The sequence below is a fragment of the Artemia sp. Qi Xiang Cuo genome, unplaced genomic scaffold (genome assembly GCF_049724085.1).
Source record: "Artemia sp. Qi Xiang Cuo unplaced genomic scaffold, ASM4972408v1 HiC_scaffold_3419, whole genome shotgun sequence".
Classification (NCBI taxonomy): domain Eukaryota; kingdom Metazoa; phylum Arthropoda; class Branchiopoda; order Anostraca; family Artemiidae; genus Artemia; species Artemia sp. Qi Xiang Cuo.
In genome coordinates, this window is record NW_028300806.1 from 10,015 (window position 1) to 154,193 (window position 144,179).

General features: G+C 34.6%; 2 protein-coding genes across 2 annotated transcripts; one reads left to right on the forward strand and one right to left on the reverse strand.

Moving 5' to 3' along the window:
• Positions 1-24,948: 24,948 nt before the first annotated feature.
• On the forward strand, positions 24,949-64,583 carry LOC148938385 (aurora kinase C-like). Its single transcript, XM_089107834.1, is given in 7 exon segments — positions 24,949-25,063; positions 45,779-45,973; positions 47,179-47,313; positions 50,786-50,944; positions 53,568-53,799; positions 64,399-64,471; positions 64,474-64,583. Coding segments are annotated over 7 exon segments (990 nt in total). The 5' UTR covers positions 24,949-24,977.
• A 3,139-nt stretch (positions 64,584-67,722) lies between these two features.
• LOC148938386 (uncharacterized) lies at positions 67,723-83,370 on the reverse strand. Its single transcript, XM_089107835.1, is given in 5 exon segments — positions 67,723-67,912; positions 77,420-77,718; positions 77,720-79,701; positions 82,344-82,395; positions 83,323-83,370. Coding segments are annotated over 5 exon segments (2,571 nt in total).
• Positions 83,371-144,179: the final 60,809 nt, after the last annotated feature.

Consider the following 144,179-nt stretch of genomic DNA (forward strand, 5'->3'; position numbering starts at 1 on the left):
GACAGATCTTCCCCTGTACACCACTCCCATAGCCCCCCCCCCCTACAAGAAAAAATCCCCCCGGAAACTGTCTGTATACTTTGCAATAACCTATGCTATATGTAAACAATGGGCAAAGTTCGAAACTTGCAGCCCTTCCACTTGGGACTGTGGGGGGTTCAAGTCATCTTTAGAGACATAGTTTTTACATTTTTCGAGTATGCTGAACCAAATGGCTATCTCAAAATTTCAATCAAGTGAAATTGGGAAAAAATGAGCGTGGGAGGGGGTTTAACTGCCCTCCAGTTTTTTGGTCACTTAAAAAAAGCACTAGAACTTTTAATTTCCGTTTGAATGAGCCCTCTTACAATATTCTATGACCACTGGGTCGAAACCATCACTCCTAAAAAAAACACGCATCGTGATCTTTCTTCGTGCAAAAAATGGAAATTTCCACATTTTTGCCGATAGGAACGTGTAACTTCTTTAATAGGGTTCTCTGATAAGCTGAATGTGATGGCGTAATTTTCGTTAACGTTAAATAAAAATGAAAAATTCCACATTTTTGCAGATAGGAGTTTGAAACTTCTTTAATAGTGCTCTTTGATAAGCTGAATCTGATGGTATGATTTTCGTTAAAGTTAACCTTTCGTATAGGGAATAATTTCTATTCGTTTTAAGTTTTAACGTCGTTCCTGTGGATAAGATGCTGAAAGTCCAAGCCAAACTCCGCTTTTACGGCAAAACTATTTTTACAAAATATTGTTAATATTTGAAATACTAAATTTTAATTGATTTAAATTAAATTGGTTTAAAATTAAATTAAACTTTAATTAAATATGAGATTTTAAATTAAGTTAAAAATATTAGATGGTTTAAATCTTCAAGCATATTTTTTTGGAATGCGATCGTTTGCCCTAAAAAGCTATACATAAATAGAATTTTTCATCCATTAAAAGGCTTGATGTATAAGTTTAGCCAGAGATGTACATGTGGATATAGGGAAGGACCAACTTCAAACGGAAAAAATCCTTTGATTGATTTTTTTTTGCAGAAGTCCCTTAGCCCCAGGCCTTACGATTGTAAGTTTCAAACTAATTAAGGAAAATAAGCCTTTGGGCCAAATCAGCCTCTCCCCCTTCCCATGGAAAAGGGGTTTTGAGTCTTTTTGACCCAGAAAATAATGCATTAAAGTTTTACATAATTGGACTCCCAAGATTGTGCCTCCTTTTTTCGACTATAATAAATACCTGCAAATAATCATTATCAATGATTATCTTAACGCAAAGCTTAAGATCATCTTAACTAACTAGTAGACGGCTTTAAAAAGTATCTTCCGACTATTCTTTCCCACAATATGTGGATTAAAGCCGTGCTGGCTAAGTAGACATGCGCTGAGAATTCTTTTTCCAAGGGGCACGGGTTCGATCCCTGCCGTGGCCAGTCATTTGGTTTGGGACGCCGGGCAGCGTTGTGACTCTGTAAGGTAAGCCAGAGTCGACCCGGCTCTAAATGGGTACCTGGAGAAATGTGGGTAATTTTATCAGGAAGGGTGTGCTAAAGCACAGGATTGCTGCTCCCCCCTAGTGCACTTACTAGCTGAAGGAACACGAACTGTATATCAGCACCCCCGGTTTGAAACTTAAGTGTCTAGTGCTTTCATACTTACTACTTACTGACTTCATATGGTGATAAAATAATTTTATTGAAAAATGGAAAAGGAAGAATTGTTTAGATTTAGTGAAAAAGTAACAGAACAGAAGGTGAACTTTGGGTTAAAAAAACATTTTAGGACTCACTCTAGGGTCTTAAAAGACACAACTAATAGACGATGACTCTCAAGATCCAACTCGTGCCACCTCTTTTTTCTGGTATAATAAATATCTGTAAAAAATCAAATTTCACATAATTTACGGCCCTTGGTGCCAACGGGGGGTTGTGATATCCTTGGAAGCATATTTATTCATATTTTCTACTACAGATGCGGATGTAAAAAAAGGTTCAAGGACTGTGACTGGTTAATCTCCAACCAATTTTGAATTTTAAAAAAGACACTAAAACTGTCAATTTCCGATTATATTAACCTCCTTCGACTTTTATACACCCACGAGTGGGAGGGATTGAGGAGGGGACAGCCTCTTCCTATACGAGACAAATTCTGTTCGTTTCAGGGTTCAAAGTTGTTCTCTACTTTCGCATGACAATACTTCTAACTGTTCTTAAATAGCTGAAAAGGCAGTCATGTTTTGTTTTGGTTGTCTATGAGCCCTGAACTCTTAAGTATCGTTCACTAGGCAAAGAAATCAAATATTTTTTAAAGATATTTTCTGGAAACGACGCGCGTAGCTAAGTAAATCAAAAGAGGCTATGCACGTCAGCCATTTCTTTTTTTTATGCACTTCTCATTAATTTTTTTTTCATTTTAGGCAAATATGCAACACCAGACATCATAGTGAAGAACGCTATGGCAATTGTTTGGCTTGTCTAATCCATTATCTTGTGACAGTAAAAACAGGGATTACAATTTTAAAAGTTTTTTCTGCATAAGCTCTCTTGATTGGCTAGAAATTACAACTGTAATCTATTTGAAACTAAATTTGTAGTTTTAACTAAGCACTGAATTCTTCTTGTGGACGGTAATTTCCTAGACATTGAGTTCTGGCCAGACACGTATCTAGACATGAGATTCTAGCTAGACACGCATGTGAACGCCACTTAAGCTTTTATGTATCAAGTGTCACCTGACAACGCTGTTACGAACGCGTTACTGGTATCTTAGTTGGCAGCGTGACAGAAGCTTTTTCTAGGATTTAAAGCTCGATTTTAATTAAGCAAGAACCCTATATTCCCAGTATTTCAACTGCGGGCCTTCTTTAGAATGCTGTACCTTCATTGCAGCTTTAATATGAAATTAACTACCAAAATCTACTGAAATATAGCTTAAGGAGTTTGTAGTCAATGCCTCGTTTCCTTCGTGAAGAATTTAAATAATTGGGAGCATAATACTCAGCCAAAGGTGGTTGGAAAAAGTTATTTCAAATCTATGGATCACTTAGTATGATTGTTAGATTGTTAGATATGATTCTATGTATGACTTTTGCTTAAAATTTCACAGATTTAACTTGTCCTATTTTCAATTGGTCGGGCTATCAGAGTGGGCGGAGTTTAGAAATATTATTTGCATGTAAAATGCTGGCGATGATGTGAACAGTGTGAGTCTTCTAGAATTGCAGAAGAGAGAACAAGGCCTCTCTCTTTGAAAAGGGCTTGTGCCCTTTTTAATAGTCGAAAGTGATTGGACGAAAACTAACCCCCCTCTCACGCTCACCATTTCCCCAAACACATCCAATCAAAATTTTCAGATATCCATTTTGTTCGACGTCGTTGAAAGGTCTGGAAATTATGTCTGCGGATGACAACCCTCCCCCTATAGCCATCAGGACAAAGGTCGTAAGTTATGCCTTTGGAGCATTTAACCTTTTTATAGACAATTTTGTCGTAAAAGCTTCAAAAAGGGCTCATTTGATTGGAAGTTGAGAGGAATAGTTGAGAGGGCCTTACTTATTAGTCGAAAGTGATCAGAGGGCAAATGTCTCCCTCCAAGCCTATCATTTCCTTAAACAATCCCAATCAAAATTTCGATATAGCCATTTTGTTAAGGCTATCAGAAAGGTCTTGAAATTCTGTCTGAGGATAACAAATCCCCCAGCCCTCAGGGCAAGGGTTGTAAGTTTTGCCCTGGGGACATATAGGGTTTTTATAGAATGTGTGGTCATATAAACTTCAAAGGGAGCTCATTGGATGGGTAATCAGACGCTCTAGTGTTCTTTTTAAGAGTCAAAGTGATGAGAGGGTGGCTACCCTCTTTCCCCTGCACACAGGTCGTTTTGTACCAAAGTGTATCTTCTAGAAATTTTGACACAGCCATTCTATTCGAAATAGTTTATATATTATGTAACAAGGCTTTCAAGATTGAAACAACTTCCAGGTATTAGGGCCATCTGTTGCAAGTAACTTTCATTGGGCATTTAATGTGTTTATGGAAGCTAGGGATGGCTGTTTAACTTCAGAAGAGACTCACTCTTTCTCCCTGAAAAAGACTATGTAAATATAAAACGAACAGAAATTAATCAAAAAAATTTTTGCACAAAATAAGTTTTTCAAAAAAAAGTAAAGAACTCCATTAAACCAAAAATGAACAAAAATAGAATAAAATAATCTACCAAGCATACAACTACCACAAATCAGTATTAATAAATAGATGAAACCCAAAACAAACAGAAATTAAAATAAGTCAAACTCAAAATGAGCAGAAATTAATATGAGTAGGGTTCTAAACCCTATGATTTCTAAGAGCCAGAATATAATTTGTGCTTTACTGAAAAAAAATTCTTTTAAATGTTTTCACTTTTATAACTTGAGTGAGGCGTTGAGAAGGGGACAGCCTCTTTCATATACGGACTAAAGGCCATAAATGTTTTATCATGTAAATAAGGATTTTTCTGTTTTTTTTTAATATTATTTATTCTCTTAATACTATTTAAGACGCTTAAAAAAAGCTAAGTTTTTTCTCGTTTGAACTTACTTAGCATAAGGAATACAGACAAAAGAAGATCACCGGTCTAGTGAAGAGGACAACCTGGCTTGGAAATAAGATACAATTCAGTCATCTGTCCCATTATTGCGCGGATAGGTTAATTCAAATAATATTTGCTTTTTATTTTTAAAATTTAATATTTAATGAAATAATATTAACATTTTGATAACTAAATATCAGTAGAAGTATATTAAACTGACAATGCACGTTCATTTGTATTTTTTTCAGTAAAGTGCAAATTATGTTCTGGCCTTGGGAAGGCATAGGGGTTTTGAGCCCTACTCATGTTAACTGTCCTTAAATACTCATAAATGGCTTTTTTTCAAATTTTTTTTATTGTTTTAAAAAACAAAGTTGTGACACAGTCAAACTTTAGCATAAAGAGCGAGGGGTTCAAGAGGGGGCAACCCCTTTCACATACGGAATAATTTCTGTTTAATTCCTACTATTTTATTCCTATATCTTTTAATAGAAATTCAAAGAGAGAATCCTTGTTCTCTCTCCTGCAATTCTAGAAGACTCGCAACTGTTTAGTGTTGGGCGATATTCAATATCGGTATTGATATATCGATATATCAGAGCAAATATCGATATCGAATATCGAAACGAAAATATCGATATCGAAAACGATATTTGAACATATTTGACTATTTTCGGCCTTTTCTGCTACTAGTAAACGTCCTGCAGAAAAGATCCAACATAGAAAATTGTTTGGAAAATGGGCGAGAAGAAGAACAATGATGTATTTAATCCATTGACTCATACATGTTGATACACAGCATACTTACCTGTATCCATAAGTTGGTATAGCCTGTTCTCAAACTCAAAATACGTTTAGTCAGGAGGACTTCCAAATGTTGCTGAGAACCTCCAAAAGGCCTTGGCTGTATTAATGCCTTCTAAGCTCATAGGCCTTGCTCATATAAAAGAGAATTGGCTTTCAATGCTGAATCCAAATATAAAGGATTCATTCAGTTTAGTGTTCCCATCAAAAGATACGAGCCTGAGAAAATTTTCGTGATTTTTGGGAAAGGGGAGAAACCCCAAAAAGTCAAAGAATCTTAAAGAAAATCGTACCATCAGATTCAGCATATCATGGAACCCTACTTGTAAAGATTTTAACCTCTCGTCAGCGTAAATGTAGAATTTTTTATTATTTGTCAGAATAAAAATCACGGATGCATGTTTATTTATTCCTCTTTCTTTCGCCAGGGTGATCGCATCAATTCAAAGGCCCAAGAATGCTGGGAAAGTGCTCGTTCGAAAGAAAATAACAGTTCTAGTTCCCTTTTAAAGTGACCCGAGATATTGGAGAGCCAATAGCCCCCCTCCCACGCCCTTTTTCCCTGAAAACACCCGATCCCAATTTTGAGATATTTATTTTGTTCACCATAGTTGAAAGATTGAAAAAATGGTCCTCCGGAGATAACCTGACCCCCCGCAACCTGAGGAAAGGGCTTTAAGTTGTGAATTTGCCTATTGTTTACATATAGTATTTTTTATTTGTAAGTAAACAGGCCTTTTTATGGGAGGGGGAATTTTCTGTGGGGGGATTTTCCACAGGTAGAATTTCCCATGGACAGGGAAGTGTCCGGGGCTGAACTAACAAGGGGGAATTTTACACCGGAGAACTTGTCATAACTCCTATACGAAATTCGTCATAATGTTTCTCTGCCGATTCAATTTTTTATGTAGAGGTGTTCCAAGGAAATTATCATGATTCCCCCATGGTACCCGGGGGAAGGGCTATAAGTTATTAATTTTGTCTGTTGTTTGCATACAGTTTCTGTTATTTGGAAGTATACACACGTTTTTAGGGAGGGAAATTTTGCGCAAGGGGATTTTCCACGGGGAGAATTTTCCATGGGCAGGGAAGTTTCTGAAGATGAACTTATAAGGAGAAATATTACACGGGAGAATTTGCCAGAACTATTATATCAAATTTATTTTACTTTCTCTTTGCCGATTCAATTGAACATGTAGAGATGTTCCGGGGATATTATTCGGGGTAAATTTTCAGAGAGGTTAAAATTGCCTGGGAGATTTTTTGTGAAGGAAGGGAGTTCCCACGGGGGAAATTTTCCATGGGAAAGTTTTCAGTGGGAGCAATTCTTCGTGGCGGATTTTTCGCAGGAGATATTCTCCATGTGGAAATTTTTCGCGGGAGAAATTCTTCATCAGAGGATTTTCCGTGGAAGAAACTTTCCATTCAGAGGATGGGATTTCAATGAAAAATTTCCTGTTGAAGGAGTTTTCCGGCATGATTTGAAAAAGATCAAAAATTAAATGAAAGACAAGTCTTTTTTTTCAAATGAAAATAGGCGTAAGAGAAATTTCTAGGCGAAATTGTCCACAAGAAAATATCTGGGTGGAATTTTCAGCAGGGACGGATTTGTAGTGATGATTTCCTGGTATTAAATGAAAACAAACAAAAATTAAATAAAAAAATAAAAAAAAATTTAACGGAAACTAGGGAGACATATTGAAACTTGAAACAAAACGAAATCCTACCGTATGCGAGGGGAGTTACCCCCTCCTTTAAAGAGTTCCAATTATTTAAAAACAACTCCTGAAACACAAGGGCTATTTAATTAGAATAAGAAGCTTGTTTTTAAAAATACTAGAAAAAACGTATATGAAGGGCATCCCTCTCATATACGAAATAATTTCTGTTCGTTTTAAGTTTTACTGCTGAACCTTACTTTCATTTGAAAAAACCTGTTTTCTTCTTTTTTTTTTATTTAATAACTGAAAGGTAGAACAAATGCTCAGGAAAAAAACATTGACATGTTGCTGAGTTTGAATAGCCAGAAGTAGTCAGTAGGTCATCTTTCTTTACCCTGAGCCCGAGTAATTTAAAGTCTAGATTTCTATGATATTCACTCTTGTAATCAAAGTTTGTTTTTATTGCTTGATTTTCTATTATTCAAAGTTTAAAAAAATTGTGCAAAATACACTTTTATTATAATTGTTGGTATTTTTCTATCAGCCAGTACACATTCGAGAATTTGGATCTACAGGTACGGGGTAGAAACAACCGCTATGCTTGGGAAATAGATAGGATATAATAATAATAATAATAGAACAATAATATATATTGAATCTATAATATGCGTACCATTCAGAATCAGGGATAGCAGATGCGGATAAAGACTCATCGCTTTTAGAGGACAGAAAACGCCAAAGGAGAGAAGGATTAATTTTGGCCCGTGTAGATTCGATATCAATCATCTTTTTTCATATGTAAAGAAAATCATCATATAAAATCATCAATCATATATATATAATTTGGGCTGTATATTTGCACACTAGGGGATGGTGGGGCGGGGGTTAAGTATTGCGGGGCTGCGTGCAATAAGTAACCTAACCTAAATAAACCAAAATACCAACTAAATATTTATTAAAACATAGCTACAATGTAGTTTTTCACTGATTCGAAGCTAATTGTCTCCGTAGATTCTCGAGTGTGTAGAGGCTAACAGATAAGTACCCAATTATTTTTTAACTTTGCAAAGCCAAGAGTTAATCTGAATAAAAACTGATCAGAAATATCAAAATGGATATATCGATTATCGAATATCGAAAGTAAAAATATCGATATTTCGATATATCGTTTGATCAAATTATCGCCCAACACTACGACTGTTCACTTCATCGCCCGCATTTTACATGCAAATAATATTTCTAAACTCCGCCCACTCTGATAACCCGACCAATTGAAAATAGGACAAGAAACAAAGTTCTATAATTCTAGGCTTTAAAGTGCGCAAGATCACCTGTGACATATTTTCGTAAGCCAAAATGATTTTATGTCGATATAAAGAGTCTTAAATCTGTAAACTTTTGAATGTAAATCTTGGAACAGGAAACATGAAACCTATTTTTAATGCACTGTGAGTCAACTTTATCTTTGAAATTTATATTGGATTCTAGAAAACCTAAGTAGAACACGGGCTTATAGAATTTATGATACTTTGTCTTGTGGAAATGGTAATAAGAAAAACTAGATTTATAATACCAGAAAGTGGAACTTGTACAATTTTAATATAGTAGAACGTGCTTCTAAGAGCCCAGGAAATCATTTTATATACGGATTTCTGTTGTTCCTCTCGAGCAGTACCTCTATAAGGTTCTTCTCTTGTTTTTGTTTTCAAACCATGTATATAGACAATGTAGAATAAATGAATAGTTTATAGTCGGGACTCTTCTTCTATCTCCTCCCTCGTGAACCTTAGCTCTGAAAGATTCGGCTACACGGTTACCAGTACACGCATACCAATATAAGATGTTTATCAATGTCAACCCAGACATCACCAGAAAAGAGTGGTAAATGTTGATAGGCTAGTTGCCCTATGATCACTTTTGAATCTTTTGAGGACACTAGAACTTCCGATTTCCGATTGTTTTTCCAGTCTGAACTTACCATGAGTCGTATTTTTAGAAAAAAAACTGACCCATTGGCAAAGGGTAAAGCGGAGAACATACTAAAATTTCCACCGAAAAACTAGACGATGAAACTATTGTTCAAATACTCGGCTTGCGTTTGACCTCGAAAATCAAGTGAAATGTAACTCAGTACGCAGGGTATAAATTGACAACAGCATATTGAACCCATTTAAACCCTATGATCTTCTTCGTAGGAAACCAGATCCCACGCAGAGTCGCAGATTGTGATGTCTTAATGACCTTGGTTAAACTTTGTAACAAATACTCAATGTATTTCCAATTCCGTAATTCTTTTTACCAGCAAATTAAGGGCTTAGCGATGGGCGCTCCCCTCTCCGGGTTACTGGCGAATATTTATGTGGAACATATTGAAAATTGGGCTTAGATTCGTAGTTCTTGAAACATATCTTTTGGGGACGGTACATAGATGACGTAATTTCACTCTGGAACTATGGGGAAAATGAGCTTAAGGGTTTTTTAGATCACCTTAATACATACGATAGAAATTTACAGTTTACCTTAGAAATTGAAATCGCAAATAAAATCCATTCCTAGATGTGTTAGTTATTCGTAGTTTTGATAAACTCAATTTTACTATTTATAGAAAACCAACACAAAATAATAGGTATTTGCATTTTACATCAAACCACCCCCCCCCAAGTTAAAAGAGCAGTCGTAATATCCCTCGTTGATCGCGCCCTAAATATTTGTTCTGATTCAGCAGAATTAAACTTAATCAAGGATATACTTTTTGGAAATGGGTATCCTATGTTATTTATTAATAATGTAATTAACTGTAGACTGAAAAGACATTCCCGTAAAATTAATGATAGTTTACCAAGTGAGATGTCTGAAAAGCCCTTAAATATAATTTACCTCCCCTATATCCCAAAAATCACTACAAATCTTAAAAAAGTTTGCACAAAAAATAATCTGTATGTAGTATTCACAAATAATTTTAGAATCATAAATTTTCTAAATTCTGGTAAAGATAAAACCCCAGTTACTCGCCAAAGAGGGGTCTATCAAATGCCATGTGATTGTGGCAAATATTATATAGGTAGAACACACCAAAATTTAGAAAAGCGCATACAACAGCATAAAGATGATATTGGTAAAGCTCTAAATTCTAATTTTTCCACTGTTTCATCTGATTCTGCATTAGGCAGTCCTATTTTTGATAATCCTAACCACACTATAGCTTTTGATGAATCCATCCTTATTAGCAATGACCTGGGCATAAAGAAGGTGGTTCGAGACTCAAATGAAAATCAGACTTAAGATTAATAATAATATTTCCTTGAATAGAGACCTGGGGGAATATACACTAAACGCTCTATACACAAATTTAATTAAAAATGATCTTACAAGATATTTTAAAAAACCGATAGACATTAAAACAGAACCGGTCACAAAAAGACCTTTGAGGTTAGCTGCCAAAAGGGATGGACTAGCAATAAGAACGTGTTTTTAATTTATTTTTCTTTCATTTCATTGAATCGTCTTGTTTTACCTTACTTTTTATCAGTCCTGGTTGAACTTCGCTGAAGTAATGATGCTAGGACTGTTTTGAAAAAATTTCCACTTTTTTGGTTTTATTAAATAAAAAAACAAGTTTTTTAAACTGAAAGTAAGGAGCGACATTAAAACTTAAAACGAACAGTAATTATTCTGTATATGAAAGAGACTGTCCCCTCCTCAACGCCTCGCTCTTTACGCTAAATTTTTTTATTGTTTTAAAAAATAAAGTTGTGAGACAGAGTCAAACTTTAGCGTAAAGAGCGAGACGTTGCGGAGGGGACAGTCTCTTTCATATACAGAATAATTTCTGGTCGTTTTAAGTTTTAATGTCGCTCCTTACTTTCAGTTTAAAAAACTTGTTTTTTTTATTTAATTTTTGAACGTTTTTGAATAAATGCAGGTTTTGATCTTGGCTCACCGTACATGAATAATTAAAACAAAATTTTCATATTAATTTACTTTTATTTAGTTAAATGGCTTTCTCGAAACTTGTTTAATTTTATTTATGAACGTTTTTATTAGTAATAAATATTCGAAACTTACGAATTAACTTACGTAACGAACTTCTATATTCATATATTTTTAATACATTTATTAGGGGGTTCGCCCACTAGTCAATACCTTGCTATTTAAGCGAAACTTCAAATTTTGTTCCAATTCTTTAGAAATGACCGCTTAATCACGAAGGCCGTTAATTAGAATAAATAGCTCTTATGAAAGTACTAAAAAATCTTTGGCTTAAAGAGCGAGGCATTGACTACGGGGTGAACCCAATTATATATGTAATATTTTCTGTTCGTTTAAATTTTCTATGTTGCTGCTGTTGTAGTTGAAATACTTGTTTTTTTATATTAAATTTATGATCTTTTTTTAAATAATGCTGGGAAGTCCTGCGTCCCCTTCATAGCAATGTCCCTTCCCCCATGAAAACTTCCTTCATGAAAAGATCCTCCCACATAACCCCTGACTCACCCCCCCCCCCACTACCAGGAAAAATTTCCCCTGAAAACATCTGTATACTTCCAAATAACCAATACTATATGTTAACATTGGGTAAAGTTCATAACTTTCAGCCCTCCCCCGGGAAGTTCGGGGGATTAAGTCATCCTAAAAGAAATACTTATAATATTTTCGAACATGCTGAACAAAATGGCTATCTCAAAATTTTGATCAGGTGACTTTGGGAAAAAATGAGCGTGGGAGGGGGCCTAGTTGCCCTCCATTTTTTTTGGTCACTTAAAAAAGGCACTAGAACTTTCAATTTCCATTCCAATGAGCCCTTCCACTATATTCTAGGACAATTGGTTCGATACGATCACCCCTGGGAAAAAAAAACAAACAAACAAACAAACAAACACGCACCCGTGATCTTTCTTCTGGCAAAAAATGAAAAATTCAACATTTTTGTAGATGGGAGCTTGAAACCTCTACAGTAGGGTTCTCTGATACGCGGAATATGAGGATGTGATTTTCATTAAGATTATTTAATTTTTAGGGGGTCTTTCCCCCCTTTTTCAAAAATCAGCCAAATTTACTCAGGCGCCTAACGATTGATAGGTAAGATTAAACTTAATGAAACTTATATATTTGAAATCAGCATTAAAATGTGATTCTTTTGATGTATTTATTGGTATCAAAATACCGTTTTCTAGAGTTTCGGTTACCATTGAGCCAGGTCGCTCCTTGCTTACAGTTCGTTACCACGAACTGTTTGATTGGTCGCATGTTGTTGTCCTTTTGTTCTTCGTATTTTTGTTGTTTTGTTATGGAAAGGCAGTGTTGTCTTCGTCGCTATTTTAGTACCAAGTAAAATGTGTACAGAGATTGCGGTGTCTTTAACCGCTTGTTATCTTGTTTATTTTTTGATAAGGGAGGTTTAAACAGTAGAATGATTGAAGCGACTAGGGGAGTTTCTGTAAACAAGTTGATAAGATCAGATTTATTGCTGAAAAAGCTATCACAAGTTGCTTTGCAAAAGTCATTTTTCTGCGAAGCTGTCTGTTGCTAACAGTTGATAGCAGTTGTTATTTTTGTGGATTCACAAACAAACCTTATGTTGTATGTTCACAATGTTATATTAAACAAGTTTCGAGAAAGCCATTTAACTAAATAAAAGTAAATTAATATGAAAATTTTGTTTTAATTATTCATGTACGGTGAGCCAAGATAAAAACCTTCATTTATTAGAAAACGTTAAAAAATTAAATAAAACAAAAAAGTTTTTTAAACTGAAAGTAAGGAGCGACAATAAAACTTAAAACGAACAGAAATTATTCCGTATATGAAAGGGACTGTCCCCTCCTCAACGCCTCGCTGTTTACGCTAAAGTTTGACTCTGTCTCACAACTTTATTTTTTAAAACAATAAAAAACTTTAGCGTAAAGAACGAGGCGTTAAGGAGGGGACAGTCCCTTTCATATACAGAATAATTTCTGTTCGTTTTAAGTTTTATTGTCGCTCCTTACTTTCAGTTTAAAAAACTTGTTTTTTTTTTTATTTTATACATGATAATGGTAATAAGCTTACCTAAGCTATGGATGTCAGGTATTGTGTTATCTTGGAACGATAATTTCGACAGGACAACACAATACCTGACATCCATAGCTTAGGTAAGCTTATTACCATTATCATGTATAAATACATACCCTGAATTGGCCTATATAGGGGTGGGGGGGGGGGGGCTAAAATTAATTTCCGAGAGAGATGAGGTTAAAATTCGTAAGAAGCATGAAAAAAAGGCATCGAATTGTGTATTAACTTTATTTGAAACTCAATAATATGATTTGGTAAAGATTGACCCAATTTTTTACTTGAATAACAGAGTAAACAGAAAATATGAACAATACAAGAACAGTTCAGAAAATAATTTTATTTTAGATAACTATTTTCTGTATTTACTATAATTTCCTATTGACAACATAAAAATTTGGAATATTTGATTTTTTTTTTGGGGGGGGGAGGTGGAGGGGGGTTGGCCCGGTCAATATTTAAAACATTAAGATTATAAAAGAAAAGATAAAAAAAAAATTATGTTATAAAAAAATTAAAGCTAAATAGCCGGTATTTATGTATTAAACCATACACAGTCGAGAAGTTTACTTACTTGAATCTGCGAAAAACAGGTTAACCTTTCTGCATTCGGAGCAATTAACTTGGCTCAGTGACATGAAGTAGCCTACGATATAGGTATATTTTAATTAAATACTTAATATATAGAGTTAGTATTTTGGTTAGGTTTTTTTATTGTTGTTTCCATAATTTTGTTGCTAAAATATAATAATTTCATCATATTTTGGTATATTGCTTTACAATTAACCTAATTTAACTTCTCGAATGTGTTTGATATAATATGTATGAGCCACTCGATATATTGAAAATATATTACCATTGCATTTTCTCTAGCCATTTTTTTTTTAATTTTTCAATGAGTGCACTACCTTTAAATATGAATTTCTATTATTTAAATGATTAAATAAAAAAAACAAGTTTTTTAAACTTAAAGTATGCAGCGACATTAAAACTTAAAACGAACAGAAATTATTCTGTATATGAAAGGGGCTGTGCCCTCCTCAACGCCTCACTCTTCACGCTAAAGTTTGACTTTCTCACAACTTTTTTTTTTAAACAATAAAAACTTTAGCGAAAAGAGCGAGGCGTTGAGGTGGGCAGAGCCCATTTCATATACGGAATATTTTCTGTTCGTTTTAAGTTTTAATGTCGCTCCTTACTTTCAGTTTAAAAAACTTGTTTTTTTATTTAATTTCTGATCGTTTTTTAGTTAATGCAGCTTTTATTTTGGCTCGCCGGCATTGAATAAGTAAACAAAATTTGCATAAAAATTTTACTTTTCTTTTGCTAAATGGCTGTCTCTATATTTGGTTCTGAAATAATTTACAAATTAACTTACGTAACGAACTTTTATATTCGTATATTTTTCTTCTGGCAGAAAATACACAGCTGCGGATTTTTGCAGATATGAGCTTGAAACCTATGTTATAGGTTTTTTTGATACGCTGAATCTGACGGTGGAATTTTGATTAAAATTTTTTCACTTTTAGGAGATATTTCCCCCCTCTGAAAAAAATCAGGTAAATTTTCTCAGGCTCGTAGCCTTTGATGAGTAATACTAAACTTAATAAAATTCATATATTTCGAATCAGCATTATAAACCCGTTCTTTTGATACATTTATTGACATCAAAATTCTGTTTTTAAAAGTTTCGATTACTATTGAGCCGTATCGCTTGTTTTTTTTATTGTTTTTTTTTTTATTACGTATATGTTATTATATATATGATGGGGGTCTCCCCTTATTAAATACCACGCTCTTTGCTTTAAAATTAAAAAAATATAATTAATTAATAAAAACCTTAATCACACCGGCCTCTTTATTATAATAGATATCTAAATCTAAAGCACAAAAAAAACTTTTGCGTAAAGAGCGTGGTATTGAATTGGGGGAGACCCCCCTCATATACGTAAAAATTTCTGTTCGTTATAGGTTCTAATGTTGCTTCTTACTTTCAGTTGAAAAAACTGTTTTTTTTAATTTAATTTCTGATCGTTTTTTAAATAATGCTTGGAAATCCGGCACCCCCTTCATATAAATGTCCCTTGCCCCAAAGAAACATCCTCCACGGACAGCTTCTCCCGCGTCACGCCCTCCTCCCGCCCCCCCCCCACCACAAAAAAAATATTACAGAAAATGTATTTATAAGTACCAATAACCAAAACAAAATGTAAGCAAAGTGCAAAGTTCATAACTTGCAGCCCTTCCCCAGTGAACTGTGGGGGATTAAGTCATCGTAAAAGACATATTTATTAGATTTTCGACTATGCTGGACAAAATGGCTATCTCAAAATTTTAATTGGGTGATTTTGAGAAAAAAATGAGCGTGGGAGGGGGCCTAGTTGCCCTCCATTTTTTGGTCACTTAAAAAGGGCACTAAAACTTTCAATTTCCATTCCAATGAGCCCTCTTACGATATTCTAGGACCACTGGGTCAATACGATCATCCCTGGGGAAAAAAAATAAATAACCACGCACCTGTGATCTTTCTTTTGGCAAAAAATACGAATTCCATATTTTTATAGATAGGAGTTTAAAACCTCTGCAGTAGGATTCTCTGATACACTGAATATGATGGTGTGAATTTCATTAAGGTTAAATAACTTTTAGGGGGTCTTTCCCCCTTTTTTCTTTTTCAGGAGTCAAAAGTGATGCAATAGCAACCAGCCCCCCCCCCCCCTCCCTTTTTCCTCAAATAAATCCGGTCAAAACTTAGGGATAGTCATTTGGTTTAAAATAGTCCAAAAGCCAAAAACTATGCTTTCGGGGTTGAAATCCCCCAGCCCCCTATGGGATTTAAGTTAAGCAAGTTGCTTATTGTTACTTTGATACTTAGTTGCTTTGGTATTTTTACTTTGTACTAGTTTCGATATTTTGATGAAACTTTACTATTTAAGAAAAAAATGATTTTGAAATTGGGAATGCTGAAAAACTTAAAGCTTAGGCAATCAAAAATAAACGCAAAATGATTAAAAAAAACTACCGAAAAGAAGTTTTTCAAAGAATAGTAAAGGCCCTATTATACATAAGATCAGCAGAAAAACCAATAATAAACATAGGCAGCGCAGTAGTGCTGCCTAAGTAAAGAACGTTGTTGGCACAATATATTATTTTATTTTATTTTTTTTTTCCATACCAGGGCACTTCGTATCGAAGGAGTTGTCGTAGAAACTTCGAAAAGAGCTCATTCGATTGGAAATTGGAGTGGTTAGTGTCCATTTTAATAGTCGAAAGTGTTTGGTGGGCAAATGCCCCCCCACGCCCATCATTCCCCCAAACATAACCTCTCCCACAACCCTTCTCATGCCCACCTTATCCCCAAACACATCCAATCAAAATTTTTAGATAGCCATTTTATTCTACGTAGTTGAAAGTTTTAGAAATTAGGTCTTTAAGGGTGACAAACCCTCTCCCCACAGCCCTCAGGGCAAGGGTTGTAAGTTATGCCCTGGGGGCATATAAGGTTTTTATTTAAAGCGTTGTCTTATAAACTTTAAAAGGACTCATTCAATTGGAAATTGAAAGGGCTAGTGCCTTTTTTAATAGTTGAAAGGGATTGGATAACGACTAAAGCCCCTCTCATGCTCACTATTTTCCCAAACACATCCAATCAATATTTGAGTGCAAGGATTGTAAGTTATACCCTGGGGGCATATAAAGTTTGTATAGAAAGTTTTTGTAGAAATTTCAAAAAGGGCTCATTTGACTGGAAATTGAAATTGCCTTTTTTAATAGTCGAAAGTGAGCGGAGAGTAATTAACCCCCCTCTCACGCCCACCATTTCCCCAAAATCAGTCAATCAAAGTTTAGAGATAGCCATTTTGTTCCTCGTAGTTGAAAGTTCTAGAAATTATGTAGGGGAACACGGGGTGGAACGGGGTAAGGGGCGGAACGGGGTTAGATGACAAGAAAGGTGCTGCGCCAAGCGGCAATAGCTATAACTACTCCAGCTCGGTACAGCTGAACTGCGGAATCCATGTTTGTTTAGTTTCCTTTCGTTTAATGAGAGAACCAGTTGTCTTCTAGTTATTTGCTGTTGGATGGCAACTTTTATTGATTTTGTAATAAAGGTAAGGTTAACACGCTTCTTTGCATTACATCTGTAGCTAGTCATGCTTGTAATGCGTTCAATGGGCTTTGTTTTAGTGACCTTATTGTTTCTTTACTTAAAGTTTTTGCGTGGCCATAACCTCAAAATAATAAGGCGTGTTCGTGGGGTGGAACGGGTGGGGCGGATTGGGGGCGTCCCCCATTCCACCCCGCACTATTTTAGTCTGACCAGTCATTAAAACTGGGTCAGTACCTTTTCTTAATTTATTTTCAGATGGTCCGTGTGTATAAGAGAAAGACAAACAGACAATCATGGTCTACTGAGGCGATGAGCAATGCTGTTGTAGCGGTTATTTCTGGTCGATGTGGCTGCCTGAATGCTTCTAATGAGTTTGATGTTCCCCAAACTACTCTTGAAAGATACGTTAAGAAAAAAGGAAAATCCTGAGTATCCGATTGATAAAACTGCAGGGAAATTTCAAACCGTTTTTACCCAAGAACAGGAACTTGAGTTTGTGACGTACTTAAAAACTATGGAGTCGCGGTTATTGGGTCTGACGATGAAGGACTTGCGTACCTTAGTTTACCAATTAGCTCAAAGAAATGGCATAGCTCATAGATTTCAAAATGAAATAGCTGGTCAAGACTGGGTCAACGGATTTTTTAAGAGAAATCTAAGTCTGTCTATTCGTAAGCCAGAGTCAACATCTGGTGCAAGAGCTATGGGATTTAATAGAGTGGCTGTGGATAGTTTCTTTTCACTACTCACTCAATTGGTAGATAAGCACAAACTTACAGCGTCGTAGATATTTAATTGTGATGAAACTGGTGTTTCAGTGAACCCTAAGAACCATTCAAAAATCATTGCTTGTAAGGGTAAACGACAAGTTGGTGCAATAACTTCTGCGAAAAGGGGGGAGACCGTAACTTGACTTATTTGCATGTCTCCAAGTAGATCATATATGCCCCCGATGTTGGTTTTTCCGAGGGAGAAAATGCAGAAGGAGTTTGAGCTGGAACTACCTCCAAGGAGTTGGGCTGTGATTCACAGCACTGAATGGATGACCACTGAGGTGTTCTTAGTATGGTTTAAAAAATTTGTAGCATTTTCTAAGGCATCAAAGGACTTTCCGGTTCTCCTCATATTAGACGGACATTCCACCCACACCAAGAACCTAGAGGTCATAGATTACACAAGAGATAATGGCGTTTCGTTGCTTTGTTTACCCCCGCATTGTTCTCACAAGTTACAACCGCTTGATGTGTCTTTCATGAAGTCTCTGAGCCTTCACTACGCTGACGAGCTTCGAAAGTGGCTCCGTCGCAACCCAGGAGAATTTGTGACGCTGTTTCAAATTTCAATGCTCTTCGGATCAGCGTTTATCGAAAGCGCCTCTATGAATACTGCAATTAAGGGGTTTAAAGCAACAGGAATTTGGTCACCTAACCCAGCCATATCCTCTGATTCAGATTTCCTACCAGCTGACACTACTGACATCAAACAAGCTGAACCTTTAACCCAAAAAGTGATTGAGGAACCTCCAACAATAGAGAAAGAACAAGTGGGAAAATCTTCATTTGGCTCATCTGTTTATAAAGAAAATCACAACACTTGTAGTGGAAGTGGTGAAGATTTTACAGTTTCTAGCCCTACCGCTGACGTTAATGTCGCCCCTCCTAAGAATGTTCAATTTAATATGGATGACAAGGCTACTCCTGGATGCTTTTGGTTGACAACTGAAACGAATGACTTTCCAACTGTGTTTATTGTTTCACCTGAAGACTTAATTCTTATTCCAAAAGTCAGAGAAAGTGCAAAAAGGACGAATCAAAGGAGAGGGAAGACTGCAGTTATAACTGATTCACCATATAAAAATGAGTTAGAGTATGATATAAAATAAAAACAAGAAAATGAGATTACCAAGATTGAAAGATCACTGAAGATACTTTTTAAGAAAGAAAACAATACGGAAACAATAAAAACAAAACGAAATGGCCTGAATAAGAGTGAAAAAGTGCCAAGAAAAAAAACAAGAAGATAAAGAAACAGCCTGAAACTTACGGCAGTGATTCTGACGAGTTTTCCGACTGTGAATGTTTATATTGTTGTGAGTTTTACTCAAGGTCAACTGAGGGTTGGGTTGCCTGTTCCATATGTAGAAAATTGGCTCACAATTCCTGCGCAGGAATTGATAGCGAGGACGATGAAGCTATCCTTGTATGTGAATTTTGTAATTCAGAATGAGATTAAATTGATGAAAAAATATGTTTAAAGTAGTTTTGTTGGCTTAAGCAGAATGGGAAAAGTCAAATTATAGTTTTATTTTTATTAATCAGATTAATTAATTAATTTAATTAATCATAATCTGATTAATTCGATCAAAGAATATGTTTAAAATAGAGTTGTTACATTAATCAAAATAAATAAAAGGCCAAATAACAGTTTTACTTAGTTAGATATACTGTTTTTAACTACCACCCTGTTCTGCCCCGTATACGGGGCAGAACGGAGTATTTGACACCTTTTTATATTTTAATTAAATAAATAATAATTGTGTTCACTTCTTACAATATGAGTGTGAACCTTTGTTCACAACAATACAAGGTACTTTTATGAAATTTTGTAGCCTTTCATATTGACTCCTTCTAATTAATAAAAATCAGTTTAAAGATAGTACCCCGTTCCACCCCGTGTTTCCCTATTTAAGTATGTATTTAAGTTATGCCCTGGGGACATATATGGTTTATATAAAAAGCTGATGTAGAAATCATAGCACAACGTATTATTATTTTTTGTTTTCTTTTTCCATACAAGGGCACTTCCTATCGAATGAGTTGTCATAGAAACTTTGGAAAGGTCTCATTCGATTGAAAATTGGAATAGCTAGTGCCCTTTTTAATAGTTGAAAGTGATCATAATCGGACAACGTTAAAGGGGGGCTGTGGTGGGAGGGTCCAAACTTCCGGCCCAGTTTACCCCATGAAGATAAAGTCGGAGGAGGATGAAATTTTGCAAGTTTCTTAGTTTGAGCTTGGGCTACAAAATGCGATTGCCGCCGTCTCTCTGCGATCTCTAGGACCTGAAATCGCTTAACATTGTGGTGGGTCGCCTCTTTATAGAGGCACAAGTGTGCCTCCTTGATGTAATTAGTACAGCTATGGAAAGCACAGGACATGTTTCTTAAAGATGATTAAATAAAAAAAACAAGTTTTTTAAACTGAAAGTAAGGAGCGACATTAAAACGAACAGAAATTATACCGTATATGAAAGGGACTGTCCCCTCCTCAACGCCTCGCTCTTTACGCTAAAGTTAGCTAATAATTAAAAGCTTGGAATAAAAAATAAAAAAAGAGCTACAACTTGAAATCAATTTCGACTTCGTCACTTTTATACAAGCCCTACAAGAGTCTAAATTGTGAAAACCTAAAAACAATCGTGCAGGAATAAAATAAAAAAAAATAGAATTTTCAAATGGGCCAAATAATTTTAAAAGATTTTTTTTAATTTATGGTACTTTAAATTTTTTCAAATTTTCCTCTTTTTAAGCTCCAGATCTTTTTCAAAAAAAGCTACAAAGTTTCACTTTAGATTTTTTTTCTATTTCCTGGGAATTAAATCAGAAAAAACAAAACGGCCAAATTTTAGATCCTTCTTCAAAGATCCCTTGTGGAAAAATTTGTTTTGCTGACATGCCGGGTCAGAGAGCTAGATCTCTTTTCATAGCATAGGAAAATTAACATTACAATGGATTTAGGGAGTTTAACCTTAACACCATAAACTGTCATCAATGTCAAGTTACAACTGAAAAGCTTATAATCAACTCGTTATTTTAATTTTAAGTGCAAGCGCCTTGGCTAATTGGCTTAAAGTGTATAAACATGTGTCCACCTGTATATAAAAAAACACGAGTTTGTTTATTTTAGTTTTACTATCATTCAAGGATGTATCCAGGATTCTGTTGGGGGGAGGGGGATGCAATAAGAACACCATAAGAACATATCAAAAATTCAAAACAGAATTTAGGCATCTTTAATACGTCTTTCTGTGCCAGAGAAACATTTTTTTTGTTTTAATTTTTTTTTTTTGGGGGGGGGGGGAGAGGTTCAAACCTCTTATTCTGCGTCCTGGATATAGTCTTGCTATCATTAATATACTTTTTATTTTAACAATAAGATTACCAATTACTTTCAAGAAAAAATCGGAGATTCAAAATAACATTATATTTTTGACAAATGTGCACACTTTAGATATGGTCTATACAACCAGTCTTATCAAATAGTTTGTGGTGACAAACTGTAAGTAGGGAGCTAACCAGCTGAATACTAACCGAAACTTTAAAAATCGGAATTTTGATATAAAACAAAATTGGATTTTTATGTTGATTTCAAATATATAAGTAATTAAATTTAGTTTTACCCATCAAAGGTTAGGAGCCTGAGAAATTTCGCCTTGTTTAAAAAAAAAGGTGGAAGCCCCTTAAAAGTCATAGAATCATAATGAAAATTACACCATTAGATTCAGCATATCAAAGAACCCTACTATAGAGGTTTCAAGCTCCTCTATGCAAAAATGTAGAATTTGGTATTTTTTTCCAAAAGAACGATCACGAAGGCGTGTGTATTTGTTGTTTTTTCCAGGGGTTATCGTATCAACCAAGTGGTCCTAGACTATTGGGAGAGGGCTCATTCGAAATGAGATCACAAGTTATGGTGCCCTTTTCAAGGGACCAAGAAGACTGGAGAGCAACTGGACCCCCTCCCACGCTCATTTCCCCCCAAAGTTATCTGAAAGAAATTTTGAGATAGCCATTTTATTCAGTATAGATGAAAGATAAAGCAACTATGTCTTTAGCTGTAAAATGACCCCCCTCAGTCTGTTGGGGGAGGCCTATAAGTTATGAAATTCGTCTATTGTCTACATGTAGTATTTGTTACTGGGAAGAATGTACATTTTTTGGGGGGGGGGGGTTGGGGACACTGGGGGGAAGGCCGTACCCAGGATTTTTTTTCGGAGGGGTTTTTACTAAAAAAAAAATTTCGGGGTGAGTTTTACACAAAAAACCTCAAAAAACGCTTACAAAATTTGTTTATATGCATTTTGTTACGTTTTTGTGAGTCAGACAAACATTTCGGGGGGGGGGGGTCAATCCGGATGACCCCCCGCCCCCTCCAGATACGGCCCTGACTGGGGGATTTGAAAGAATTACTATACGAAATTCTTTTTAATTGTCTTACATTCTTTTTGCCAAATTTTTCATGTAGAGATTTTCCAGGGCAATTATCCAGAGGTTTTTTTTCCGCGTGTTTTGTTTTAGCCAAAAACAAAACAAACTATAGCCAATCATAACATATCATAGGCATGCTACATAATTGAAGTTTCAATTTTTTTTAAATAAGAGGTTTAATTACAACAAAATAGGAAAATTCAAAAAAGACCCATTCTTTTCAATTCAAACCACTTTTGTCTTAATTCTCTGGTTCTAATATGAATGCTTAGCTCATCAGATCACTATTTACGCCTTATTTACACAGAACCCTTTCCAGGTCCAATTTATGACTAAGGTGACCTTGTTTACTGACAACATGAATCAGAAATTAGAAATTAGTTCACAGCAAAACAAAAGATGAAAGCTACCCAAAAACGGAGTATTTTTACCCCACTTCAAAATGGTGGCTGGTGTTTGAATCATGGAGGCTTGTATATCTGCTCTTCTTTCCCATGAGTGATTGTATTGACCAAATGGACCTAGAAGGGCTCATTCAAATGGATATTAAAATTTCTTGTGCCCTTTTTAAGTGACCAAACAGACTAGAGAACGACAGGCCCCTCGCCCATGCTCATTTCCCCTCCCCATTATCTGATCAACATGTTGAGATAGTCTTTTTGTTCATTATAGTTGAAAGATCAATCATCTCTATCTCTAAAGGCCGTACCCAGAGGGGGTACGGGAGTTTGAACCCCTCTCCCCCGCAATGTTTGTTTGACTCGTAAAAACATAACAAAAATGGATAAAAACAAATTTTGTATGCATTTTGGAGGGTTTTTTGTGTAACCCCCCCCCCAAAAAAAAGGCCTTGATGTCTTTAGCTGTAAAATGACCCCCATTGTAAGTTATGTAAGTTATGAAGGGAGAGGCCTGTAAGTTATGAAATTCGTCCATTGTTTACAATTGAGTATTTGTTATGGGGAAGTATGCACATTTTTTTGGGGGGGGGGGGCTATTATTGGGATAATTTTCTATGAGTATAATGTTCCTTGGGGAGGGGAAATTATGGATTGTGAATATTCTAGGGGAAATGTTACACTGGTGACAAGGCCATACCCAGGATTTTTTTTCTTTGTTTTCTGGGAAATAATTTTCACGGAAGGGGCTTTTCTGGAGGGATCGAGAAACCGATTAGAGATTGAAGTCTTATTCAAATGAAAGGATACAAAGGAGAATATTTTAGGCTGAATCGTCTGCAAGCAATTTTACAGAGAGGGGGGGGGATTCACAGCGAAAATGAAACTGGCTGGAGGGAATTTGACAGGGAGAGGGTGTACATTGTATAAAATTTCCACAGATGATTTTTCCGTGAGGGGGAGGGGTCTATTTCATAGAGGGTCAACCAGATCCACCGGCATTAATTGAAAAACGAACAGAAATTATTCTATATATGAAGGATTGCCCCTCCTCAATACCTTGCCCTTTTTGCTAAAGTTCGACTGTTTACTAAATTGAAACACAGGGGCCATTTATTTACAATAGGAAGCTTATTTAAAAGTACTAACAGCTTTAGCGTAAAGAGCAGGGTATTAAGGAAGAGGCCTTCATATATGGAATAAATCTGTCAAAATTAATATGCAAATTTTGTTTTAATTTTTCATGTACGGTGAGCTAAATTCGACCCTTCCTTAGTTGAAAAACATTCAGAAATTCAATTTAAAAAGAACGATTTTTTCTACTGAAAGTAAGGAGCGACATTAGAATTTAAAACGAACAGAAATTATTTCAGATATGAAAGGGACTGTCCCCTCCTCAACGCCTTGCTCCTTACGCTTAAGTTTTTAATGTTTTAAAAAGTAGAGTTGCTAAACAGAGTTGAAATTTAGCGTAAAGAGAGAGGTGTTGAGGAGGGGACAGCCCCTTTCATATACAGAATAATTTCTGTTCGTTTTAAGTTATAATGACACTCCTTACTTTCAGTTAAAAAAAACTTAAAAAAAAATTAATTCTATAGATTAAAACTTAACTTAATCATTTGGGTTAGGAGGAAAGTAGTAAAATTTGTCTATGTTATTCTTGTGTGTGTTATTCCATGTTATTACACTGGCTTTTTGGCGCAAAAGTACCGTAATTCTGTATTTAGCTCATTAGAAGAAAATTCTTTTTTGGGTACAATTGTTTGAAACACTGTCGAATTTTATAAATCACAACAAAAACGGATAAACGCTTAACCTTGTTTCTGTAATGACAGGTTGTAACTTACCTTCAATATTTATTTACCTTCTTACTTTCTATTATTTACACAACTTTTATTTATTTACACAAACTTACCTTCAATATTTGCATTGCCACTAACAAATATTTTTGTTTTTATTTCCAATTAGCCTAGCTTTAAGTTATTTGTACAAATTTTCCTTCTGGACGTCTTTCACCAAGAAGGCAGTAAAAGGCGGGATGTTGTTACTATACTTGCATTGCGTCATGCAATAGTAAAATAGGGGCGGTCCGAAAACCCGTCTCTGTTTTCCTGGAAAGCTGAAGAAAAGGGATTCTTTCCTAAAAGAGGTCTTTTACTCCTAAATTCAAATCTCAACTAGTCAACAGTCAAAATGCTAAGCCCTAGTGGACAAATGTGTTCTGCAACCACTCCAGAAATGAGACAGGCTTTAAGAGAAACTACAAACAGTTCAGAAAGGTGATTTGAAAAATTTTATAGTCTAAGTTAAGGTTTTGACAATACAAAGCCTTCACTAGATCATTAAGCTTGCCTACATAGTGCTTAGACTTCTGTATCACTGTTTGGTCATACAACATCAAATTTGCTTATAAGAGGGGAAAATCTGGATTTAATTTTTGTGAATATGATATAGCCTAGCGAAAGCTTAGACTAGGCCTAACTGCAAGTATTTTAAATAATTTAGTGTGAAGATTCCCATTCTTAACTTTTCCAGCTAAAACATAGGTAAATTTCTAGGTGGCTCTATAATTTAGCTAGGATAAAAGTGAAAACATCATTGATGCCCTTTTTATACTCTTTCATAATAGGCTACATTAATTGCTTCTGGTGCAAATTGCATCTTGAGCCCTTCAAGGGGCCCCAAAGGTATTTCATTTTTGTAACCAGACTAATAAGTTATAACCTAACCTGAAAAATACTTGATTTTCATTTCAAACTGTTTTCCTACCATTTCAAGTTTTTCAAATGCTGTCAACAAAAATAGCACTGAATTTTGTCATTCAAAACTTAACTGTCAACAGTTCATAGTATATTCCAATTCAGGGTATATATTTGCACATTCGGGGGTGGGGGGGTTTAAGGTTCATGGTAAATTTGCAACAGCAACCATTTACAATTCAGGGTGTATAGCCTATTTGCACATTAGGGGGGTAGGGGGTGTAAAGTTCATTGTAAATTTGCAACAGGTCATATAATTTTGCTAGGATGAAAGTGAAAACATCATTTGATGCTTTTTTATGCTCTTTCATAATTCTAATAAAGTACCTTTGGGGCCCTTTGAAGGGCTCAAGATGCAATTTGCACTGGAAGCCATCATTGAATTATGAAAGAGCATAAAAAAAGGTATCAAATGATGTTAATAACCTCTATCCTAGCTAAATTAAAGGGCCACCTATAAATTTACCAAAACATGTGCCTATCCCTAGATGTGTATCTTTATGATAATTTCAATGTACTGGTCACTAAGCTTTTTTTTCAAATACATCTCAACCTTTGCTAATTGGGCCAGATATAGGCTAGGCTGTACACATAACTTTGCTGATTTTTGTGTTTTTTTTTTCAGATTGACTGTTTGGCTTTTTATATCAAGTGTTGATGAGACACAGGCCTAGAAAAAGACAGTATAGGGTAGATTAAGGGCATTTTTTACCTTACCTTAATCTATTTGGAGCTTTAGTCATCTGGACCTGCTGTGACTCAGTTGGAAAAATACTGCTTCTTGGGTATAACCACATAAAAGCAGGGTAAAATTCTACTATAGCTACTTTTGGCTATCTTGGAAAGGGGTTAGGTTAGGAAAATGAAAATTTCAGGGATAGGTCTACAGGCTAAAGTATGTAATTTTAATTTGTTCAATTTCTCCTAGATAGTCTCCGATTCCCCCAAGAAACTCCTATTTATTCTTGCTACTAGCCCTTTTTCTTATTTATGAAGTGTCTTTGCTTTCTTTTTATTGGATGTGAGCTTTGGCTTCTTCAAAATTTTCCTTTGATTTTGTGCTTCAAACTTCTTTTTTTTGAGTACCTGTAAAGAGTTTGGTCCTGCTGTGTTTCTAGACCCTCCCCTCCCAACTATTGGACAATAGTATATTTTGGGTATGGTCTCACCATTTCAGGTGACTGAATTGTAACCACTTACTTGTATGCTGGTCTTAGAGCTTCCAGTTCTTCTGAATGGTGCTTTTGAAAGTCATGCACAGATATTCTTTGGCCAGGATTTTGTTAACTTATAGGATCCTCAGTGGCTTTAGGGAAACATCCATGTTATGGCACTCTATAGATGATTGTCAGCTGGTTTGTTAAGTCTTGTTTCTCTGATACTTGGCTATTTGAAATTCTGCAATTTAAACCATTGGTAAGTGTCTCCCCAGAGTGTATTGCCAAGAACTATAAGACTCTTTGAGATCTTTTTTCAAAGGACTATAAATTGACATATCCAGTGGTTGGAGGCAATGTGAACAATGGGATTGGAATGTTAGAAGCTGGATCCCTTTTCCCTTTGAAAAATTAATAGTTTGAATTGAAACATGGCTTTCATGATTGCCAAGCAGTAAATAAGATAGGATTTTCTAAAGTTGCATTAACTTGCTTCTGAAAATGTTGAATAGACAAGAGCTGTCTGCTGCCATCCAACCACCTCAATGGGTAAAACCAACACATTCAAGGGGACCATCTTAAAACGTCCTTTCAGGAGCTTTAATACAAGGAGAGACAAACAATGGGAGAAATGTCTCTCCATTTGCGCTTACAAAACATAGTAAGGTGACATTCTTGCCTCTTTCAGTTGACATTTTGTTGAACCTGTTTTTTTCCTTTCTTGGCAACAACATGGGCTTTTACAACAGCTGAAAGTCCAATTTTTCACAATTACAAATTTTAGTGGGTCCAAATTGATGACAACATAAAGTGAATTCAAGTTCTCAAAAACAAACTGTTTGACAACTGAAACATTAAATCCAACCACTCTTGCTTGACTGGTGTTTTCTAGTGTCTGTGTTGACCACAAAGATTTTTTTTTCACACACTTTACAGCATCAAATAGTGCTGTCTTTCTTATGCCAAACTCTTTAGTAGCTTCGCAAAAGATAGGCTAAGTCATTTCACCAACACAGACTCCACTGGCATTTTAACCTTTTCTTAGTTAGGATGACCACAAACATTTATAAAATAAAATGGGACAACCTAAAAAATATGATCTTTTACCCATGGTAAAACACAAAAAAGTTTAGTTTTACCAAGAACATTAGATTTTTTTTTTTTTGCCTCCCCGACAGATCTGGGGGTCAAACATGAAAACTACAATTTTATGAACTTTTTATTTTGTTTGTTTTAAAATTACAAAACTTTTTTATTTGCACTAAATTTTGTCAGAGTTGCCTGAATCTAGAGGCATAGAAAGTGAAACTGGAAACCATAGGTGAAACTTTTTTTTTCAAAATTCAGATAGGTATAAAACTGTCTTCTGTGCAATCTTCTAAGCCCTAGAAATGTATTGTATTCCTGAAAGTTTCAATTAGCTAACTCAGCTACTTTCCGAGATAGAAAAAGCCCCTTACCTAGATATTTGCAACACTTTTCAAATATACTAATCTCTATGGTTGCAAAGTCCATTTTGAACCCTTAAAGCCTGTCAAAAAGTATGGAAATGAATAGTTGCTCATGTTTTTTGGTAGTAGATCTTGGAAAAAAAGAAATAGGGTATTAAATCCTCTATTCAAAGCTATGGGATAACATAATAATTACCGTCCCCCTCTCTCAATGGGTCTATATGTTGCCCTAGGCTTCTATTATTTTTTATACTCAATTTTTGTCAACAGTTGTTTCATAATACCAAATTCAATTCATTTATTTAATACTATAAAATTTAACTTTAATGCAACAAAATGACAGAGAAAACATATGTGATGGATATTGCAGCCTCAAAAGCTGATCATGTAGGGGGCTTGATCACTGCAACAACATTACAAATATGGGAAAAACAACACCTAAAACAGCAGAAAACTTTTATATATAGCCTAGGGTCATATAGTAATTAGTGTCCCTCCCTCATGCCTCAATGGGGTCAGAATTAGCCCCTTGGGTATAATACAAAACTTTGCTCTTTTGCCAAAATTGAGATTGTTTCAAACTAACTGTTGATTGGAAATATGTCTAAGCCCAAAGGATTATGCAAACCACCAAAACAGCAAAGTTTTATAAATAGCCCAGGGCTACACCTTATCCTGTTGGGGGGGTACGGAAGGATTATAGGGGTTTTTCCGCCGTCCAACAGAAAAATGTTAGCTAACATTTTATCCAACAATCGTTTTTCCGCCGTCCAACTAAAAATTGTTAGCTAACATTGTTAGAAGATTTCTCTAACAAATCGAATGCTTGTTGAAGGAAATTGTTGGGGAATTTAAAGCAAAATATTCAAAAATAAGCAAGATGGGTACTTTTATGCTCACAATATTGATAGAGAATCGAGGACTACTGCTATTTTTTTTCCTTTCCCCTTTTAGTTTATAAGAAATATATTTTCTTGTAATATCATTGAAAAAAAAAATAAATTATTATGTTGAAAAAATATGAAAACAACGAGATTGTAACGTAGTCATAGCAATTTGATATGATCAAAAATCTAACGATTTCACTTAAGCAATCAAATTATATTTTTTACTAGGTTGATCCACTTCCTCCATTCATGGGATAATTTATGTAAATGCACTAAACAGTAAATTTCGGAAAGCTTAAGCACTGGTATTTAAATTTTCGCCTAAATTCAATGTACTTTGCCAAATAATAAAATGTTTTGTGTCTGTTTCACTTGCTGGCATTAATAGTTATATTTTTTTTCTATAAGAAATGAATGCTTTGAAATATTATATTAATTGAATTTCAAAGCTTTGGTATCAGTTGGGTATTATCAAGCTCAGATAAACTCACAGCAACACTATCTTGGTCAGAATTTTTCTTTGAATTTCCTGCCCAATATCATGTTTCTGCGAATTGTTAGCTAACTATTTCTGTTAGCTAACAATTCTGTTTCCGCCGTCCAAACAAATTTTTGTTAGCTAACATTGTTAGCTAACAATTGGATTAGTTTCTGGACATTTATATACACTTTACAAAAATAGATTTGTGCTGATTTCAATTTTGCGTAACCATAATTGACAAGCAGAAGAGGGGCAGTAAACCCGTGGCAAGTGCCGTTGTACCTGCCGGGAGAGTCTCCCTTAAATTGCGGGGATAAGGTAACGGGGGCTGACGCTTCCCTTGTCTTTTGGGGTGATATTTTTTTTTCAAGACATTGATGTCTCCAAAAGTGTGCCCTAACTGTGAACGTTCTTTGGGGAAAGGCACGCTGTTGCAATGCACTAAGTGTTCCAATTTGTTTCATCCCTCTTGTTCAGGGATCACCGTTTCCGATAGAAAGAATCCTCCTAACTGGATCTGTTCTATTTGCAAAGCCGCTACCGAATTTTCTAGTGACCCAATAGAGAGTGAGCACCCAAATTCTTCAATAAATATGCTGACGCCACTGAATGCCGTAACCCCTGCGTCTCAAGACCCTCTCTTGGCTGTTAGCCAGGAAGCACCTGTGATTAACGATTCGACTGATAATCATTGCCCAAATGAACAGGTAAAGCGGAATAATTTTGCCTGCGATGATTCTTCTGATTCATTCTGTGATTTTTCAAAAACCTTCGTAATTGCAGATGGGATTTCTCATGTAATTGTGAACTCTGCCCTGTTTTTTATTTGCGATGCATTTGCGAATGGTATTCCAGAAACGGAGCTTATTGAAACTGTGGCGAACTTTTACAGCCTTGAGGCTTTGGTGAATGCGAAAAATCTGCTTTGGAAATTTTCTGGAATTCCTATAAAGAGAGTAATGAGACGTGGCAACGCTGCGGAACTTGCTACAGCAAAAGATATTATGAAGATGGTCACGGATCTGGACCAGAAAGGTTTCAAATGGCCTGTATTAGTGCCTCGCTCATTCAGAGACTGCCCTTTATTAAAATCTGATTCCAATGTACGTTTGGATCGACTTGTTAGTGATTATGGCAGAAAGCTGGAGAAATCCATTACTTCTCTTGAAAGAATTGAACAAGACTTACAGTCCTCGCTGTCGAAGTGTTCAGCCAACTTGGGCTCCCCCTCCCACTCCCCGTTAAAATCACCGGATTGGCCTCCTCTCCCCCTCAGCTCTGATTAAGTAGAGACGATTACTATAGCTAATCCGCCAGCCGCGTTACGTGACCCAGTTTCCAGGAAAAATGAATTGGACAAATTAGGCTCGGGCTGTATCAAGCAAATAAAAAAGACCAATGATTTGATTTTTATCACTGTGGCGGCTGAATCTGGGAAAAAGTTTTCTTGTGATCTAAAGGATTCCTTCCCTGATTGTCTTATCAATACTAGAAAGCCTAAGTTTTTCGGAATAATCCGTGGTGTGGATATCGAGTTCGACATTGAAGCTCTAGCAGCCACTTTGCCTGGGATTCTGGAGTTCAGGCGCCTTGGAATGTCGAGAACAGTAAAGGTGTCGTGTGAGTCCGAAGCATTTTTAAAATATTATAACGTCCATGGGATTAAGTTCGGTTACGAGCTCTACAGAGTTGAGAAAGACAAGGTGCTTCCAAAACGATGTTTCGCATGTCAAAGTCCCTCTCACACCGAAAAAAACTGTGATTCTTCTACTCTGAAGTGTGCTCGTTGCAGTGGAAATCATAGATCAACGAAGAATACTCCATGTACTAACCCCATTTGTTGTGCAAATTGCAACTCAACTAACCACCCGTCTTACAGTTTCAGTTGCCCTGCTATGAAAAAGCTTTTTAAATGAATATTGGTTCTACGATTACGTCCTTTAATTCGAATGGAGTCATTGGCAAATTTGTAGTGCTGAATGAATTTGTTTCTGAAAATAGTTCAATACTGTGTTTGCAAGAGCATCATTTGTTGGACCATTCTTTGAATATGTTAAGTTCCCTTTCAAGTCTACATGATATATTTACCGTTCCTGCGAGGCCTCCTGGAGGCCGCCCTGCGGGTGGCATTGCTACATTTGTTCCTAAAGAATTTAGTGCTATTTTATCTTGTGCTGATGAGTCTTTTCTTGCCTGCAAACTTTTTGATTGTGTTTTGGTCAATTGCTATTTGCCTACTGACTATCATGTTGATTCGTCTTTTGAAGCCTTTACGTCAGCTTGCCATAGACTTAGTAGCTTTATTGCCCTATTAGATTCGAGTTTACGTATTTTTATTTTTGGTGATTTTAACTGTGATCTTGATAGTGTAAATGAACGTAGCACAATTTTATTTTCGTCTTTACCAAATTTTAATATCTGCCGTAAGACACTTGATTTTACTTATTCTCATTGGAGTGGGAGTACGAGTAATATTGACCATGTACTTTTTAATTTTTCCCCATCTATTATTGTAAAAGTTATCCCAGATTTCCCGATAAGTGATCATTTACCTATTCAGTTTTTGACATCGTTTTCTGTAATTCATGATTCTGTTTCTGCTTCTAATTTTATTCCAATTCGCCCTAAATATTTTGAGAGAATTATCTGGGATGAAAAACTGATTCCGGCTTACCAAGATAAAGTTGATTCTTTAGCTCGAAAAGTAGTTGTACCTGATATTCTGAAGTGTCATAAAGATAACATAGAGCTTGAGCTTAATTGCATATATCTTCAGTTATTACATTGCTTAAATTATGGTGCTAAAGAAACTTTTGGAGTTAAAAAGTGTAAACCCAATGTTGAAAAACCTTTTTGGTCGTCAAATCCGTTTCTTGTACATGCTAATCATGAATCTAAATTAGCTTTTAGACATTGGAAAAATAGTGGAAAACCGCGTGATCTTCATCCGGCTTTTCTATGCATGAAAAAAAAGAAGGCAATTTTCCAGTCGGAGCTTCGTCGTCATAATAATATTTTTATTATGGATGCTTCGTCTGAAGTTGATATGAATAAAAAGAAACTTTGGAAAGCTCTACGTTCAACAAAGAGAGTTAATGAACCTTCTAAAAAGAATGGCCCTTCTCTTGTTGAGTGGGAAACGCATTTTGCAAACCTTTCGAAATCTGGTGATGATCCTGAACAACTTTCGCATTTTGATATAATTTTAAACAGTTCTTTTAATTCGCATGATTTTTCTATTTCGTTTGATTCTTTGTTGGGTGCATGCCGTAAATTAAAGCCACAATCCTCTAAAGACCATGATGGGATTTTTTCAAATCATGTGAAATTTGCTCCAACTTCTTTTCTTCTTCTTCTTTTGACTTTTTTTAATCTTATTCTCAAGTTTGGTAATGTTCCTCCGTCTTTTAGGATTGGGGTGGTAACTCCTATTCCAAAATCTGGTAAAAGAGATCTCCGTTCTTGTGATTCGTATAGGCCGATAACGAAGGGTTCTATGATTGGTAAACTTTTTGAATTATGTATAAAGGATCTTTTTGATTATTTGGATGTTGGTCTTAATCAAGTAGGGTTCAAAAAAGGAATGGGTTGCGACCATGCGCATGCAACGTTTGATACTATAATTAAGGAGTCAAGATCTACTGGCTCCCCACTTTATACACTTTTAATTGATATAAAAGGAGCTTTTGACAATATTTCGCATGCTTCCGCTCTTTCAGCTCTTATTTCTGGTGGGATTCCCTTTCTGTGGTTAGAGTTCTTAGATCTTGGTATTCGGGGCTTAGGATAAAAATTTTTGCACATACTTCTGATTCTCTTTCTAATCCAATTTCCGTGGGTCGGGGCGTGAGACAGGGTGGGGTTTTATCTCCTTATATATTTAACGCATGTCTGGCGGAGTGTCTTCGTTCTTTATCTACAACCCTTATTTCTTGGGGACGGGATGTGTCTTTTCTTGCATATGCTGATGATATTATCCTATTGAGCCGTTCTAAAGCTAGTCTAATTAAGAATTTTAATTCCCTTTCTAGTCTGCTTAATGTTCGTGGCCTTTCTATTAGTATTAAAAAATGTCAATATTTTCCCGTTAATGTTAATGACCGAGCTGAATTAATTTGAGATAGAAATATATCATTTCCGGTTTCTGATGCTGTTGTTTATCTTGGGTTACCTTATTCTGCTTCAGCTCGTGAATCTAAGTCGATGCTAATTTTACATATTCAAGAAAAAATTAGAAAGGCGTTTGGTTCCATAATACGGCTACGTGGTGTTTATCGTCGTGAAATTCTAGGTTCTCTTTTTAATGCAGTAGCCCTCCCGCATGTTCTTTATCCGTCCCTTCTTCTTCGAGATTTTAAAAGTTGTGATTTTTCAGCAATTCGCGTTTGTTATTTTAAATATTGTAAGTTTTTACTTGGTTTTCCAATTTCCTTTAGTAATACTGAATTAGTTTCAAAATTTAAAGTTAAAGAGCCGTTGGAAATAGCCAAGGTAAAAATAAATAATTTTTACCGTAAATCTGAAAATATACTTTATGTTCATAATCTTTTTCCTTTTTTTCTATAGTTTAAAAAGTGCATGATTTCATTATTACTATTTGTTGCATTTGATTAAGTTTTCTTTTGGGCAACTTGTAAATTGTTGCTATGTTTGATGGTGTGTTATTTGGATTTTTGAAGATTTTTTTAATTATCTTTTATACTCCTCGTTTTTGAGGGAAATAAATAAAATAATAATAATAATAATTATATTTGTAAACAATGTTGAATGGAAAATAAAATCAGACTAGTCTTTAGTTATTATGGTGCTTTGTAGTTTTTTTTTTTCTGTTACAATTCAGAATGGGAATCTTGGCACAAGACTACTGCTCTTTTTTTTCAAAATTTATAAATCAATATGCCCTTTCTTGGTTGGTTCTGATTTCACTGGCCATGTCTTATTGGGTAGAATTCCGGATGAGGAGCTTTTTTGCTCTCTTGGAAAGTAGGGTAAAATCACATTGTGAGACGGGAATCAGGTGGCAGCAAAAAAAATAATATTTAAATCCGACCTTATGCACTTTCAAAATATATTGCTGCTGTTGCAATTGTGTCTCAGCCCCTCTCCCCCCTCCCAACAGTACTGGACTTATCCATAGTCAAAGGCAGCACAATTGTGAAATATATGTTAAGAGCAATGTGGTCAAAATGCTTTTTTTTTTTTTTTTTTTTTTTGGTCTTATACCAGGGCACTTTTTATCAAAGGAATTGTAATAAAAAATTCAAAAATGGATAATTTAATTTGAAATTGAAATGAATAGTGTCCTTTTTACTACTTAAAAGTGATTGGAGGCAACTACCCCCCCCCCCTCCACCCCACAGCCCTCAGGGCAGCAGTTGTAAGTTATGCCCTAGGGGTATATAAGGTTTAAATAGAAAGGGTGATTGTATAAACTTCAGAGGGGGCTCATTGGATTGGTAATTAGAAGTTTTAGTGCCCTCTTTTAAGATTCAGAGTAGTTGGAGGATGGATACTCCCCCCCATCTCATATTTTCCTGAAATGTATCTGATAGAAATTTAGATATGGTCATTTGTTGTAGTAGAAATTTCGAAAAAGGCTTGTTGGATTGGAACTTGAAGGGGCTTGTGTCCCTTTTAATAGTTGAAAGTGAGTGGAGGGTGACTAAACACCCCCCTCACCCCCACGCCCACCATTTCCCCAAACACATTCAATCAAAATTTTGAGAATGCCATATTGTTCAGTGTAGTTAAAAGGTATGAAAATTGTGTCTTTGAGGATGACAACCCTCCTCCCCCACAGCCCTCAGGCCAAGGGTTTTAAGTTATGCCCTGGAGTTATGTAAGTTTTTTCTATAGAAAGGGGGGTCATATAAACTTTGGAGGGGGCTCATTGGATTGGTAATCAGATTTCTCTAATACCCTTTTAAGATTCAAAGTGATTGGAGGGCAGGTACACCCCCCCCCCCCACCCCCACATACACACCTTGTATTTCCCCAAAATGCGTCTAATAGAAATTTTGAAATGTCGATTTGTTGTTGTAGAAAATTAAAAAAATTTTCATTTGAAAATAAACTTAAAGGACCTTTTTTAATAGTCAATGTAATTGGAAGGCAACAAGCCCCCCCCCCCCGCGATCTCCCACACACCCATCAATTCCAAAAATACATCTAATCAAAATTTTGAGATAACCATTTTGTTCAGAGTAGTTGAAAGATCTGGAAATTACATCTTTGAAAATGACAACTCCCCCTCCCCCCACGCCCTCAGCCCAGGGGGGGTAATTTATGCCCTGAGAGCATATCAGGGGTTTATGGACGGGGTGGTTTTTTCAGCTCCAAAGCGGGCTCCGTTGTTTGGAAAGTATATTTTTTATTTACTTTTTATGACTAAAAGTGATTGGGTGCAGTTGCGCCCCCCCTCTCGGTCATTTTTCCATAAATGCATCAGAAAAAATTTTTGAGATAGCCATTTTTTTAAAAATCATCCAAAGATCATATAACAAGGCCTTTGGGGTTGACACAATACCCCCAAGTCTGGGGGTAAGGGTTGTAAGTTGTTCCCCAGGGGTATACCAGGTTTTTGTGTAAACTTTAGAAGAGGCTCATTTAATCTGAAATGTGTAGTTCTATTTCTCTTTTAAGAGTCAGACATGACTGAAAGCAACTAGCCCCCTCCCTGGCATCCTCTTTTCTCAAAAGACATTCAATTGAAATTGTGAGATAGCCATTTTGTTACCAATAGTCCAAAAATCATATAGCAATGTCTCTAGGGTGGACATAATCCCCTAGAGTCATGGGCAAGGGTTGTAAATTATGCCCCCCCCCCAGGGCCGCGCAGAGTGTTTGGGCCTGGGGTGGGAGCTAAGCTGTGGTTCTGATGGAGGTGCTTTGATTGGTCGTCCGAAGTGTCTGTGCCCTTTTTAAGACTAAAAAAATCAATGGTGGGCAATCATTTCCCCCCCCCCGAAGCCTATCATTCCCGTCATTGAAATTTTAAGAGCTCTATTTTGTTCAGCCTTTACAAAAGATCCAGTAATTATGTCTTTGGGGTGTCAACCTCCCCACAGTCATAAGGACAATGGCTGTAAGCTAGGCAATTTGTTCATTGTTTATACACAGTATATGTTATTGAGAAAGGTATGCGTGTTTGAAATTTACTTTCCAAGAAGACAAAGGGCATTCATTGAGCTTTTCAGAGAGTGTTTTGAACTAAATCAGAACACATTAAGTGTATAATGATTGTCAAAATGGTGTAACACTGGAATAACTGAGTATTAATTTGGAAAATTCAGGAAATGATAAGGGAGATGATCAAAAACGCTACATTTCCACGCTACCAATACTACTACAACCACCACCACTACTACTACCAGACTAATATATCTACAGTATTGGGGGAAATTCGAGCTAAATCAGAAGACGCCATGTGCATGTAATTTGTTAAAATAGTGTATCTCAAGAATTGATTTGGGTATTAAGTTGGAACTCTCAGAGAATGCTTAAAGGGGACGATCATCTCGCCCAAAGGCATTTTGTTCACACTACTACTTATGCTACTGGTTACTGCTGCATTTACTACTACTACTATTTCTATTGATACTACTTTTAAGGCTAAGATCACTGAGAGGAAAATATGATAACATACAGGTTATGAAAAGGACATATCAGCAATGTCATAGCAATGGCTAATTGTATTAAGTTGAAACCTCTAGGACTTGATGAGAGGAATGATCTAATGATCAAAAGGCAATATGTTAATACTATTACTAGAAATTTCAAGACTACTACTTTGAGTACTATTACAACCATGCCTAGTGGTCTGAAAGTGAAATTTTCAATCAATTTTGAGGGGGGGGGGGGTGAACCGAACAAAACTCGCCATCTGGATACAGGTTGTCAAAAAGTTATAATAGCAATACCTTAGGAACAGTTTGGTGTGTGAAGTTAAAATTAACAGGGCTTGTTTTGAGGGATGTTGAACTAACCAAAAGAAAATATTTTCATTCTAATACTACTGCTTCTAGTCATAATACTACTACTATTACTATTATTACTAATTCTATTACTACTAATGCTACTACAATTGATTCTACTGCTAATACTACTTATACTGCTATTAAAGCTAAGGATATTAATGTTAAAAATTGGGATGTATAGTAACTAAATGGAACTAAATAAAAACATACTATGTCCACACAAGTTGTCAAGCAGACACATCAGAAATGCTTCAAGAACAGTTGATGGTATTAAGCTGAAACTTTCAGTGTGTGTTGAAGGGGATGTTGAAGAAAATATGCTATGCACATAATGCTGCTACAATTGTTGCTACTGTGCAATCTAAGGGCATTAAGGTGAAGCTTTTAAGGAATATTTAGGTGGATGTTGAATTAAATCAAAACAAACATTCAGCATGTGGACTTTCAAAAGGTGACAGCAATATCTGGGGAACAAATTATATTATTTAGTTAGACCTTTAAGGGTAAGTTTTGGGAGGTTTTGAACTATCCTAAAGGCCCCATTTGTATACTTTTAATGCTATCACTACAGTTACTGTAACTAATGATACTAAGGGTATTAAGGTGAAACTCTTAGGGAAAGTTTAGGAGGAGTTTCAATTAGACAAAAAACTTTGCACATGCAGGTTTTCAAAAGGGCATATGTAATATCATAGGCTGCACCACTCTATAATAGCTAGAAATAGAAGATTTAAAGGAGCTAATTCGATTCAAAATTAAAAGTGCTGGTGCCCTTTTTAAGAGTAAAAAGAGATTGGAGGGCAAGCATTCCTTCTATCAAGCCCCTTCATTTTCCAAACACATCCAGTCAAAATTTTGAGATAGCCAGTTTGTTCAGCATAGTAGAACAGTCCAGCAACTATGTCTTTAGGGATATTGTGTATACCAATCCCCCACAACTGTGCAATTGGTCCATTATGCTTTAAGACTAAATGTTGCTTTAAACTAAATCAAAAGGCATTGTGCTTATGGTTGCCAAGAAGACATTTCAGCAATATATTGAGAACGGCTGGGAGTATTAAGTTAGAACTTTTGGGGCTAATGCTATTTCTATTTCTGCTCTTACAATCTAAATAAATAAAAAGAGTGTAAGTGTATCCAGGTTGTCAAAGTGCATAGATGGAATCTTTTCGGAATGATATTGTTTCATTTTTCAGGTCAACTTCAGGAGTTATAAAATTAAATTAAGATACCTTTTGTGTCAGGATTAAAAATTGTTGAAAAAGTTTCTCCAACATACAAGTAGCAACCCAAACTGTGGACTCTTATAGGAAAAAACTGAAAAGATATAAGATATTATCTTTTTTCCATGAAAAATACTATTTCAATAAAAAACGAACAGAAATTGATTTAAAAAACTTTTTACACAAAACAAATTTTTCACAGAAAAGTGAAGAGCCCCATTAAGCCAAAAATGAGACGCCAAAAAAGAACTATACCATTTGATTCCCTATTTAATGTTCTTTTAAAACTTAATGATCATTGTTATTGCCATGACATCCCAGCCCCCCCCCCGTCCCACCTCACCTGGTGGGCACATATTAGCCCTAAGCTATATACAAATATTTGCTGATTTTTGATTCTCAAATTGGCTTTATGAACCTTGACATTTATGAATATTTGGCACTATGAATCAATGGTTGACAGGAAGTCAGCACAAAAAATTATGGAAGACCCACAAAATCAGCAAAACTTTGTATTTAGCTCTAAGGTTTATATACAGTTATAGCTATATCAGGCCCCATTGGGAAGGGGGATTAATGTATAATCATAACTGTAGTGATTACTATATTTAAAAAGAGCAGATGGTATATTTATCTTTTTTTGTATCTTATTTATTTCTTACAACTTCAATTTACTTATAGCAGTTGAGTTAAGTGAATGAAGCTTTTTGGAATGTTTTCTGAGCTTGAACTGTGCCATGGGAAATTTGTTTCAATTTTCTATCTTTGCCCCTTTCTCTATTTTGATGAATTTTTTTATGCACTTTTCTAAGCTTTAGGAAAACACTTTCATCTTTGCAGTGTATCATGGTTTAGGCTCTGATTTTTTTCCTAAAATATCATTCTTGTAGCGTTAAAGTTTTCCAATATAGTAAGAATTCCCTCCCCTAGAATTTTATTCAACCCTTTGGTGGGGGTGGGAAGCTGATACTTCAAAAAGAAATTCCCAAGGCATAGTTTATGCTTCAGAAAGTGTCATTCCCCTAACTCATTTATGGTACTATCCAAGAAAGCAAAGTCTCATCCATTATTTTGCTGAACTATATCTGAAGAAGTTCTTATGGATAATTGATAAAATTCTAGATTGTGAAGTTTTTCTCAGCCAACCCAGGTCTGCTTACCAAGATAGTGGCAAGCAGACCTGAAGCTGTACAATGCAATTATAAGACTAGTTCTTGACTTCAGAACCTGCCTTGTGGGTCCTTCTTACAAAAGTGGTATACAGCTCATTGAAGATGTGTAAAGGAGGACCAACAAATGCATCTCTGAACTGGGCGAGAAACCGTATAGTGATAGGCAATCTACCTATCATCCTTGACCTTCCAACACAGGCGCAGTGACATGCTACCAAGACATAAATATGTTGACCAACCCCAAACAGGCTCTTTACTCAGTTAGCTAAAGAAAGACAAACACGCGATCTCTCTAAGAAGCTGCATAAGATTAGAGTTAACTAGAGAAAGACTAGATTTTTTTGCCAAAGATTCATTAACGGCTGGAACAGTTTAAGTGAGGAGAATGTGTCTTGCATCAGCCAAAGTTTTCAAAAGGAGACTTGACAAAGAATGGGAGACCAAACCTTCAAGATACAACTGGAGCGGCCCATCATTTGTTTCTCATATATATTTATTAATAGCTATGTTTATTTATAATGGTATCATCCATAAAGTAATGTTTGAAAATGGAAGTTGAAAAATTTCAAATCCCTTAATGTATTTGCTTTATAATGGTATACTGCAGGAGTGGCCAAACCTTGATGCATTTCGTGGTGATCATAAGCAGCACATGGGGTCCTTGCATCTCCATTTATCTCCTCTTAGTACATGGGTACATGAGAATTAAAGATCAACTCCATCAAATATATAATGCTAAATAAATACTACTTGGAAAGTAAGTCGTTAAAGATACAGTATTTACTCAACAAAGTGGGATTAATTATATTTCAGTTTTCTTAAAATACATTGTAGGTTTTGAGTGTAGCATAACAAATATATAAAAAAATATTTCTTCAGATGTTTGGATTTAATAATAGAATCAAACATTTTAGTTCAATGACAACGTAGAAGTAAAGATAATAGGTTGAATACCATCTTTCAAACAAGTTTTATGACTCATGGCATATTTATAAATTTGAGGCATATGACATGTGTCATTCTCTCAGTTGTAGATTATATTCAGTAGCACAAGTTTAGTGATGGAGTTCAAGAGCTAAATGATTATTATGCACTAAACTAAGTGAAATAATTATTGTAATTAAATAAAATATTATCATAGACAAAGAAAAGGCTAAAACAGTTTATTTCAATAGGTGTGGACTGATAAGTATGTACTTGTTGAAAGTGGTGACAGATTGAACTGTACTTAGAAGTATTTTGAAAAGAGAATCGTTGCATTATTCTAAATATAAGCCGGCAATAGAAAATCAGGCACTCTAAAATCCACTGTAGAACAGGCTAATTACTGCTGTTGTAACTCTAATTACTGTGATTATAAAGAAGAAGAACTGAACATATTTAGGACATTTACTCCATATGAAAGAAGGCTGCCTTCCTCAGTGTCTACAATTGGAAACTAGACAGCAGAAGAAAACAAGATCGTCCAAAGAACACCTTGCAGCGTACTTTTGATCGAGATTTGAGGATGGCTGAGACCTCATTAGCACCTAAACGGGGAGACATCATCGTTGCACCGCCGCTTCGGGGCGAGTTGATAGGCGTCGTTGAAGCCCTATGCGCAACTTCTGACTCCAGAGGAACTAAAGTCTAAGGTTGCCACCAGGACTTAATCCTGAGTAATACTTTTGCTCAAAAAGTAAAGACGTCAATGAAATGACAAATGAAGGTAAATTTAAGTAGATTGCTAAATGTGTATTTAATTTTGGAATGCAAAATTAATTCTTAAAGAATTGGTACCAGCAACAATCATGTCATATCTGCCAGCTTCATTACAGCTCTTAGCATTTGTACCCAAGGAAAGCCATTTACAGACAGCAAGTTTTTGAAAAAAAAAATCATAAATTGCTATAACATGTATTTAATGACTTTGAAAATGAAAAAGTAACCAATGAGAGAGTAAAAAAAATGTTCTTATCAGCTACAACATTTCATCATTGCATTGAAGGTATGGCCAAAAATATTGACAAGTAGCTTAAATATGTTTTGTCATCCGTTAATGCGATTGGTATTATAGTTGATGAATGTACATTCATTAAAAAATGTCCAAAATGGAAATATCACTGACCCATATATCTTTTTAATACTTGTATTTTGACTGATTTTCACTTATAGTCAAAGAAGGCTGCCAACTCCTGCTGTTGGACAGCCTGTGTTAAGTTAAAGTAAAACAATGTTTTGATGTGCCAGTAGTTAGTATATGGCCTCATAACACTCATGGACTGCCACAGCTCTGTGTTCATTATTCCATACTTCCTCTATCTTAGTGGCTGCTACAAGAACAGAAGGAGCTTAGCTACTTTCTCTTTTTTCTCTATGCACAAAATGAAGGCCACAATCTGTAGCCTTCAATAAATCTTGATGCTATCTGATATTTTTGCTTCGTCATACATCTCAGTTGATTTATAGTTAACAACTTATTTTTTACTTTTAGCTTTTTGTATGTATAATGTTTTTTATTCCTTATAATCTGATTTTGTTACTTCAGCAGGAGAGACGGGTGTCTAGGCTCATACTCTCCATACATGAAATTATGCTCTTTCTGGGCTCAGTTTAGACAATGAAATTTGATACTAATGTTGTAAAGTCTGACGCTATGAAATGAATCAGTTTTTTATAAATAGAAGAATTTAATTATTTTTGCTGTGTCTCTCTATTTCTCATCAGGAAACCCTAGCATATGTTAAAGCTTTTCGAAATTATCAACAAATAATGCGGTAATACCTTTGTCAATTTTTGGACCCAGTTTTGTTAATTTTTCCTCAAAAAATTTAGCGATGCAAGGACAATCGTTGCTTAAAAAGCGTCCGAAATTTTTTTTAAACCAAATAAATTACTTGTTGAAAAACTTATATCTTCAATAGAAACATCTTTGCTTGAAATTGCAAATTTAATAAAAAGATTTTAGCTTAGTAAGAGCTTCTACTGTAAAAACCCTGTCTAATTTTGTATTCAAACCGAATTTTCCTAGTACAACCATCAAAGACATAAGAATTCTTAAAAACTTGAAAAAGGATAGTTCAATTACCATTACAAAAGCAGATAAGAGTAACACTTTAGTTGTGATCAATACTGAGGACTACGAATCAAAATTAAGAAGTTTACTAGAGGATGAAAAAACATACAAGAAGCTATCGTATAATCCAACGGACTCTTTTACAAAAAAATTTAAGAAAGAATTGAAGTGCTTAAAGGATGAAGGAAAAATTACACCTCAACTCTATTACAAATGCCTGCTACGCAGTTCCTTGTGCCCTAAATTATATCGACTTCCCAAAATTCATAAGCCTAACCTACCATTACGACCAATTGTGTCAAGTACAAGGTCACCAACAAGTGTTTTGAGCAAATGGTTAGTGTCAATCTGTAAACCACTTTTGTCTACACAAATTTCGTTTATTAAGAATTCTTCGAATTTGGTTGAAAAACTGAAAAAAGTAGAAATTTCTTCGAATTCTTTGCTTTCAAGCTTCGACATTGTATCAATGTACACAAATATTGATGTAGAAGCAGCCGAAACTCTTTTAGAAGGAAAGCTCTTAAGAAATTTGGATTTGATTAGTGGCAAAACAGATTTGGAAGTTTCTGTAATTATGAATTTAGTAAGGTTGTGCAATAAGTTCTCTTATTTTTTTTCAATTTAGAGGGAATTATTTCGAACAAATAAATGATTTACCTATGGAGGCCTATTTATCCTCTTTATTATATAATATTTTTGCGGAGAATATTGAAACAATTGCGTTGGATTCATATTTTTTAAAACATATTTTCTGGGGCTGGTATATGGATATCATTATTTCAGTATGGGATTATGGGGAGGAGGAATTAAAAGGATTTTTCGAACATCTTAATTGTTTGGGAGGGGATTTAAAGTTTACCGTTGAATTGGAAGAGAATGGGAAACTTCCTTTCCTTGATGTTTTTCTTTTGAAAAATCAAAATAGTCTGGATTTTAAAATTTACAGAAAACCGACAAATAACAATAGATTTTTGTCTTACAGTTCCGGTCACGCTCGCCAAGTAAAAATTGGTTTGATCATTTCTTTAACTGATCGGATCTTTAATATTTGCTCTCCAAAATTTGTTGAGGAGGAGTTGTCTTTTCTAAGGAAAATACTAATAAGTAACATGTATCCAGAATGGTTAATTAACCAGACTTTTTCAAAAAGAAGAAAAAGGTATCTAGAGATTTTTAAGGAAGTCTTGGAGACAACTCTGGAGAAGGATGTTTTTGGTTCCTTTCCATATGTAACCGGGCGAAGTGAAAACTTAAGTGAATTTTACAAAGCAATGGTCTAAGGGTAGCTTTAAAGATTATTAATACTTTGGGTAGTTTTCTAAATTCTGGGAAGGAGCAAACTTCATTGAGGAAACAAAGTGGGGTTTATCAGATCCCATGTACTTGCGGAAGCTCATATGTGGGACGTACTAACCAGAGTTTGGAAATGAGATTATTACAACACAAAGATTCTTTTTCTTCGTCTTTAAAGCAAGTTTCTAAGTCTGAAGATTTCACTTCAGCCCTTTCAGAACATATTTTTAATTTTCCAGACCATTTTATTTTGTTCGAGAATGTCTCTTTGATTTCTAGGGATCGGTGTTTAAATCAAAATTTTCGTGAAATTATTGAAATAAAGAAAATCTTATTCAAGAATATTGCTTTGAATCGTGATACAGGTGAATATGGGCTGGACTCTATCTATGATAATTTATTAAAATCTGAGAGAGTAAAGTTCAATTCACCCAATGTAGTTGACCTTTGTCCAAATGTTGTATCATTGAACGCTAATGAACCGAATCCAAGAAGGTCAAAGAGAATAGCTTCCGCCTTTGCTTTGAAAAGAATTAGGGATTCAAACAATACGTAGTGTTATTTTATTTAGTATATAAACTTTTGATTTAAATTGTTTTATTTTAGTTTTACTACTGATGACGGTCACTGTATATGTGACCGAAATATCTGGTATTTTTGTGAATTTCTATCACTGTCTATTAAAAGGATTTTATCCCTATTTGAACTTTTATTTATCGTTAGAGCTCAAGATATAAGTTATAAGATATAAGTTCTTTGTAGTTTGATGAGCTAGGATCTAGAGCTGTTCAAAGGGGGGGGGGACGGGAAAGAGCTGCCCCAGGCACCGTGGCTGGGGGCTGCACTCTTTGATTCGGGTGTTTTGCTTATATTTGAATCAGGAGGGGGTGCTGTAATTCATTTTTCGCCAGGTGCCACCAACCCTAGGAATGGCTCTGCTAGGATCTGTCATATTACATCAAAGCTAAGATCATCAAATAAATGTTACATCAAAACAGCTCACTGGCCTTCAAGTTTATGTTGTGAGTAGATGTATGGTGTATGCACAGTTCTTGGTATGCACAGTATAATGAGTTATTACCATATCTTAGCACCTCTGAAAAGAGGTGCACTGCTCATGATTTTTAAGATTAAGGGAGAATGAGAGTGGTCCTCCCATAACTTCTATATATTTAGCGAATTTTATGATATGCAATACTATTGTTCTTGCCCTTGTATTAGCCAACATTGTCCAGAAATAACTATCCAATCTATTAAATAGATAATAAATTTCATAATTCCAGTCCTTCTATCCTAATAAGGGTAGGGTTGTGATCTGATTACTGTTGTACCCCTGGCTCCAAACAGTTTGACTGCTTAGCTGTGAACCGGATTCCTCATCCCTGAAAATAACTAACAAAATGAAAAATAATGGGGTGCAAAGGTTCAATGATTTAAAAACTGAATAAAAGTGAAATAGCTTCACATTGAAGAGTACACCCATTTCTCCTACAAGTACTATACTTTGATTGTTTTATTTTTATTATTTTTTTTTTAGGAAATGCAAATGGTCACTTGAAAATTTTGATATTGGAAAACCTCTTGGCAAAGGCAAGTTTGGGAATGTTTATCTTGCCCGGGAAAAGAAGTCCAAATTTATTGTAGCATTGAAAGTTTTGTTCAAATCCCAGTTGCAGAAAGCTAGCTGTGAACATCAACTGCGACGTGAAATTGAAATCCAAAGTCATCTCAGGTATTTTATCACTTGATAGTACTTATCCATTGGTGTATATAGAAAAGGTATTTCCCTAGATAAGGCAAGGAGGGTTGAAGTCCCAAAATAAGTAAGTCTGTAGGTCAAAGTCTTCTTTAGGGAATTGCAATTTGGCAGAAGATATCACCTCTCTTTAATAGATGATGTGTATTTGTAGATGATTAAGCATACTAGTATGATTGAAAGGAACATCCTGTGGATCTATAGGCCAATTGTCTAGACCGCTGGTGTCTGTAACTTCATTAGTGAGATAAAAAGGATCTTTGCCAGCTTATGGGGTAGTCAAATTGACCTTTTTTGGTCCTAATATGTTTTTAACTTTTGTAAAAAGTGTTGCTCACTGATCTTTTTTGTCAACCCATTGTGATTTTTACACTATTTTACATATTGAGCTGACCTCAACAGCTTGCAGGTTCAGAACTTGATCTTTAAGCTCCTATAGTTTTATGATTTTAAAAGTATATTACTTAGTCTGGTATGTATTTTTTAGGGCTCTCTGGTAAATACAATGTTTTAGTAAAAGGTGATAAGCCAAAAAATAGCTAGTTTTTCTTAAGCTAGTTTTTATTTGCTGTTTTTTTGTGACAAATTTTTGCATGGAGCAGATTGTTTGACCTTATTTGCGTGGATATTAGCAACAAGTTGTGTTTTAACAGCAAAAAGCACCAAATATAAATACCCAATGGAATATCTAGCTGGCCTATAAGCCCATTCAGTCAGAACTGTTGCAAGTCTCAAATGAAAAAGTAAATTGTTTGAAAACTCATCGAATTTATTTAAGTAATAGATTATTATTATTATTGCTTTGGGCAGTTTTGTATTGGAGTTTCAATCCTGGATTCAAGAATGTAACGTCTTTGTTATTATTTTGTTTTTTTGTCACCTATTGTTTTGCACAATAAGATTTTGAAGTTTTTTTTTTTTTTTTTTTTTAATTTAACAAGGAAAAAACACCCAAAGTCACTTTTTGCTCTCTGTGAGGGTCTTAAATTATCCACTTGAGGATTAGGTTTTCTGCTTGGGAAACCTATGATAGATTAATATAAGATTGCTATCATAGTTATTATTGATTGTTTGTTCGATTTTGTATCTCTCTTTTTTTTTTTTTTTTTTTTTTTTTTTTTTTTAATTCTTGTTCTCTTATGTCAAAATTTTTTTTTGTATTCATTCAAATACGTGTCTAGGCACCCCAATGTACTGCAGATGTATGGCTATTTTTACGACACAAAGAAGGTCTATTTAATCCTAGAATATGCTGCTAATGGAGAGATGTACAAAAGTCTGCAGAGTCAGCCTGACAAGCGCTTTGACGAAGCTACGTAAGTGAATTTTCTGACTGCCTTCATTTCTTGACATTGTCACTGTCAAATGGAGAACCTTTTGTCGTTTGTGTGTTCTGACAGCTTTAAGCTTTTTTTGTGCGAGAAGAAAGCATTCGATAGTTCAAAATAGCATCCTCCTGAAATGTACTTCAGCTCTTACTTATACAAGAGATGCTTCTTACTCGTATACTTTTAGACTACTTACTCATATATTATTTTGGTAAACAAAAAGAATACCAGCCAGATAAACAGTTTGATGAAGAAAAAAAAATAAGTGATGCACATTTTTTTTAGTGCGTACTATTCAAAATAGTAGTTGTAATATTGTTCACGCCTAATTTGTTGTTAGTTTTAAGGGATAATTTGAAGTAATATAAACATAACCATAATATTTTTAGGTATCGTATATCGTAAAATAATATACGAACACATTACTTGTACATTTTTGTTACTCAACCAAGGCAGCAGTTTATTGTTTTTTTTTTTTTAGATTTTCCTACTACTATAAAAACCGTCTTTACCTCTCATAATATATTTTTTTTTATTTCTATTTTGAAGTACCAAGGACACTAAAAATGGAATTTAATTCTTTTAATTGGTTAAGTTAAACTTACACAACCATATACGTCTTAAAAAATTAGGAAAAGCTGGAATTAAATTCTTAATAAAAAAAATCTTCGAATTTTAACTCAGGGCGGCAAGTTTAAAAACAAAGGACGTGCATGAAAAATCAGCAGAAAATAAGAAGAAAGAATATATAATGATGGAGCTTTAGAAGTATAACTTTCACGATTGTTTTAGCAAAAGAAAAACATTTCCATAAGTCTAAGCTATGCATAAATATAAATATTATTACCATTATCCAAGATAAAAAACTTCAAATTATTAGATAATTGACTTACTAAAAAAAACACCTTTTCAGAAAGATTCCTTTAGTTGACTATTGACATAAACAGAATCCTTGTTTTTCTCTGTTTTAAAAATGTCCTTTTATTGCTTAATTTTTACATGTTCCAACTAGCCTTTATTTGTTCAACAGCCCAACTAAACAGAATGTGTGTTTCATTCTATTGCTGTTGCATTACTCAACGATTAGCTGCAGATAAATCGGGAGTTACACACGTTGGTAGGGGTTGTTTAAACAAGAGAAGTCTCCACTTTCCTCTTTTCAAGATTCAGTTTTGGCAACAATGGAGAGGATTTACAAAGCAAAAATAATTTTAATAAGTTTATAACAACCAAAAGAAAAACCGTAGAAAATCCCGGTTTTCATGTATGAACAAACCGAAGATGGAGCCAGGGGACAATTAATGTTTTCATTTTGATGTCCTTTGTACATAAGGTGTTTTTCAAATTACGGAAATTACCTTCTGATAAATTATAATCATAGCAAAAACATAAACTGAGAGATTGGCATGTAGTTTTAACAGGATACATTAGGTATTAATATTCATATCATCCATTGGTAAAATTTTAACTTCTTTGCGGGGGATGGGGCTTATCCTTTGAATTTAGCAAATTTCGAATTGACTAAAAATAAAATTTATGATTTTATTCTTTATTCTACTGTATAATTATAATATATTTTTCGTTGGTGCCCAAATTAGATTGTGCCTAGTGCTGGGCACAACCTGGTAAGGTGAAATAAGATTTTTATTTCTAAGAAATGTCTATCAAAAATCCAAGTGGACCGAATTTGTTCTTTAGTGTCAAAAATAAAAAATAAACAAACAAATTTAAGTCTGGAAATTTGTTTTTTTTTTTTTTTTGGAAATTCAAAATGCTGTAAATAAAATAGTTGGCAAAACAGTAAAAAATGTCAAAATAGTAAAAAACATGCAGAATCAAAAAATAAATAAGTTAGATTTGAAAAAAAACATAAGGATAATTTAGTCTTACATAAAACCTACAGAACAGAATTTAATTGAGAAAATAACTAAATTTGTAAGTTAAACACTTGACAGTTGTAAGGTAAAAGAAAGAGGGCGGTGGATCTCATGTGTTTAACATGCTTACTTTGCAGGGGGACGAAAGTCCTTCTATATCTTTTGGTAGACAGTTTTATTGGGGTAAGAAGGGGAACTTATGCTGAAGCAGAACAGGGGGGGCGAGGTCGAAGGGGGAAATTGTCTAGGGAAAAGGCAATTTGCCCGGTGGTTATGAAGGATGTTGTCGGTGAAACGCAAGGAAAATTTGTGTCTCCTATCCTTGAGGGTGACTAGATTAGCTCTTCGAAAAAGGGGACTTTCCTCCCATTGAAAATAATTCTTAGGCACCTTTTTTGGACTGCCTCTATTCTTTCTGACAATTCATTGGAGATACCAGTATGCCAAACAAGACAGGCATAATCCAGGATTGGGCGTACAAACGAAAACTAAATGCTTTAACAATGCGATTTAGGACATTTAGATTTTGAAGCAGTTTAAAGTGGGAAAATTTGATATTTGCGCGGTTTAAAGCATCATTAACATGATTATCCCATTCGAAGTCGCTTGAGATAGTAACACCCAGTAATTTCATATTGCTAACTGAGATTTCTGGAGGGATTGGGCAGGTAAATGAAGGAGAAGTCTTAAGGAAACTAATCGTTAATATTGTTGATTTTAAAGGGTTGACCTGATGTGCCCAGTCTAGGTTGCGGTTGAAAATGTGCGCGAGAATTTAGTTTGAAGGGGAGTATGGCATTTATTTATGAATTCTCTGTAATTACAATTAAATATTTGTGGGAGCTCAGTTTTGAATTTTCCTAGTGATTGGCACAATCTGGCATGCATATTTTTGGCTGGGTTTAGGAATTTCTGCAAGAATTTCGTTTGACGGGAAGCATAACATTTATTTATGAATTCTGCATAATTGAAGTCTTTTATTCGTGGGAGTTTTTGATTCGTGGTATTTTATTTTTTTTATCCGTGGGGAAAAAGTTTTTTTTTAGTCGTGAATGTGCCTAGTGTTAGGAACAACCCGGTGTTTCGAGCTTAGGTTATGGCTAGAAATGTTCACAAGAATTTAGCATGAAGAGAAGCATAACATCTGCTTATGTATTCTGTGTAATTACAATCCATTCCTTATAGGACCTCAATTTAGATTGTGTCTAGTGATTCGAACACTCTAGTGTGTCTAGTTTCGGTTGGGGCGAGGAGTGTGTCTCTGAACTTAGTTAGAAAAGAAACGTAATATTTTTGGGGTCAATACAGAATTTGAAAAAAAAAGTAAACAAACCAATAAATTATACTAGAAGGAGAATACGAAGGAATCTAGAGATTATGGGAAGGTTATATGAAGCCCCCCATTTGCTTGTGTACCTGAGTACACAGCTCATTAAACAGCACAGCCAGCTTCAAATAGCCTCATTCCGAAATAACATCTCTTTTTTTTTTAAACATCTAGTTCTTTTTGTGTTAACTTTTAACTTATCCTCCAGCAGAAACATATGTTTTTTCTTAATTTCATTAGTTATTCATATTTATAGGTCTGCTGGCTACATGGCACAGATATCAGACGCCTTGAAATACTGTCATTCTAAAAATGTCATTCATCGTGATATGAAGCCTGAGAATCTTCTACTTGGATTGTATGGCGAGTTGAAAATTGCAGATTTTGGATGGTCAGTTCATGCTCCATCCTCCAGGTGAGAACACAATGTCTCTTTCTGTTCTCCAATTTTTGCTTTTACTCCCGTTCCTTTTCTTTCAGGGCATTTTTTTTTGGGGGGGGGGGGGGCTCGCTGATGATATGCTGATATGATATGCTATATATAAAATTGATGATATGCTGCTGATATTGTGTGACTAATCTTCCACAGGGGGGATTGCCCTTCAGCTCTGTTCGATAAAGTTAGACTGTTTGTCCTGTTTCCTTAGGAAAGACTTCTCTAACACAAGGGCCTTTGATTTTGAATGAGAAGTATTTTTAAACAACTTTAAGACTTTAGCGCAAAGAGTGAGGTATAAGGAAGGGGCAGCCCCTTCACATATAGAATAATTTCTGTTCGTTTTAAGTTTCAATGTCGCTCCTTACTACCACATTTAAACATATGAAAATCTACAGGAGGATATTTAGTAGCCATAAGCCTTTAAATTTTACTTTCCACAATGCTATGTACTGTTATCTAGTTAATACCTTTGATTTTGGAGAAAAAGGTGAGGAGTTATGCATTCAAGTGCGTCGAGTATAAAAAAAAAGAAAACCGTTCAAGTTGAATGCTCCTCAATTCCATGTCCTAAAACTGAATTCCTTGCTTTGAGTTATGCTTGAAAATAACTAAGGAAAACTTATCCGGGTTGCAGCGGTAGCTAGCAACCTAGTAAGAGACTTTCACGTCCCATAGTAAAAACTAAAATAACCCATAACTCCTAAAAATAGAGTCAGATAGAAACAAGAAGTACACTATTAGAATGTATTCTTCGGAACCTCTATATAGAAAACTTACTGTCTCTTGGCTTGAAAATCAAGAAAAGTGGCTAAAATCACGATATTCTGTATATACGGCATATTTCTTCTTTTCTCTATTCTTTTCCACAGATAGCTTGGCGCTGGAACATCGTAGAGAGTTGTTAAATGGCTTATTTTTTTAGAAAATTGCTAGATCTAGTGCCATTTGTAATTCTAACAAAAAAAATGAAATAGAATCAATCTCCTACTTTAAATTATACCTTTCTAAAGTCAGAAGCAAAATTATATGACCTCAGTGACCTTATACTTATTCTAAGTAAAGAAAGGGGTGAGCCGTCACTAGGCAGGATTGACTCTTAATCTTGGGATTGTTATTCTTTTTTCATCGGCAGTCTGAGTTCATACACCACGTATATAGCTTACTTTATACCATGTATTTAGCCTACTTACTGCATAGGTAACCAGCCTCACTAATAAATATATTTCTATGTCTAATTACACCCAATGCTATTCACTTTGGTAAATGAAGATGACCTATTTACTGACCTACTTCTCTTCTCAAACTTCTCATTTAGCTCTATTAGATCTAAACACAGCTTTTCTTCCTCCGCATGCTGTTGTCATGACTGAGGCTGGGAGCCTAACTTCAAATGTTATAATATAAACAGAATGGGTAGGGCTTAATGAATTATGAAGTTGGATATTTAAATCTCTGCTTTGATTTTCCTCAAATATAATTTTATAACTTATAATTTAAGGGTATTTAATGACATCTTTTATTTTTACCGCAGTAAAATTTCTATAAAACCTCTCTCTCTCTCTCTCTCTCTCTCTCCCACTCTCTCTCTCCCACTCTCTCTCTCTTTCTCTCTCTCTCTTTCCCTCTCTATCTCTCTCTCTCTCATTCTTTATATGTATATATTAAGTGAGAAGTGCACATCAAGACAGGGAGTTGCTTTCCTGAGCTTTTCCTTTAGCTTTTCTATAAAAACGTACACTGATACTAGATATAAACTTGAACATTTGACTCGGGAAATGCTTCAGGATAGGCTTGTAAGCTGGGTGAGGCCTATGCTCCCAGCTTAAGACATGTTTAATAACAACAGTATCCACAGAACAAGCTATTTGTATGGTGTGTATATTATCCAAATGGGGCAAAATACGATTTGCCTTTACGTCCTATGATTTCAGACTAAAACATTTCCGAGTTCTGATATTTTTTGTATTCATCAATATTCTAATGTTTCTGTCAAATACAATTACGTATAATCAAGCAGTATCAAGCAATTTCGAACCAGACGGGACTTATGTCTCCTGCAAAGAGTCTAGTGCTCTTGCTCTTGCCAGTGGATTCATTTTTTTTGGGGGGGGGGGTTGATTCGTGGAAATTTAAATAAAATCCGCACAATATTAAACAGCCAAAGTCAGAGGGTGGGGTGTCATGGATGTCAGTAAAAGCGGCAAAAATTAGGTTGCACCCCATCCAGTGGGTGTAACCACTTCGTACCTGAAATTGCCACTGAACAGGTATAAATTATATGAATGGCTGTTTTTTCTTTGACCGTAAGTCTATTAAAATACTTTTTTCTTTTTTTGCCCCGAAGATTTTTTCCTTGTATTTGCTATTAAAATTTGCCCCTTGTTTCTTGATGGAAATTATTAGCAATTTATTGTCTTATGATTTCTTTCGTTTTACTGATTTTAATTACTTTTAGCGTAATATTATTCTCACTTATTAGGTTCAAACCCTAGCATTGTCAAATATAAGGTTTGTCAGAGAAAGCTAAATCTAAAAGTAAAAATTCATTGTTAAAATTTGTTCAACTCTTTGAATTCTCAAAATTGTGTGTTGTTTTAAGGAGGAAAACATTCTGTGGCACACTGGACTATCTGCCACCTGAAATGGTCGAAGGAAGAGAGCATGATGAAAAAGTTGATTTATGGAGCTTAGGTGTTCTTTGTTTCGAGTTCCTTGTTGGACAACCCCCTTTTGAAACCGCTGACCAACAGAATACATATAGAAAAATCAAGGCCGTTTCATTTGACTTTCCAGGTCATGTACCAGAAGGGGCTCGTGATTTGATTGGCAAGGTGAGAGTTCATCTAACTTCTTTGAAATACTGAACTAAAGCCCCGTCTTAATTTGTGTAATAAGGGTGATAAGGAGTCTACACCTTGAGAATCTTATGTAAAAACTAATGAGTGTTTTTAGGCTGTCTTAATTCATGAATAAAATGACTGAAAGACTACGCCTTCACCCCTTATTACACCCCTCACCCTAATGCATTCCTCTTTCCCAATCTTTAAGTCTGTGTAGCTTTAATATGATCAAGGAAACTAAATGGTGTTCTACTTTAGTATTTTAAAGCTATTCGCCAATTAAGAGATACAACAACATCAGTTAAAGACGGGGCTCAAAACGGGGAAGAAAAATTGTAGTTTGTTCTTAATTTATTAGTTCTAGACAATTTTGAAAATCCGTTAGGATGAGATCCTTGAACAACATATTCGCATCTATTTTAATTAATACCTTTTTGATTAACATTTTCCCTCTAATTGAACCTTTTTAAAATATTTTTCTGTTACTTATTGGAGGAAAAGACTCATTGTCACTTGATCTTTAAATTTCACAGTCTGCCCCCTCCATGTATGGAAAAAGTTCTAAAGCTGCCAGTAGCTGAATTCGACAGAATTCCAAAAGCTGCCAAATCTGCCAAAAAATTTCAAAATCTGTCAAGAAGTTTCACTAGGCCATGAAAACTGCCAAGTAGCAGCATTGCTACTATGCTACCCCACTTTTTCCATGGCGGGCCCCCTCCCTCCTATGGATTTGAAATTGACGCTACAATTTTAATCTGCGTCAAACCAAAGCTTGGAATTTTAGAGCAATGGTGCCGAATTATAATCTAAAATCTTAACATATTTGAATTTCTTCACATAAACCTACTAAAAATTAATTCATATTTTTTTGGTATTAATAGATCATGTGCCAGATAAATAGCTTGGGATTTAATTAGAAAGGTCAGCTATATCAAACCACGTAGAATTTATATATTCAATTGTTACGCCACTATGAACGTTCTCAAAAAGTTGTGATTTCTAGAACTAACGTTTCTTTCACATTTGTGAATGCGAAGTCACGAAAGGCACTTGATTCAGCTATTTCAACTTCAGCGTGATGGAGTGTTTGTGTTTTGGATGAGTGAGCAATGTTAATATATTCTCATAAGATTGTCTGCTCTATGACTGTTGCTCTTTTTTGTACGTGATTTTTCTTTTTTGACCGATTGAAGCTATTTATTTATTATTATTTTTTTTTCAATTCAATAAATTGCTTGTCATAGCTACTAAATTACCCATGTTGGTGACAAAATTGCCATGTAACAACTGACACCAAAAAAGAGGTTACATGTATAGCAGTCAATATAAATATTGTATTTCGGCACCTTACACTGTTTATTGTTCAAAATCATGCATATTTGATCGGTTTGATATTAGGCCCGTTTTTAGGACTAAGATCTTACATCTAAGATCTTACATCTTTCTGCAAAGATTATCGTTTTTTAACTCATCTTTGTTCTAAGATCTTACAGCTCGCTGATGATACCAAAAAGCGTGAAGACCGCCACTGTTCTCCCATATAGAACAATGATGAGAGAACTTTGATGATCTACTCATGATTGTTCTCAGACCGCTGATCAGAGCAGAATGATGAAAGATGTTTCCACAAAAACGACCAAAGATGTAAGATCTTTGTTCAAAGATTTCTCTTTTAAGCGTTTTCTGACCAAAGATGTAAGATCTTAGCACATTGATGAGTGAAAAAACGCCCCTATTACTATAGTATACTATTGAATTCGGTCTTTTAAAATGGCGAGACGATTTAAACTTCAATAATCCCTTTTAAAACTAAAAGTGTAATAGCTTCACTGCTCCGTTTTCCAATATTTTAATGTATGTATGTTTAAATGCTATTTTCTCAGGAATCACAAAGACTTAAATATCTTGGTATGTATATGCTTGGGTCCAAACCAGAATATGAAGAAGATATTTAAAAATCTAAAAAAAGCCAACTAATTTGTTTTCATTCAGAAACGGTAATATTAACCACTACTAACAACTCATCACAGCACCAAGTCGCCTGAGGCCAACACAGCTGCGCAGGCTCCTCGTCCATCCTAATCTGTTCAAAGCCTCCCTCTTTACACCCTCCCAGGAAGTTCCCATTTCCCTTAAATCTCTCTTTGCGACATCCTCCCACCCCAAACGCGGACGATCTGCTTTCCTTTTAGCCTTACATGGTTGGCCGAAAAGGACAATTTTTGGTAATTTGTCATCCTTCATCCGCAGAACGTGCCCTAAAGATCTTCAATTTCCAATCTTCCAATTTCTAAGTAATAAACTTGAAATTGGAATTAAGGAGGAAAAGGGAGCAAAAGAGTGATTAATATTATATTCATTATAATTAATTCGCTGAAGACACAAAGGAAATACGACAGTTTTATTTTACTTACTAAATCAGGTATCAGAGAAGCTTTTGCCAGAAAAGTTCTCGTAAGGAGAAGGTAAAGAAATGCATATTTTTAAACGAGTATTTTCCTAACCCTATTAAATACCCTAGAGCCAGGGGGCAATAGTCCAAATGTCAAATAAATATGATTCTGGGTCTGATAACCCATCCCCTTTGACAAGGCCTAGAACAAGTTACCCTTTGTTATCATATAAGGTTTTTGTGGAAGGGCTAGTCGTATTAGCTTTGGAGTGGGCCCTTTCGATTGGAAATTGGGAGTTCTTTTTCAGGAGTCAAAAGTGATGCAATAGCAACCAGCCCCTCCCTCCCTTTTTCCTCAAATAAATCCGGTCAAAACTTAGGGATAGTCATTTGGTTTAAAATAGTCCAAAAGCCAAAAACTATGCTTTCGGGGTTGAAATCCCCCAGCCCCCTATGGGATTTAAGTTAAGCAAGTTGCTTATTGTTACTTTGATACTTAGTTGCTTTGGTATTTTTACTTTGTACTAGTTTCGATATTTTGATGAAACTTTACTATTTAAGAAAAAAAAATGATTTTGAAATTGGGAATGCTGAAAAACTTAAAGCTTAGGCAATCAAAAATGAACGCAAAATGATTAAAAAAAAACTACCGAAAAGAAGTTTTTCAAAGAATAGTAAAGGCCCTATTATACAAAAGATCAGCAGAAAAACCAATAATAAACATAGGCAGCGCAGTAGTGCTGCCTAAATAAAAGAACGATGTTAGCACAATTTTTTTTTTTTTTTTTTTTTCTCCATACCAGGGCCCTTCGTATCGAAGGTGTTGTCGTAGAAACTTCGAAAAGAGCTCATTCGATTGGAAATTGGTGTGGCTAGTGCCCTTTTTAATAGTCTAATGTTTTTGGTGGGCAACTGGCCCCCCCCCCACGCCAATCATTCCCCCAAACATAACCTCTCCCACAACCCCTCTCATGCCCACCTTTTCCCCAAACACATCCAATCAAAATTTTTAGATAGCCATTTTATTCAACGTAGTTGACAGTTTTGGAAATTAGGTCTTTACGGATGATAAGTTGATAACCCCTCCCCCCACAGCCCCCAGGGCAAGGGTTGTAAGTTATGCCCTGGGGGCATATAAAGTTTTTATTGAAAGCGCTGTCGTAGAAACTTCAAAAGGGCTCATTCAATTGGAAATTGAAAGGGCTAGTGCCTTTTTTAATAGTTGAAGGGGATTGGATAACGACTAAAGCCCCTCTCATGCTCACTATTTTCCCAAACACATCCAATCAAAATTTTGAGTGCAAGGATTTTAAGTTATACCCTGGGGGCATATAAAGTTTGTATAGAAAGTTGTTGTAGAGATTTCAAAAGCGGCTCATTTGATTGGAAATTGAAATTTCCCTGTTTAATATTAGAAAGGGAGTGGAAAGTAATTAACCCCCCTCTCACGCCCACCGTTTCCCCAAAAACAGTCAATCAAGGTTTAGAGATAGCCATTTTGTTCCTCGTAGTTGAAAGTTCTAGAAATTATGTATTTAAGTATGTATTTAAGTTATGCCCTGGGGACATATATGGTTTATATAAAAAGCTGATGTAGAAATCATAGCACAACGTATTATTATTTTTTGTTTTCTTTTTCCATACAAGGGCACTTCGTATCGAATGAGTTGTCGTAGAAACTTTGAAAAGGTCTCATTCGATTGGAAATTGGAATAGCTAGTGCCCTTTTTAATAGTTGAAAGTGATCATTCTCCCAAACACATTCAATCAAAATTTTGAGATAGCCATTTTGTTCAGCGTAGTTGATTTCCAGATAGAAAATATGTTTTTGAGGAGGACACTTCCCCACAACCCTCAGGGCAAGGGTTTTAAGTTATGCCCTGGGGGCATATAAGAACGATGTTGGCACAATGTTTTTTTTCCTTTAGAGCAGGGCACTGTGTATCGAAGATGGTGTCGTAGAAACTTCGAAAAGGACTCATTCAATTGGAAATTGAGTGGCTTGTGCCCTTTTTAATGGTCAAAAGTGATTGGAAGGCAACTAGCACCCCTTCCACGCCCACCATTTTCCGAAACACATCCAATAAAAATTTTGAGATTGCCATTCTGTTCAGCATAGGTGACTTCTAGATAGAAATTATGTTTTTGAGGAAGATACTCCCCCAGATCCCTCAGGGCAAGGGTTGTAAGTTATGCCCTGGGGGCATATAAGGTTTTTATAGAAGGCGTTGTCAAAAAAGGCTCATTCGATTAGAAATTCAAAGGGCTAGTGCCCTTTTTAATGCTCGAAAATTATTGGCGGGCAACTAAACCCCCCCCCCCCTTACGCCCACCTTTTCCCCAAACACATCCAATCAAAATTTTAAGATAGCCATTTTATTGAACGTAGGTTTAAGTTCTAGATATTAGGTCTTTGAGGTTGACAACCCCCCACAACCCTCAGAGCAAGGATTGCAAGTTATGCCCTGTGGGCATATAAGGTTTTCATAGAACGCGTTTTCGTAGAAACTTCAAAAAGGGCTCATTCGATTGGAAATTGATATGGCTAGTGCCCTTTTTAATAGTCAAAAGTGATTGGAAAGCAACTAACCCCCCTTCCACGCCCACCATTTCCTCAAACACATCCAATCAACATTTTGAGATAGCCATTTTGTTCCACGCAGTTTAAAGTTCAGGAAATTATACTTTGAGCAGGACACTGCCCCCACAGTCTTCATGGCAAGGATTATAAGTTATGCACTGGGGGCATATTTGGTTTTTATTGAAATCTTTGTTGTAGAAACTTAAAAAAGGGATCACTGAATTGAAAGTGCTAGTGCATTTTGTAATAGTTGAAAGTGATTGGAGAGCGACTATCGCCCCTCTCAAGCCCATTATTTTCCCCTAGCGCATCCAGTCAAAATTTTTGAATCATCTATTTTGTTCCACGTAGTTTTAAGTTCTGGAAATTAGGTCTTTTAGGAAGATAACCCCCTTAGAGCCCTTAGTGCAAGTTTTGCAAGTTATGCCCTGGGGGCATATAAAGCTTATATAGAAAGTTGTTGCAGAAATTTCAAAAAGGGCTTATTTGATTGGAAATTGAAATTGCTCTTTTTAATAGTCGAAAGTGAGGGGAGAGTAATTAACCCCCCTCTCACACCCACCATTTCCCCAAAAACATTCAATCAAAGTGTAGAGATAGCCATTTTGTTCCACGTAGTTGAAAGTTCTGGAAATTATGTATTTAAGGATGACAAACCCCCCAGAACTCCCAGGGCAAGGGTTGTAAGTTATGCCCTGGGGGTATATAAGGTTTATATAGAAAGTTGTTGTAGAAATTTCAAAAAGGGCTCATTTGATTGGAAATTGAAATTGCCCTTTTTAATAGTCGAAAGTGAGCGGAGAGTAATTAACCCCCCTCTCACACCCACCATTTCCCCCAATACATTCAATCAAAGCTTATAGATAGCCATTTTGTTCAACGTTGTGGAAAGTTCTGGAAATTATGCATTTAAAGATAACTAACCCCCCAGAGCCCCAAGGGAAAAGTTTGTTAGTTATGCCCTGGGGGTATATAAGGTTTTTGTAGATAGAGTTGTCGTAAAACTTCAAAAGGGGCTCATTCAATTCGAAATTGAGAGGGCTAGTGCCCTTTGTAGTAGTTAAAAGTGATTGGAGGGTAACTAATCCCCCTCTCATGCCCACCCTTCCTCCAAACACATCTAATCAAAATTTTCAGATAGCCATTTTGTTCAACATGGCAGAAAGATCTGGAAATTAGGTCTTTGATAATGAACCTCCCCCCCCCCCATAGGTCTTACTAATATATTCTCTGAGGCCAACCTGACTGTTATACATGATAATGGTAATAAGCTTACCTTAGCTATGGATGTCAGGTATTGTGTTATCTTGGAACGATAATTTCGACAGGACCTGTGCCTGTCATCATCAGGTTTAAATTCAAGACTCTTGCCAGAATATAAAATCACTAAATAAAATAAAACTTAAATCACTGAAAAACACTAATAATAAGTCGAACCCGGAATTATTGTTGTAATATGGCCCGAATTTTGGTAGAGGCGTTGATGGCCGCTATCCTAGTAGATCTCAAAAAGGTTGGGTCTATAGAAGTAGGGTGGAGTTTTTTACGAGTTCTTAGCCTATGGGTAATGGGTTCCCAAATTTCACTGATGCGGAACTCTCCATTGTCTTTATTAATGGCTGTTTTGTTTTGAGCAATTTCCAGAGCTTCTCTGATTTTCTGCTTTAAGAGTTGTGGAACAATAGCAATAAGTTGAGCCTGGTGAAAATTAATGGAGTGAGAAGGGTTTTCAAAAATATGATGGACTAGTGCAGAAAAAGTATCTTCCTCCTTAAGCTTTGTCTTTTTAAGGCAGGCATCAATGGAATCAGCATGTTCTTTTAATTGGTGATGTAGACATCTCATGGTATGACCTATATAGGTATCACCACAACTGCAAGGAATCTCATATACTCCTGGTGGATCTGAAGTGATCTTATCTTTGCCTTTGTTTAAGAAGGAGGAGACGGTCATTCCAGAAGGGAAAAACACCTTAAAGCCTAGCTTAGTGAGTTTGGAGCTTAAATGTCAGTAATCCCCTTAATATAAGGTAATGACAAAAAGGGTTTATCTTCTTCAGTCTTAGGGGAGCTCTTGGTTTTTGTTCTAAGCTTTCTCCTGGAGATAACCTTATCAATGACTTGTTGGGGGTAGCCATTGCCTATAAGAACATCTTTTATATGATCAAGTTCAGCCTTTAGCTCCAAATCAGAGGAACACACTATAAACGCTCTATCAACCAGCGAATAGACTACAGAATTTTTAATTATTGGGTGGTTATAAGAGTCATATCTCAGATATCTATCACTGTGAGTTGGCTTTCTATATACACTCAAGTCAAACCTAGTTTCCCGTTTGGTAATGAGAATATCTAAGAAGGGTAAACTGTGGTTATTTTCAAGTTCAATGGTGAACTTTATATCTGGATCCTGCTGGTTAAAAGTATTGAGAAAGGATCTTTTGTCTTCTGTCCCATTCCAAATTATTAAGCAATCATCTACATATCTCATGTAGAGTTGGAGATCCTTGAAGTCCTGCTTGAAGATATTATTTTCGATATATTGTAGAAACACCTCACTAAGAACTGGTGCCAAGGCTGACCCCATTGGTATGCCCCACTTCTGTTTGTAGGTTTGATGCCTGACATTTTAAGCTCCAAACTCACTAAGCTAGGCTTTAAGGTGTTTTTTCCTTCTGGAATAACTGTCTCCTCCTTCTTAAACAAAGGCAAAGATAAGATCACTTCAGATCCACCAGGAGTATATGAGATTCCTTGCAGTTGTGGTGATACCTATATAGGTCGTACAATGAGATCTCTACATCACCGATTAAAAGAATATGCTGATTCCATTAATGCCTGCCTTAAAAAGACAAAGCTTAAGGAGGAAGATACTTTTTCTGCACTGACCCATCAGATTTTTGAAAACCCTTCTCACTCCGTTGATTTTGACCAGGCTCAACTTATTGCTATTGTTCCACAACTCTTAAAGCAGAAAATCAGAGAAGCTCTGGAAATTGCTAAAAACAAACCAGCCATTAATAAAGACAATGGAGAGTTCCGCATCAGCGAAATTTGGGAACCCATTACCCATAGGCTAAGAACTCGCAGAAAACTCCACCCTACTTCTATAGACCCAACCTTTTTGAGATCTACTAGGATAGCGGCCATCAATGCCTCTACCAAAATCCGGGCCATATTACAACAATAATTCCAGGTTTGACTTATTATTAGTGTTTCAGTGATTTTAGTTTGATTTTATTTAGTGATTTTATATTCTGGCAAGAGTCTTGAATTTGAACCTAATGATGACAGGCACAGGTCCTGTCGAAATTATCGTTCCAAGATAACACAATACCTGACATCCACAGCTAAGGTAAGCTTATTACCATTATCATGAACCCCCCCCCTCCCCGCCCTCAGGGAAAGGGTTGTAAGTTATGCCCTGGGGGCATATAAGGTTTTTATTGGAAGTGTTGTCGTAGAAACTTCAAAAGGGCTCAGTTGATTGGAAATTGAAAGGACTAGTGCCATTTTTAATAGTTGAAAGTGATTGGGGAGCGACTAACGGTGAGCGGAGAGTAATTAACCCCACTCTCACGCCCACCATTTCCCCAAAATCAGTCAATCAAAGTTTAGAGATAGGCATTTTGTTCCACGCAGTTGAAAGTTCTAGAAATTATGTATTTAAGGATGTATTTAAGTTATGCCATGGGGACATATAAGGTTTATAGCCCCCCCCCCCTCTCAAGCCCCCCATTTCCCCAAACACATCCAATCAAAATTTTGAGATAGCTATATTGTTTAACGTAGTTGAAAGTTCTGGAAATTAGGTTTTAGAGGATGACAACCACCCTAACAGCCCTTAGGGTAAGGGTTGCAATTTATGCCCTGGGGACATATAAGGTGTTTATAGAAAACTTTGTCGTTTCAAAAAGGGCTCATTCGATTGGAAATCGAAAGGCATAGTGCCTTTTTTAATAGTCGAAAGTGATTGGAATGCATGACATTTTTATAGTAAAGATCGATGTGGGTATAATGTATTATTTTTTGTTGTTGTTGTTTAGACCAGGGCACTTCGTAACGAAGGAGTTGTCGTGGGAACTTCGAAAAGGGTTCATTCGATTGAAACTAGAAAGGCCTGATGCCCTTTTTGATAGTCGAAAGTGAATGGAGGGCAACTAATCCCCCTCCCACGCCCACCCTCTCATTTGCTCATTATGTTTAAAAACTAAATGTTGCCTTAAGATTCTAAATAAGGCTCTCAGCAGTATCCCAAGCACGACTGAGGGTATTATGTTCTAACTTTTGAGGCTACTTCTGTTCTTAAAATTTAACCAAACCAAAATAGCGTAAGCGTGTCCTAGCTATCACAGAAAGTAAAAAGATACTTTTGTGAATTTTGACATGTATTCCATTTCAGGTCAACTAGAGGAGGTATGAAACTAAATTAAACACTAGTATTTGTGTCCAGATTTTTAAAAGGGTGTATTTTGTTAAAAATTGCCGAAACTTTTTCTCCAGCATACAAATACCAGTCCAAACTATATAGTCTAAAAAAAAAGAAAAAACTTCATGTATTATTTTTTTTTTCCTGAAAAGGCTATGTCACTATAAAACGAACAGAAATTAATTAAAAAAACATTTTCCAAAAAATAGGTACTTCAAAGAAAAGTAAAGAACTCCATTAAACCAAAAATGAGCAAAAATAATATCAAATAATCTACCAAGCAAGAAACTCCCACAAATCGTCATCAATAAATAAATTTAACCCAAAACGAACAGAAATTACAATAAATAACCGAGTCAAACTCAAAACAAGCAGAAATTAACATAAGTTGGGCTCAAAACCCCTATGCCTTCCCAAGGCCAGAACAAAGTTTGCTCTTTACTGAAAAAATACAAATGGATGTGCATTGTCAGTTTAATATACATATACTGATATTTAGTAATTAAAATGTTATTAATATTATTTGATTTATTAAAGTTATAAAAGTAAAAACATTTATATTTTTTCAGTAAAGTGCAAATTTTGTTCTGGCCTTGGGAAGACATAGGGGGAAGACGGACTCCTTCCCTCTGGTCATAATTGGTCATCCCTTTTCTCTCTTTATCATTTCTTTAATTTATATTTTACTATCATTTTGCCTAATGTATCTACTGCAAATATCCATCTTTTTATTTGGAACAAAAAGAGAGAAAACAAGACATGGAACTGAATGTATATCTATCTTGAATCTTGAACAAAAACTAACAGTTCAAGCATTAAAGTCGTGCCGTAGCTTTATGTCTGCTAAAGCACGCTTGTACCTTGGGTTTCAATCCTTATAGACATACACGTATTTATTCAGTAAATCTGTTTCTACAACTTTTTAGAATCAGAGCCATTTTTGGCTGTGGATTCTAGGCCTTTTCATCTCTTAGTTAAACAATAGAAATTTCAGGGATTTAGTTAGTTTAACGAGGAATTGACTATAAATGCCAAAATATAGTCTTAAAAAAAACCGTTCATTATGCCAAAAAAAACTTAATAAAGCAGGCTTTTTCATTCCTTGATCGTAAGTTTAGGTTTATTTATACTATTTTCTAGTAAACTGAAAGGGAAAAAGGCAGGAACTGAATTTAGTTTTTAATTTTCAGCTGCTTCGTCGAAGTCCCTCAGAACGTCTTTCTTTGGAAGGTATACTCAACCATTTCTGGGTGCTCGAACTTCTCAAAGGAAAAGACTTCCTTATTACCAGACAATGGATGCTGTAAAAAAAGATGACAACCAGAAGATGGATGCTTTAGCAGGAGAAAATGAGCAGAACGTTGATGCTGTATAAAAAGAAAATATTTAATTGCATTCCTTTATCGCTTGTGTTAAATTAGATTTGAATCAGCAAATCTGTGAAGATTTGTATCAGTTAATATTCAGTGGGCTTGGCTTCCAGTGCTCTCTTAGTATTTCTCTGCTCGTTAGAACTTGTCTTTCCGTTCACGATAGGTATATTCAAACTATTGACTGTAGGCCGAATGTGGCCGACATTTGTCTTTCCCCTTGCAGAAACTGCTGAAATACTGTATTTCTTCTTCTTTATTGATTTACTCAGTACTAAGTTAATGAAAGATACACAAATATTTCAGTGTTGCCTGTCCTAAAGACTCTTTACGTCAGAATTGTCGCTGGTTTAAGAAGAAAACTTGTCAGACGAATGGTCGAAAAATCCCTTGACTATTGAAAACAACAAAAATCGCTTAAAACCGTAAACCTGCAAAATTTGTATCTAAATTTTACTCTTTTTTCCTCAACATATACTAGTTTCACAGCTTTTTTATAGATTTTCTCTTGAAGTTTTTTTTCCCCTTCAAGGCATCGTGCGTTGCTATTTTGACCTTTGAACCTAAAAACGCATATAAAGAGTAGAAATTCTAGAAATATTCTTTCAAGAAGATAAAAAAAAAAATATTGACATAAAAAATCTATTCAATGCAAGTCTCATATGCAACTAGTTCAATTTGTTAAGCCTAAGAATCATATCTACAGACTACATCCCAGAAAAACTCTAAGTAGAAAACAATAAATATATGCAAGATTTGCTAAGTACTCCCAAAAGACAATTTTCGACAGTCAGAATGTAATTTTAAAAGTTCTACACTTACAATAATCCCCTAAAAACTAAAAATATTGCTAATTTTTGTCCAGTTTCACTGGGACATTCGCTTTTGCCTTCTTCTTGCAGACGCTGGATAGGACGGCTGGTAGTTACTAATTTTCAAATTTACCATCAATTATACCGCTTCTTTTCTTCAGTCTTGTATAATCTTTGGTCAGTCACTCTGAATTTATAGGATTTTTGGATTTGTTTTCACTTTGGTAATTCAGAAGACATCGTTGTCAAATCTTCTGTCAGGTTGACATTCATAAAGTCACTCATAAATTCAACATGCCTGATTGATCTGTCTTGTCTGGTTTCTTGTATCTTGTTAGTCTCTAAACATACGTAGAACTTGCTTAGTTTTCAAAATGCGTTTTATCCTTTTTTCCTTCTACGTGCAATTTTAAACCTATAAAAAAAAACGCCAACCCCAGCTTAAATCCCGTTCCAAAGCCAAAGAGCATTGACAACTTATGAGAGTGAGAACTGGTGCTTGAGTCTAAAACCACTAACGCCCTCTAACATTAACAGTTTCTTGGCATTTTCTCAAGCTTCGTAGTTTTACAAATACACTAATTTTGCCTTATTATTATACTGAAAAAAAGGTTAAGAAACTTCGAACACTAGATGGCGCTGGTGGTTTCTTTCGACACTTGCAATTTTCACTCTTATACGGTACTAATGTTCTTTGTTCCGGCTTTTAAAAAAATCGTTCTGCTAGCAACTGATCACCAATAACAGTCAGAAAAAGCTGCAAAATGTAAACAGCTTTTTTTCTATCCTGCTAAGTTTATGGCAAACATCATAAGCCATCTTGTTGGCTCAATGGTCCTACAGTTTTCTTAGTCTTGAGATTTTGTTTTGTGACGTTAGCATTCTCGGAATTTGTTTGTGTCGTTTTTTTAGTATCTCGATAGTTAAAAAGTAGCTTTCTCTCTACAAGTAATTGAACGCCAATAACAATCCGAAAACATGAATGCAGTTTGCAACTTTTTGTATCCCGTAAAGTTCATGGCGAAAAACATAAGGCTTTTTAAATTTCTAGAGCCAATTTGATGGCTTTTAACAGTTTTTAAAGTTTCGAGATCTCGGTCAGAATTGCCACTATCAGTCCATATATATTTTAGCTGTACATTGTTTCCAAAACAGTGTCTTATCAGCACGTTAAAAGGAAACATTATTTTTGATACTTCCAAAGTTTCAAGTAACTTTGAAGAAAACGTAATTTTCATAAATTTAAATTTTTGTACAATTATTTAGTGCTCCTCTGTGAGTTAAAACACCACGTGCACGTAATAAATTCTGAAGACTGTAGCCTACTGTTTGTTGTCTTGTTGTGCTTTTTAGTTGTTAAGAGTAATTCACAGAGTGTAATGGCAATCGTGATTCTGGCGTATGATGCTCGTCATAATCGGATTTTCCGATTTTTTTATGTTTTTTTCTGGGATATTTTTTGTATTTAAGCTGGCATTTTTGTGAATGACCTTTGATGCCTTTGAAATCGTTTTTGGTCAGTTTTTTTTTGTGAAACGATATGACTTATTGTGTAGCATTAAATTTAGGTTTTTATCCAGACTACCCAAGATTATTATTTGTTAGTGTAGGTGCGGTATCGGTCGTCTTAAAAAAAAATGGTAGCCAATTAGCCACGTTGTAGATTAATCTGCACATTACAGAAAATTCAAATGACAGAAATAGTGATAAATTTGAAGAGGATTCTTATTTGGCGAGGATTTTGATGCATAAACATAAGGATTTTATGGAAGAGTTTATGTCAGAGGCAACGCTCTAACGTTGTCTCTTATTTATTATTTTCTTTTTCCAGTAGGGGCGGTCGTAGAACCTTGGGGGGTTGTCATTTGATTTGGAATCGAAAGTGGCCACCGCTTCCATATGAAGTGCCTCTGGGGAAAAATGATACATTAAAGTATTTTGGCTCTTTACTATAGGCGAAACTAGAGCTTTGCTTCTGATAACTTAGACAGTGATTTCAAAAAAGGAGAAAAAGCTAACATCCATATAGTAGGACAATAAGAAACGCTGGACTGAACTGAGTAATAGAACAGAATTTTAGAAATTGGTCCAGAGAAAATGTGTTTTAGCTTCCTCAAAATTCTAAGGCTTCTTGAGGTCTTTATTTTAATTAGTCCAATATGATGCCTAAACGAAAGATGTTCATCAAAAAGAATACCAAGAAATAGGACATACCAATCCTTAGGTCTAGTGAGAGAACCCCTTGACAGATGGATATCAGGTAACAGGGCAAGCCTGAGAAACAAGGGAGGGAAATAATAAAAAAAAACGACTTGTATTTAAGGCAAGGCAATTAGTATGGAGCCAAAGGATTACTCTCAAAAAGGTTCACTAGTTTGGTAAGTATCTCATGCTCCGTTCCGGTTGTAGTGCCAAGGGTACTGTCATCAGTGAAAGCGACCAGAGCGTCCTCATCCTGTGAAGGCAATTGACTTTTTTGAAAGCACCAAGAGTGCTTAAGTGATACGAGAAAAAGTCCTAGGCTAGCAAGGTAACATGTATTTTAGAAAATTGTGTAGAAGCTAATCTTTGTGTTGTAGTGTTGTGTATTAACTATGGTCCATAAAGGATTTTAAGGTGAATAAATATATCGTATACATTTATCTAAAAGTTCCTGGGTATCTCCACTTTTATGAAAAGTCTCCATGTGGTATATGAATGTAGCGCTTCATCCCTATTTTCACATGAAAAGAGGACGCGAACCACTAGCTGACTGCGGGCCTTGAAGGTTTGGGCCTCGAATCAGGGATAGTGAGTTCACCCCCTTAATAATAAACTTGTTGTCTCCTCTATCTAAATGTGTTCTAGCATACCTCTTAATGTATTCCTTGAACTCTCGATAATTTCTCCAGGCTTATAGTATTTACATTTGACTACGGTTTCAATCTACGAGGTTCTTTTTTTTTACCTTCGATAAGGTATAAATATAAGACAAGCTCATACAAAACGGTGATTTTATTACGAAAAGATTGTACACTTGTGCTTATATTTTGACATAATCACCGACAAAATTGAGGCATTTTTCATATATGTGGGCAAGCTTTTTAATAACTTCTCCCAAGACTGTTGCCACCAGTGAACTCAAATGAACCTTGATGTTTTTTTTTAGCATTCTTGTTGGTTTGATAGCTCCCTCCTAGCTGTTTCTTAAGTTCAGGGAAAATGTGAAAGCCACCGGGTTTTAAGTGAGGACTCTACGGGGGACGATCAAAAGTGTTCCATTGTTCGAGAAGCCGTTGAGTTGCAGCAGCAGTCTGTGGAGGAGTGCTGGTATGGATCAGAACAACTCCTGTATGGATTGCAAGAGTTGGGCTGTCATCTAGAGCGTATGCCTGCTTTCTTCCACTCACGTTGCATCTGCACGGAACCATCGGAGGTTGAAAAAAGACCCGTAACTGGGTTCAGTTTCCAGAGCCTGGAACCACAATCACTGCAGCTGTTTATTGTTAAACTTTACGTCGTTTGCGTTGACCCATTCAAAACAAACGAAGAGGAAAGCTGACTGCTGAAGTTGTTCATGGAAATGCTCCGTCGACACACTGCTCGTGCGACTCAATGGCTTTTCGAACAATTTCAATGGGACATTTTTATCTTCCCCTGTACAGTCCGCACTTAGCACCCAGTGACTTTCATCTTTATCATGAACTGAAGACTTGGCTTGGATAGAAATGCTTTCAAACTAATAAGGACCTTCAATCAACGTCAAGGATCATTTGAATTCATTGGCGGCAACATTCTTTTATGAGGGCATTGGAACGCTTGGTCACAGATATGAGAAACGTCTCATTCTTTTCAGTGATTAACTAAAAAAAACAAGTTTTTTTTAACTGAAAGTAAGGAGCGACATTAAAACTTAAAACAAACAGAAATTATTCCGTATATGAAAGGTGCTGTCCCCTCCTCAACACCTCGCTCTTTACGCTAAAGGTTTTTACTGTTTTAAAAAAGAAAGTTGTGAGACAGAGTCAAACTCTAGCGTAAACAGCGAGGCGTTGAGGAGGGGACAGCCCCTTTCATATACGGAATAATTTCTGTTCGTTTTAAGTTTTAATGTCGCTCCTTACTTTCAGTTAAAAAAACTTGTTTTTTTTTTGTTAATTTCTGAAAGTTTTTGAATTAATGCAGCTTTGATTTTGGCTCAACGTACATGAATAATTAAAACGAAATTCACATATTAATTTTCCTTTTTTTGGCTAATTGGCTATCTCGAAATTTTTTTCTGACGTAACTTACAAATTAACTTACGTTACGAATTTCTATATTCGTACGTTTTTATTACGTATATTAGGGAGCTTGCTCCCTAGTCAATACCTTGCTATTTACGCTAAAGTTTGAAAGTTGTTCGAATCACAAACCCCTGCATCAAAAATGCCGGTTAATTAGAATAGATAGCTCTTTTGAAAGTACTAAAAACAACTTTAGCGTAAAGAGCGAGGTATTAACGAGGGGGCGAACCCCCTCATATACATAATAATTTCTGTTCTTTATATGTTTTTGCGCTACCCTTACTTTCAGTTGAAGAAAACTTTTTTTTTAAATTTAATTTATGATCGTTTTTTAAATAATTCTGAGAAATCTGGCGCCCCCTTCATAGACATGTCCCTTCCCCCAAGGAAATATCCTCCTTGGAAAGATCCTCCCCCGTAAACCCTACTCTGACCCCAACCCCCCACTAGAAAAAAAACATCCTGAAAACGCCTGTATACTTCCCAATAACCAATACTATATGTAAACAATGGGCAAAGTTTATAACTTGCAGCCCTTCCCCCGGGAAGAGTGGGGGATTAAGTCATCCTCAAAAACATATTAATTAGATTTCGACTACGCTGAACAAAATGGTTATATCAAAATTTTGATTGGGTGACTTCGGAAAAAAATGAGCGTGGGGGGGCCAAGTTGCCCTCCAATTTTTTGGTCACTTAAATAGTTCACTAGAACTTTTAATTTACGTTCGAATGAGCCCTCTCACGATATTCTAGGACTACTGGATCGATACGATCACCCCTGGGAAAAAAAATAATAAACACGCATCCGTGATCTTTCTTCTGGCAAAAAATACAAAATTACACATTTTTGCAAATAGGAGCTTGAAACCTCTGTAGTAGGGTTCTCTGATATACTGAATCTGATGGTGTGATTTTCATTAAGGTTCTATGACTTTTAGGGGCTGTTTCCCCCTTTTTTCGAAAAAAAGGCACATTTTTTCAGGTACGTTATTTTTAATGGTCAAGCCTAAACTTGATCAAACTTAAATATTTCAAATCATAAAAAAAGTCTAATTATTTTGATGCCTATCCTGGTATCAAAATTCTATTTTTTAGAGTTTCGGTAACTATTGATCCGGTTCACTCCTTACTTACAGTTCGTTACCACGAACTGTTTGATAATTTCGAAAGGTAATTGTAAGTGTACCAATATTTTGGTAATAAAAATGATCAGCCTATCGGAGGTTGAAAAAACGACCCTCATATGTGATCCTAAATAACTTTTAACCGTATGTCTTTTCAATTCAACATCTTCTTGGAGCGAAATTTTATTTATTTGTTTGGTTTATTATTATTTTTTTACTATTGAAGTGTATAGTCTTGGGTCTTTTCAATTTGCTTAAAAACATAATCTGCTAGACCGTCAATTCTTATTTTCTTGGGTATTCGCTCTTGTGCTTAACTAAAAATTTGGTTTGCTGAGTTGTTTTGAAGGTCTCTAGCAAAAGCATCGTAATCGAATATCCCTGAGAACTTGTCAATTGTTTACAAAAAAAATGATTATTGCTTCTCCTTCAAAACCTCGTTAGAAACTAAAAAATAATCCTATTTTGGTGTTTTTTCATGCTAGCTTTACCGCTTCCCCTTCATTTTTTCTAAACCCCTTAAAGGCTGGTGAAAATCCTTAAAAAGGTTCATTTTTAATACCAAAATCTAAAAGAGGCTGCAGAAAAACCCTAGAAAATACCACTATTGATACCTTAGTTCCTGAAACACTTGAGTAAATAAATAGAAAATTTCCAAGGTTTCTAAGGTAATTTTAAAATAAAAAGAAGTAAATATATTGTTGGAGGTATATACCCTAATCTGTTGTGCGTATTGCTGGTTTCAGTAGTAGGAATCATAGTTCTGAGGAAAATTGTCTCTTTGAAAAGCATGTCAGGTTTAAAGAGAACTAAAAGGATGACTAATTGTTTTCGTGGACTTCATCATTCAATAATATTTTGCGAAATAGCAGTGTCAAACTGTAAACTTTCCAATTAAACCTGAAATCCTTGTGTTTTTCAAATATCTTTAATCAGAAAATAGCTAGAAGCGAAAGCCTATAGTTTTTTAACAAGCATTAAAAAAACTTAAGACCATCTAAACCGATAACGATAATTGCAAAGCTTGGAAATTTTTGAATATATGCCACGGTATTTTTTAGTAGCTTGAAATAAAAGGAACAATTACGAGATCACTTCATTGGCCTGAGTAGTATCGAATAAGCAAGTTATGAAAACAGCCTAGATACTTGTCCACAGGTAGTCAGCATTTTAAGTGCACATCTTACCTTTTTTTTAGTGGAAGGGACAGCCAGCCCTACCAGGATGAAGTTATCTCCTGGCTCCCATCTTCGGGTTTATCTCCCTGACCTAAAATTGCTTACCCTATAGATCTGAAAATAAAAATTATACTTAAAAAAAACTGCTGACACTTACAGCTCTCAACTGATACAAAATTTTTGAATTTTTTTGCTGTTTTTGATGTTTTACTTAAAAGTACAAATATAAGCGTGAACTTAAATTTAATGACTGAAATATTTTTTTTGACAGAATTTTTAATGGTCATTTGTAATTCCTTTGTCATGACATTTCAAAAGAGGTGTTAAATGACTATATTAAAAAAAAATATTATTTTAACTGTTAGGCCTATTGAGGTGGAGGCAAACGAATTTTGTTGCTTCATTTTTTATTCAAAAGCTATCAATCAGCACATCATTTAAAAGCTATCTTTCTTTTAAACATTTTTCAAAGTTTATTTTATACATCAAACCTAAAACGGCCCCAGAACTCCTCTTGTGCCTCCCATCTCCCCTGTCCTCTCAAACCCTTCTTGTAAAAACAAGAGAAATAGAAGCTCGTAGAGAAACTTGTTATAGTAAGATATATCTTAAATGGGGATTTTTCAATTTACTAGGACTTTAATAGCTCCATAAACCCCCCTACTGTTGAAATATTATTACCTCCAAAACGCAAAAATGGCCAATTTAAATTTGGTTCAAAAACTATTGGGTAAAACTTGGATATTTAAAATCGTTATGTCAGGAGCTTTCAAATGAGGTGTCGCATTACTATATTCAATTATATTTTATATTTACTATTACTCAGGTAGGCTAGAGGTAAGCCAAATGAGGTCTTTCAATTTTTCTCACAGCTTGTGAAATAGTCAATCATTTGAAATCTATTATTCTTTTCAACAAGTTAATATCGTTGTTTTGTACATTAAACCTAAAAGGGTTGCTCCAACACTCTTTTGCCTCACATCTCCCTTTTCCTCTCAAACCCTCCATGTCAAAACAAGAAAACTGAAAGTTTGTAAAAAGATTTGTTATAGTAACATACATCTTAAATGGAGAAGTTTTTCTTGCCTAGGAATGTCCTAGCTCCATAAACCACCCTACCCCTGAATATAAGTACCTCCCAAAGAAAAACATGGCAAATTTAAATTTGGTTCGAAAACAAAAGACATAGATATTTAAAATCTTTATGTCAGCAGCTTTCAAATAAGGTGTCGATTGAACAGATTCAATTATATTTTGTCGTTATGAAGGTAGTCTAGTGGTAGATTAAAAGAGGTTTTTTGCTTATTTTCAAAGCGTGTCGAAGAGAACGATATTTAAACGTTACCCTTTTTCTGTATCTGCTTCTAGTCTTGTGTTCCGAAAAAAAACAAAAATGACCACACCAAAATTCTTTTGCCTCCCATCTCCCCATTCCTCTCAAACCCTCCATGTCAAAACAAGAAAAATGAAAATTCGTAGAGATTAGCTATAGTAAGATATATCTTAAATAGAGAAGTTTTCCTTGCCTAGGAATGTCCTAGCTCCATAAACCCCCCACCCCAAAATACAAGTACCTCCCAAAGAAAAACATGGCAAATTTAAATTTGGATCAAAAATTATTGGATAAGACTTGGATATTTAAAATCTTTATATCAGGAGTTTTCAAATGAGGTGTTGCGTGACTATATTCAATTATATTTTATCTTTTCTGTTACAGAGGTCGGCCAAATGAGGTCTTTCATTTTTTGTCAAAGCTTATGAAACAGCACATCATTTGAAAGCTACCCTTATTCTGAACATGTTTCTAGTGTTGTTTTCTATATTAAACCTAAAACGGCCACACAAATCCTCTTTTGCCTCCCATCTCCCCTTTCCTCTCAAACCGTCCATGTCACAACATGAAAAATGAAAGTTCATAAAATGCTTTTTTGTTGTAACATACATCTCACCTTGAGAAGTTGTCCTGGCCTATGACAGTTGTCGCTCCCGCCAAAACACACCCCTCTCTCTCTGTCAATAACACCTCACAAAATGTTACAAACAATAGTTTCTCTAAATCACGTGGATAATAATTGGGTATGTTAAATATTTGTGTAAGGAGCTTTCAAATAAGGTGTCTTTTGACTATATTCAATTATATTTTATCTTTACTGTTACAGAGGTAGTCTAGAGGTAGGCCAAATGAGGTCTTTCATTTTTTGTCAAAGCTTATGAAACAGCGCATCATTTAAAATCTACCCTTATTCTGAACATGTTCCTAGCGTTGTTTTCTAAATTATATCTACAAGGGCCACACAAATCCTCTTTTGCCTTCCATCTCACCTTTCCTCTCAAACCCTCCATGTCAAAACAAGAAAACTGAAAATTCGTAAAAAGATTTGTTATAGCAACATCCATCTTAAATGGAGAAGTTTTCCTTGCCTAGGAATGTCCTAGCTCCATAAACCATCCTACCCCTAAATATAAGTACCTCCCATAGAAAAACATAGCAAATTTAATTTTGGATAAAAACTATTGGATAAGATTTTGATAATTAAAATCTTTATATCAGTAGTTTTCAAATGAGTTGTTGCATGACTATATTCAATTATATTTTATCTTTACTGTTACAGAGGTAGTCTAGAGGTAGGCCAAATGAGGTCTTTCATTTTTTGTCAAAGCTTATGAAACAGCACATCATTTGAAATCTATTCTTCTTCTGAACATGTTCCTAGCGTTGTTTTCTACATTAAACCTAAAAGGGCTACACAAATCCTCTTTTGCCTCCCATCTCCCCTTTCCTCTCAAACCCTCCATGTCAAAACAAGAAAAATGAAAGTTCGTAAAAGGATTTGTTATAGTAACATACATCTTCAATGGAGAAGTTTTCCTTGCCTAGGAATTTCCTAGCTCCATAAACCATCCTACCCCTGAATATCAGTACCTCCCAAAGAACAACATGGCAAATTCAAATTTGGTTCAAAAACTATTGCATAAGACATAGATATTTAAAATCTTTATGTCAGGAGCTTTCAAATGAGGTGTCGCATGACTATATTCATTTATATTTTATTTTTTATCGTTATGGAGGTAGTCTAGAGGTAGGCCAAATGAGGGTTTTTGTTTTTTTGTCAAAGCTTATCAAACAGCACATCATTTGAAAGCTACCCTTCTTCTGAATACGTTTCTAGTGTTTTTTTCTTAAACAAATCTAAAAGGGCCGCACAAATCCTCTTTTGCCTCCCATCTCCCCTTTCCTCTCAAACCCTCCATGTCAAAACAAGAAAAATGAAAATTCGTAAAGAGATTCGTTATAGTAAGATATATCTTAAATAGAGAAGTTTTCATTTCCCAGGAATGCCCTAGCTCCGTAAACCCCCCACCCCAAAATAAAATTAACTCCCAAAGAAAAAAAATGCAAAATCAAATTTGGTTCAAAAACAATTGCATAATACTTGGGTATTTAAAATCTTTATTTCAGGAGCTTTCAAATGAGGTGTCGCATGACTATATTCAATTATATTTTATCTTCACTGTTACAGAGGTAGTCTAGAGGTAGGCCAAATGAGGTCTTTCATTTTTTGTCAAAGCTTATCGAAGAGCACATCATTTGAAAGCTATCCTTCTTCTGAACATGTTCCTAGCGTTGTTTTCTACATTAAACCTAAAAGGGCCACACAAATCCTTTTGCCTCCCATCTCCCCTTTCCTCTCAAACCCTCCATGTCAAAACAAAAAAAATGAAAGTTCGTAAAAGTATTTGTTATAGTAACATCCATCTTAAATGGAGAAGTTTTCCTTGCCTAGGAATGTCCTAGCTCCATAAACCATCCTACCCCTGAATATCAGTACCTCCCAAAGAAAAACATGGCAAATTCAAATTTGGTTCCAAAACTATTGCATAAGACATAGATATTTAAAATCTTTATGTCAGGAGCTTTCAAATGAGGTGTCGCATGACTATATTCAATTATATTTTATTTTTTATCGTTATGGAGGTAGTTTAAAGGTAGACCAAATGAGGGTTTTTGTTTTTTTGTCAAAGCTTATCAAACAGCACATTATTTGAAAGCTACCCTTCTTCTGAACATGTTTCTAGTGTTTTTTTCTGCAACAAATCTAAAAGGGCCACACAAATCCTCTTTTGCCTCCCATCTCCCCTTTCCTCTCAAACCCTCCATCTCCATGTCAAAACAAGAAAAATGAAAATTCGTAAAGAGATTCGTTATAGTAAGATAGATCTTAAATAGAGAAGTTTTAATTGACCATGAATTCCCTAGCTCCATAAACCCCCACATCTGAATGTAACTAACACCCACAGAAAAACAGCCAATTAAAAATTTGTTAAAAAAATAATTGATCAGATTTGGATATTTAAAATATTTATATCAGGAGCTTTCAAATGAGGTGTCGCATGACTATATTCAATTATATTCTATCTTCACTGTTACAGAGGTAGTCTAGAGGTACACCAAATTAGGTCTTTCATTTTTTGTCAAAGCTTATCAAAGAGCAAATAATTTGAAAGCCCTCCTTCTTCTGAACATGTTCCTAGCGTTGTTTTCTACATTAAACCTAATAGGGCCACACAAATCATCTTTTGCCTCCCATCTCCCGTTTCCTCTCAAACCGTCCATGTCAAAACAAGAAAAATGAAAGTTCGTAAAAGGATTTGTTATAGTAACATCCATCTTAAATGGAGAAGTTTTCCTTCCCTAGGAATGTCTTAGCTCCATAAACCATCCTACCCCTGAATATCAGTACCTTCCAAAGAAAAACATGGAAAATTTAAATTTGGTTCGAAAACTATTGAATAAGACTTAGACATTTAAAATCTTTTTGTCAGGAGCTTTCAAATGAGGTTCCGCATGACTATATTCAATTATATTTTATTTTTTATCGTTATGGAGGTAGTCTAGAGGTAGACCAAATGAAGATTTTTGTTTTTTTGTCAAAGCTTATCAAACAGCACAACATTCGAACGCTACTCTTCTTCTGAACATGTTTCTAGTGTTTTTTCTGAAACAAATCTAAAAGGGCCGCACAAATCCTCTTTTGCCTCCCATCTCCCCTTTCCTCTCAAACCCTCCATGCCAAAACAAGAAAAATTAAAATTCGTAAAGAATCAGAATCATTTATTAACATAAAAGCTTTCGTAGTCAGGGTTTAAATCCCGACTAAATCGTGCTATTATTTACAAAGTGAACAAAGACACAAAAAAATTAATACACATGTCACTTATTGTAGACAGAAACATAAAAAAGCACAAACGAATTGCTGAAGCAATTAGTGTGACACTTGGGCTGGGCTAGCTTTGTTGCTTTTGATCTTGTAGTTACTTTTTTTGTGAGCATTGAGGGTAATATATTTCTGTGTTTATCACTTGTCAGAAGAAACTGGCCAAATTTACAGATAAGTTGAAAACGGCGGCCGTGGAGTGACGGCAAATTTAGTTGAGACAGTGCTGATTCGTAATCGGTGTACTGATCAGCCAGTATGGCCTCCACCGCTCTTTTCTGGACTGATTCGAGTACTTCGCTTATATAGGCAGTGTTCTGAACCTGTGGACCTCATACAGGGCATGCATACTCTAATATCGGGCGAATGTATGTCAGGTAGGCTGTTTTCAATTGCGGCACTGAAAATCCAAATCTTTGCATCAGTAAAAGGGTACACATGGCACAGTTCGCCTTTTTCACTACCTCTTGGACGTGGAGGCTAAACGAACAGTCAACGCTGAACGTAACACCGAGAATAACTGCCGACGATACGCTTTGGTATGGTAGAGGGGGGTGGGCACTGAAAATCCCTTTTGAGAGGGTTAAATCGAAGAATTTTGGTTTTCGTTTCGTTGATTCGGAGGCTGTTTTCAGAACACTGGTCTCTAAAGTTGTCGATAAATGATTCACTGAACTGGGGAACGGCTTGAGACTTCTCAAAGACGTATTTTAGGAGGGTGGAAAGGTCATCTACGAATTTGAACCGTTCGTCAAAATCGGCAAGGACGAAGTTGATCACTGCCAGGAACAACAATGCAGCGAGTTTAGTGCCTTGTGGGGCACCACACGTAAGCTCAGACCATTCCGAATCAGTATCACCCGGGTAGAGACCATATACACTCTGTAGTCGGTCGCGTAAGAAATCTATTATTAATAAGAGAATATGTCTGCAAGCTCCCATAACCTTCAGATTGTTCACTGCAGTATAATGGCGTATCATGTCGAAGGCTTTTCTATAGTCGACTAGGAGGAGATCTACAATTGTGCCTCCTTGGTCAAGCCATTCAACAATAAGGTGATACAGACGCACAAGATAAACAGTTGTACTACTACCTTTCAAGCACCCGTATTGGTATGGATCAAGAGAGCCCTGGACTTGTGACATAAGGTCACGATATATAAATGATTCCGCTACCTTCGAGAGGTTCGGAACTATCGAAATTGGGCAGAGTTGGTCGCAAGATTTCGGGTTTTTCAGTTTTGGAATGACGCGCACATAAGCTCTCTTCCAAACACTGGGGAACACTTGTTCGCGAAAACACTGGTTAATAATAGAGCTGAGTGGCTTTGCGAGAAAGATGGAGAACTCGCGTAACAACTTGACAGGGAGTTCACCAGGGTAAGACACACAGTTTACTTTCAGTTTCTGAAGTTCCTTAAAGACGGCATATTCAGATACTTCACATATCTCATCAGTCCTGGTGTCAGCAATGATACTCTCAATTTCTGAGTTTGTGATTGATGGGTATGTGGTGCATATGCCGGTGAAAAAATTGTTCACTTCAGTAGCTGACGTCTGTGTGCCGTAATCTTTGAGTAGTCTCAGGTCCTTTGGCGTTGATTTCCCTGCAAGGGTTTTGACTGAGAAGTGCCATTTGTGAGGGTCAGTGTGCAGTAATGGCGTTATTTTCTCTTTTACATACTGTCTTTGGGCTAGTCTGTTTAACTTCACAATTCTGTTACGCAAACTGGCTGCAGCCGCTTGATCTCCAGCTTTGTGCAGACTACAGCGAGTTTTTATCATCTGCTTGAGTTCGCGGGTGATCCATGGTTTGTCAGTGTCACAGACTGTAATAACTTTTATTGGAAAAAAATCATGGAACTTTTCCAACAGAAGGCTGTTCAGTTTGCTGAGTTTGACATTAATGTCGGCCTCTGCACAAATGTCCTCAAAATCGTAAGTACCAATCCAGCGACCGAATTGAGCTATTGAAGACATTGTGATGGGCCGAATTGTGGTTTTTGTTCGTTTCGGTCGTGGGATACTTACTTGTGCTTCCCAGCAAATTATAAAATGGTCAGAATTCTGAAGGGGACCTAGAGATCGGGGAGCGTTATAAAGATCTGCCAAGTTCGTAAAAATCATGTCAAGAGTACTGCCACTTTGGTGAGTCGGAATGTTCACTACTTGTTTCATATCCAAAACGCTTGAGACCCACTGACGACTGGTCTGATTGAAATTGCCAGCAATCACAAACGCAGGGGAAGTGTACTTGTGGCGCATTCTGTTGACGAACACTTGTATGTGCTCAATAAGTTCTTTTCTGTTCCCAGCGCTTTCTGGATAGTACACTGACGCAACTATTAAGCAGGAGAATCTTCGTGACAGATGTGCCGGTCTGCACTCCACCCACACAATCTCATGGCTCGAATCATTGGGGCTACTTAACAGTTTTGATGGTAGGTCGTCACGTATATAAAGTCCTACGCCACCTCCGCGACGGTCAATGCCTCGGTCTCGTCGAGTGTTGAGGTAGTTTCTGTAACCTTTAAAACACTTTCAAAATTTTCTAAATTCGGATAAATCACGCGCATCTCTGAACGCACATAATGATAATAAACTTCATTTTTCCCCTCATTTAAATAAAACACCTTTAAAACAATAGAAACCTTAATTGAATCCCTACCTCCCCACAACTGAATTTGGTTCTCCAGCAGTGCACGAATTTTATCTACATAGTCATGCACAATTTCTACGGGATCAAACACAAATTCCCCCCCTCATTAGTGAATTAAATGGATTCCCAAAAGTCGCAGTGTAAACAACTATTGCATTTAAAATTGTATTGGATAATTGAAAGTCTGGAAAAGTTGTAAATTGGACATTACCCCCCTCCCCCTCTTGTATATCATCAACACCCCCTCCCCCACTTTGTTCAATATTTAGGGTATGCGAATGCTCCACTTCAGTTGTTTGAAGTGGATTCGTTAGGGTATCGGGGGTTGGAGGAGGAGGAGAAGGGTTCCCAGTTAATTCATTTGTAAAATCGTCCAAAAGTTGCAATGTGTTTGGACTCAAGTCCCCCTGCTCAACTGTGCTATAATCTACATTAAAATAATCAACTAAAAAATCATCAATATTATCAGGTATTTGCTCATTAACGATACCACTCCATGGTGAATTGTTGGGGGACTCCACGTGTGCGTCCTTTCCTCCAACTGATGATGATGGTGACATTTAATATGGGACCAATGGTCGTCCAACCTATAAATGAAAAAATAGCTTATTTTCAAAGTGATCAAATCACCCCTACTGTTTTAAAAATTGGAATATTATTTAAAGTCAACGCTTAGTAGTAGTAGCAGTATGCACATAGTAGCATTTGGTTAATTCACTGTTCCACACTCCACTAATATTCTGAAAGTTCCAGTTTCCAACTTAATATAAGATACTTACAATCTAAGACAAATTACATAGAAGTTGTAATTTGATTTTTTTTTTCTTTTTTTTTTTGATTAAAGACCAACTTGGCGCTTCCCCCACAGCGCTTCCCGCGGCACTTCCCGCGGTGCTTCTGGTCCGCGGCGCTTCCCCGCAGCGCTTCCAGCAGCACTTCTCGGGCCCACCGACGCTTCCCATGGCGCTTCTCAGGCCCACCGGCTCCCAGCCCCTTTACATAATTTTCAAAAGTTGAAATATTCGCTTAGACGGCATAAGTCGTTTCTCTCTAATTTCGTTCTACAGGTTCGGTGAACTCCTCATTAGCTCACAATTATTGTAAGCCGCGCGTATGTTCCGATTTCCAAGACTGAACTTCAGACGAGGAAAATACAACAATTAAATGTTGGAAACTGTTAACTCAGACATTGTCAGAATGTTTCCCCTCGCTAAAATCTTGACGGCAAGTTGTAAGATTGAAAGCTATTTGAAAAATATTCAGTGCAAATTAGAACGCCGATATGTGCAATAGACAAATGGGATAATCTCTGTTCTTCTTTTCTGAAAACTATGGAATATTCAATTGTGAACGGAATAGCATTCACAGAGTTTCAAATGGTGAGCATTAGCAGTAATTGACTGCACTTTTTAAGTGACCAAAAAGATTCGACGGCAACTAGGCCCCCTCCCCCGCCCTTTTCCCCAAAATCGTCCGATCAAAATTTTGAGAAAGACATTTTGTTCATTATAGTTGGAAGGCCCAATAACTATGCTTTTGGGTACAACATGCCCCCTTCCCCACGCCCCTTGGGAAAGGTTCTTAAGTTATAAAATTCGTCCGTCGTTTACACATAATATTGGCTATTAGGAAGCATGGATACATTTTTGGGTGAGGGGAGGGGAATTTTATGTAAGTGGAATTTGCACGGGGGAATTTTCCATGGGGAGGGAAGTTTTAGGGTGTAAATTTTTCAGGGGAAATTTTATAGTGGTGGAATTTGCCATAATTCCTATAAAAAATTATTTTTATGCCTTGTTTTCTCTTTTGTGTCTCAATTTTATGCGTGGATATGCTAAGGGTAATTGTACGGGGTAATTTTCACTGGGATTGAATTGTCTAGAGGATACTTCCTTGGGGGGGGGGGGGTATTCCTCTATGGAGGTGCATCCAGATTTCTTGACAATATTTAAAAAAAGATAAGAAATTAAATGAACAAAACAAGTTTTTTTTCAAATGAAAGTAAGGAGTAACATGAAAACTTAAAACGAACAAAAATTACTACGTTTATTAAGGGAGGCTGCCCCTCTTCAACACTTGCTCTTTACGCTAAAGTTTGAATTTTGTCCCAGTTCTTTAAGGAAACTCCTGAGACAAAGGGTCGTTTAATTAGAAAAATAAGGAGGGGGCGAGGGGTTATTATTTTAATATCTCTGAGATAAGTTTATATTAGGTTGAAAATAAAAGTTTTGTTTTTATATATTTTCTATAAGATAGGCTGAGAAAAAAAATGCTCACATTATCAAATTCCGGCTGTATTTTAATGCCCGAAGGCTCAGGTGAAGCATGCTGTACCATCGGCGGATCTTGTGTAAACGGGTCATGTCCATTGAAAACAGCTACCCAGAAAACTCTTTAGTTTTCTGCCAGGCTGCATTGTTGCCTGCACAGATGGCTGCACTTGGGCAGGCAGTGTGGAGCTGGGGGGTTTCAGCCAACGGCCATATTGAACAACTGTTGCAGGGGTTTTACCTTGACCCCGTGCTCTCTTAGTGGGAGGTGGGACACATTCTTCACCATTGTCCTTAAAGAAGAGAAAAAAATTAGTATGGAAAATAATTTCATCCTTTTTTTTACAGAATGAAAATTAGTACCCCCTTCTACAGAATTTATTGTCAGACATAATTTGTCTAGAAAAGCATTTATCTCAAAGAAGCCCCCTCCTCCACCCTTTTTCAGCAAAGCAAAAAGTAAAAATGCATAAAGGTTTACCCTCTCATTGAGTTAATCTTGCGTTTTTTTTGCAAGCGCAATGTAGATCAATAAAGAATATATCTTACTACCTTTTATTCAAATGCTATAGTTAAAATCGTTAAATATCAAAGAGAAATGGTTTGACACTGAAGTAGAAAACAATTATGATAAAAACAATTATCTTTTCATTTCTATTTTGTCACCATTAAAAGCGTTAACCCATTCCCCAACAAATATCCTGGATTCAAAATTGACCCTCTCCCCCTAAATTTGGAAAAATAAGCCATCCCTAGGTTTACCCTCTCATTGTGTTAATCTTGCGTAACTATTCAATAATCTCTTTTAATTTTGTAGACAATTTTTTCCCCTTTTTTCAGACATCATTGAAATACGCACACAAGCTTAATTAACTGTAATCTATCTTTTCACAGGGAATGTTGTTTATGTAAATCTCCCCTCTTGTCGGAAATTCACAAAGGAGAGCCAGTTCATTTTGATAATTTTAAACACATCAAGGAGAAAAGATAATTTTGAGTAATAGCTTCAATTGAAAGAATTAAATGGTGATGAATGGTGGGAAAGGAGGGAGGGAGGATGAGGTTTACGTAATGGAAAAAAGTATATATTTTCAAGCAATGTATAAAGAATTTTTTTTTTTTTTTGGGGGGGGGGTATACCCTGAATTTGAATATGTTCGGAGGGGGACCAAGGAAATAATTTTATTTTGAAAATAAAAATGTACTAAAACATAACTTACATTGCAAATTGTGACCGTCAATGCTCCAAACTCATTAAAAATATCCATTCTTGTGTCATCAACTATGTCAAAATACTTTCTGATAATTTAATTACAATGCATGCCCGTTATATACGAAATCTCAAGGGTGAATTGTTATATAACAGGGAAAATCAAATGTAAGCAAGCCTCTGATTGGCTGAGAAAGGATATGTGTCTGACTTGCTGATTGGCTGAGAAGGAATCACGTGATCTAACTGTTTCCTATTCCGTTAGGCCTTGCGTGCACATGCCCAAAACAACAACAACATCAAATAAATCGACCTTTGGAAATTTAGGTCATTGACTCCGGTGCCCCAGTTGTTAGACTCAATAATCCAGAACAGACATCCATCAAAGTGAGAAAGTTCCTGTTTTTCAAATTCTCACTGAAAAAAACCATAAAACAGAAATAAATTACTGTTGACATCCATGAAAAACATCAAATAAATTGACCAACACACATAACCGTCCAAGAAACATCCATAAATGTGAGAAAATTCATGTTTTTCCAAACTCACTGACAAAAACCATAAAACAGACATGAATTGATGTTGACATCCATAAAAAACATCAAATGAATTGACCAACACACATAACCGTCCAAAAAACATCCATAAATGTGAGAAAATTCCTGTTTTTCCATTCTCACTGACAAAAACCATCTCCCTAGGGACTCTATGCCCATATATGGACTCCCCCTTGTAGCTCATGAGGCCTTTCTATTGTCGTAGAAACTTCAAAAGGTCTCATTCACTTGAATATTAAAAGGGCTGTTGCCTTTTTTAATAGCTGAAAGTGATTGGTGAGCGACAAACGCCCCTCTCACGCCCAACGATTTCTCACACACATCCAATAAAAATAGTCAGATATCTAATTTGTTCAACGTAGTTTAAAGTTCTTGAAATTAGGTCTTTGAGAATCATAACCCCCTCCGAGCCCTCAAGGCAAGGGTTATAAGTAATGCCCGGGGGGAATATAAACCTTATATAGAAAGCTCTTTTAGAAATTTCAAAAAGGGTTATTCCTTGGGAGCATGTAAGATTTTTATAGAAAACGGTTTTGTAAAAAAACATCAAAAAGGGATCATTCAATTGAAAATTGAAAGGGCTAGTCCCATTGTAATAGTAAAAAGTGATTGAAGGGCAGTTAACCCACCTCTCACGCCAACCATTTCCCCAAACACATCCAATGAAAATTTTGATATATCAATTCTGTTCAACTTAGTCGAATTTTCTTGAAATTAGGTCTTGTTTGATGAGGACCCCAACCGAGCCCCCAGTACAAGTGCGGTAATTTATGCCCTTGGTGCTTCTGAAATTTATATAGACAGTTGCTATAAAATTTTCAAAACGGGTTTATGTATTTTTACATTAAAACCGCCCTGTCTCAGTTTCAAAAGTAAGTGGAGAGTAATGGTAACCCCTCTCCAGCCCACCATGTCCCCAAACACATCAAATGACAGTATAGAGATGGCCATTTTGTTCAGCATAGTTGAAATTCAAAGGGCTAGTGCCCTTTTAATAGTCGAAATTGATTGGAAGGCAACTAGCACCCTTTCCACGCCCACCCTTTCCCTAAACATATCTAATCAAAATTTTGAGATAGCCATTTTGTTCCACGCAGTTCAAAGTTCAGGAAATTCTACCTTTGAGCAGGACACTCCATCCACAGTCTTCAGGGCTAAGGTTATAAGTTACGCCCTGGCAGTATATTTTATTGTTATTTTATGGTTTTTATTGAAATCTTTGTCTTAGAAACTTAAAAAAGGGCTATTTCTATTGAAAATTTGAAGGGTTAGTGCCCTTTTTAATAGTCGAAAGTGATATGAGGGCGACTAACACCCCTCTCACGCCCATCTGCTCCCCTAACACATCCAATAAAAATTTTCCCCATCCCAATGTTCTCCTCATCCAACCCATTCTATTCAAAACCACCCTCTTTACACCATCTTAGGATGTTCATGTTTCTATTAAATCTTTCCTTATGTCTTCTTCCCACCCCAAATCATGACATCAGCAATCATTTGTTGTGTCTACAAGTCGCAATTATTACAAATATGTGTGGTTTAAACATTTTTGTAAAAATTTTGTGGAAATTAAAAGCGTAAATTTTGCATCAATAAATAGAGGTAGAATGTCACTATAATAATTACTGCCTCCCTTATAGAACTCCTTGCTAGTGAAGTTTTTAACTTCGAATTTATTTAATTTCTGACTGATGGCTTACAACCAGGTTGCTTGTTTCATCCATATTCCAAAAATTTGGATTACACATTTTTGCAACTGTTTGGTGAAGCTTATTACTCATATTACTCACGTTTGTTTGACCCTATTTTTGGCTAAAAATTAGATTACTTGAATAAAATTTTTGGCTTTTAACAACTACTTTCAATATTTTTTTAGTAATATTCAAGAGGACGTTGCAGTATATTGCTTGTTTTGCACAAATATTCTCTACTGTTCTTTTGAATTACTAATTTAAAAAAAAATTCTATAAAGTAAGCTTTTCATAAAAAAGCAAAGAGAAAAATTAAGCCAAAAATGAGTAGAAATAGAGCAAAATAATCTTACCAGCGTAAAACTACCACAAAACACAATCAATAAGTAAACCAAACACAAAAAGAATTGATATTACAATAAATAGACAAGTCAAACTTAAAATGATCAAAAATTAACATGCTTAAGGCTGATAAACCCCCAGCTTTATCAATCCCACTTAGAATTTTTTGTACTTTACTAAAAAAAAAAAAAAAAAAAAAACAAATTAAAGTGGATTTTAATTTTAATTTAAATATAATTATTTTTATTACTTTGATATTTTATATTTTTTTTCCATAAAATTATAAAAATTGAAAACATTTAAAATGTATTTTGTTTTCAGTAAAGTACAAATTATGTTCTGTTCTTGAGAAGACATGGGGGTTATTAGCCCTAGTCATGTTAATTTAACTTGTTTTGAATTTTACTCGGCTATTTATTATAATTTCTGTTCGTTGTGAGTTTCATTTACTTATTGGTAGTCATGTGTGGTAGTTTTACTCTTGGAAGATTATTTGACTCTATTTATTCTCATTTTTTTCTTAGTAAACCTCTTTACTTTTCTTTGAAAAACTTCTTTGGTGGAAAAAGTTTTTTAAATTAATGGTGGGCGTGACAGGGTGGTAGTCGCTCTCCAATCACTTTCAACTATTAAATATGGCACTAGCCCTTTTAATTTCCAATCAAATGAGCCCTTTTGAAGTTTCTACTACAAAACTTTCCATAAAATCTTATATGCCCCCAGGGCTTAACTTACAACCTTGCCCTGAGGGCTGGGTGGGGGGGGGGGGAGTGTCATTCTCAAAGACCTAATTTCCAGAACTTTCTACTACGTTGAACAAAATGGCTATCTGAAAATTTTGATTGGATGTGTTTGGAAGAAAGGTTGGCGTGACAGTGGGTTTACTTACCTTTCAATCACTTTTGACCATTAAAAAGTTCACTGTCTACCTCAATTTCCAATTGAACTAGACCCCTTTGAAGTTTTACGACAACTCTTACCTATAACAACTTTATATGCTCCCAGGGCATAACTTAAAACCTTAGCCTTATGGGCTCTAGGGGGTTTGTCGTCCTTAAATACATAATTTCCAGAACTTTCAGCTACTTTGAACAAAATGGCTCTCTATAAACTTTGTTGGAATTTGTTTGGGGAACTAGTTGGCGTAAGAGGGGGGTTAACTACTCTCAACTCACTTTCGACTATTAAAAAGTGCAATAGTAGCTTCCGATCAAATGGGCCCTTTTTGAAATTTTTACAACAACTTTCTGTATAAACCTTATATGCCCCAAGGGCCTAACTTACAACCATAGCCCTGTGGGCTCTAGGGAATTTGTCATACTTAAATAAATACATTCAAGAACTATCAGTTACGTTGAAAAAAATTGCTATCAATACAATTTTATGGAATTTGTTTTGGGAAATGGTAGACGTAAAAGGGGGGTTAATTATTTTCAACTCACTTTCAACGATTAAAAAGGGCAATTTTAATTTCCTATCAGATAAGCCCATTTTGACATTTCTACAAGATGTTTATATATAACGCTTTTAAGCCCCCCGTGTATAACTTATAATCCCTGTATTGAGCGCTCGGAGGGTGTTTTGATTCTAAAAGACATAATTTAAAGAACTTTAACCTCCGTTGAACAAAATCGATCTCTGACTATTTTGAGGGGATGTGTGTGTAAAAGCTTTGGGCGTTAGAGGGGGGTGAGTCCCTCTCCTAACACTTTCAGCTATTAAACAAGGCACTATCCCTTTTAATTTTCAATTGAATGAGACCTTTTGAAGTTTATACGACAACACATTTAATAAAAACCTTATATGCCCCCAAGGCATAACTTACTCCCGGTGCAATGACTTCTGTGGGGGGAGGGGTTTTCATCCTTAAGACCTAATTTCCAAAACTTTCAACTGCGTTGAATAAAATGACAATATAAAAATATTTATTGGATATGTGTGGGTTGCAGATGGGCGTGCGATGTGGGTTAGTCGCCCTCATATCACATTGGACTATTAAAAAGGGCACTAACCTTTCAAAATTTCAAAAGAAATAACCATTTTTTAAGTTTCCAAGACAAAGATGTCAATAAAGACCTTATATGTCCCCAGGGCGTAACTTTAACCCTTGCCCTGAAGACTGTGGGCTGAGTGTACTGCTAAAAGGTATAATTTCCTGAACTTTGAACTGCGTGAAACAATATAGCATTCTCAAAATTTTTATTGGATGTGTTTGGGGAAATGGTGGGCCTGGAAGGGGTGTTAGTAGCCTTCCAATCACTTTCGACTATTAAAAAGGGCACTAGCCATTTCAATTTCCAATCGAATGCGCCCTCTTTGAAATTCTACGACAACGGGTTCTATAAAACCGTATATGCCTCCAGGGCATAACTTACAACCCTTGACCTGAGGTCTGTGGGGGGGTTTAATCTTCAAAGACCAAATTTCCAGAAATTAAAACTATGTTGAACAAACTGGTCGTATCAAAGTTTTTATTGGATATGTTAGAAGGAAAAGTGGGCGTGAGAGGCGGGATAGCGGCCCTATAATCTTTTTTGACTATTAAAAAGGGCACTAGCCCTTTCAATTTCCAATCGAATGAGCCTATTTTGAAGTTTCTACGACCACGCCTTCTATAAAAAACCTCATATGCCCCCAGGGCATGACTGACAACCCTTGACCTGAGGGCTGTGGGGGAGTGTCCTCAGATTTCAATAAAAACTTAACCCGTGCCCTGAAGACTGTGGGGGGAGTGTCCTGCTGAAAAGTATTATTTCCTGAACTTTAAACTGCATGGAACAAAATGGCTATCTCAAAATTTTGATTCGATGTGTTTGGGGAAATGGTGGGCGTGGAAGGTGTGTAAGTTGCCTTCCAATCACTTTCGACTATCAAAAAGGTTACAAGCCACTCCAATTTTCAATGAAATGAGCCCTTTTCAAAGTTTCTACGACAACTTCTTTGATACAAAGTGCTATTCTCTAAAGGAAAAAAACAACAAAAAACACATTGTGCCAACATCGTTCTTATATTCCATCAGGGAATAACTTAAAACCCTTGCCCACATGGTTGTGGGGGAATGTCCTCCTCAAAAACTTATTTTCTATGTGGAAATCAACTACGCTGAACAAAATGGCTATCTTGAAACTTTTATTGGATATCTTTAGATGGGCGTGGGGGGGCCATTTGCCCTCCAATCACTTTCGATTATTAAAAAGGGCACTAGCCATTTAAATTTCCAATCGAATGACTCTTTTTTGAAGTTTATACGACAACGCCTTCTGCAAAAACCTTATATGCCCCCAAGACATAACTTACAACTCTTGTCCTGAAGGCTGTGGGGGAGTGTCCTCCTCACAAAAATAATTTCTATCTGGAAATTTACTACGCTGAATAAAAGGGCTATCTAAAAATTTTGATTGGATGTGTTTCGGGAAACGGTAGGCGTGGGAGGGCTGTTAGTTGCCTTCCAATCCCATTCGCCTATTAAAAAGGGCATAAGCCACTCCAATTTCCGATTGAATGAGGCCTTTTCAAAGTTTCTACGACAACTTCATCGACACTAAGTGCCCTGCTCAAAACGGAAAAAATAATAAATAATACATTGTGCCAACATCGTTTTTATATGCCCTCAGGGCATAACTTAAAACCCTTCCCCCGATGGTTGTGAGGAAATGTGTTTGGAGAAATGATGGGCTTGGGGGGCTAGTTGCCCTCCAATCACTTTCGACTATTAAAAAGGGCACTAGCCATTTCAATTTCCAATCGAATAAGCCCTTTTTGAAGTTTGTACGACGACGCGTTCAGAAAAAACCCTATATCCCCCCAGGGTATAACTTACAACCCTTGCCCTGAGGGTTGTGGGGGAGTGTCCTCCTCAAAAACATAATTTATATCTGGAAATCCACAACACTGAATAAAATGGCTATCTAAAAATTTTGACTTGATGTGTTTGAGGAAAAGGTGGGCAAGAGAGGGGGGCTAGTTGCCCTCAAATCATTGTCGACTATTAAAAAGGGCACTAGACCTTTGAAATTCCAATCAAATGAACCCTTTTTCAAGTTTCTACGACAACGCTTTCAATAAAAAACTGTATATGCCCCCAGGGCATAACTTACAATCCTTGTCCTGAGGGTTGTGAGGGGGTTGTCATCCTCAAAGACAAAATTTTCAGAACTATAAACTACGTTGAACAAAATGGCTATCTCAAAATTATGATTGGATGTTTTTGGGGAAAAGGTGGGCGTGAAAGGGGGGTTAGTTACCGTCCAATCATTTCAACTATTCAAAAGGGCACTAGCCCTTTGAATTTCTAATTGAATGAGCCTTTTTTAAAGTTTCTTTGACATCGCCTTCTATAAAAATCTAATATGCCCCCAGGGAATACCTTACAACCCTTGCCCCCGAGGGTTGTGGGGGAGTGTCCTCCTCAAAAACATATTTTCTATCTGGAATCCAACTATGTTGAACAAAATGGTTATCTCAAAATTTTGATTGGATGTGTTTGGGGGAATGATGGGCGGGGGGGGGGCTTGTTGCCCTCCAATCACTTTCGACTATTAAAAAGGGTACTAGGCACTCAAATTTGCAATCGAATGAGCCGTTTTCAAACTTTCTACGACAACCCCTTCGATACGAAGTGCCCGGGTATGGAGAAAAAAACACATTGTGCCCCTATTGTTCTTTACTTAGGCAGCACTACCGTGCTGCCTATGATTGAGGGTATAAGTAAAGAGGTACCAAGACAACAACAAAAATGCCGAAATTATTCAGATATACCTCAAATTATTGGAAAACTGAGTCATAGATTCGCCGTGGCATTCAATAAGATCCAAATAATCTAATTAAAAGGGAGTGCACACAAAAGCCAAATTAGGCCAGTAGCCTATGAGAAATCGCAAAATACCCAAGACAATGAACAAGTCCCAATTGGGGGCCCTGGGTCTATCAAATTATTTCAATGATTTCTGAGATATCATTTTCTTCTGTCTTCACTTTAAATGAAAAAAAATAATTATCTTTTTGGCATCCCCGCTTTCAATAATAAAAAATGAGGTATTATCATTTAAAAATGATAGCCCCTACCCCCTCCCCTATAGGCAATAATTTACCATTTGTTTATTAATCATTTTTTGGGGGGTAACTTCCAGTTCAATCTTTAATTTCCCAACCTTGTACATAGCTTAGTCTATAGCTAAATTTTGTCATAATAGAAGGTTTTTTTTTGGGGGGGGGGGGGGGTAAAAAGTTTCATAAAGAAGATTTTATTTTATATCAGGCGTTCAACAATTGAGTATTAAATATTAAGAATATCTTATCTAAAAACAGCAAAAAAAAGAAGCAAACTTACAATTCAGCTGTAGAAACAATCTGTCGGCTGTCAATTTCAAAATCCAACTGAAGGCTGAAGCTGTATAGTAGTAAATTCGTTTTATAATTCTATTCAACTTGAAAATAAAATTCTTTACTACGAGCGATGTAAGAAATAGGTAAAAAGGTAAAGGTAAAGGATGCGGCACTAGACCCTTAAGGTCCAAACCGGCGGTGCTGATCTCCGTTTCGTGGCCCTTCAGCCAGGAAGTGCAATGGGGGGCTAGGGGCCAGCCAACCTATGCTTTCGCAAACCCTTCCTGTTTAACCTTCCCCAGATTTCTCCAGGTAACCATTTAGAGCTGGGTTGACTCTGGCTAAGCTTACAGGGTCACACCACTGACCCGCGTCCCAAACTAAGAAACTGACCACACCAGGGATCGAACCCGAATTCACGGATTCTCAGCCCAGCGCGCGTCCACCCAGCCCAGCGCGCGTCCACTCAGCCCAGCGCGCGTCCAATGTAAGAAATAGCGATTGGGAAACTGCATTCGGAATGATTTAAACTCATTTCATAAAGACGATCCTGTTTTTTGTCAACATATGAAGAACTGTGTATGTAATTGCAAATTGCATCGGTCTGGTTTTTATGCAAAGTAACAAAAGAGCCAAAAATTAATGAACAAGAGAGTAGTGAAGAATTATGGTATGCAAAGTAATATTTGGCAGGGAATGTCACTGGTGATAAATCGCTAATGATGGCACCGTGGCACGGTGAACCAATATTTTTTGGGGTGACGCATAGATTTTTGGGGAAATACCCGAAAATTCGGGGATAGTGCAAGCCCTGCTTGATTTCTAATCAGGAAAATCGAAATACTAAACCACACGAGTAGGAAAAGCTCCGACTTTGCGGTTGACTCAATAAAGAATGGCCGCAAAATTAATTTAAAGTCGACCTAACGCCGCCACCTCCATCGGTGGCGGCTCGCCTGAGGCGCTCCAGCGGCGCTACGGCACTTTGGCGGCGTTCGGCTGAGCCTTACGTCGGCGGAGTTCGGTCGATCCGCCGGCGAGGCCTGGGGTCTACTGCTAGATATAAGCATATATTGCTATCATTACTTGCTGGTAATTATCATGGACAGTTTATTGTCAAAAATTCCTTTGTGTTGGGCCATTCTTATTATGAGAGAAAAGATCACTAACAATAAGGCACTACCCTAAAGAGATATCGTTTCTTAATCCCCCGCTCCTTCATCTTCCTAGTTGAATTGCGACGATGTAAGTGGAAATGTATACTCAATTTTGTAATAGCTGAATACCACTAGGGTTCATACTCCATAATTACCTCTTCTCCAAAATAAATTAACCCCACCCTCTCCCGAAAAATATGGTCGGGTTTGACAAGCCTTACTTTTCCGTCATTTCATTCAAAAGTGGTCATTTGGGATCCTTTGTGATACTGATGTGTGTATCAAGAATTTTCATTTGGGAGGGGGAGTTTACAAGAAAAAACTTAACAAAACACATCGAACGTTTGTTATTATGCATTTCTGTTACTTTTTACGAGTTGGATCATAATTTCTGGTTGAGGGGAGATTCAAGCTTTGTAGACACTCCTGGATATGGCCTGGTGAGACTTGAACAGTACATGAGGACACCATAAGCAGTAGCTTCCAAAATACATATTTTTCACGTAAATAATTCTTTTTACCAAACATACATTTGATTGCTGTTGTCGAGTTTTCGTTTAAGTCGGCATTAAGAATGTATATCTCTTAAAAAAGGAATCTCCACCAGTTGCTGAATTTCGTTCCTAATTTGCGATAATAAAATATTTTTGTTAGCTAATTATAATCCTTGGATAGACCATCATTATATCTTCAGTAAGATTTCCTCAGTAAATTTCTCCTGATCAAAGGATCTTGGGCAAGTTTAATTAATGCTCTTTTTTTACGCAAAATGCACAATTGTTTTATAAAGTTTTCAGGGACATGAATTCACAAAAATGGAGAATGGGTGTTTTTGTAAGTATAGAGGGAAGAGAAACCTTTTGTTTTATAATTTTTTTTCAGTTAAAATACCTATAAAGATGTATTCTCAATGAAATATGAAAAAAGTATTCCTCAAAATCCATTAGGGGGAAATTCTAGGGAAACAATTTCCTTCCTCTTGCCCTTTTCGCAACCTCACCCCCTGTATATAATTTCGGAGATCACACTGCCATTCCATGACGATAAAATAAAAGTTCTAAATAAGGATAACGTGCTTTTTAATCGACAGTGTATAGACAGTCATAAAAATACCAGATATGACGGTCACACATACAGTGACCTAATATATGGCCGAACGATCTGGTATTTTTGTGAATTTCTATACTCTGTCTATTAAAAAAAGATTTTATACCTCTTTCGAACTTTTATTTTAATCCCACCCCCTGATTTCCCTACCCGAGTTTTTTTTTCATTTTTCTAAGAGTGTATCAATAGTTCGTTTTCTGGTACATTCTGCTATACTTTCTTAATTACTTATGTTGAAAAACTGATGTTTTTACATCAGTGCCAGTTAAGTATGATGTAATTATTAGTTAAAAATAAAACCTATTTCATCTAAAAAAGAAAAAAAAACTAAAAGTTTATAACTTAAGCAATAGGTCATAATATACTAACTCAGTTACTATTGCCCAGTTTCTGTGTGAAAATTAAATAAAAGAGAACAAGTTTTTTTAAACTGAAAGTAAGGAGCGACATTAAAACTTAAGACGAACAGAAATTATTCCGTATATGAAAAGAGGCTGTCCCCTCCTCAACGCCTCGCTCTTTACGCTAAATTTTTATATTGTTTTAAAAAATAAAGTTGAAGACAGAGTCAAACTTTTAGCGTAAAGAGCGAGGCGTTGAGGAGGGGACAGCCCCTTTCATATACGGTATAATTTCTGTTCGTTTTAAGTTTTAATGTCGCTCCTTACTTTCAGTTTAAAAAACTTGTTTTCTTTTATTTAATTTTCATCTCCAGGCCTAGCGGGTCACCAGAAAATCATAGACAGATGTTTAATAGCTCATTCAAAAGCTTTTTATTACACCTACGTGTTTTTTATAAACTCCGCCATCTGCAAGTGCCACATGGCACTAAAATTGCACTTTCTGCCATTTCTCAAGTGGTGTCACTAGTAGGCTACCAGAACATTGTAGACAGATTTTCTATGGCTTGTATGAAAGACATTGCTCATATCTACGTTCTTTCTATAAATTCCACCATCTACAATTTCCAAATAGTACTAAAAACGGCACTTTTTGTGCCATGTCTCAAGTGGAAAAGCTAAGGCTATTGGGCTAGCAGAAGTTATGAGTGTTATGTTGAATGGCTGATTTGAAAGTTATTGCTCATATCAACATGCTTTGTTTTCAATTTAACCATTAGTAAGTGCAATATAGCACTGAAAACAGCACTTTTGGTGCCACTTCATAAGTGGAAAAGCTCTGAAGTTCAAAACCGGTACAATTGTCATAGTTATGTTCCAGAACCCTTAACTGGTGGTTTACAAGAACCCTTCCCGCATCCTCCCCCTCCCAACCCCCTTAGTAAGTTTCAGAAATCGCCTGCTAACCAGTAAGCTTCTGAAACATTAGCATACTACCAAACCATCATAGATAGATGTTTAGTGGCTCAATTATAAGCTACTGCTTATATTTACTAGATTTTTACATATTCTACTGTCTATTAGATTTCACAGATTTTAATATGAAGTAATTTCTTGGGAGAATTTGCAATAAACTCTTTGTCATGGTTGAAGCATTAGCTGCAACCTAGTAAAGAGCGAACCACAGCCATAGTGACTAAAAGTTAAAAAGCTTTAAAACGGTCTTTTTTTCTTCTTTTTTTCCAGGCCTAGCGGGTTACTTGAACATCATAGAGATATGCTTAAGAGATCATTCAAAAGCAATTTCTCATATGTACGAGGTTTGTATAAAATCCACATCTGCAAGTTCCATATGGCACGACGAAGGGCAATATGGCATTTCTCAAGGAGTGAGGCTAGCGGACAACCAGAACATCTTAGAGGGAAAAGCTGGGGCTAGCATCTACCAGAACTTCTTAGAGTGATGTTTAATGGCTCATTTGAAAACCTTTGCTCATATCTACGTGCTCTTATCAATTCTACAACTCGTAAATGAGATATAGCACTGAAAATAACACTTTTGGTGCCACTTCTTAAGTGAAAAATCTTGAAAGCATTAAACGGTATAATTGTAATAATTATGGTCCAAAACCCTTAACTGAAGGTTTGCGAGAACACTTCCCACAGGTTCTTCCTCCAGGCCCCCTGAATAAGCTACGCAATTGAAGTCCTACATAAACCAATATATTAATTTAGATTATTAGAGGCGTGGTTCTCTTAGTACAGCGCTGGACTTCCAATTAGATTATCATGCGTTCGATTCCTCCTTGGATTTTTTTTTTCAATCATGGTTTGTCCCTTCTTATCATTACTTTTTAGATAATCCACTCTTTTTGCAAGTGTGATGCACTCATCACATTTAATGCTATTACTCATATCTGCGTGCTTTTTATCGATTTTACCATCCATAGGTGCCATATAGCACTTAAAAACGGCACTTTTGGTTCCACTTCTTAAATGGAAGAGTTTGGAAGGATAAGACGGTACTATTCCATCAATCATGGTCCAAGTCCCTTAACTGGAGGTTTATAAGAACTCCTCACATATACTCCCCCTCCAGACCCTCTTAGTAAGTTTTATAAATCTTCTACTCATCTTCAAATAAAAGATTATTGCGAAAACAAATTAACTCAAACTAAAAACTTTTCAACTAAAAATCTACCAAAAATTAAGCTTGAATGATCAACAGTTTTGAATTAAACCTTCAAACTTCACTCTGTGATGAAGCCTGTGTGCTAGTTCTAATGGTGGTAATTGTTGTGAAGGGACGTCCTTGCCCCCTTATTTTTTGCTCCGCCCTAGGTTTTGAAAAACACCTTTTTTTGGTTAATTCATTGAAAAAGGCACATTTTTCATTTGAAAAAAAAAAATAGGTGGCAAAACGGAAAGTGTAATTTTTGGGAATGTACTATCAAGTCACATTTATAAAAAGTGATTAGGCATAAATATAAGCTTTTAAATGCGCCTTAAACAGCTCCATAAGTTTTCAACTGAAACTAAGGAATGACGTTCACACTTAAGACGAACAGATATTATTCCGTATACATAAAAAAGTTCATGGTAGCGTTGTTTCGACATTAAATTGGAATCAAAAACGAGCAAAGATTAATCTAAAAAAAAACAAAGTTTTTTCAAGGGAAGTAAAGAGCGAAGTTGAAACTTAAAACGGACAAAAATTATTACTTCACAGCCTATCTAATATATATATCAATCAAACTAGTACAAATAAAACAACTAATTATATATCTCTGTGTTTGTAGGATTATAGAAAACTAGCGCTTTACTGAAAACACAAAATAATATAGGAGTCTTGGTACAGTAAAAGCAAACCAGTTAAAGGCACTACAGAATAAAAATATTACCAATCCATTTTAAGATAAATAACAATTCATTTTAGTATTGTTGCTTTATTTTTTTCTCATTTAATTTGGTATCACTTCTGTACGATGGCTCATTTCAATGCCTGGGTGTCGTATTGGTTTTAAAAAGGATATGTCATGATTAGGTTGTAGACAATTTCGAAGTAAAGCCATCTTGATAGCATTAGGACTAAAGACTAGCTTTAGAATTTGTATCATAGCTCGAAATTCACTGTTGTATTGAGACAAATAGACGCATTTTCAGAGTTCCTACTATGTCTTATCTGATCTTCATTTCAAGTAATACTAAAGCACATTTCTTACAATTGAAGAAACTTCCAAAAGAGTGTTTCAATCTTAAACTTCAAATAATTAGATACATTTTAAAGTTATTAAAATAGTCTACTTTTTGGTTTTGCTCTTAAGATTCTTCTTCAAGGATTCAAAAAACGATGCCATTTATGTTTGTTTTATAAACGACAATTTGTTGTCATGGTTAGGGGGAGGGGCATTTAGACAGAGAAAGAAAATTTCCACATAGAAGTAAGAAGACTAGAAATGTGGCACATTTGATGCCTACCAAAGAAAAAAATTGAGAAAAAGAAGTCAATTTTTTCCCTAAAAAAAAAACCTAAGAAAAAAACTAAAGAAAAAAAGGTTGTGGTTTATCACAGGAGAATATGGCAAGCTTCGGATGAACTTTTAAAGTTCAATCTGGAAAGAATTCAAAACAAAAAGGGTGCTTTCACAATAAAAATAGAGTTAGTGTGAAATTTACAAGTTTGAATAATATAACCAATGCCGTATACAGAAGGGCTGAGGGGTCTGACCCCCTTGAAAGTTTTTTCTGACTCTTAAAAATGTAACAAAAATACATTTTAAAATTTTTTATATACCCCCTCCCCCCCCCCCCCCACACAAAAAAAATCCTGGATACAGCCCTGCATCTAACTAATACATTTTAAGTCCTACATCTTAAGTAATTTTTATTTTAATAAAGGATTGTTTTTTTAAGTGTTTTATTGCTTAAAATCTTCCTGAAAGAAACCCTACTTTTACGCCTTCAAGCTGTTGATAATGGCTCTTTTTGGTCTTTCAGATCAAATTGTGGCTGACAAAATAAACTCTGTAGACATGATCGATTATACAGAAATTGGAAAAGCTCGACGTTAACAAGTATTCAAGGCAGGGAAGGTAAATTTGGCATGCAAGTTGCCCTCCGCACCGGGCTTTGCAGTGAATTATATTTGACTTTTATCCAGTTAAGATATATTATTATTTAATGCTAAGAACTGCATAATGCCAAAAAATTAACCAAAAAAAGGGTTTTAATGTCAACAAACCAGTGAACAAAAAAACAACCAAAAAAACAACACTAATTTAAAAAAAATATTAATATTTAAGCCCCACGACCGGGACGTGGACTAAACGTAAGCGTGGACAAACCTTGGACCCGTCCGGGAATTACACAACGGAAAACACCGAAAAAAACAATTTTTTTTAAATAACACACAAAACACGACAACTAAACACACGAAAAGAAAAATAAATCAGAACAACTCACATTATAAACAATTTTTCAGCACTGATGTTACAACATAAGAACAAAATCAAATTGAATGTCTATAGTGAAACATGGGTCACTCTCCTCTCAACATTCAGTGTATAAATGAGAATCTTTCAAAACTGAAGACTATATTTACTTGAACAAACAAAAATAATGGCACCAAAACCCAGGTCCATCTTCCCTTACTAAATTTCACAGACCTATAAATAAATTCATGAATTATAAATTAAGTGGAGTTTTTCGTTTGCAGGTTTAGCTGCAGTCTATTGGCTTTTTTCAGCTTCTCATTCTGACTTTTTTTCGTAAGGTTTTTCCGTTGAGTAAGGCTCCCGGAAGTGGGGCTGAAATATTTGGAATATTTTTTTTTAAATTAAAATGCTGTTTGTTTTTATTTTTTGTTCACTGCTTTTTTGAAATTAAAACCTGTGTTTTTTTTGCTTAATTTTTCGTAAATAGAAAAGCAGTGTGGTCTAAGAAATTATTTGCATAATTCCATGTAACAATACTGATGATCAAATGTTTTTCCGATTGTTTGCCTCATGTCCTCAAATTTGAGTGATTTTAACAAATTCTTGAATGAGTACAAAATCTTATTCTTGAAAATAGTTTCCCAATTATTTCGGGACTGACATACGGGCCTGTCTCAGATACCTTGACTGGTCGACGTTGTTTTTCTTGCGACTTTGAAGAAATATTAATATTGCTCTAACCATGAAACGGTTTCATTTAGCAGATACTAAGTTAAAAAAGCAATAAAAAAGCGGAAACTGATAATATTAATTACGGTAATGTAGTCAAACTTAATTTCAACAGATTATCTGGTGTTTTTGCCTCGTAATCTTTCTTCTAAAATGACTTCAGAAGGTATGTCAAGAGCGCTGGAAGGGAGAAACGACTTATCCCAATGTCAGGGCTTATGTATGTCGTTCTTTCAGGACTATATAATCTGAGTATACTATTTTCCAGACAAAAACATCAAGGCGTTTTGGAAATAAAATACATACATGCATTGAAACACAATTACTGCTCATTGAAAGATTAAAGATGTATTCTCGAATTATTATCATTACCATCTTTATTTTTCAAATCTGTTTTTCCATTCTGTTATAGTTATTATTCTATTGTACCATTTTTGGCTGATTATTTCTGTTGTGTAGTTTCTATTATTTCTTAATATCATCTCATTCATCAAAATTTGCACTTTTCAGTCTTGAACTTGCACACCCTGAAACATCCATCATCTATGGTGTTGAGCTTCCACTGTTCTATGTTGTCCAAACTAATTGGGTATCAGTAAAAGCAGCAGTTCTTTTCCTATTAGGATTCAAGAAGCTTTATTACGTGAGCAAAACTCATTTCTGTCTCTCTCTCTCTTTCTTTACAAAAAAGAGAAGAGGTAAAAAGGGGGTAAGTTTTGAATAGATTGGGATGGAAGAAAAGTGTGCGCATCTGAGTTGGTCGTTGGTAGTCTGGTAATAGAGTCAGTTTTGGGTAGTTGTAGTAGAAGTATTAGTTTATTATTAAAGCCTTTATTTCCTTTGATCTTAATTGATAATTGATTGATGTATATATTTATGTAATTAATACTATGAAAATATTTGGATCTGCATATTTCGTGAACTTAAGTTTTCAATATAATGTAAAGATAAAATAAAAGTTAGAACGATGTTGGGATTCAGTAATCCAAACAATTCTTACGCTAAAATAACCAGAGAATATCATAAAATTAATATTGAATAGAATTTCAATTAAATTAATACATAATTTTATTTACTGTAAAAGTCAGCTTACTGATCGTGTCCCAGCTTAGAGAAAAAAGAAAAAAGGAAGAACCTAAACAAAGCCACAAAGAGTTATTCTTACACTTGCCCGATGACTTTTGTTCCAATGCAAATTGTCTTCACAAGATAAGAGCAAATAATAAATGGTTATTAATAGCACTGTCATTTGTACCGCGGTAAAGTTTTTGAATTCAACCTTGAGTCAGTTAATAAAAACCAATCGATTTTCACGATATAAGTGTAAAACAACTTCTGCTATTACTAAAAACTCACTTCGACGCCAAGCCACCTGAGGCGAACCCAGCTACGCGCGCTCGTCACACGGGCTCAGTCACACTCCACACGGGTACGTCACACGTCAAGCTCAGTCACACTGGTACCCAATACAACTCGAAGACAATTCTTCTGAAAAATACCTAATAAATCTTTTTCTGTATTTGGAATGCCCATTTTTAGAAAAATACCATTGAACATTGTTGTCAGTGTAGCTTTCAATATCCTAATTCAGGTCATCAGGCTTATCTTCCCATTTTTCCTAAATTTTTTCAACCGTAAAAACACGTTCTTGGCCTATGTTATACTACTTCTAAAATGTTCACTGTATCCGCCATATTTACCAATAACAATATCTTGGTAACTTTAGCTATTCTGCTAATCGATCATCTTGTTACCCTAGATGATTTTTTCGTCTTCATTTATTTAACTTATCTCTAATATTTTTATTGTCAAATGCTTTAAACGGTCATGCCAATCAGTGGAAGTTCTGTCACAACAAAAGATAAGGCAGTAGGCAAAAAACTCTCAGCCATAGCCATCTTCATACAAGTTAGTTTTTTAATTTGAAATATTCCAAAAAAAGTCATACTAAAACCGAAGATATTAAAATGTCCAACTTTCTGAAAAAAAGTTTAAAAGAAAATGACCAAGTTCATATTGAAGAAAATACTTTAAAATCAACGGCAAGTAAAAATAATAATGAACTTAAAAAAAAATATGTACAATTAATGGCGAGTGAGTCTAGTATTAATTCTTCACAGACTAGGGAGCAAAAATATTTGCGTAACGCGTATATCGTGTTGTTACCGGCTGAATTTTAGATTCAGCTAAATCTTGCGGGAGCCGTTTGCGCGAAGCGAGATGCTGAGGGGGGGGGGGGGGGGGGTTCACGAGTCCGTGGATAAGCCAACATACCGACACTAAACTTAAAATGTATTTCATCATGGTGTCCCGGAAGAGTTGTAAGGGAAAATTGTTTTAAAGGGGAGAAATAAGGGACTTTAGGAGATCTAGAAACTACCAGAAGAGTTCGGCATTGAATTCTTTTCATGCTGTTCTTCTTTTCCGAAGTCATGCCGTAATGGCAAACGGGAAAAGCACATTCTATCAGATGTTGGGTAAACGTAAGGAAATACGCAATAAGTACGGGGTTGGGACGCCAACCTCCCACCTTATTCCCAGCTAATGCAAATTAGTTTCACTAATGCTAATTTTCGAGCCTATTCTTGCGCACCGATCGAACAAAATATTCAAAAATCATTCATTTTCCTAACATTTTTGTCTAAAACGGTCAAATCATCAGCATAATCTAAGTCTTGGCGATTTTTACTTACCGATTTGATTTTGTCCTCTCAAATGGGCTTTGCCGTCTCCATTATGACAAAATCCATTAACCTGATCTGTGTAATTGAGTATAGAGCACAATCTTGATTCAATACGAAACCTGCTACGAACTTCGTTTCCTACCTCAAACCCATTAGCGTGTATTTATGTGGTGTACTTTATAATACTAACTTTGCCAGAGCTCCTCCATTGGCTGAATCAAACTGCTCTTAATCTGTATAGTTAAGGACCAGTTCATTATAATTAGGGGGTCTGATAACGATACTGTTCTCAATTATTGATCTAGGAATAAAAACTTCGTCGACCTATCCTCCGCCCTTCCTAAACCCGACCTAAAACCATACTCTTTCTCTGTTAGAACTATCTACTGTATCTTAAAGTCTAAAAGTATCATCATAATCAGTAATTAGCTTCCTACAAAAAGCAGGCTAATTTCTCTGTAATTACTACTCTCACTCTTTATGCCTTTCTTATAGAAGGGCCTAATTAAAGTTTTTCTTAAATTGCTTACTTCAATTTTTTCAAAAATTACTCATAATCCTCTCTAATTTATTTCTTAATTCATCCTTATTATTTTTCAATCTTTGAATATTGTCTCTAATTCTTCTGCAAAATGAGTATTCCTTCAACTGTCACAAACAAGTGTCGCAAACTATTTAATCATAATTTGATTGTTTCTTGTCACTCTATCACGGTTTAGCACAATCTCGAACTTCTGCACATCTCTGTTCAACTCATTTCTATCACTAATTATCCCTATTTTTAACTGGGAGATGTCCAGATTGACTACTGTCTCTCAGTTTTCTACCATGCCGATACAATATTCTATTGATAATTCTGATTGGCTGTATCTTCTAGATCTGCAGCAATTCCATCCCTGGTCTTCACTTCACCATCACCTCAATTCATTTTAAACGCTCTCTCTACTTTTCTTACATTCCCCTTATTTTTATATGATCAATCACTCAAATACTTCTTGTACAAGGCCGGTTTCTTCTCTTATCCCTGTTTCGTCCCTAAGACTGTGTTTTAATTTTTTTAGCTTAATATTACTCTATGGCTTCCAATCGCATGCTTCATAAAGTAGCAATATTTTATTATAACATTAATAAACACAATCTACTCAATGAATTTCTTATTGTCTAAGTAACGGCATACTCGATCTAGTTTGTTGAATTGCTTCAGTATTTCTGAGCTCTTCAGATTTGGCTGGAGTGATGTCTGGAAATGACCTAAAACCTCCAGGGTTAGCAATGGAGGTGACGCTCTTTGCTTTTGGGATGGAGGAAGAAGATTTCTAAGCCAGCTGATTTCTCGAAATTTATTGATATGGCTGGCTTTCATCCAAATATTTGTTATGTGTGTTATTTTCATGTTTTAATAGTTGTCGATTTTTAGTTGTCGAAAATATGTAGAGCTCTTGTGAGGGTAAAAGGTACAAAAAAATTGTTTATGACGTTCTTCTCGTCATATATGTTAAATCAGTCTTCTTCTGATTTTGGATAGCACGAATCTATAGACCATGGTCTTAACTGAAATATCACGAGATGGATAGTCAATTGCTAATTGTGCTGACCAAAGAAATTCAATCTTTCTCCACAGCGTCTCCACTTGAATTTTTTAAGCTTTGAATACCTTCGTGTGGCTATTTTAAGATTCGTTTAAAAAGATATTTTTGAGCGTTGATTGTTATTTGTTGTTGTTTTTATGGATTCTTTCTAAAGAAACTGCCAATGAATATGGCGGAATCGAAAATGATAACTTTGGTGATTCAGTAGATTTATTTTAAGTCTAGAAAATTAAATGTTCAAGATCCCATTTGAAGTGATGTCCTCTAGCAGTGTCTGGAATGCTTTTTTTTTGTAAATTTCGTAATTTTTTTCCAGTTTTTAAATTAGGCTTTTATTTTTTTCACTACACTCACCAACAAGTGTACAATCTTCAAATAATTAATCGTTATGAATCTCTTTTCAGCTACGTCAAAAATATGTTAAGAAGAAGACAGTTCTTGTTATTGATCTTAAGGATAAAATTGGAAATTAGCAGAGCTCGGGTAAGTTTTCTAATTTAGTATACTCTTACTATTTTATTTACTTGCCTTTTCATGCTAGAGTTGGGATTTGTTTAAAAATCCTTTTTTTGGAATATTTGTCAAAATGGAAAATGAAGGAGAATGATAATCTAGCCTAAAGAAAAGATTGCCAGAATATTATTAAAGAAATACTTTTTCAATGCCTTCACGTTTTCCTGTTGTTTCTTCAAAATACTTACTTTAATAGCCAGGAGCATCTTCCATAAGTGAGGCTTGGACCCTCGGCCCCATATTTTTGCTAGGTAAGAAATTGGCGCCGAGCAATGATGTCATATTATCTAAACATTATATCATAGCTGGGCTCAAATCCTTGTAGAAAAACTCTTTATAGGGAAAACCAATAATGTTTTGTTTGAGCACAATTGGAAATTCGGATCTTACAATTTTTGGTGTTGCATCTACGCTAATATCGCATATTCATTTGTATTGTTTAAGGTTAAAGAATTCACGCATTTAACAATATATAATCTTCAGGGATTGTCTTCTTACAATATCTTTCTCTTCCCTATCTTACTGGTCAATAAAAAACATTTTAATATTCACAATTTAATTTATTATACAGAATAGTCCATCAGTTGTAACTTTGACAGTCAAAATTTTTTCAGACAGTTCGTGGTAAAGAACTGTAAGTAAGGAGCGACCCGGGTCAATAGTAACCGAAACTAAAAAATGGAATTTTGATACCAATAGATATATAAAAATAATTGGATTTTTATGCTGATTTCAAATATATAAATTTAATTAGGTTTAGTCTTACCCATCAAAGGTTACGAGCCTGAGAATGAAGAAAGATCACAGATGTGTGTTTATTTTTTTTCAGGGTATCGACCGAGTGGTTCTAGAATATCGTGACAGGTCTCATTCGAACAGAAATTAAAAGTTCTAGTGCCCTTTATAAGTGACCGAAGAGATTGGAGGGCAACTAGGCCCCCTCCCCACCTTTTTTATCCCTATAATCGTCCGACTAAATTTTTAAGATAACCATTTTCTTCATCATAGATTATAGGCCCTATCACTATGCCTTTTATATAACACTCCCCCCCCCCCCCAAAAGTCCTAGGGGAAAGGTCTCAGTTTCAAAAATTGCCCATTGTTTACGCAGAGTATTTGTTATTGGAAAGCATGCATACATTTTAGGATGGGAAGACGAATTTTCTGCTGGTTTTTTTTTCACGGGGGAGCTTTCCATGGAGATGGAAGTTTTCCAGGGGGTGAACTTGTCAGAGTAAATTATACTCTGGGGGAATTCGACAGAATTCATATACAAAATTCTTTTATGGGTATTTCTTGCTTTCTCTTTTCCGTCTTAATTTTAGTTGTTAAGGGTAGTTGTCTTTTGCTCTTCCACTTCTCGCTCCTTCACCTCATCACTGATCGGAACCTTTGGTTCCATGACAACTTCCAAAGATTTTTTAAACGTCTTCTTATTCCAGGGATTTCTGATAGGATAATATAAATTGACCCTTCCATTTTCTTTCTTGGTAAATGAAATATGCAAAGTTTAAATGAGAAAGAGGTATAGCAAATTAAATATTTGAGCAACTTCAGCACCTCTCTTTATCCGCAATGGAATAGCATATACATAGCGACTATAGAAACTGATTGCAAGTAGAATATATTTGTAGGGTGTATTGTGACGGCTTTGAATCTCATCTAGAGTTAAGAAATTTGCTTCCATAATATGCAGTGGGTAAAAGACTTAAGTTTTTCGATAATGATTACCACGAACCCTAGGATTTCGATGTAGAGTGTAACAAAGATATCTTTGAAGAAGCCTGAAAGCAGCTTTAACAGCTTTATTCTCTGCTATTTTTAATAATTTTAGATTAAACATGCTTGTATTACACCAAACATTGCAAGAGTACTTAATATACGCTACAATAAAAGCTTTATACATCATTAGCAGTCAGATAGTGAAAAAACTTATTAGCTCGGTAGAGGATAACTATTTGGCGAGAGACAACAGTGAGACCATAAAATGGACATTCTTTTTATGCATGTACTAATATCTTTGTGTGATTGATTACTTTTGACAAGAATCAGTCTTAGCTTATAGTCAGGTACCATGCACTATTTGAGGAAATGATTGAAATAATGTACCACAATTGAATTGATATTTTGTAACATTTTTGAAAACTAAGTTATATACTAATGAAGATGATAAATTACTACGTTACACACTAACTTCAGGGATTGGACTTCCTCCAAAATCACCCTTTTCATTAAACTTGAACTTGGCCAAAAATTCAAACAAGAACTTGGCAACATGGCCAGGGGCTTTTCAGTGGCGCCAATTTACGAAACTGTAGGGGGGGGGCAAGGATTTTTCTTCGATTTTTTTTTAAATTAAGATGCAAAAAAAAGAACAACATTTAGCAAACATAACTAAAACAGGGGGTAGTGGCGAGGTCACTGCTTGGCAAAATCGTCGACTAATCCATCCAAATCCAGTTTCTTTACCTCCTCTTTTTCAACGGCCATTATCATGAGATCACTGAGTCTGTCGTTTCCCATCGTCGATTGCAGATAGTCTTTCACACGCCCTAATGCCAAGACGAATCGTTCATTACTGGCAGTGGTTACAGGCAAAGTAGCAACTAGCTTCATCAGTTTTAGCACTGCAGAATATGCAACTGGGAGGTCAGATAAGATTTCGATAGCTCGAAGAAGATCGATTTTTGAAATATCAATTTTTAACAGATGCAGCTTTGCAAGAGAAAGCTGGGATTCTATGGCATGGTCATCGACACCGAGAATCTCTTTATAATGACATAACTCTTTCCCCTTTCGAAAGTTCGAGAAAATTGGAACTTGAGGGGTCGAAGGCAGATAAAGCGTCGAGCAGAGGCATATTCTGCATGAAACGTTGGTCCATCTCACTCGTGAAACGATCTATTACCTCAAAGTACAGAAGTTTACTGCAGTTTGATTCAACTGGCTGACTGATATTGCGTTTACTGGTTGTTGAGTTTGAAAGAAAGCCTTTGAGACGAATGGAAATGGCTTGACATCTCGTGCTTCGAGCACTGGTTCTAGATTGTGGAGATTTCGATTCCTGGATATCGTTTAAAGCCAAGAATTCAGATATGTTTTTGCTTAAGTTGTTCCATTTGTTATCATTTCTCAGCTTTTGGAGTGTCTCATATGTCCTAGAAATCAGTGCAAATGCCTTATAAATCAACAAACTTCCGGATTGAAGTTGCTCTAATAAACAATTTACAATGACTAAAACTTTTTCCATTATGTGTAAAGTTGAAACAAAAGAAGCAGAGTTGATTTTGTCCATTAGTCCTTATGCTTCACACGCTGCCTCGCCGTTGGAACTATCAGAGACTGCGGCAAGCACAGCAACAATACAATCAAATCTGGCCTTCACCTTTGAAATAGAGTGGACTGCGTAAAACCAGCGAGTCTGGACGGTCCTCTCTAGCTCCAAGACTTTTTGCCCGCTAATACACTAGAATTCCACAAATAGCTCGTGACGAGTATTGCTGCATGATATAAATGCGTAAAGTCTTTGCACCACAGAGAAAAATTCAGAAAGTTCGCTGATATTTTTTAGGCAGTCAGTCAAACCCAAGTTTAATCTGTGGGCGTGACAGTGTACATAAACTGCACGAGGCACCTTCTCCCTAAACTTTGCTTGAACTCCGTTAAATTCCCCACTCATAACGGATGCGCCATCATAATATTGGGCAATACACAGCATCGAATCTACACCCAGCTTTTCTATAGTCTCGCAAATCGAGGTGGATAAGCTCTCGGCGTCTCATTTGTGCATGTGATAGCAGCCGATTGGTCGCTCCACTACTTTTCCATTTGATATGTACCTGAGTAGGATCGCTAATTGTTCTTTTCTAGAAACGTCTTTTGTCTCGTTGACAAGAATAGCAAAGTAATTAGCTTATTTTACTTCTGAAATAATATCTTGGCGCAAGGTATTTCCTATCAGTGTAACTGCGTCATTTTGGTACTGATGACTGCAATAGTGACCTTATCGGCGCTGTAACTTGGCCTTCAGCTTTTCGTCGCCTTTAGACATTTCTTCCATCAATTCAACCAAATGACCCCGGTTTGCGGATGTTTCTGATTCGTCATGACCCCTCAAAGCAAGACCCTGGCGGCCAAGAAAGCAAATAACGCAAAAAATGTACTTCACATGATCTCTATTTTCCTGAACCTCTTGAGATCTGGATTAAATTAGGGCATTTGCTATAGGTTTCGAAGTATCAGTACTCATTATCTTAAATTCCGTCCATGCTGACATACAATGCCTATGTCTTTCAGAACCATCATGTTGCTTTAATATAGCAGAACTGTCTTTCCACTTGCAAAATCCTGACTCAATGAAAGCCCTTTTTCCAGCAGTTTCTCCATCCTTAGAGTCCCCAAAGAAAAATGGCGGCAAGCAAAACAAAACATGGAATTCAAGTTTTTTGAGTATTCAATCCATTCATAAATCTAATAGTAATGTGCACTGAATTTCCCTCCGTTAGAAGTGGAAGCCGGATATCTCTCAAGAATAGGTTGAGCTGGTTTGTCGTGACGCGTCCTAGATATATCTGAGAGAGTTTCTTGACTGCTACTGGAACCCACAAGGGGTTCAGCGATACAGACCGAACTTTCATGTTGATCTGAGCCATTTATTGTTCCGCTTGTTTCCGAAATTCTGTCACAGGTGGGGGAATTTATTTCAACTAACCCGAGACTTTGGGCGCTGACACTATTGCCAGTTTCTTGCACTAAAGTTTCTTCATTTTTCTTCCGCATTTTCACCGAAAAAAAATCTAAAGTTTGTTGTCGCTTTTTACTCATAGTTAAACGAGTAGTAGACAAGGACTTCACTCAGACACGGCAAGAGAAGAACTGAAGAAACACGTAGAAACTCACTCCCATACTCCACGGTGAAACTACCCCGCTTAGCAACCCCATAAATCAATCACTTACATTTCCTGTTCACGACAGTCCCATAGACTCCACTAGGACTAGTCATCCCATAAACTATTCAACAACGTCAAGAATCTGCTGACCAAAACCCCCTTGAAACCCTAGAACACGTTTCCTTTCCCAGCTACTAAAAAAGGCAATATACAAAACTCATAGTTTACAACGAATTCTTCACAAGAACAATAACGAAACGGAACTTATAACGACAACGAAACTTATTGTCGATAACGAAACAATAAAGAAACGGAACAATAACGAAACTTGCTCTTAGACATATCAAAACAAGATTATATAATTAGGGCACCAGTTTGTTGGTCGTATTTATTGGACCAGTTGCTGGATTAATATAGCACATAGATAAAATAGAAAATAGCTGTGAAATTAAAAAAAAGAAGGTAATTTTCAAAATCTAGGGGGGGGCCATGCCCCCCCCCCCCTGCCCCCCCCTAATTGGCGCCCCTGGGGCTTTTGCAGCCAATTTCTGGAGCTTGGTAACAAATTGCTGAAAAAAAATCAATACCATTGCTATTTTAACTATCAGCTTCTACAATACAAATATGACGGAAAAGAAACAGAACCCAAGATCATTGAAAAAATCTTGGCTTTTCTTATCGAAAAGTTTGACTATAGTGTGGTCGGGTATTAGAGGGAACGGGATAAATCAAAAATTACTTTTTGTCTATACTGGTTTGCAAAGAAATCCTTATTATAATGAAACCCTTCTTGGCAACAAAATTTGATATGGCAAAGTCAAATTATTAATTCATCTGTTTGAGCGAGATTTGTTAGTCGGTTTGTCATATTCCTTTTCCAGTGTTCCTGAAAATATTAAACCAAAAAAAAATCCAGACATAAAGAGTTTAAAAAACGATGCTTACAATTTTTTTTTTTTTTTTATTTATAACAAGGAGTTAAAAAAAGTTACAAACTAGTAATTGTTAAGCCAAATTTCGAATTTTTTTCTTTCTTGGGCTGATAACCACCAACACAGATTTTTCCAGTATTTATTCCAAAAATCTTGAACAATGTTGTCGCATCCAGTACAATTGTTTGTTTTTTTTAGTTCTAATATTGCATGAGCGATTCTATTTAGCAAGAAATTTGGAAATATTTAACTTACGAATCTTGAGAGAAACAGGACGCTTTACGGCTTAGCAAACTACATAATAAGGGATATCTCCCTTTGCTTACTTTCGAACATTATTGTTGAAAGACTGCTTTTATAAATAAATGTCTTCTTCAAACCTTTTACTTTTTATAAATTTTAGCTTTGGGCTAAACTAGATTTTTTTTTGCAATAGATTGAACCTCATTTCTCATATGTCCGACAAGACTTGACATTTTTCTTTTTGTTACTTGGGGCATATTTTTGTGATAATGTTTGTCCCCTTAAGGTAAGCCGTTCATAAAGAAACGGGACTGTTCTGCTGATTATAAAAACAATTGAAATAAATTGGCCCCTCATGTGGAAAGCTATAAAACGCTGATTAAAAGGTTTGGCCGTTTTCAATTTTTCCTGAGATTTCTCCTTAGGAATTTTTTTTAATATTTAAACTTGCCGTCAAGGGAAATCCAACTTCAACAGATAAACAGAGCTAAAAATTGCCAATTTGTTCATCTTGTTGGTATAATCAACTGTTTGTAGAATCTCTTACGTTCAACTAATTTATAGTCATTTTTGGCACACAAGATGGTAAGAGGATCATTGTTTATATAATATTCTTAAGCTAATCATTACACAGCTAATAAATTTCATTTTAAACAAGAACGAGACAAACGCTTCCTTGAGATTTTGAAGTTCTTTACCACAAACAGCTTGGAAATTAGCAGAAATCACAATCAAATAAAGAAAAATTGGCTCTCTCTTCTTTACAATCCGTTTCAACGTATTATTATTATTATTATTGACGTTTTTTATGTTTTCATCAAATTCAAAGAATATGGTATGCGCTGTCCCAATCATAGTTTGTTAGAACGGAGATATGACAAAAAGCCCTGCAACATTTTTTTCTTAGTGTTTTTTTTTTGTTTCAACGCCACTCTATCAAACTTGCATCAATACTAGTGTGGCCCTACGCGTGGTCTCATCATTTTTATAAATAACTGGCTCCTAAAAAATGGTCAAATGACGGAAGGCTGAACATACTTACTTTTGTAAAATTCTTCAAATATGGGGTATGGTCTATCAAATAGCCAGGGATAAAAATCAAGGGGCACAATGCCTTTTTCATAAATCGGACAATGTGGTATGTAATGTACATAGACATAAACGGCTTTACATAGACGACGGCCTGAAACAAAATCGGAGAGAAACTACATGACTCAGTTTATAAAGATTACGCAATACCTTATAAAGCTAAAAATTTATTTGGTGTATATGTATGAGCATTCCAATACACAAGGAGACATGTTGAGAAAACAATTCTTACTTCATAATATGTAAAATAATCCTAGTTATCATATTTTCGAGGGGGTGGAACCTTTATCTTTACTTCTTTCCTTCTTTTTCTTTCTCTTCCTTCCTTTCTTTTTCCTTTTCTCCTTCTTAAAAAAACAAAAAAAAACTATGAACGGTCAGGGTATACGCCATCTATAAAAACAATTATAAGATGGCATATTATTCAGCACAAATTTGAAAACAGACAAAACGTTTATCAAAATCGTGGATTTTGCATAAATTTTTTTGCAAAGTTGGAAAAACAAGGAAAGAAGTGAAGATAAAAGTTCTCTCCATTGAAAATATGATAAATGCGATTATTTTGCACATTATGAAGTAAAAATTGTTTTCTTAACATGGCTCCTTATGTATTGGAATGGTCATACATTTACACCATTTATTTGCTATACATAAACATGTGATGCAAACCTAAAAAACATATATATATATATATATATATATATATATATATATATATATATATATATATATATATATATATATATATATATATATATATATATATATATATATATATATATATATATATATATATATATATATATATATATATATATATGCTGAACCTAAGGCTTCGGTAAGAATGTTTCAATTTTTCTGCATCTATCAAGACAAAAAAAGTATAAGGGTAAAACCAAAGAAAAAACTAATACAAAATATAAATACAAAATTTGAAATAAATTTTATTTTTATTTATCTGTTTTCGTAACATTTAAACAAAGTCAAGAAATTTTTATTAAGGTAACCATTTTTTTTGATCTTTTAACAGAAAATGAATTCTTGAGAAAGCGTGAGGATCCTGATTTTTCTTCAATCACTGACATTTAAGAGAATCAATGTAACATATATTATGAAACTCTGAGGGAATTATGGCGTTACTTAGCAAATGTGGTGTCGAGAAACAATTTTGAGATTTGTGGGTGGTGGTCGAACGAAAACCATCATAAATGTAGCTACCACATACAGAACTGTTCTTAGGGTTGGTAGTGCCCGGGGAAAAATTTACTACAGCCCCCTCCCGACTACAATATAAGGAAAAAAATCGAAATAACAGTTAAAAATTTTATCAGTGGTCAATCCGCCACCCACGCCCCTCCCTCGCTATGGTTTTCGGGCCCGATGACCCGTTCACCCCCCCCCCCCCCATGAACGGCTATGACTACATACTAGCATTGAAAAATATAGAAGTCAATGACACACTGCATTTTCATAAAAAATTTCTCTTATCTTAAACCCTCAAAACTATTCTGACGATATCCCTAAAGACTTTAAACTTGAAGGTTCTCCTGTACAAGAATTTGACACTAGTTTCCCCTTAAATCTGGGGCACCCTTGCCCGGGGTCATAAATACAGGCGGAGGAGGAAGAAGGCCACTCAAAAGTTCACTCAACAGGGCCCACTGGTTGATCCACAAGTTCCATGAGTTGCAAACCTTCTCCCAGCAATGGGTTAAATTGCATGGTGATGCAGAACACCCTTGCGGGAGGATCCTCTACAGGAGGACAACTGCGACAGGGCGGAAGATCCAGATCTCTGGACAACGGCCTCTGTAAAGGGCTGCCTCGACCCTTTTGGGGCACCAGCGAGGCTGGGGACCTTGTGGTCAATTCTCGTCCCACTTGAGGAGTGGTGCCCCTCGAGGAAATTATAGCCTAGTAAACAACACAGCATTCTTACGGGATTCTGACTAATGGACAATTCTTCTGGGATTGGTATGTTTTGATGGGCGTCTTTGGGCTGAAAAACCTCTTCCTAGCTAATTTATCTATTACGGGTTGCCTCCCCGTAGTAGCATAATATTTGTAGGCATGAATGTATAATGAGTCGGAGGTAATAGGCTGGAGATTGTCTGTGCAGGATTTCGACTCTTGTTGATAGAAGAGCATCGCCAAGCGCTGAAAACCATGTTGTGACCAAGATGGGCCCAGGATTGCACAAAGCCTCCAATCATGGAGGTCCCAGGGACTTCTTGCTGTCCGGTTCTAAGCCGGCTTAAGCACTTCGGTGTAGACTTGAGAAGATATGTGATCTCCGTCCTGCACTGGTATCCAGGATCATTGCTTTTCCTGAGGCGAAACAAATTTCAATGATTTAAAGAACATGAAAATTGGAACTTGGAATGTTACGACATTAAAAAATGACTATCGTATCGACATTTTGACTGACGAATTCAGACGATTCGAACTGGATTTATTAGGAGTATCAGAAACTCATATCCCAGGGGTAGGAAGCATGAAATTAGGTGATATAGAATTTGTTTACTCAGGCAGGAAGGATGGGGTACATAGACAGGGAGTAGGGCTGATGATGAATAAGGAAGCTGCTAAGTCTTGTTTAGGCTGGGAAGGTATTAATAATAGAATACTAATTGCTCATTTTATGACTAGTAAGTTCAAGGTATCAGTTATAGTAGTATACGCCCCTGTAGAACCGACTGATGGAGATACTAGTGACTCAGATGAATTCTACTTACAGTTACGGGAGCAAATAGACAAGGTCCCAGGTAGAAATATGATGATATTGCTGGGAGATTTTAACGCCCAGGTTGGTAGAAATAAGGATAGATGGTATCCCAGCTTAGGTAAATTTGGTGTAGGAAAAGAAAACAGTAATGGATACAGACTTTTGCAATTTTGTAGGTATAACAATCTAGTTATAACCAATACGGTGTTTGGTCATAAAATGGCTCATAAGCTAACATGGTATTCACGTGATGGTAAGACAGCAAACCTTATTGATTATGTTATAGTAAATCGAAGACTGGCAGGATCAATACAAGATACTAGGGTATACAGGAGTGCTGTTATTGATGTTAAAAGTAAAGATCACCATCTAGTAGTGTCAAGGGTTAATTTAAAGCTGAAATATCGGAAGGGTAATTACCTCCCGGGAAGTTATGATGTTAGTAGACTCCAGGATGAGAATTTAAGAGAAACTTTTCAGGAACATTTGAATGCTAAACTGGAGATTTTAAAAGTTTATAATGTTGAAGATTGTTGGAATAATTTTAGAAAAATAATCTTTGAAGTTGATGAATGTGTCTTAGTGAAGAAATCTATAACTGAATCTAAGAATATTAGTGAAAAATCTTTATGTTTAATATAAAGGAGAAAGGACTTGTACAAGAATTATCTGAGTGATAGATCGCATGAAAACAAAAGAAATGTAAAGAAAGCATTGAAATATGAACTAAGGAGGTGTAAAGTGGAGGCCATGGATAAAATTGCCGAGGATTTAGAAGATGCAGCTAGACGGCATAATAGTAAAATATTGTACTGGTACGTTAACAAATTGAGAGGTAGTAGTCAATCCGGACTTGTCCCAGTTAAAGATAGGAATGGGGTTGCAATTAGCGATAAGACAAAAGCTAAAGCGAGATGGGCCGAACATTTTGAGAATTTGCTTAACCGAGATAGAGTTGCAGGAAAAAATAGAGAGGAAAATGAAAAAGTTTGTGATACCTTGGATGTGAAGGAAGATTTGTTTTGTGAGGAGGAATTAGCAACAGTACTAAAAGGATTAAAAAATAATAAGGCTCCAGGTGCTGATAGGGTTGTAAATGAGTTTCTTAAATATAGTGGCTCTGAGGTTAGAAATAAGTTATTGAAGATTATGAATATAATTTTGAAAAAGGGGAAGTACCTAATGATTTTAGGAAAACCTTAATTAAACCACTGTACAAGAAAGGTGATAAGAGTGAGTGTCGTAATTATCGAGGCATTAGTCTGGTCTCTGTAGGTAGCAAATTGCTTAGTAATATGATACTTTTTAGACTGAGAGATGCCGTAGACAAAGTTTTAAGAGAAGAGCAGTGCGGTTTTAGAAAAGGTAGAGGATGTGTTGACCAAATTTTCACTCTTAGGTTAATAATTGAGAAGTGCCCAAGTTTTCAAACACCTTTGGTCCTCAGTTTTATAGACTATGAGCAAGCGTTCGATTCTATTGAAAGAGAAGCTTTAGTAAAGGTTTTATCCTTGTATGGCATACCAGATAAATACATTAAAGTGATTATTGCTGTGTACGAGAATAACACTGCTGCGGTTAAGGTAGGAAATGAGGCTAGCAGCTGGTTTTGTATTAAATCAGGAGTCAAGCAGGGTTATTTTCTATCCCCCTCTTTATGGATTATTTTGATGGATTTTGTTTTAAGGAGCACAGGAAAGGTAAAGGGAGACCACAGAATCAAATGGGGAGGAAAAAGTCTCCTGGACTTGGATTATGCTGATGATTCAAGCATCCTAGATGAAAGTGCGAGCAAAATCAATGAAGTTTTAGAGGTTTAGCAAGTTCAGGGTGCTAGTATTGGTTTGAAAATTAATGTTAGGAAAGATTCAATGATTAAGTCCTTTGAGAAAAAGCCCGATAAGAACGGAAACCCTATTAATCTTAAAGAGCATACCAAAATAATATGACTTGTATACGGAAGTATCTTAGAAACCCCCCCTATACGACGCATATCCTATTGTGCGAGGTTGAGAGTTATTTGATTGAGATTGAGACAGACAGCAATGTATTCAGCAAGCTTTTATTGAGTTCACAGTCCCCCATCTTGCCCCCAATAAAATTGCTTTATTGATATATTATTATCATTTATATAGACCACGACCGTTCCCTCGGCCCCGGTAAAAACGTCTGTTTTTCATTTTTTTTGAACATATTTTATTTAAGTAAAAATTATATTTTTTAAAGTTAAAATTGTTTTAAAAGTTAATTAAAATTTAATGAGAATTTTTTGTAGGAAATTTTTAATAATTATGACCACCAAGAAGGAAATATAAGAGAATATTTCTAAATTTAATATTTTTAATCCTGTATATCAAGATCTCGTTTTTTTTTGTACTAGGTCCGAGTTTAGACCCTACCTCACTGCCCGTACTGCGGCAAAATAAAGTATGGTTTATTATTAACTCTTTTTACTATTTTGTATAATTTTCATACCATTGCCGACAACTTGAGCCTCCCCCCCATTGTAAAATCCCCTACCTTTCATTTTTCTAATTGTGTTTTGTATTTATAATGACTTTGTAACTATACCTTTCCCAAGTATAATTTTATATAAAATACAGATGTCCCCACAACATTTTTGTATCACCAGATAAGTTCTGTAATTCTAGTCCCCCCGGGTGATGTTTAAATTTTGTTATACACAATTATACGTGTATTTACCTGAAGGAACCTTAAAGTAATCTAGAAAGTAAGACGGCAATAGATCCTTAAGGTTCAAAAATTCGGTGCTGATCTCCGTTTCGTGGCCCTTCAGCCAGGACGGTCCAAGTGTTGGAGGGCCAACCATCCTGTGCTTTCACACACCCTTCCTGCGTACCGTCAAAAGAATTCTCCCGGTACCCAATGAGAGATGTGTCGACTCTGGCTGAGCTTACACTGTCACGACACTGATCACCGGCCCAAACTAAATACCTGTCCATACAGGGGATCGCCCACGTGACCCTTCGATACAGACTTCTCACCCCAGCTCTCCCCACTCGAGCCATGATGGCTCAAGTACGCTTACTTGTAATTAACTTATTTTTTTGGGTCGGATTAGTTTTATATTTTAAAATATTTAACATTTTTTTATAATTACAAAAAAATATATACAATGACAGAATTTAGTACTTCTGTAATAAAAATATAATAATATTTTAATAAAAAAAATACTCTAAAATTTTATATACCAATTCATTAATACATTATATATTCATAAATTTTAAAATATAGACATAAGATTTTGAATTAATTCTTCTAAAATTGAGATTTGATGGATTAGTTCACTTTGTTTTGAAGTAAATAATTTGTTTTTTTCTTTTAATTTCATAAGACTATCTTATTAATTTTTATAATTTAAAAATTATATATACATAATTTATAAGAATATACTTAACAAAAAAAAATGAAATTATTAATAAATGTATTTATAAAAAACTCACAATATAAAACTATAGTATAAATTAAATATTAAATAAAATTATAATCAAAGATTAAAAAAAATTAGGCAAAAATTAAATTATATAAAAATTTAATTTTATAATCATCTTTAAAAAAAAATAATTATATACTATTATATATAAATTATAATAAAAAAAACATAACAAGTGTATGATAATAAACTAATAATTATTATATTGATCTAAAACTAATAATTATAAAAATTAAGATGGGGTTAAAAGAAAGATCTATAAATTATTTATGTTTGATTATTTCTAACTCTTAATTATTTATAAAATTATTGTTGAAAATTATTGTAAATAGTATTGATAAAAGACATTTTATTGTCTACCTGATTGCGTATTTCACTTCTGTGTCTATGATATTGTATATAGGGTTAAATGTATTCATTATTCAGACTCTTTCTTTCGAACTCTTAAAGTTCATACTTTTATCTAAAATAAATTAATTCTTGTCCACTACAAAAAAACAATTAACTCTAGATGTAAAAGGGTTGTTGAGTTAAGAATAAATAAAAATTACTCATTTTAAATGTTTTATGTCAGTTTTTTTTTTCAAATTAATACTTTAGAATTGGAATCCAATTCCTTATAAAACCTGTTTCAAATCACATGAAGTCTTCATGAAATTTTAATACCAGGTTAAATTGTTAAATATTATTTTTAAAAAATTTATATATACAGTCATGATAAAGATTACATACTGTTGGTATTAATAAATAAATAAATAAACTTGACAGAGTTCCTTTCGACACTCTGATTCCATTAGCTCAATAATAATCGTTTTACGTCGGGCACACAGTCTCTTGTAGTCTCGAAGCTTAAATATTATAAAAATTTCATTTTCCTATTTTATGTGTTCATGTATTTTTAAAATTTTTTCACAAATCTCTGTAGAAGGGACAGAATCATTGAGATTTCTCTCAATTATCAGATTGATATATATTAGTCCAAAAGATATCAAAATTTGATGTTATGTTTCAATTTAATAGGAAAGACACATTATCCAAATGGCTTGACCCTGATATCGTTTGTACTTAGCCCTAACAGGGCTTCCAATTATAGCTCAGTACTTATCACCAGTCTCGTGCTTTAGAGTATTTGCCCTCTATATTAAGGGCAATCAAGATGCCATACAGTTTTCCCGCACGAATGAATAAGATTATATCATATCTTCATAGGTATATAAGATTAGGACAGGTAATAATTACAGAAAAAAACAAGAAAAAAAGCCGACAAACCTCAAAATCAGAAATGGCTTATTGAATATTCAATTTTTACTTTTTTTCTTAAAAGACCCCCCCCCCCTAAGTTTGTTTCATTGCTAAAAAAAACATTTTTACATACATTGTTTGGAAGGATTTTTTCTTTTATTGTTTACATCTTTTTTTTCTTCTTTTTTTTTTAGACAAACCTTAAGACTATAGTTCAAATGTAAATAATTATATATTTTTTTTTCGTAAAAAAAAAGTATTAAAATATATAGGCGAAAAAAAACTTATTTGAAATTAAAAAATATATTTAATTAAAATGTATAAAATTTAAAAGATTAACAGGAAAGATAATACACCCACGGAGTGACGCCAGTTAGGGGTGTGGGCTTGAAGAGGCTGTGGCATCTGTGTGAGTTGTCTTAGCCCCGAGAAGAGCGAGTGTAAAATATCACTAGTCTTTTTGACCGGAATTTGACTGGGTTTAATAAATGTTTAAATTAATTCAATATTTAAAGACCCCCCCTCCCACTCGTGGGGTACCCATTCCATGTACCATAAACACCACGTGATTTAACTCTGCAAGCTTCTATAGCCGATACTATCAAATAACAATGTTGGCGTTTATTTTTTTTATTTTCTTATAAGTATTATAATTAAATTTTTCATAAACAGTTATTTAAACCGCGAGCAAAATAGACAGACTGACAGTGAAATATCAAAATTAATACAATTATTTCTGCAATAGCTCACATGAAAAACACCTTCAGAAAACATTACCTAAATCTACACTTTTTGTTTAAGTGAATTACTGTCTTTTTTTTCAATTTTTTTTTACTTTTTCTTTGCAGACTGAACATTTAATACAAAGTTAAACATGAAAATGTTTTAAAGTAAGCTGGTCCTTATTAGAAGTTGCTTGATATACATAATAAATTTACAAAATCCACTGACTACCTCGCTCATATAAATATATATATATATATAGCCTATATATATATATATATATATATATATATATATATATATATACACACACACACAAAAAAACACACACACACACACACACACACACACACATATATATATATATATATATATATATATATATATATATATATATATATATATATATATATATATATATATATATATATATATATATATATATATATATATATATATATATATATATATATATATATATATATATATATATATATATATATATATATATATATATATATATATATATATATATATATATATATATATATATATATATATATATATATATATATATATATATATATATATATATATATATATATATATATATATATATATATATATATATATATATATATATATATATATATATATACATATATATATAGCTTCCAATATCTAGGCTTCAGGAGATTCCAGTTAAAAGTCTTCTTTTTCTTTTAAAATTCTCTTTTATTTGATTAAAATTACTCAATAATAAAAAAAAATAACATAATAAGCTTCCGAGATCTAGGTTCAAAGTAGATTCCAGTTAAACGTCTTCTTTTTCTTTGAAAATTCTCTTTTATTTTATTATTATTCCTCACAAAAAAAAAAAATAACATAATAAACATCTGAGATTTAGCGTTTCGGAGATTCAAGTTAATAATCTTCGTTTTCTTTAATATTCTGATCAATTCGACTGAAATGTCTCAATGGTACTAAAATGTACCATAAATGAATTTCAAGATATAGGTTCCGGAGTATTCCAGTTAAATATATTCTTTTTCTTTAAAAATTTTGTTTTTTTTGATTAAAATAACTTAATAATAAAAAAAATAACACTATAAGCTTCCGAGATATATGTTCCATGAGATTCCAGTTAAATGTCTTCTTGTTCTTTGAACATTCTCATTTGTTTGAATGAAATTTCTTAATAATAACAAAAAATAACATAATATGCTTCCGAGATATATGTTTGTAGAGATTCCATTAAATCGAATTCTTTTTCTTTGATTGTTCTCTTTTATTTTATTAAAATACCTCAATAATAAAAAAAATAAAGTAATAAACCTCTAAAATCTAGGTTCTAGGAAAATCCAGTTAAATGTCTTGGTTTCCTTTGAATATTCTCATTTATTTGACTGAAATTGCGTAATGATAATAAAATATAATATAAAAGGCTTCCGAGATCTAGGTTTCAGGAGATTCCAGTTAAATGTCTTCTTTTTCTTTGAATATTCTCATTTATTTCACTGAAATTGCTTAATAATAATAAAATATAATATAAAAGGCTTCTGAGATCTAGGTTTCAAAAAAAAATAATAATACGCTTCCGGTTTCAGGATATTCCAGTTAAATATCTTCTTTTTCCATAAAAATTCTCTTTTATTTGATTGAAATTGCTTAATAATGAAAAAAATAACATAATAAGCTTCTGAGATACAGGTTTCAGGAGATTCATTTTAAATATATTCTATTTCTTTGAATATTCTTATCTATTTGACTGAAATTTAGTATTGATAACAACTTATAATATAAAAGGATACTAACATCGAGGTTTCAGGAGATTCCATTAAAAAGCTTACAAGATCTATGCTTCAGTAGATTCTAGTTAAACATCTTCTTTTTCATTTATAATTGTGTATTATTTGAATGAAATTAATCAATAATAAAAAAAAATAAAGTAATCATCTTCCATGATATAGTCTCCAGGAGATTCAAGTATATCTTATAATTTTAAAAAGATTGTTATGTTTTATTTTATTGAAACTGCTCAATAATAAAAAAAATAACATAATAAGTTTCCGAGATCTAGCTTCCAGGAGATTCCAGTTAAATATCTTCGTTTTCTTTGATTATTCTGATTTATTTGACTGAAATGGCTTAATAATAATAAAACATAATATAAAAAGCTTCCGAGATCTAGGTTTCAGGAGATTCCAGTTAAATGTCTTCTTTTTCTTTGAATATTCTCATTTATCTGACTTAAATTTCTCAATAGTAATGAAATATACTATAAATGGCTTCAGAGATCTAGGCTTCAGGAGATTTCATTTAATTAACTCCTTTTTCTTAGAATATTCTCATTGGTTTTACTGAAATTTATTAATAATAAAAAAATATAGCATATTACGCTTCTGAAATCTAGGTTTCAGGAGATTCCAGTTAAATTTCTTGTATTTCTTTTAAAATTATATTCAATTTATTTAAATTTCTTAATAATAAAAAAAAACATAATAATCTTCTAACATTTAGGTTTTCACTAGATTATATTAAAAAGCTTCAGGTATATGCTTAAGGAGATTCCAATTAAAAATATTCTTTTTCTTTTAATATTATCTATTATTTGATTAAAATTGCTCAATAATAAAAAAATTAACATAATAAGCTTCCGAGATCTAGGTTTAAGTAGATTCCAGTTAAACGTCTTCTTTTTCTTTGATAATTCTCTTTTATTTGATTAAAATTGCTCAATAATAAAAAAATAACGTAATAAACTTCCGAAATCTAGGTTTTAGGAGAATCCAGATAAATGTCTTCTTTTTCTTTGAATATTCTCATTTATTTGAATGAAATTGCGTAAAGATAATAAAATATAATGTTAAAGGCTTACAAGATCTAGGTTTCAGGAGATTCCAGTTAAATGTCTTCTTTTTCTTTGAATATTCTCATTTATTTGACTGATATTGCTTAATAATAATAAAATATAATATAAAAGGCTTCCTAGATCTAGGTTTCAGGATATTCCAGTTAAATGTCTTCTTTTTCTTTATTCTCATTTATTTGACTAAAATTGCTTAATAATAATAAAATATAATATAAACGGCTTCTGAGATCTAGGTTTCAGGAGATTCCAGTTAAATATCTTGTTTTTCTTTGAATATTCTCATTTATTTGAATGAAATTGCGTAAAGATAATAAAATATAATATTAAAGGCTTACAAGATCTAGGTTTCAGGAGATTCCAGTTAAATGTCTTCTTTTTCTTTGAATATTCTCATTTATTTGACTGATCTCAATTCTCATTGCTTAATAATAACAAAAAATAACATAATATGCTTCCGATATATAGGTTTCAGGAGATTCCAGTTAACTGTCTTCTTTTTCTTTGAAAATTCTGATTTATTTGACTTAAATTGCTTAATAATAAAAAAAATAAAATAAGAATGCTTCCGGTATCCAAGTATCAGGAGATTCCAGATAACTGTCTTTTTTTTCTTTGAAAATTATCTTTTATGTCATTGAAATTGCTTAATAATAAAAAAAAATAACATAAAAAAGCTTCCGATATTTAGGCTTCAGGAGATTCCAGTTACATATCTTGTTTTACTTTGAAAATTATCTTTTATTTGATTGAAATTGCTTAATAATAAAAAAAATAACATAAAAAAGCTTCCGATATCTTGGCTTCAGGAAATTCCAGGTGAATGTCTTCTTTTTCTTTGAAAATTCTCTTTTCTGTGATTGAAATTGCTTAATAATAAATAAATATAATATAAAAGGCTTTTGAGATAAAGGTTTCAGGAGATTCCAGTTAAATATCTTCTTTTTCTTTGAAAATTCTATTTTATTTTATTGAAATTGCTTAATAATAAAAAAAAATAACACAATAAGCTTCTGAGATCTAGGTTTCAGGAGATTCCAGTTAAGTGTCTTGTTTTTCTTTGAATATTCTCATTTATTTGACTGATATTGCTTAATAATAATAAAATATAATATAAAAGGCTTCTGAGATCTAGGTTTCAGGATATTCCAGTGAAATATCTTCTTTTTCTTTGAATATTCTCATTTGTTTGACTGAAATTGCTTAATAATAATAAAATATAATATAAACGGCTTCCGAGATCTAGGTTCCAGGAGATTCCAGTTAAATATCTTGTTTTTCTTTGAATATTCTCATTTATTTGAATGAAATTGCGTAAAGATAATAAAATGTAATGTAAAAGGCTTACGAGATCTGGGTTTCAGGAGATTCCAGTTAAATGTCTTCTTTTTCTTTAAAAATTCTCTTTTATTTGATTGAAATTGCTTAATAATAAAAAAAATAACATAATAAGCTTCTGAGATATAGGTTTCAGGAGATTCCAGTTAAATGTCTTCTTTTTCTTTGAATATTCTCATTTGTTTGACTGAAATTGCTTAATAATAACAAAAAATAACATAATATGCTTCCGATATATAGGTTTCAGGAGATTCCAGTTAAACGTCTTCTTTTTCTTCGAAAGTTCTCTTTTATTTGATTTAAATTGCTTAATAATAAAAAAAATAACATAAAAAAGCTTCCGATTTCCAGGCTTCATTATATTCTAAATACCTACATTCTTTTACTTCGAAAATTATAGTTTATTTTATTGAAATTTCTTAATAATAAAAAAATAAAATAAAAAATCTTCCGATGTATTGCATTCAGGAGATTATAAATAAATATCTTCTTTTTCTTTGAAAATTCTCTTTTATTTGATTTAAATTGCTTAATAATAAAAAATAACATAAAAAAGCTTCCGATGCCTAGGCTTCAGGAGATTCCAGTTAAATGTCTTCTTTTTCTTTAAGAATTCTCTTTTATGTGATTGAAATTGCTTAATAATAAAAAAATATAATATAAAAGGCTTCTGAGATCTAGGTTTCAGGAGATTCCAGTTAAATATATTCTTTTTCTTTAAAAATTCTCTTTTTTTGATTGAAAATGCTTAATAATAAAAAAAATAGCATAATAAGCTTCTGAGATATAGGTTTCTGGAGATTCCATTTAAATGTCTTCTATTTCTTTGAATATTCTCATCTCTTTGACTGAAATTGCTTAATAATAATAAAATATAATATAAAAGGCTTTCGAGATCTAGGTTTCAGGAGATTCCAGTTAAATGTCTTCTTTTTCTTTGAATATTCTTATTTATTTCGCTAAAATTGCTTAATAATAATAAAATATAATATAAACGGCTTCTGAGATCTAGGTTTCAGGAGATTCCAGTTAAATTTCTTCTTTTTCTTTGAATATTCTCGTTTATTTGACTGAAATTGCTTAATAATAATAAAAAATAACATAAAAAAGCTGCCAACATCAAGGTTTCAGGATATTCAAGTAAGTTTCTTCTTTTTCTTTGAATATTCTCTTTTGTTTGAATTAAATTGCTTAACAATATTAAAAAATAAAATAATAATCTTCCGATATATAGGTTTCAGTAGATTCCAGTTAACTGTCTTCTATTTCATTGAATATTAACATTTATTTGACTGAACTTCCTTAATAATAATAAAATATAATATAAAAGATTTCTGAGATCTGGGTTTCAGAAAATTCCTATTAACTGTCTTTCTTTTCCTTTGATAATTCTCACTTATTTGACGAAAATTTCTCAGTAGTAAAAAAAAATAGAATAATAAGCTTCCGAGATCTAGGTTTCAGGATATCCCACTTAAGTGTATTCTTTTTCTATGAATATTCTCATTTATTTGACTGAAATTGCTTAATAATAACAAAATATAATATAAAAGGCTTCCGAGATCTAGGTTTTAGGAGACTCAAGTTAAATGTCTTATTTTTCGTTGAATATTCTAATTTATTTGACTGGAATTGCTTAATAATAATAAAATATCATATAAAAGGCTTCCGAGATCTAGGTTTCAGGAGAATCCAGTTAAATATCTTTTTTTTCTTTGAATATTCTAATTTATTTGACTGAAATTTCGTAATGGTATAAAAATGTAATGTTCATGAATTCCGATGTCTAGTTTCAAGTATATACTAGTTAAATATTATCTTTTCCTCTTAATATTCTTTCCTGTTGTATATAAGTTGATTAATAATAATGAGGTTTAGTATATTTGGCTTCTGGGGTCTTAGTTTCAAGAGATTCCAACGAAATGTATTCTTTTTCTTTAAAAACTCTGTTGATTTTATTAAAATTACATTATAATAAAAAAAATAACATAATAAGCTTCTGAGATCTAGGTTTCAGGAGATTCCAGTTAAATGTCTTCTATTTCTTTGAATATTCTCATCTATTTGACTGAAATTGCTTAATAATAATAAAATATAATATAAAAGCCTTTCAAGATCTAGGTTTCAGGAGATTCCAGTTAAATGTCTTCTTTTTCTTTGAATATTCTCATTTATTTGACTAAAATTGCTTAATAATAATAAAATATAATATAAAAGGCTTCTGAGATTTAGGTTTCAGAAGATTCCATTAAAAAGCTTCCGATATCTAGTCTTCAGGAGATTCCATTTAACTGTCTTCTTTTTCCTTTGAATATTCTCGTTTATTTGATTGAAATTGCTTAATAATAATAGTAAAAAATAACACAAAAAGCTTCCTATATCTAGGCTTCAGGAGATTCCATTTAACTGTCTTCTTTTTCCTTTGAATATTCTCGTTTAATTGATTGAAATTGCTTAATAATAATAATAAAAAATAAAACAAAAAAGCTTCCGATATCTAGGCTTCAGGAGATTAAATTTAACTGTTTTATTTTTCTTTAAATATTCTGGTTTATTTGATTGAAATTGCGTAATAATAATAGAAAATAACCTAATAAGCTTCCGAGATCTAGGTTTCAGTAGATTCCATTTAAACGTCTTTTTTTCTTTGAAAATTCTCTTTTATTTGATTAAAATTGCTCAATAATAAAAAAAAATAGAATAATAAGCTTCCGAGATCTAGGTTCCAGGAGATTCCAACTAAATGTCTTCTTTTTCTTTGAATATTCTCATTTATTTGACTGTAATTGCTTAATAATAATAAAAAATAATATAAAAGGCTTCTGAGATCTCGGTTTCAGGAGACTCCAGTTAAATGTCTTCTTTTTCTTTGAATGTTCTCATTTATGTGACTGAAATTGCTTAATAATAATAAAATATAATATAAAAGGCTTCTGAGATCTAGGTTTCAGGAGATTCCAGTTAAATATCTTCTTTTTTTTGAAAATTCTCTTTTATTTGATTGAAATTGCTTAATAATAAAAAAAAAACATAATAAGCTTCTGAGATCTAGGTTTCAGGAGATTCCAGTTAAATGTCTTCTTTTTCTTTGAATATTCTCATTTGTTTGACTGAAATTGCTTAATAATAATAAAAAATAACATAATAAGCTTCTGAGATATAGGTTTCAGGAGATTTCAGTTAAATGTCTTCTTTTTCATTGAAAGTTCTCATTTGTTTGACTGAAATTACTTAATAATAAAAAAAAATAACATAAAAATACTTCTGATATCTAGCCTTCAGGAGATTCCAGTTAACTGTCTTCTTTTTCTTTGAAAATTCTCTTTTATTTGATTTAAATTGCTTAATAATAAAAAAAAATAACATAAAAAAGCTTCCGATATTTAGTTTTCAGGAGATTCCATTTAACTATCTTCTATTTCTTTGAATATTGTTGTTTAATTTATTGAAATTGCATAATAATAATAAAAAATAACATAAAAAAAGCTTCTGATATTTAGGCTTCAGGAGGTTTCATATACATGTCTTCTTTTTCTTTGAATATTCTCGTTTATTTAACTAAAATTGTATAATAAAAATAGAATTTAACCTCATAGTCCTCAGTGATATAGTCTTCAGGAGAGTCATTTATCACGTCTTCTTTTAAATATAAAATTCTCTTTTATTTTATTGATGCAAATCAATAATAAAAAAAATAACGTAATAAGCCTAAGAAATCTAGCTTCCAGGAGATTAAAGATAAATATCTTGTTTTTCTTTAAATATTCTGATTTATTTGAATGAAATGGCCTAATGATAATAAAATATACTATAAAAAGCTTCCGAGATCTAGGTTTCAGGAGATTCCAGTTAAATGACTTCTTTTTCTTTGAATATTCTCATTTATTTGACTGAAATTGCTTAATAATAATAAAATATAATATAAAAGGCTTCTGAGATCTAGGTTTCAGGATATTCCAGTTAAATATCTTCTTTTTCCTTAAAAATTCTCTTTTATTTGATTGAAATTGCTTAATAATAAAAAAATAACATAATAAGCTTCTGAGATCTAGGTTTCAGGAGATTCCAGTTAAATGTCTTCTATTTCTTTTAATATTCTCATCTATTTGACTGAAATTGCTTAATAATAATAAAATATAATATAAAAGGCTTTCGAGATCTAGGTTTCAGGAGATTCCAGTTAAATGTCTTCTTTTAAAATCTTTAATTTATTTAAATTGCTTAATAATAAAAAAAAACATAATAAGCAATCGACATCTAGGTTTCAGGAGATTCCATTAAAAAGCTTCTGATGGATAGTCTTTAGTAGATTCAAGTTAACCGTCTTCTTTTTCTTTGAAAATTCTCGTTTATTTGTCATAAATTGCTTAATAATAATAAAATATAATACAAAAAAGCTTCCGATATCTAGGCTCCAGGAGATTCCAGTTAACTGTCTTCTTTTTCTTTGAATATTCTCATTTTTTTCACTGTAATTGCTTAATAATAATAAAAAATAACATAATAAGCTTCCGAGATCTGGGTTTCAGGATATCCTACTTAAGTGTCTTCTTTTTCTTTGAATATTCTCATTTATTTGACTGAAATTGCTTAATAATAATAAAATATAGTATAAAAGGCTTCTGAGATCTAGGTTTCAGGAGATTACAGTTAAATGTCTTCTTTTTCTTTGAATACTCTCATTTATTTGACAGAAATTGCTTAATAATAGTAAAATATAATATAAAAGGCTTCTGAGATCTAGGTTTCAGGAGAATCAACTTAAATGTCATCTTTTTCTTTGAATATTATCATTTATTCGACAGAAATTGCTTAATAATAATAAAATATATAATAAAAGGCTTCTGAGATCTAGGTTTCAGGAGATTCCACTTAAATGTCTTCTTTTTCTTTGAATAGTCTCATTTGTTTGACTGAAATTGCTTAATAAAAGTAAAAAATAACATAATAAGCTTCCGAGATCTATGTTTCAGGAGATTCCAGTTAAGTGTCTTCTTTTTCTTTGAATATTCTTGTTTATTTGACTGAAATTGCTTAATAATAATAAAATATATTATAAAAGGCTTCTGAGATCTAGGTTTCAGGAGAATCCAGTTAAATGTCTTCTTTTTCTTTGAATATTCTCATTTATTTGACAGAAAGTGCTTAATAATAATAAAATATAATATAAAAGGCTTCCGAGATCTAGGTTTCAGGAGATTGCAGTTAAATGTCTTCTTTTTCTTTGAATATTCTCATTTATTTGACAGAAATTGCCTAGTAATAATAAAATATAATATAAAAAGCTTCCGAGATCTAGGTTTCAGGATATTTCAGTTCAAATATTTTCTTTTCCTTTGAATATTCTTATTTATTTGACTGATATTGCTTAATATTAATAAAATATAAAATAAAAGGCTTTTGAGGTCTAGTTTACATGAGATTCCAGTGAAATATATTCTTTTTCCTTAAATATTCTCTTTTATTTGATTGAAATTGCATAATAATACTAAAAAAACATTATAAGCTTCCGACATGTATTTTTCAGGAGATTCCATTGAAAAGCTTCCGATATCTAGGCTTCAGGAGATTCGAGTTAACTGTCTTCTTTTTATTTGAATATTCTCGTTTATTTGATTGAAATTGCTTAATAATAATAAAAAATAACAAAAAAAGCTTCTGATATCTAGGCTTCAGGAGATTCCAGTTAACTTTCTTCTTTTTCTTTGAATATTCTCATTTATTTGACTGAAATTGCTTAATAATAATAAAAAATAACATAATAAGCTTCCGGGATCTGGGTTTCAGGAGATTCCAGTTAAATGTTTTCTTTTCCATTGAATATTCTCATTTGTTTGACTGAAATTGCTTAATAATAATAAAATATAATATAAAAGGCTTCTGAGATCTAGGTTTAAGGAGATTCCAGTTAAATGTCTTCTTTTTTTTTAATATTCTCATTTATTTGACAGAAATTGCTTAATAATAATAAAATATAATATAAAAGGCTTCCAATATCTGGGCTTCAGGAGATTCCAGTTAACTGTGTTCTTTTTCTTTGAATATTCTCGGTTATTTGATTGAAATTGCTTCATAATAATAAAAAATAACCTAAAAAAGCTTCCGATATCTAGATTTCAGGAGATTCCAGTTAACTGTCTTCTTTTTCTTTGAATATGCTAGTTTATTTGATTGAAATTGCTTAATAACAATAAAAAAAATAATAATAAGCTTCCGAGATCTAGGTGTCAGGAGATTCCAGTTACATATCTTCTTTTTCTTTGAATATTCTCGCTCATTTGATTGAAATTGCTTAATAATAATAAAATGACTTTTACAATCGTAAATTGCGGTTATCCAAGCTACTTTTGAGTAAATTAGCTGTCCGAATCATACATGCATAAAAAGGGTTTACATTCATTTAACTTTACTAACATGATCCTCATATTTTATTTTTAAGTTTCAGGAGGCACAATCAATCTTTGATTGTAGCCAATGGAGAGAAATGTCATTAACTGAAGAGGAGCATATAACATTATCAAGTGTAGGAAATTCTGTAGACATTATTCAAGTTTAGGAAATTCAGGGGGAGAAAAGTTGAAAACTCTAGAAACAGTCGACCTGGCGGAGGATGAAGATACAGTGGAGTTTCACCCTCTACCCACTAAAAGACGAATGACTGAAGAAATACATATCGATTGTGATAGTATGGAGTTTCTCTCCCCACCCACTAAAAGACAGAAAGAAGATGTCAGCATAGAGAGATCATCATCAGTTGATGATGATGATGATTTCAAAGTAATGAAAAAGATAATATTTATAGATTTATATCCAATATTTCAATAAAAAACCTTTTTTTATAAATTTAAGAAATTGTGTCTTTTAGAATCATGCGAAAATTTTACAGATAAATATATTAGAGAAAAAACTATTTCAGATTCCACGAACAAAATTAGATTCACTAGGTAGAAAAAAAAAAATGTACTTGTTGCGTAGAGATTTTTTATTCCTGAAATTTGTTGCATGTTTATTTTTCTCTTCGTTAAACAATTACATTTATTTTTTTTTCTACCTAATGAAACTAATTTTGTTCATGGAATTTGAATTTTTTTTTAACTTTTTTTAAACTTTTTTTTTAAACTTTTTTTAGCTTTTTTTTAACTTTTTTTTAACACAATGACATGATGGCTACCTCTCTGCTCGGAAGCATTATAGCTATATGGTGTGACTGTTCGATACCTTTAACTGTATCATTATGAGCGGACTGTGCACTACCTTTGATTGCAGCATTATTAGGGGACTGCGTTACATGTAACTGTAGCAATATGAGGGGACTGTGCGCTACCTTTAATTGTACACAGTAATTTTCTATTACCCCCGTCTCTTAGATTGACACAGTAATGTCCTATTACCCCAGTCTCTTAGATTGACACAGTAATTTCCTATTACCCCCGTCTCTTAGATTGTACCAATACTACTCATTGATATATGTTAGATAGGCTTTGAAGTAATAATTTTTGTTCGTTTTAAGTTTCAATTTCGCTCTTTACTTCCCTCTTTTTTTTATTAATAAATAACAGTCAAACTCAAAACGAGCAGAATTTAATATGAGTAGGGTTCAAGTTCCTATGCTTTCTAAAAGTCAGAATATAGTTTTTACTGTATTGAAAAAGAATTCAAATAAATTTACTGAAACACAAATTCGCATTGTCAGTTTAATTTACATATGATTATATTTACTGCTTATAATATTAGTTAAAATTTGATTTCTTAAGGTTATAAAATTTGAAAATATTTAAAAGAATTTTTTTCAGTAAAGTACAAATTAAATTCTGGCTTTTAGAAAGCATTGGGGTTTGAACCCTACTCATATTAATTTCTGCTCGTTTTGAGTTTAACGCTGTTATTTATTATAATTTCTGTTTGTTTTGGACAAATATTCTAACGGTTTGTAATCTAGCCCATTCAGTAAGTGTCATCAGATGTTATAATCAATCAACCAGCTAGATTCATCTCCTACTGAACTGAAACTTGAACTAGTATTCAAGGTGTCAACATGTAACTAACTGGATTATTTTTCATTTCATTAAAACAAATAATATCTAAAAATGTATTTTTGGATTGTTTGCAAAACATCTTGCCAGTTACTTTGGTCTGCGTGAGTAAAATCTCATTACCTCACTTTTAAAATTATAATTGAAACTTGTTACATAAATTTATAAGCTTTTATGTGATTACTGCTTAAGAATTATTTGTGGATTGTGGCTTTCAGTTAGTATTCAGCATTATAATCATCTGAGTCGTGCATTGAAATACTTGGATTACTTGTCATTCCTTACAAATTATTGGATTACTTGGCCCAGTCAAAGATTGCTAATTATTTATTCTCATTGCTAGGCTTCTGTCCGAATTCAAGCCCTTTGATATTGTTTTCACTAATTTCAGAAGTTACCCTCCTTGGCCCTTAATTATTTTGCAGTCAAAAACTGGTGCTAAGGGAGTATCGATGTCACTGTATATAAACCTATATAATACAGTATGATCATTCCCTATCTCAAACATTATAAAAAGCCTGACCGAGATGAAAGTGCTCCAGAGAATATTTAAACAAGCATAAACATAAGCGCATTCGATTTTTTCACGTATAGACAAGTCATATTTTTCTTGAAAGTAAAACTTGGCTTCCCATTTGTAACCCTAACTTTAAAAGAATCTAATTTAATTAATTTATTAATATATATATCCATATATATATATATATATATATATATATATATATATATATATATATATATATATATATATATATATATATATATATATATATATATATATATATATATATATATATATATATATATATATATATATATATATATATATATATATATATATATATATATATATATATATATATATATATATATATATATATATATATATATATATATATATATATATATATATATATATATATATATATATATATATATATATATATATATATATATATATATGCGTGAATATGCGTGTAGTTTAACCGGTATATTGGCTTACCAGGGTCATTTATCTATTACTAGGAACGGTACATTGGCTTAGCAGACGGGTTTTTTATGAGGTAACACGCATTTTTTGGGGTGAGACGGTAAGAGAGAGCGGCGGTCACACTAACTTGATTAGTAGTTAGATTAGGACATAAGGAGTAATTTTCATTGTAGTTTATATTAGTTAGATAATTTAATTCAGAGAGAGAATAGTTTATTTGAGAGGATATTAGTGGAGAAAAAAAAATGAGTGGTGCATTTACACTATTGGAGATTAATGATGGAACCAACAGCAGCAGCAGCATTTTCATATATCTATAATTATTAAAATTCTGTTTTTAGAGTTATGGTTACTTTCGGACGAGTTGCAGTTTACTTTCACCTTGTTTCCCAAAAACTGTTTAAAATTAGGGTTTTTTGTAGCTGTTTCCGTTTTTGCTTTATTGTTCGACTTGATAGGAATTCTGAAATAGGATGGTCGTTGAAATTTCTTAATGACTAAATATTTTGTTTTTCTTCTAAAAGGCTTAATATTCTCAAGGTTTTAGCTTTTGACGGGTAACATTAAACCTAAAGAAATTTATGTATTTGGAATCAGCGTATAAAGCCAATCTTTTTCATCTATCTATAATTTATTAACATTCTGTTTTTAGAGTTATGGGTACTTTCGGACGAGTTGCACTTTACTTTCACGTTGTTTTCCGAAAACTGTTTAAAATTAGGGTTTTTTTTTGTAGTTGTTTTCGTTTTTGCTTTATTGTTCGACTTGATAGGAATTCAGAAACAGGATGGTCATTGAAATTTCTTAATGACTAAATATTTTGTTTTTCTTCTAAAAGGATTAATATTCTCAAGGTTTTAGCTTTTGACGGATAACAATAAACCTAAGGAAATTTATGTCTTTGAAATCAGCGTATAAAGCCAGTCATTTTCATGTATCTATAATTATTAAAATTCTGTATTTAGAGTTATAGTTACTTTCGGACGAGTTGCACTTTACTTTCACCTTGTTTTCCGAAAACTGTTTAAAATTAGGGTTTTTTTTGTAGTTGCTTTCGTCTTTGCTTTATTGTTCGACTTGATAGGAATTCTGAAACAGGATGGTCGTTGAAATTTCTTAATGACTAAAGATTTTGTTTTTCTTCTAAAAGGCTTAATATTCTCAAGGTTTTAGCTATTGACGGGTAACATTAAATTTAAGGAAATTTATGTATTTGGAATCAGCGTATAAAGCCAATCATTTTCATGTATCTATAATTATTTAAATTCTGTTTTTAGAGTTATGGTTACTATCGGACGAGTTGCACTTTACTATCACCTTGTTTCCCAAAAACTGTTTAAAATTAGGGTTTTTTTGTAGTTGTTTTCGTTTTTGCTTTATTGTTCGACTTGATAGGAATTCTGAAACTGGATGGTCGTTGAAATTTTTTAATGACTAAAGATTTTGTTTTTCTTCTAAAAGGCTTAATATTATCAAGGTTTTAGCTTTTGACGGATAACATTACACCTAAAAAAATTTATGTATTTGGAATCAGCGTATAAAGCCAATCATTTTCATGTATCTATAATTATTAAAATTCTGTTTTTAGAGTTATGGTTACTTTCGGACGAGTTGCACTTTACTTTCACCTTGTTTCCCAAAAACTGTTTAAAATTAGGGTTTTTTTGTAGCTGTTTTCGTTTTTGCTTTATTGTTCGACTTGATAGGAATTCTGAAACAGGATGGTCGTTGAAATTTCTTAATGACTAAAGATTCTGTTTTTCTCCTAAAAGGCTTAATATTCTCAAGGTTTTAGCTTTTGACGGATAACATTAAACCTAAGGAAATTTATGTATTTGGAATCAGTGTATAAAGCCAATCCTTTTCATACATCTATAATTATTAAAATTCTGTTTTTAGAGTTATGGTTACTTTCGGACGAGTTGCACTTTAATTTAACCTTGTTTCCCAAAAAATGTTTAAAATTAGGGTTTTTTTTGTAGTTGTTCTCGTTTTTGCTTTATTGTTCGACTTGATGGGAATTCTGAAACAGGATGGTCGTTGAAATTTCTTAATGACTAAAGATTTTGTTTTTCTTCTAAAAGGCTTAATATTCTCAAAGTTTTAGCTTTTGACGGATAACATTAAACCTAAAGAAATTTATGTATTTGGAATCAGCGTATAAAGCCAATCTGTTTCATCTATCTATAATTATTAAAATTCTGTTGTTAGAGTTATGGTTACTTTCGGACGAGTTGCACTTTACTTTCACCTTGTTTTCCAAAAACTGTTTAAAATTAGGGTTTTTTTTATAGCTGCTTTCGTTTTTGCTTTATTGTTCGACTTGATAGGAATTCTGAAACAGGATGGTCGTTGAAATTTCTTAATGACTAGAGATTTTGTTTTTCTTCTAAAAGGCTTAATATTCTCAAGGTTTTAGCTTTTGACGGACAACATTAAACCTAAGGAAATTTATGTATTTGGAATCAGCATTTTCATGTATCTATAATTATTAAAATTCTGTTTTTAGAGTTATGGTTACTTTCGGACGAGTTGCACTTTACTTTCATCTTGTTTCCCAAAAACTGTTTAAAATTAGAGTTGTTTTTTTGTAGTTGTTTTCGTTTTTGCTTTATTGTTAGAAATTATATGAAATATTAAAAAGGATTGTAGTTTAAAATTATTAATTAATAAATATTTTTTTTTTATTATAAAATGAATAATAATATCAAGGTTTTATCTTTTTAAGGATAAAAATAAAACAAAGGAAATTTATGTATTTGGAATCAGCGTATAAAGCCAATCATTTTCATGTATCTATAATTATTAAAATTCTGTTTTTAGAGTTATGGTTACTTTCGGACGAGTTACACTATACTTTCACCTTGTTTCCCAAAAACTGTTTAAAATTAGGGTTTTTTTGTAGTGGTTTTCGTTTTTGCTTTATTGTTCGACTTGATAGGAATTCTGAAACAGGATGGTCGTTGAAATTTCTTAATGACTAAAGATTTTGTTTTTCTTCTAAAACGCTTAATATTCTCAAGGTTTTAGCTTTTGATGGATATCATTAAACCTAAGGAAATTTATGTATTTGGAATCAGCGTATAAAGCCAATCATTTTCATGTATCTATAATTACTAAAATTCTGTTTTTAGAGTTATGGTTACTTTCGGACGAGTTGCACTTTACTTTCACCTTGTTTCCCAAAAACTGTAAAAACGGACAGAAAATAGATTTTTACGTGAAATACTCTAGTTTCCTGTAAGAAAATTATGCAAAATACAATTATCTAGTTCAAATGTGAAACTTAGGTCCATTCTCTGGTTCAAATGTGGAAAAACCCGTGTGAATGAGTTGAAATAGAAATTTTTTAACAAGAAATGACTGAAAAGTGTTTTGAGGGAGATGGGTTGATTGGCAGAAGGAGGTATTAGCATAGTTATAGTGGAGGCCGAGTTGCTAGCGAAAAACCCGTGTGGATGAGTTGAAATAAAAAATTCTAACACGAGATGGCTGAAAAGTGTTTTGGGGGAGATGGGTTGACTGGCAGAAGGATGTATTAGCGAAGTTATAGTGGAGGGCAAGTTGCTAGTAAAAAATCTAAGCTAATTGGACTTAAATTTTTTCAACAGATACACGTTAGCACTCTAAAGAGAAATTTGAGTCGCATAAGCTTGGGTTATTAAGCGTTTGAATCTGATAAGAAGAAGTTTATTTTCTTTTAATCCTCAAGATGTAGATTCCTCTACCGTATGATTTTCGTAATAATTAACCCTTATCGCATATGCTTAGGGATATGAAGCGTTTGAATCTGATAAGAATGGGGTTTAATTTCTTTCAGCAAAATTTTAGTAACACATTCCACACTATGACCAGTGTAAAAACAAATCCTCTTGATATTATTTGAAGAAATCATTACATAAAAATTCTTGTTTTAGATGTTAATATATTCAGTTTCTTTAGAACATAATTTAGTTTCAATTTGGAACTTTAAACAGTTTGAATATCCATTCTATCAATATAACTTCAAAGATGTATGGCGTTTTTGACTGTGAATACATTGGCGTGAAGAAATCGGCGTGTGGAGTGATTTTGGAATGCGCATTTCTACTGTTGACTACTGATCATCAAGAGGTCTCTTGTTACCACTGGTATATAAACTATAACATGTATGCGCACAATGAAGAGAGGTGGCGCAGTACACTATACTTTATAAACAAAATAGGTTTATATAATAGAATGATTCTTCCATCCTATAACAAAGGGAAGGATTTATCCTACATAAAGGAGGAAGTTAAAGAGATATGCTGTTTTTTCGGCGTAACAGCACTGTACACAAAAGGGAATGTGCCCACTGACAAACCTTTAATCGAGAAATGCAAATCAGATATACCGTTATTCAACTTGGAAGATTTTAGTTGTGAGATATTTCCGAGTAAGATACACAGCCCAGGGGACGAGGTTCGATTTTTTAGTAAATGGGTACCAATAGATATTCCTTCTCGGAATATGTGTGAGATATCCTAAAAAGAAGAAGAAGAACAAACAAACCCGTAATATAGATTGGAATCATACTGAGTGGATGACAAACAATGATGAATTTTTACAATAGTCATCACACTCATGACTACCCAACGGTCTTTTTAAAGACCGTCAATTCTATAAACACTTCGTAACTATGGTAATATGAATCTTTTAGGTTCAATGTCTGAAGCTAGTTTCAGCTGAAGCTTAGGATAGTAGCGAACATCCTACTGTAGGGCTCAATTTGAATGACAATTAAAAGTTCTAGTGCCATGTTTAAGTGACCAAAAAACTGAAGGGGCAACTATGCTCCATTCAATGCTCAATTTCCCCAAAGTTATACAATCCAAATTTTTAGAAAGTTATTTTGTTCATCATAGTCGATATTTCAAAAACCATGTCAATCAGGATGACGTAATATCCCCCAGTCTCCAGGAGGAGGGACTGTAAGTCCGATCTTGGGGAGGCCTATGGAGTGTAACGCCTCAGTATAGTAACTTTTTGGGGGGTGTTTCTCCCTTTTCGAAAATCAGGCTCCCAGTTTTCAAAACCCCTTTTCTTCTGAGGCTTGGAGCATTTGGTGGGTAGTTATTAAACGTAATGATAAACAAAAAATTAGCAAAAATAATATCAAATAATCTACCAATCATGGAACTACCACAAATCAGCATTGATAAATAAATGAAAACCAAAACGAGCCGAAATTACAAGAATTAACCGAGTCAAACTCAAAACGAGCAGAAATTAACATAAGTTGGGCGCGAAACCCCTATGCCTTCCCAAGACCAGAACAAAATTTGCACTTTACTGAAAAAATACAAATGAATGTGCATCGTCAGTTTAATATACATATACTGATACTTAGTAATCAAAATGTTAATATAATTTGATATGTGTCTTATGTCCCCCAAAATTTTTAAGATAGTACATTTTTATAAATAAAAAACAAAGTTTAGTAAAATTCTACGGTACTGTTCTATTAGCTATAAACCATACAAGAAGTAAAGTTCGGTTAATGCTAATGAAATAAAACAAAATAGGATAAAAATGTAATAGTTTAGAAACAAAATTCAGTTTTTGCAAAAAAAAAAAAATAAATATATTAACCGAGTCGAACTCAAAATGAGCAGAAATTAACATAAGTTGGGCACGACACCCATATGCCTTCCCAAGACCAGAACAAAATTTGCACTATACTGAAAAATACAAGTGAATATGCATTGTCAGTTTAATATACATACACTGATATTTAGTAATCAAAATGTTAATATCATTTGATATGTGTCTTATGTCCCCCAAAATTTTTAAGATAGTACATTTGAATAAATAAAAAAAAGTTTAGTAAAATTCTACGGTACTGTTCTATTAGCTGTAAACCATACAAGAAGTAAAGTTCGGTTAATGCAAATGAAATAGAACAAAATGGGATAAAAATATAATAGTTTAGAAACAAAATTCAGTTTTTGCAAAAAAAAAAAAATATTCACTTGTATTTTTCAGTAAAGTGCAAATTTTGTGTGTGTGTGTTTTTTTTTTTTTGTGTGTGTGTGTGTGTGTGTGTGTGTGTGTGTGTGTGTGTGTGTGTGTGTGTGTTTGTCTATGTCGTTCCTCCATTTCTGAGGGGCAGGAGATTAAGAAGGCTATTATTTCATTTTTTAATTTTCATCATCTTCAACTAATTATTTTTTTTTGTTCGGCATGAGGTTACATTTTGACATCGTTTGAAAATTTACTAAATTTTAATGTTTTCTTATGCAAGAGTCGGAACACACACACACACACACACACAAAACAAAGTTCGCCCCCGCTTAGCATGCACTACCTAGTGTGCATCTTGGAGCACCACGCGGTCTGTACAGTTCCACCACATTTGGCACATTTCCACCACGCGTTGCACAGTTGTGATATACTAGGCAAAGATCACCATGCTTGGCTGTGTATGTGTGTGTGATCATAGGTTAGGTTAGCCTGTCTACGTGCGCGTACAGTTGAATAAAATACGCAAAGTCGGCATAACTTTATTTCATTTTTTAAGGTTAATTTAGACGAGGTTACATGGCGGGCCATGTGGCCCGCCATGTGGCCATGTGGTTACGTGGTCGCATAAACTTTTAAGGAGGCTCATTGAATTGTAAATCAAAATTTCTTAAGCCCTTTCTAAGAGTCGAAAGCGGTCGAAGAGTAATCACTCCCCGCCCTTTTCCCCAAATGCATCCTATCAAAATTTTGGAATAGCCAATTTGTTCAAAATAGCCCTTGAGGAAAGGGTTGTAACTGATGCAATTTGCCCATTTTTTAGCATATAAGGTTTTAGTGGAAGGGTTGGTTGTATTAACTTTGGAGAGTGTTTACTTTATTGAAAATTGAAACTTCTAGTTCTTTTTTAGAGTTAAAAATTATCAAAGGGCAACCAGCCCCCACCCCCTTCATATTTTCCCAGAGGTATCCAGTAAAAATTTTGAGGTATTTTCCGCATGTGGGTGCTTTCCGGGGGAGTATTTTCAGAGAGGGAGTGGTAAATATCGGTTCCCACTGAAGTAATTCATTACAACTTATTAAACATCTTGGGTTATTACAAAAAATTAAATAAAAAGAGATATTTTCTAAGTCTGTTTGAGGGTGGGGTGCTGGAGGATAATTTCCACGGTAATATTTTACAAGGGAGGGGTAAACGCCAGCTCCCACTGTAATAACTTATTACAACTGATTAAACCTTATGGGTAATAACAAAAGGTAAAATAAAGATGCTCCAACAGCTTCAATAAATTTTCCCACAGAGTTTCAAAAAGAAACAAACCATAGAAAATAGGATAGAAATACAGGTAAAACAGGAGTAGGTGCTTACATCCCCCCCCTTCGTAAAAAAACAATCCTGGAAAATACCTTCTCACGGCTGATTGGTATCCAATCCCTTTAGACTTTTCTGTCAAAAAATGCTTCACTCTTCCGACATCGGAATATGGCATCGGAATCTTTCAATGAAGACGAATTTTACTTGAGTTCCACTTTTTACTTTGAATTCTAGCTATCTCAAAGGCAAATTGCACAATATTTTGTCCCCATCTGGTTACAGTGTCTAAGACTTCCTTTTTTTTCCGGCTGTTTCTTCTCAACCAATTTGTTTATATTTTATCTTGCTATATTTTACTATATTTTAATATGCCATATAAGACTACATTTTATGCTTGCTATATAAGACTATATTTTAATCTTGCTGATGTTTTCATATCGTCCAAGGCTTTTAATTTATTTATTTAATTTTATATTCCAGGGAAATTTAAAATGGGCAAAAGGAAGAAACCAAATATTCCAGTTACCAGCAAAAATGTATATTTAGGCTCCAAGAAAAGCACCAAAAATGAAAAAAAAAGAAAACAAATGGTACATCTTCCTGTGGATTAATATCTATATTAAAGAAGCCAAAACATGAAAACCAAGGTGGAACAAAAAACAATGGTAAATCTGCATTGACTGTTTTGAAAAGCAATATTCATGATGAAAGTGGAGCTGTATCTGATTCCATTGTCGATTCAGATTTAAAGGACTCTGATGAAGAGTTGTTTGTTCAGGAAGGTGTTGAGGAAAGTAGTGAAAAGACTGAAGAGTCAAATGACATGGAGGGTATTGAAAAACATGTTGATGACGAAGTTGGTAGTGAAGTCAGTGAAGATAGTGACTGGGATGATACATCAGATTCTTCTGGTGAAGAAAAAGATGGAAACACAGCAGAGCCACATGGTAAATAGTGTTTTTGATTCTTTGTTATTGTTTGAGCAAAAAAAAAAAAACAAAAAAAAATAAGCAAGCTGTATTAAAAATGAAGGAATAAATTGTAAAATCTTGTATTTGACCTCAAATCCCCCTTCGTTCATGCCTATCCTCAAAAAATATTTTTCAAACATTAGAATTGGGATTGGAATGTTGGAAATAATGCAGATTCCTAGAACAATTCTAGCAATCTTTGTGACAGAACACATGCTATTCCAAGTTTCTATTTGTGGTTAGACATGCCCAATAATAAGAATTCTAACAAGATTTATGGTAATTAAATCTTTTTTCTTTTTTTTAGAGTATTACAATGTCACTGTTGTTTTGGGAGTCTCAGCCTGCTACATAGGCTAAAGTTATTGTTTTCAGGGAATGACAAGTTTAAACCAATGGTCATAGAATACTGAAAGGGAACTCGTCAGAGTAGACACTAAGCTTCTATACCCCTTTTCTAGGATTAAGGGCTATAATAAGAGCAAGGTTTAAACGGCTAAAATATGTTCTGGAGATGAAGGATGACAGATTGTCCTTTTTGGCCAATTGTCTAGGGCTAAACGGAAAGTAGGTCGACTGCTGTCTGGGTGGGAAGATGTAAAGAAAGATTTAATGGAAATGAGCACTTTCTAGGAGAGTGTTAAGAAGGAGGCTTTGAACAGATTGGGATGGAGAAGGAGCATGCGTAGCTGTGTTGGCCTCAGGTGATTTGGTGAGTTGTTAGTAGTAACTGTACGAAAAAAAGCCTTTAAGACAAAGTTCCATGGAAATTTCAAAGTGTTTACAATTTGCAAGTGTTTGTCATGTATATATACTGCTTGGGAGTTATCCAGTTTGCCCCACGCAGTTGTACGACAAATTTTATACATATGTTTGGCTCTAACATAATCTTCCCAAGTTTCAAGGGTCTATCAGTACATTTTCTTAATGAGTGGACTATACGGCCTCACAAATACAGTCTCGTGTAGCCTACCTTGGTTTGCTTTGCTTGCTATGGAAGACAGCTCAGGCCTTCAGCTCTCACACATTTGCCATTATTTTGTCATATTTCAGGCTCTCATGTCATCTTATAATTTTCGTTTTTTATTGCTTATTTCCATTCTGATGGTGCCGAAACTATTCTGCATACATTTTCATGTTTTTATCTTGATTAGTTTGGTTTTTTTTGAGTGCGCATGAAAAAGTGTTAAAAAACTTATAGATAGATATTCATAACAGGATGGCTTCTCAATAAATTCTGTATTTTTACTTTCACAGTTTTCATAATCTGGTTCTGTCTTTTATGACTTGTAATATTCTACATATATTTCAAAATATAGGCAAAATATATGGTGTAGAACATCTTATAGTATCTATTTCTACATCTTCAGTTGTTTTAATTTTGTTTTTTCTTTTCTTTTTTTGTGTTGATTTATCATAGCGGGGTAAGATAAAAGTTAAAGAGATTAATTTGAAAATGTGAAAATAGTGGCAACTGTAGAAGAGTGGCCCTATGACGGAAGTGCACAGAGATAACAGACTGGGACTAAAAATAAAAGTAGTTACTTCCCGTGGACTTGGTCTGGTACTGACCAGGAGCGTTATTATCCAAAATATTTTTGGGGGAGGGGGTAATAAATTTTACCCACTAGATGGTCATTTTTACCCACTGATGTGAGTGATGCTGCTATTAAAAAATTGCTTCATTTTTTGTTCTTTGCCGACTGAATTTGATCTTTCATTAATTTTATGTTTTATATTACCATCAGCCCATAAGCCCTAATAAAAAAATATCCATTAAAATCATTGCGCTTCGCGCCACTATACCGCCAACTCAAACTTATCATCCATCTGGCTAAAAATCTTAGAGGAGGGTCTCCCCCCTACCCTGTACCTTATACCCCTACCAACAGCTATAGTGTATGATAACATCGCAGCACTTGCGATAGAGAATGTGTCCACTAGGCGTATATCAGAAGGTTTTCACGTCTGTACCTTTGAGGGGCTTTTTTTCTAATTTAAAAACGAGGAGTTGAACTGTAAGTCAGAACCAAACAAATTAAAAACTGGCAGAGCTCCTTATTCCAAATAAGCAAGGAATTTTTTAAGCAAAGAAAGTTTTCAAAAAGTCATAAAGCCCAATTCGCAAAAATTATTGAGTGTTGTCCACTAGGTTGTCTCTGTGTCGTCTCTGTGTCGTCGGCTCTGTGTCGTCTCTGTGTCGTCTCTGTGTCGTCTCTGTGTCGTCTCTGTTTCGTTTCTGTGTCGTCGTCTCTGTGTCGTCTATGTGTCGTCCCTGTGCCGTCGCTGTGTCGTCTCTGTGTCGTCTCTCTGTGTCGTCTCTGTGTCGACACAGAGACGACACAGAGTCGTCTATGTGTCTTTGTCATCTATGTGTCGTCTCTGTGTCGTCTCTGTGTCACAGAGACGACACAGAGAGTCGTCTCTGTGTCGTCTCTGTCTCTGTGTCGTCTCTGTGTCGTCGTCTCTGTGTCGTCTCTGTGTCGTCTCGGGGTCTGAGTCTGCGCGTGTTCGTCTCTGGGTCGGCGTCTCGGTGGCGTCTCGGTGTCGTCCCGGTGCCGTTTCTGTGTCGTCTCTGTTTCGTCTCTGTGTCGTCTCTGTTTCGTCTCTGTGTCGTCTCTCTGTGTCGTCTCTTTGTCGTCTCTGTGTCTGTGTCATCTCTGTGTCTTCTCTGTTTCGTCTCTGTGTCGTCTCTGTGTCTGTGTCGTCTCTGTGTCGTCGTCTCTGTGTCGTCTCTGTGTCGTCTCTGTGCCGTCTCTGCGTCGTCTCTGTGTCACAGAGACGACACAGAGAGTCGTTTCTGTGTCGTCTCTGTGTCTGTGTCGTCTCTGTGCCGTCTCGGTGTCGTCTCTGTGTGGGCTCTGTGTCGTCTGGGTGTCGTCTGTCGGTGTGGTCTCGGTGTCGACACTGAGACGACACAGAGACAACACAGAGAGTCGTCTCGGTGTCATCTCTGGGTCGGCGTCTCGGTGTCGTCTCTGGTTCGTCCCTGTGCCGTCTCTGTGTCGTCTCTGTGTCGTCTCTCTGTGTCGTCTCTGTGTCGACACAGAGACGACACAGATTCGTCTCTGTGTCTTTGTCATCTCTGTGTCATCTCTGTGTCGTCTCTGTGTCACAGAGACGACACAGAGAGTCGTCTCTGTGTCGCCTCTCTGTCTGTGTCGTCTCTGTTTCGTCTCTGTGTCATCGTCTCTGTGTCGTCTCTGTGTCGTCTCTCTGTGTTGTCTCTGTGTCAACACAGAGACGACACAGAGATTCGTCGCTGTGGCGTGTCTGTGTCGGTGTCGTCTCTGGGTCGGCGTCTCTGTGTCGTCTCTGTGTCGGCGTCTCTGTGTCGTCTCTGTGTCGTCTCTGTGTCGTCTCTCTGTCGTTTCTGTGTCACAGAGACGACACAGAGAGTCTTCTCTGTGTCGTCTCTCTGTCTGTGTCGTCTCCATGTCGTCACAGAGTCGTCTCTGTGTCGTGTCATATCTGTGTCGTCTCAGTGTCGTCTCTGTGTCACAGAGACGACACAGAGAGTCGGCTCTGTGTCGCCTCTCTGTCTGTGTCATCTCTGTGTCGTCTCGGTGTCATCGTCTCTGTGTCGTCTCTGTGGCGTCTCTGTGT